General features: G+C 40.6%; 1 protein-coding gene and 3 pseudogenes across 1 annotated transcript; all 4 read left to right on the top strand.

Annotated features, from left to right (window-relative positions):
- Window positions 1–30,108: 30,108 nt before the first annotated feature.
- On the top strand, window positions 30,109–33,126 carry LOC120434186 (annotated as a pseudogene).
- A 16,192-nt stretch (window positions 33,127–49,318) lies between these two features.
- LOC120434185 lies at window positions 49,319–104,749 on the top strand. The gene is made up of 6 exons (XM_039601800.1): window positions 49,319–49,563; window positions 49,656–49,979; window positions 101,963–102,007; window positions 103,383–103,694; window positions 103,827–103,901; window positions 104,261–104,749. The coding sequence occupies exons 1-6, from the start codon at window positions 49,521–49,523 to the stop codon at window positions 104,407–104,409; spliced, it is 948 nt and encodes a 315-aa protein (XP_039457734.1). The 5' UTR covers window positions 49,319–49,520; the 3' UTR covers window positions 104,410–104,749.
- A 1,996-nt stretch (window positions 104,750–106,745) lies between these two features.
- LOC116309798 lies at window positions 106,746–115,290 on the top strand (annotated as a pseudogene).
- Window positions 115,291–137,312: 22,022 nt separating this feature from the next.
- On the top strand, window positions 137,313–142,561 carry LOC120434146 (annotated as a pseudogene).
- Window positions 142,562–144,179: the final 1,618 nt, after the last annotated feature.

Below are 144,179 nucleotides of genomic sequence, written 5' to 3'. Positions count from 1 at the left end.
AGCGTGGCAAAATATCACTCAATGTCCAGTGCTCTTCCACAATTCTTTATCCCACTGTTCAACTGCCCAGCCTGTATTTTCACAGTACATGTTGCATTAGTCTTACATGCTGCTGCTGGTCGTCAGTCGTCATCAGTGTTAATGGATCAGTGGCCCTGTCGTTTGCCTGCTGTATTCGAGTCCACGATGTTCTATCTGTCTTCATCAGGTGATTAACTGTCCTTTGAACTTCTTCTCCGCTTCAGGGACAAAGTGAGAGATCCAGCCGCACAATTTCGAGCCAAAAACTGGCTTATTCTCTCCCAATTCTTTTAATCTACTTTTCTGCTGCTGAACTCAAGGTTGCAAAGTTGAAAGACGCCCACCTGTATTGACACACTAAACCATATAATTAGTATTATATTCATTTTTTCTTAAAGGCTTCATTTGCTTCATGTGCCTAGAGTTAAATCTCTCTCTCTGTGTTCTTTCTGTACACACTCAGTTCCCATATATGGGCATGCACAGTTCCTGTTCACTATTTCCTGTCGCTGCAGCGTCGGTACACAGAGCCATATTTCCTGTTTCTTCAAACTAATCTAACTCTTTTGTTTTTTTTTTTTCTTTCTATTTATAATCTACAGACCCTCTTTAATTCTACTAAATCTCTTTAATTCTACTAAATCTTGATCTAAAACCAACACCTTTATGTCATTCACACTTTTAAACATTCTAACCTCTTTTGTCATTCAGTAATCGTCTCACACACTGCCTTTTCTCTCTCAAACTTCCATTTTCCACTCACTCAGAGAAATCATGCAGAGTCACTCAAATCAAATACTGACAGCATTCACACGGTTAAAATCACTCGAAATACGCTTTCATACGAGTATCTTGGACATGCCTTCCATGATCAGAAAGAGCAAGTCAAAAGAAAAAGAAAAAGAAAACTGAAACCTCTCATAACCTCACTGAAGGTCAAATATCTTCATAGACCCAAAAGTAAGCATATTATTTCCCTAGTCAAAAGTCAAACCGTTACTCACAGTAATTTTTAATCTCACAGCCTTTGTGTTTTGAAACTAAAAGAGGAAGGAACAGCGCCCAATTTAAACTGCGCATGTTGTCACTCAACGACACACACACAGAAAATGTAACTGTATATATTATCTCAAACTGAAACAGAACCCATCTAAAATCCTAAAACATCTTACTTGACACCCCAAAACACACATCGCTTACAGACATCTTTATTAATTAAATTATCTCAAATTCAATTTCACTTCTCAGAACCCAGGTAACGGTCTTAAGTATCAACAGTTTATGTATCCTATCTCAAAACCCCTCAAAAGTCATACAGTCCTGGCAAGAAATAAAACTTTACTTACATATTGTAATAAACAAAATCAGCGTCTTAAGCACATGCATCAGCAATGTCTAGCAGTCTCTATAAACTTCCTATCAGTCTTATACAGTTTTACCTAGTACAGACACGTGTCAAGCAAACCCCATACTCATATTCTACAGTTATCATGAAATACTTATCATAATCAACAACAGTCACACAAATATAATAAACATAAACTGCATTTCTTCCCTTAAAACACAGATTGAAGTCGTCCTTAACCCTGGCTCTGCAGTCAGTCATTAGCCACTCATTAGTAAACAGGAAATGTCACTCTAAATAAGTCACAGGCATCTCATTTACATAGACACAGACACACAATCTCAAAATAACCAGCCTGCTGCAGTGCCCGTGGCAGACAGAACCTATATACAAACATAGAAATTATAACACAGAGACGTCTGATAAATTAAATAATATTTACAAGGCCTTAAATTGCATAACCTACCGAATTTAGACAAAATTTTAACTTAACCCTCCAAGGGACAAACTCCCTGAGTTTTTGTCATCAATTAACCAGTCTCGGCCCGGACCGTGGTCACATATCTAATGCCCTAACACAATTTAAAAGCATCAATCAACTCAACCCGAAAAGCCCTGTTATGTGGACACCCCACATCCCAGGCTTCCCAGTTTTAAGTTAAAGGTAGACGCCCGAAACCGGTTTCTACTGACCAAAAAGTGCAAACCACCGCCCGGACGGTAAACTGACCCAGTCAGTGGCTATTTTGGAGTGTCGTAGTTCTCCACACTTGCCAAGTGAACTATCCCTCCCCGAGGTAGCTGTCGATCGTCACCGACAACTTGGAAGCGTCACCTTCCGACAAATGCACTTGTTAGACTCCCAGAGTCCCGCTCTATACAATTTAATTATTTTGAAGACACCCCAAAAATCACAAACCCACCATATCGGTGTCCAAGCCCGGCTTTATAATCAATTGAGACTTTAATGTCACAAACTCTTCGCCAATAACCTACACTCTGCAGTCCAACTGCTTTAAATACACTTATTCTCTTTACTCTTTACTTATTTTCTCTTATTCTCTTTTCCTTTGGGACTTTAACCCGGTACCTTTAGTGAGACTCTAACTCACTTTTACTCTTTTTCTTATTCCTTACTTCAACTTCAACTTCTCATGAGATTTTCACCAAAATCAAAGAGACATTTACCAGTAATTTCAGTAAGTAGACTTCAATTTCTCATGTCCAATCTGGCACATTTGGAAATAATTCAACAGGTAGTGCCTTACCTTTGAATAAGCCGGCTTATGTCCACTCACTTCGACCACTGACTCGTGTCTGCTTGTTCGAGCGCCTCGGACCCTCTCGGTCTCAACCTCCAACTTTTCTCCCTCAACCTCGGCCAAATGCACCAAATGTTACGGGTTCGAAATTGAGGACGAGAGTAAAACAATGATGGTCCAGAAGAGGTCATTCAAACAATTGATTTTAATGAATGCACGCAGCGTGGAGAGGTGCAAACTGCAAAACAGTTGTACATCTCTACCCAAAATACACTCTAGATTGCTTTTATAACATCAGGGTATTGTAACGCCCCTTCTTGCGTTTACAAGCACATAATTTGCATGTACAGAACATTCATGTATTTTAAGAATTAACTGCAACATAGAGGTTCCTCCTTGTGGCATACTCTTCCGAATATAGTGATGACCTAAGGCCTTCGAGGTCACCATGGACTGGACATCCTTCCGTCACCTGTAACTAAGCAAACTCAAATACCACAAGAAGCTGAATACATTCAGGCCTTTGCTCAGCTACTATTTTACTGTAACAATATACTCAGCATATGAGTTATGATATATATATATATTTAACTCAATCATTTTAAAGTAGTTATAACTGCACCTGTAATAAACATGTTAATATTTGATTATGATAACCCCTATAATACAAATTATAACATAATGCCAGCAGCTTCAATAAATGCTTGGATGAAATGATAATTAATGCAATGACAAGATGATGGTTATGTAAAATAGTCCCTATAATTCTACAGGGTGCACTGACAGAGACGAGGCTGCCACACCGGCGCCACCACCTGACCACCACCAGTAGGCAAACATGGGGTTAGTATCTAGTATCTCTATTTTCTGCATTAATCACTTGGTTATCAGAATCAGAATCAGAATACTTTATTGATCCCTAGGGGAAATTATGTTTTTGTTACAGTGCTCCATAATAAAGACATTAACAAGACAGACAATACACTAACTAAGAATAGTACAATATATACAGGCATATATATACATAAGTCGTTTATTAATAAATAGCTAAAAAGAAAAAAGAAACGTGTGTGTTAAGCAGATGCGTTGTACAGGGAGATGGCCACAGGCAGGAATGATTTCCTGTGTCGTTCAGTGGTGCATCATGGGTAATCTCAGTCTCTCACTGAACGCGCTCCTGTGACTGACCAGCATGTCATGGAGTGGGTGCGAGGTGTTATCCAACATTGTCTTTATTTTGGACAACATCCGCCTCTCCGACACCACCTTGAGGGAGTCCAGCTCCATCCCCACAACACTACTGGCCTTACGGACCAGTTTATCGAGTCTGTTGGCATCAGCGACCCTCAGCCTGCTCCCCCAGCATGCAACAGCATAGAGGATCGCACTGGCACAACAGACTCATAGAAAATCCTCAGCATTTTCTGGCAGATGTTGAAGGACCTCAGTCGCCTCAAGAAATAGAGACGACTCTGGCCCTTTCTGTAAAGTGCTGTGGTGTTTTTTGTCCAGTTCAGTTTATTGTGTATATGTACTCCAAGGTATTTATAGTCCTCCACAATGTCAACACTGACCCCCTGGATTGAAACAGGGGTCAAGTGTTTCCTGGTCTTCCTGAAGTCCACTATTAATTCCTTTGTCTTTGCCACGTTGAGCTGCAGATGATTCTGCTCACACCACGTGACAAAGGAGTCGACCACAGCCCGGTACTCCGTCTCATCATCCCTGCTGATGCATCCAACCACCGCTGAGTCATCAGAAAACTTCTGAAGATGGCAGGTCTCTGTGCAGTGGCTGAAGTCCGTGGTGTAGAGGGTGAAGAGGAAGGGGGAGAGGACAGTCCCCTGTGGTACCCTTGTGTTGCTGATTACCTTGTCAGACATTGTAGAATTATAGGGATTATTTTACATAACCATCATCTTTGTCATAAATTATAACATAATGTCAGCAGCTTCAATAAACGCTCTGATAAATGATAATTAATACAATATTATAGGATCAAATATTAACATGTTTATTACAGGTGCAGTATAACTACTTTAAAATGATTGAGTTAAATATATATGTATCATAACTCATATGCTGAGTATATTGTTACAGTAAAATAGTAGCTGAGCAAAGGCCTGAATGTATTCAGCTTCTTGTGGTATTTGAGTTTGCTTAGTTACAGGTGACGGAAAGATGTCCAGTTCATGGTGACCTCAAAGGCCTTAGATCATCACCATATTCAGAAAAGGATGCCAGAAAGAGGAACCTCTGTGTTTGCATTTAATTCTTAAAATACATGAATGTTCTGTACATGCAAATTATGTGCTTGTAAACGCAAGAAGGGGCGTTACAATACCCTGATGTTATAAAAGCAATCTAGAGTGTATTTTGGGTAGAGATGTACAACTGTTCTGCAGTTTACACCTCTCCACGCTGCGTGCATTCATTAAAATCTATTGTTTGAACGACCTTTTCTGGACTATTATTGTTTTACTCTCATCCTCAATTTCGAACCCGTAACATTTGGTGCATTGGCCGAGGTTGAGGGAGAGAAGTTGGAGAATGAGACTGAGAGGGTCCAAGGTGCTCAAACAGGCAGACACGAGTCAGTGGTCGAAGTGAGTGGACATAAGCCGGCTTATTCAAAGGTAAGGCACTACCTGTTGAATTATTTCCAAACAGTGCTGAATTGGTTCTGACAAAATTGAAAGTCTACTCACTGAAAATTACTGGTAAACGTCTGTTTTGATTTTGGTGAAAATCTCATGAGAATTGAAGTTGAAGTAATGATAATGTAAGGTTAAGTGATAGTACTGATTAAAGGAATGCAGTTGGACTGCTAAGCAAAGAATAAAGAGGATTTAGAATAAAGAGGATTTAGAATAAAGAGAATTTAGAATAATAGGTAATTGGTGAAGTTTGTGACATTAAAGTCTCAATTGAACATAAAGCCGGGCTTGGACAATCGATATGGTGGGTTTGTGATTTTGGGGTGTCTTCAAAATAATTAAATTGTATAGAACGGGACTCTGGGAGTCTAACAAGTGCATTTGTCGGAAGGTGACGCTTCCAATTTGTCGGTGACGATCGACATCTTCCTCGGGGAGGGATAGTTCACTTGGCAAGTGTGGAGAACAACGACGCTCCAAAATAGCCACTGACTGGGTCAGTTTACCGTCCGGGACGGTGGTTTGCACTTTTTTGGTCAGTAGAAACCGGGTTTCGGGCGTGTAACTTTTAACTTAAAACTTCGGGGAAGCCTGGGATGTGAAATGTCCCCAAAACAGAGCTTTTCGGCAGGGGTTGAGTTGGTTGACGCTCTTAAATTGTGTAGGGTCTTAGATATGTGACCACGGCCCGGGGCCGAGACTGGTTAATTGATGACAAAAAACTCAGGGAGTTTATCGGTTGGACCGTTAATTTAAATTTGTCGAAATTGTGTAGGTTTTAAAATGTCAGGCCTAATACTGCAGTTGTAATTATAAAGACGTCTGTGTAAAATTGTGTGTCAGAGGAGTCTGTGAGTCAGGCTGGTATTATTTTTAGACTGTGTGTGTGTGTGAAAATGCAAATAAGGCAGCTGAGAGGTCCATAGAGTATGAGGAAGTTAATAGGGACTGCTAGACATTGCTGATGCATGTACTTAAGATGCTGGTTTTGTTTATTACAATATGTAAGTAAAGTTTTATTTCTTGCCACGACTGTATGACTTTTTGAGGGGTTTTGAGATAGGATACATAAACTGTTGATACTTAAGACTGTTACCTGGGTTCTGAGAACTGAAGTTGAATTTGAGATAATTTAATTAATAAAGATGTCTGTAAGCGATGTGTGTTTTGGGGGTTGAAGTAAGATGTTTTAGGATTTTTAGATGGGTTTTGTTTCAGTTTGAGATAATATATACAGTTACATTTTCTGTGTGTGTGTTGTTGAGTGACAACATGCGCAGTTTAAATTGGGCGCTGTTCCTTCCTCTTTTTAGTTTCAAAACACAAAGGCTGTGAGATTAAAAATTACTGTGAGTAACGGTTTGACTTTTGACTAGGGAAATAATATGCTTACTTTTGGGTCTATGAAGATATTTGACCTTCAGTGATGCTATGAGAGGTTTCAGTTTTCTTTTTCTTTTTTCTTTTGACTTGCTCTTTCTGATCATGGAAGGCATGTCCAAGATACTCGTATGAAAGCGTATTTCGAGTGATTTTAATTGTGTGAATGCTGTCAGTATTTGATATGAGTGACTGTGTGATTTGTCTGAGTAAGTGAAAAGGGGGAGTTTGAAAGAAAAGGCAGTGTGTGAGACGATTACTGAATGACTAAAGAGGTTAGAACCGTTAAACGTGTGTATGGAATAAAGGAGTTAGATTAGTTTGAAGAACAGGAAATATGGCTCTGTGTACCGGGGCTGCAGCGAAAGGAAATAGTGAACAGGAACTTTGCATGCCCATATATGGGAACTGAGTGTGTACAGAAAGAACACAGAGAGACAGACGAGGCCCATGGAGCAAATGAAGCCTTTAAGAAAAATGAATATATTACTAATTGTATGCTTTAGTGTGTCAATACAGGTGGACTCTCTCAACATTGCAACCTTGAGTTCAGCAGCAGAAAAGTAGATTAAAAGAATTGGGAGAATAAGCCAGTTTTTGGCTCGAAATTGTGCGGCTAGATCTCTCACTTTGTCCCTGAAACTGAGAAGAAACTCAAAGGACAGTCAAGGACAGTCAATCGCCTGATGAAGACCGACAGAACATCGTGGACTTGAATACAGCAGGCAAACGACAGTGCCACTGATCCATTAACACTGATGACGACTGACGACCAGCAGCAGCATGTAAGAGTAATGCAACATGTACTGTGAAAATACAGGCTGGGCAGTTGAACAGTGGGATAAAGAATTGTGGAAGAGCACTGGACATTGAGTGATATTTTGCCATGCTGGGACTTAACTTAAAAGAAAAGACTGTAAAGAAACAGAGAAGAAGACAACAGCTGAGTTGAGACTGTGTTTGCTGGAGCTTTGAAGCCCGAACAGGACACTGTGAATGGAAAAGGACCAGTGAGAGATGAAGCTGGACGAGTTTGACTGCGAGAATATAGGATATAATTGGATTGAAAATTGAATCCTGAACTCGGGATAGTTTAGGGATGTCCACCATATCACAACAAAGAGGTAAACAATACAAAAGGTAAAGATAATCAAAATAACTGACAATTATATTAATGAATAGAAAACACACATATACCAATTGTTACATGTGAGATTATTTTTGAAATGAATCAGAAGTGAGATAGTTTGAATCTAAAGCTTAGTGGTGAAATGCATAAATTAAATATGAATACATGAAAATGCAATGAAAAGCACAAATAGGATGCAATGAAGAAGCAGCTTACACTCAATTAACATAAAATGCAAGGAAGAACACGCTTACATGCATGGCATAATTGGTATTTCTGACCAGAGATAGAGAAAGGGGTCATTTAAGCACTTGTGATAATAATGAAAATGTCTTAGTTTTGTTATTTTCAGGAGTAAAGCAGAACCGGATCAACTTTCCACTGCCGCAGTCGGAAGAAAATTATAGGTTGACAACAATGGACAAGTTAAGGCAAGTTTCTGGTTGAATTGTTCACAGCATGATGTGTCCAGGAACCTGAAAAGCAAGCCCTAACTCCTGGCTGAAGACCAGGAGTGCTTTTATTTAAGGTGGGAAATTAAAATAGAGGGTTAGTAATTCGGAAAAAAAAAGAAAAAAAAAAAAAAGAAAACTGACTGCTTAACTGGAGAATTGGGAAGTGTGGAATTACAGAGATTATTTTACATAACCATCATCTTATCATTGCAGTAATTATCATTTCATCAAAGTGTTTATTGAAGCTGCTGGCATTATGTTATAATTTATATTATAGGGGTTATCATAATCAAATATTAACATGTTTATTACAGGTGCAGTTATAACTACTTTAAAATGATTGAGTTAAATATATGTATCATAATTCATATGCTGAGTATATTGTTACAGTAAAAATTAGCTGAGCAAAGGCCTGAATGTATTCAGCTTCTTGTGGTATTTGAGTTTGCTTAGTTACAGGTGACGTAAGGATGTTCAGCCCATGGTGACTTCAAAGGCCTTAGATCATCACCATATTCTTAAGAGTATGCCACAAGGAGGAACCTCTATGTTGCAGTTAATTCTTAAAATACATGAATGTTCTGTACATGCAAATTATGTGCTTGTAAACGCAAGAGGGGGCGTTACAATACCCTGATGTTATAAAAGCAATCTAGAGTGTATTTTGGGCAGAGATGTACAACTGTTTTGCAGTTTGCACCTCTCCACGCTGCGTGCATTCATTAAAATCAATTGTTTGAACGACCTTTTCTGGACTATCATTGTTTTACTCTCATCCTCAATTTCGGACCCGTAACAGAAGTCTGGGAGACTGTGAAGTCATAGATGCAAAATAACATATACCCATACACACACAAACAGAAAATGCATTAACCTTATAAAGACAAGCTCCTGAAGCTTAATGAACAGATATTGATTAAAAACCTGGCTAAGAACATAAGCATATGCAATGAAGATCTGCTTGCTGCTTGTATGAGTGAGAGAATGGTGTGAATGGTTCATAAAATAGATGGAAAAAACAAAAGAAAAGTGTCTATAAGAGTGACTCAGGAGTGCTCTTGCACTGATTGATCAAAGTAAGTGATTAGTATAGAAAGAATATGAAAATCGTTCAATAATGTGATAAGGTGTAAACATGTATTTTTCTTGTCAAGTTGGCAGTTGAGCTGTGAGTCTATGAGCAGAGACACTTCCTCTCTTCATTTTTTCTTAACACTTCCTGTGTGTGTGTGTGATTGAGGCCTTAAAGGAGGGGTAGATTGTTCAGAGGTGCAAATTTGATTAGGAGGTTTATAAATTAGTGTTGACACATTGTTGTAAGGTGTTAGGCTGAATCTGAGTATGGTAAAGTGCTTAACCGGGGTTATTGTTGTGTACGAAACGGTGTAGCTTTTTACGTTTTGGGTGTGTTGTATGGGTGAAATTTAAGATTGTTTCAGATTTTTGAGGCTGTTGTTTTATTTCCAGAGAGGGTGTTTGATTAAGACATGGATATGTCTGAGAGGGGCCCCAAAAATTTTTGTAGTAGTAAGTGCACTCAGGAAAAAACCTGTCAGGTGATTTTGTTTTGTACTTTGATGAGCTAATAATCAGCTCTCTTTTTTCATTTTTGTTCTAAGCAGGCCTGGAAGAGAGTGAACGGACGGCGTTGACAAAATTACCAAGTACGAAAATCAGGTGGGCATTACAGAATTATAATTGATTACAATCAGAGACTGATTGGCGGCAAGTCTCTGTCTAAAAATGGATTGATCGATTCAATCCAGTCAAAAGTATAGAGAACTATTTTCCTAAAAAGGAAAACGAAATAAAATAAAGGATTGAGCTCATTTTGCTGATGTGGAGCATCTGATGACGTGCGCAGAAGGCTGCAGATCAGCAAAAAATATTATGTGGGGATGAGTGTGAGTGAATGTGTGGGAATGGACAGGTGAATGGACGGACCAGGCAGACCATAGGTTGGACCGACTGGACACTGACAAAAGACTGGACTAAGGTTGGACACATGACTGATAATTGTTCTGTTTTAAGTTTTCTTTCTAATAACACAGATTGGATCATAAGTGGGGAAAAACTGAGTATGAAATGTGATGTTCTGGTTAACACACAGGCGTTTGTTTCTAGGACGTTTCAAGGATGCAGGCTGTGGATGGAGCCAAGAAGGGATTTTGACATGATGATTAATTTGATTTCATTCCTTAAATACAGGTTTGAAGCTCCGGAGCATTTATACATAATATGATAGGACTAAACTCTTCTTTTAATTCCCTAACCTGAGTGAAGGATTTTGAGTTTGTAACACATGAGATGTGTCACAAAAAGGGGGGAGTTACAGGATTTAAGGTTTAATTTGAAAGGGGTTTTAGGATTACTTGATGATGTTTAGGTTTTTTGATAATTTAGGTATGGTAAAACTGAGGCAGAAAGTGTTATTTTCAGGTTATTTTTGATTTCTAGAATAAGAGGTTATAATTTAGGCGTGCACATACAGATATGTCAAAGGAAAATTGTATATATGCGATTAGCTACATGAAATGTGTTCTTTTAGGGTTACTAAGTAAATGTCTACGTGACCTTTACCTAATAACCTTTGTGATGATAAACTTGTTTACCGACTTGCTCTCTTGTAGAACATACAGACTTAGAAAAGGGGAACTTCAGCTCTGAGTTTTGAGAATAACTCTGTTAAGTTGACAGGAAACACGTCGAGACAGCCATATAGGGCAAATGTGTTGGAGCTTGTAATTAGATGTGGAACTTGAAAAGAGGAAGCAAATTTGGTACAGGACGTACTTGAGATGATCAGACGAGAGAAGGAGAAGGTCAGGAATAGTTTAAACTAAGATTGAGAAATTAAATGGGGTAAAAGGGGGTGTAGCTTCAGGGCAGCTCACAGCCCGGCGTAAACGCAAGGTGCTGTCACACAGCTTAAGTTATTTGGTTGATTTATTTTATGACAAAATAATAAGGAAATATTAAAAATATACAACACGTTGAGAAGATCTCTTTTGTTATATTTTAGTGTTTAACATGGAAGATGCCTCTCTGGAGCTTCTCTCCTGGTGCTACTCCACCAAAAGAAGTTTATTTATAGAGACTATGTCAGCTCCCAAACAGACAATAACAAACCAAGACTAGCAAAAAAAAAAAAAAAAAAATCTGAATATAAATAATAACAAATAAGAACAATACAGAATCCAAATCTGAACCAAAGAACAAAATAGTGAAATGTAGATTATTGGGTTTCTCTCTGTATATATGAAGCATTTGTAATGTGTATCTGCTCATTATAATGATGAAGGCTTGTAGAGGCCAGTTGCTACTCACAAACAAGTGCTCAGCCAGACTGAAAAACAGGAAGCTGTAGTGCACAAGGCATATTAATAAATATAGACACAAAAAGAGGAACTCCCCATATAAACAACGTTCAAAAATGTGTGAAGTATAAAGTACCGAAATAACACTATATAAGTCACAGTTGATGATTCTAATGTTAGAGAGCTCTTGCAACTGGCGTCTGAGCTGTGCAGAGGTCGCTCTTAGGACAGGTACTTATGTAGGTTAACATAAGGTTGAGTCGAACAGAAGCAAGGCACCCTAAATGCGCACAGCATGCAGTAGGGGCTGCCAAAATAATATAGGAAACAGCACATGTAGGGAGAGAACACTCACTAAAAGTTCTGACTACACATAGTGTGGTGCCATATGTGAACTCGCAGGCGTTCACTATGACATCATTAGCACAACAGAGACTGAGTAAAGTTTTAGATGCTCGAAATCTGATATTTACACATGAAGGAATTAATATGGCAGATTTAATGGGTTTAGGAGGACCTAATTATTGTACTAAGAAAGCAGAACTTGAAGGGAAAGTCAGGGAAGATTTAAATGCAGGACTTGTTGGGATTGGTGATTTAGAGATTTTTTATTGCTATCATATAATCTGCCTTAGGATGACTGTATTAATAACGTGTTGTACAGTATTATTTTATGTTTGTCATAACAGTGATGTCTCTATTTACAGGTTGAGTTCATTTTATACACAATGCGTAACTGTGCTTGTTTAGAGTTGATGTTCCGTCCAAACAGGTTTTAAGCTTCACTGGTGAGAGTGTCCAGGTGATACATGTTGAGGGATGATGAGAACATAGCAGGTTAATTGCATGCACGCTTACAAACACACATGATTTATATATAGGCCAGGCCAAAGGCCTGGACTTGATGTAGCTTTTAACTTTACAGCTCCTAACTTGCAGGAATGGCGTGGAGTGTAATGAATGAATGCAAAACATGCTTACAGACACAAACATGACAGGGGTTTATTTTACAGGGTAAAGGTGGACCACAGGTTGCTTTGTTTCTGCTTAGCAACTACTGAGGTAAAAGGTGTTAAAGATAAATATGCAATAAGTGAACAGGAAATGTGTAAGGGTGAGCCGGGTGAAACAAAATGTTGTAGATAATGGAAACTTGTCTAACGGGCATTAACAGTAACCTTTGCATGTTATGTATATGCTTGAGGCCAAAAGAAGCGTAAATCCAGATAGAAAACTTTGAAGTGTGCTTTTTAGCGGAGATTTAGGCTGACATGGGGATGGTGTGCATTTTACTGGGGTGGTGTTTAATAAAACTAAAAGCGTTGCTCACACACATAAGGAGTATTGAGATTGAATAAAGTTAATATAATGGATAGAGCCCAGAACAGGATAATATATAAGTGAAATCAAATGCAATGTATGATTTCACTTTTATTGGGAAAATAATTAGCCAAGAAATGTGTATTGAATTCTCCACATACTTTGAAACTGCGCAACTCTGAGTGGGCAATGTAATGAAGCAACTGTTACATATTTGCATTAAACTAGCCAACATAGACTCACCACCACATGATGTTGCCCTGCAGCGGGGGCAGAAAATCATTTGCAAACCAGGGATCTTATGTTGATTATTATATTCTTACTTACGTACACACACACACACAGAAGGGAAAATTTCAAAACAAAACAAAAAACAACTTCGCTTAACCTGTCAAGCACAGGAGCAAAATAAAAATCTTTTTGGGCTCTGTTAAAATTTCTTTAGTAAAAGTGTAAAAGGCCAAACCTAGGAAGTTCGGCAAACAGGAAAGTTCCTTGAGTATCAGGAGTTAATAGTCAGGAAACATTTCTCACATTAACGCCTTATATCTGACAAACCACTGACTCATAGATGCAGATAGACATACAAGTGCACATACATCCAGATGTGCATTTAGACATTAAAAGTGTAGAGACATGTACACACAGATTGGCAAACCGGTACAGAGTCTAGCTGAGGAGCTTAACAAAGCAGACGTGGCAGTAGGGTTTGTGATTTTGCCTGATATGATATTGTGAACCAACTTTGAATAATGACAGGAACCTGAGATGAACACAGTAAGTTAGTAAGGTGTAGCAGAGAGAGGCTGTTTGTTTTTATCCCTTACAGGAGAAGATTTCCACTAGAGAGGGACCCAGAAAAGGAGCAGAGACCACTTAAGCATGAAGTGTTTTCAAGTGGGAGCTGGTGTTTTATTGCTGGACCACCTAGAGGACATGAGGTTGTCTGATTTGTTGAGTCAGGGGGCGGCTAGAGAGGGTCAGAGCGAAGGTAGTGGACCTGGGAATAGTGTAGTGACGTCTCTGGAAGAGACGTCAAGAGAGGGAATTGTAGAATTATAGGGATTATTTTACATAACCATCATCTTTGTCATAAATTATAACATAATGTCAGCAGCTTCAATAAACGCTCTGATAAATGATAATTAATACAATATTATAGGATCAAATATTAACATGTTTATTACAGGTGCAGTATAACTACTTTAAAATGATTGAGTTAAATATATATGTATCATAACTCATATGCTGAGTATATTGTTACAGTAAAATAGTAGCTGAGCAAAGGCCTGAATGTATTCAGCTTCTTGTGGTATTTGAGTTTGCTTAGTTACAGGTGACGGAAAGATGTCCAGTTCATGGTGACCTCAAAGGCCTTAGATCATCACCATATTCGGAAAAGGATGCCAGAAAGAGGAACCTCTGTGTTTGCATTTAATTCTTAAAATACATGAATGTTCTGTACATGCAAATTATGTGCTTGTAAACGCAAGAAGGGGCGTTACAATACCCTGATGTTATAAAAGCAATCTAGAGTGTATTTTGGGTAGAGATGTACAACTGTTCTGCAGTTTACACCTCTCCACGCTGCGTGCATTCATTAAAATCTATTGTTTGAACGACCTTTTCTGGACTATTATTGTTTTACTCTCATCCTCAATTTCGAACCCGTAACAACACACACTGTGGGAGACGTACATATTCTGGTCTTCCTGTCAGGTAATCAACAATCCAGGACACCAGTGAAGCATCCACCTGCATCGTTGTTAACTTATCACCCAGGAGAAAGTATGGTATTGAAAGCACTGGAAAAGTCAAAAAACATGACCCTCACAGTGCTCGCCGGCTGGTCCAGATGGGTGTAGACATGATCGAGCAGGTAGATGATGGCGTCCTCTGTTCTGAGACGAGGCTGATAGGCAAATTGAAGGGGATCCAGATGTGGTCTGACAATGGGTTGCAGCTGGTCCAGGATGAGCCTTTCCAGGGTCTTCATGATGTGGGAGGTCAGTGCCACGGGCCTGTAATCCTGGGGGCCACTGGGACGTGGCGTCTTTGGAATAGGGACGAGGCATGATGTCTTTCACATCACTGGGACCCTCTGCAGACTCAAACTCAACATAAACAGTTTATGAAAGACTCCACACAGCTGGGGGGCACAGGCCTTGAGGACGCGGGGACTCACTCCGTCTGGTCCAGCAGACTTGCCTGAGTGAAGTCTCCTCATTTGCCTCTCAACCTGGTATTGAGTGATGCACCAGTTTAACTATGTGTACAGTGATGTATTTTTATATGACCTCTCTTAAATGAGGCTAATTTCTGCTGTTCAATTCCAAAGGAATTTAAACTTTTCTAAATTATGCCAAATTGCAAAACTCTTAGCTCTGTCTCTAAAAAACCCCCTGTCAGTTAAAAATGTCATATAGTGGATGGGGAAAGGGTGTAGCGGAGAAGTCCACTCTACAGGTGGGGGAGAGACACAGGAGAGGTGGAGAATAAACCTAACCTGGGTGTCTGTTGTCTTGTGTAGTCTGGAGATGATTGAATGTTGGGGTGGGTAATGTTAAGATTCAAAATTGGAGAAAGGAGTACGGAGGGCTCTCGAGCAAAAACAACTCTGGTCCACGAGGTATGATCAAAGCAAAGTTTTATTGGTTACATGCATGGAGTTCAACACTGAGCAGATTCAGCATTGAACTCCTGACAATACTCAGAACAAAGGCTTTATAGGGGTGAAATGGTACAGCCCCCCTTTCCTGTTGCCAGGCAGATTCAGTACAGCATACGTCAAATCAAAACCACAACTGTTCAGTTAACTTTTGACACAGTTTAAAGAACCTCGCGTCTCCATCCAGGTGTTGTCCCCACAAGCTCGCTCTTATCTTGATGACCTATCTAGCGTCTTCCTGTTTCAACTGACAGCCTCGGCACACTTGTGGTTACAGCAAAAACACATCTCAACTTTTAACCTACTAAAATGATTCTACTCCTATGCTCGTGTATGGGTATATGTGTGTGTGTGTGTGTGCTCTGTGTATGGTGTCATGACCCCTTCTGCGCCTCACACCTACCGAAGGCCCGCACGTACACAGCTGAAACGATATGTGTAATTTCTAGACTAAATGTCACACTCAAATGATGCTACTCAACCCATAAATGAAACTGCTTAACTCTTAAAACTTAACTCTAAAGAATATAAGTAATAAAGGATAATCAAATAACTGAAAAATATGACATGTAAGCAGGTGTGTTGCAATTCCTTTCAGAGCTCCGTCATCCTCACCATGTATTGGCCGATCATTAACGTCAGCCAAGAGTTCCTGACCTTCACTTGACCAGGAGCCACAGCTCCTTTAATAAGCACAAATGCAACCATGTATAAGAAATTAAAATCCTTTTCCTTACGAATGGGTCTTTCCCAGACTGCCAATATGTTTGCTCATCTAAATGCACTATCCCTACTTGGAGATTATGTGATTAATACCATGGTAATATGAACAATAGCAGTAAAATAATTTCTTTAATTCTACAGTATAGTTTCCTCTGCGGTGGGGTGGGGTGGGCTTCCCCAGGTCCTGTGGGGCTTAGCGGTGCTGCTGCCATAGGCCCCGGTCTGGATGGGCCTGGGCTCCCTTGCCTTGGTGGGTACTAGAGGACGGGGGTGCCTACTGGGGTCAGCGGGGGTGCTGGCCCTAAAGAGGGGCATCTTGCCCCTCCCTTCTTTTTCTCCCCATCCCCGGCTGCCTCCCTCTTCCCGCTCCACCACACCCACCCACACAGGTAGGGCCTTGGGGTGCGGGTGTGTCACCAGGGTGCAGGGGAGGCATCCCCCCCCTCTGTCCCCTTCTGGCCACCTGTGCCTCAATTTTATTTCACAACTTAGACATCCACATTATTCACACTCTCATAACACACACATATATATAGGGCCTTGAGGGGGACCACGTTAACGGCGTCCAGAGGACGGTCTGTGTATTCAACCCTACCTCTGGCGCCAGTGCCCACCTCTCAATTTTAAATCCATGTAGACATTGAGGGTTCTCGGCAGGGGCCGTGCTAACACCTGCTGCTCTCTGGCAGCAGCACCATGCCCTCCCTTGTTTTAAATGCACTTTAGAACAACACGCAACTACACATGAGCGGGAGGAGGGAGGTATGGGGTCTTCACACACCCCCGTTCTCTACTAGCCATCGGGGCGGGGGGCTGGGAGGAGGTGTTGGCTGTCCGATTGGCCTCCCTGCTGCTGCAGAGCCTGGGGTGGTCTGCTTGCCTCCACCCCGGGGGAAAGGGTCACATCTCTTGGGTCTGGTGCCGTTTCCCCTCTGGGGCGAGGGTACCTGGACCCGGGGCATAGAGTATGTTTGGGGAGTATGATTGTGTGTACATGTCTATGTATGTCTATCCCTACGTTGGGTGAGTGCTGAGTGTTTGTATATGTGTGCATGAGGGTGGGAAAGCATATTTATGTCTGTGTGTGCCTGTTTGTCTGTGTCCATATGTCAGGTCGGGTCTTAGACTCCACCTCCCTCGGTACTTCCAGGCCCTCCAAGTGTGGAGGCCTATCTCCCCTCACCACACTCCCTGCTGGTAACTGATGCCCTCAGGGGTTGGTGCATTGGTGGTTCTTGGTGTCCGGGCTGGGCGCTCAGGTATGCACCAGCTCACTCCCGTGGCTACTTGGCGGGGCCTGGTGCCTGTCGCTCGGTCAGGCCTCTTCCGGGGCAAAGGGGGCCCTCGGGCCTCTGGCCTCGGGGCCTGCAACTCGGTTCACTCTGGCACAGCTGGCCGCCGGCAGAGCCGGCGGGCGCACCAGTGCAGCCCCCTCTGGCTTCTGCTCCGTGGCTACCGGGTGACCCCCTCGTCTGGGGATCTCCCCAGCCCTTCCCAGGAGGGTGGCACGGATGCCCCTCCGGTGGTACTCCTTGGGCTCTCGCACTCTGGGGCCTCTGGATGTCTGGAGCCTGGATCTCCTCCATGCCTGCTTCATGCCCTGGGGGACGGGGCTATGGCCCTCCACACCCTCTAGCAGACCGTTACATGGGGAAACCTTTTGTATACAAGCGCGTTGATCCACACAGGTGTGCACACGGGTGTTCACTGCTCGTAGACATAAACTACACCTTTCTTAGCTGCTACTTCAAAGCACATTGTGCGCTGTCTGTCCTGCGTGCTGCACAACAACTTTCAATATTTAGTATTTACTGCTGTTCACACTTAGCTATTTTAACGTGATGGTGTTGTGTTTAGTATGTTGCTTTGTTTTTGTTTGGGTTTTTTTTTTTGCTTGTTTTCTCTTCTTTTTCTCTCAACAGGTGATCCAGGAGATTTTTTTTTTTTTTCTCTCTTGTCTTTGTAAGTGCCCTTTCTCACTGTCCCTTTTCCTTCTGTTTTTCTTTTCCTTCCTCTCTTTCTTTCTCCCTTTCCTATCCCCCAGTCATGTCTGTCCCATCTGTAACAACTGAAAATAAAATAAATAATAACAACAAAGTTTGATCAAATGGACCAATACGGCAATGCCATGATGATCCATTTGGCAAAATAAATCCATTTGGTATCCTTGTTGGTCTTCAGACAACAATTCTGACGGCTAAAGAACCAAATGGGACAGACAAAAAAAAAAAAAAAAAAAAAAAAAAAATATAGGAGACACACAGTGATATTTGAGAAGTGAAATAAAGTTGAATTTACAGAAAGTGTGCAATAATTGTTTATACAAAATCAGGCAGGTGCATAAATTTGGGAACTGTTGTCATTTTACTGATTCCAAAACCTTTAGAACTAATTATTGGAACCCAAATTGGCTTGGTAAGCTCAGTGACCCCTGACCTACATACACAGGTGAATCCAATTCTAAGGGGGTCAATTGTAAGTTTCCCTCCTCTTTTAATTTTCTCTGAAGAGTAGGAACATAGGGGTCTCAAAACAACAGGGTAGACTTTGTGGTCGGCCGAGCAGATCCAACGGTAGGTGAGCAACTTAGCATCAGAGCTCTCCTGGAAAGGAGGGAAAGAAGATAAAATATCCAGGCTGGCATGAGGGAAGCCTGTGGCTCTGGCTTTAAAGTAGACCCTGAGGCAAACGTGACGGCCGCTCCTTCTACCGCGTTTCCTATAGCGTTTTTTGTGTAGATTCGGAATAAGTAGGTGGAGGAATCCGGTTGGAGGGTCCGGTCGGATTCAACATCTACACTTTGGAAAAGTGGCAAGAGGGAATCTCCCTCTCAGAACGTTTCATGCACCTTTATGAGCAACATTTTATGCTTCCATCATAGCTTAATGAGCCCTCATTCATTTGACCATATTTGATTCATGTCCTGGGATGCATCTAGTCCTGGGATAGATGACAGTGTGAAGGAACTCCCAAACCTGGGCGCATGACTCTGGAGAACTTGCATCAAAAACAAAAAAGGCTTTCAAGCAGCCATCAACAGACCTTAGATTGCTGCAAAAAGCAGAAACAAATCTATCTTCTAGTACCAGGCAAGATGACAGTTTTTTCTTGGGGTTCCTTTGGTGCTGAATTCTTCTTCCTAATAGAATGAAGCCTTTTCCTGACATTGCTCCTTCAGAAATCCAGTTACTGGTCTATGAGTTCTGCAAGGGCTGAACCACACATCCTGTAATTTTTAAACAAAAGAAAAGGGTCGGTAAAGTAAAATTTAAAGATTATTTCCAGTTGTTTGGTTAATGTCAAGTTGTCTGTAATCCTGGAGTGGTGAGTGTTAGGTTTTGTATTGTTGATTGTCATTTATGCTTAGAAATATCTACTCATATATGCTTAGAGTTTTATAATTAGTTGTAGATTAATAGAGGTTTGATCCTTAGTAGTCTGTAGACACACGTTGTGTGCATTCCAGAGCACTCTGGCTTTCACACCCACATCCTGGGAGCATGGGAGAGGTCGTACCTTGTCTTATTGTTTTATGGTAGGATAAACGTATCTATGCCTGTTTTAGTCTAAGTGCATTTTGTTTAGATGAACTGCTGGACTTCCAGGCCAGCAGGCTTAGGAAGTCATTTTATGGCCCCACACACACACACACACACACACACACACACAGGGTATTCTTTGTTCACATGTATACCTGGGTACGCTGTTATATGTTAATGACCCTATGGATATTCATGTAACCACAATAAAAGAGCAGTGTTACGAGGGGAGCGGACGAGAGCAACTAGGGTCAAGCGAAGGAACGGCGCCTGTCCAGTTCTCTCCCGTGCACGTGAAACATAAAGGATGTTGCCTACTTGTGTCTTGCTTTGCTGTGTAATTACATTGCCTTCAACGTTCCAGCGAATGGGTTCAAGCTACGAACCTATCAGTGAGCTCCAACACTATGCCTGACATTTGCTCAGAGAGGACAAAACAACAATGAAGCAGACCAGTCTGTGGTTGTGAATGCTTGCAATTATGTGTTAGGAGATGGACTAAGCCAAGATCAAGTATCATTTTTCACACACTTTATACTGTCACAAACTTGTGCAAACCTTTTTGCCAACTTCGCAATAGATTTTAACAAATGTTATTATTTATGCATCTATAATGAGCAAATGACTGAAGATGTCCCTTGGATGCGTGGCATATAATGTGCATAATGATGTCACTTTTAATGAGATATCTAACTGAGGCTTTCACTGAAATTGACCTACCTTGTTGAGTCTTTTCTACCTTTTTTTTTATCTGTAATGCCAAAAAAAAATTCAACAGAAGGCACTGTGAATGGAAACTGTTGGCTCTTCTTATTTCTTTCCCAACCAGGAAGTCAGAAATAAAAAAACATCCAACAAGCATCTCTTTACCTAAATTATGATCGTGTTCTTATCACTGGTGATTTTAACATTCACATTTGTTGCAAAGATGATGTGTTTGCCAAGGATTTTCTAACCTAAGTTGACTCTTTTAATCTTATCCAGTGGGTTGATGCACCTACCCACCTTAAAGGTCATACTCTTGATTTGATTTTTTCTTATGGACTGGACATTTGCATCAGGGACATCAGCAACATTGGAATTTCCGATCATTTCCCAGTCATCTTTGATGCTGATCTTTGCAAATTGGACCAGGGCTTTGAGGGTCCTCGACGTCTTGTGCGCATTATCAATCCTGGGACTGTAGCTGAATTTTCAGCTGCTTTCTCTAAATCTGTTCTTCCTGACATTGATTGTTCTACACCCTCTTCAGTTGATGATTTTGCTAGCTCCTTTCTCTCTACCTGCTCCTCTTTACTGGACGTTGTGGCTCCTATGAAAGTAAAAAGGCCTAGAAGCTGCTCTCAGCCGTGGCTAAATGAGTCTTTACGCGCTTTACGACGCGTTTGCCGCCAGGCTGAAAGGCGGTGGAAAAAAGATGGGCTCCAGGTGTCTTTTGATATCCTTCGCAGGACCCGCCTGGAATTTCAGAAATCTGCCAAGTTGGCTAAAACGGCTTTTCTGTCAGGTGTCATTGCGGATAACAGTCACAACCCACGCTTTTTATTTAAAACTTTTAACTCATTGATCAATCCTTGTCCAGAAACGCCTAGATTGGCTTCCTTAGCCCTTTGTGAAAAATTTTTAACTCATTTTACAGGCAGAATCTTATCTCTTAGAGTCTCACACCCCCCTGTGATGAGTCAGGCACCAGCATTAAGATGCTCTACTAACCTCAATCAGTTTGATCCAGTTTCGCTCCCTACTCTTAAGGGTATAGTTGATCACCTAAAAAACTCAAACGCTGCTCATGACATCCTTCCATCTCGCATTATTAAAGACGGGTTTAACATTATCGGGCCCTGTATCTTATCATTAATTAACCTGTCATTGTTATCGGGTTGTGTTCCGGCTGCCTTTAAACACGCTGTAGTGCAACCTTTACTCAAAAAGAGCTCCCTTGATCAGAATGACCTCGCTAACTTTAGACCTATTTCTAAGCTCCCATTTCTGTCTAAAATCCTAGAGAAGATTGTTCATTCCCAACTTCAAGCTTATTTGGATGCAAATAATATCGGGGAAAAATTCCAGTCGGGGTTTAAGCCACGCCATAGCACAGAAACTGCATTACTGAGAGTCTTTAATGATCTTCTCTCGATTGCTGATTCAGGGCGCCCTGTGGTATTAATTTTGCTTGATTTGTCCTCTGCTTTTGATTTGGTGGACCATAGTGTCCTTTTAATGAGGCTTGAGCATCTGGTGGGAATCACAGGCAGTGCCCTTAGCTGGTTTAAATCCTATCTCTCAGAAAGGTCTTTTTCTGTCACCATGGGTACCTATGCCTCCTCCATTGCCCCTGTTACCTCTGGTGTCCCCCAGGGGTCTGTGCTGGGTCCCATGCTGTTTTCATTATATTTGTTACCCTTGGGTCGAATCTTTGATAAATACAATTTCTCTTTTCACTTTTATGCGGATGACATTCAAATCTATTTTGAACTAGCTGAGGATGTCACGTCGTCATTGCAACACTTCTCTGATTGTATGAATGAAGTTAAAAACTGGTTACTGAGCAATTCTCTTATACTAAATGATAAGAAGACTGAAATTCTAATCTTTGATACTCCCTTCTCCCGGGCTGAATCAACTGGTATTTTTGGGCCCTTTGCTGATTCCCTTTCTGACACTGTGAGGGACCTGGGTGTTGTCTTGGATAGTTCCTTCAAGTTGGACAAACATGTGTCCTCTGTAGTTAAATCGAGTTTCTATCAACTACGTCTAATCTCTAAGGCCAGGCCCTACATACCACGTAAGGACCTGGAGAAACTTATCCATGCCTTTGTTACATCAAGGTTAGATTATTGTAATTCCCTGTATACTGGTCTCCATTCTGCCCTCATTCATAAACTGCAGCTTGTTCAAAATGCGGCTGCGCGTCTCTTAACTGGAACTGGCAGGTTTGAGTCTATTACTCCAGTTCTTTCCGACCTGCACTGGCTCCCTATTAAATTTCGTATTGATTTTAAAATTTTATTGCTCACTTTTAAAATCATAAACAACACCGCGCCCAGCTATCTTACGGATCTCCTCAGTTTTTATATCCCTGGGAGAGCGCTTAGATCAGCAGGCCAAATGCTCCTGGTGCAACCGAGATCTCGGCTCAAGACCAGAGGTGGCACAAGATTCGCCGCTGTCGCACCCTACCTCTGGAATAACCTCCCCCTAGCTATTCGGGCGTCTGATTCAATTCAATCTTTTAAATCTCGATTAAAAACTTATTTGTTTAGCCTTGCCTTCCCCAGCTCTTAGAGCCCACATCCTTAGTGTATTGGAACTTATTTTTATTACTTCTTAATGATTATAATGTTTTAAGCTTCAGCCTTTCGGGTTGTGCCTACTATGCCTGGTCTATTATTGGTTAGTTATGTCACCTGCCTGTTAGTATATTTTATGTGTATTTTGTATTTTATGCTTTATATTTGTATTTATTATTGCTCTTAACTCATTTTGTGAAGCACTTTGGCATGCCTGTGGTTTTTAAATGTGCTATATAAATAAAATTGTATTGTATTGTATTGTATAACATATTTTGAGTGTTTTTGATGAAACTACGGTAGGAAGATATAATTTTTTGATATATGACAGTGTTAGAAGACTTACTAAACAGATGTACATCACTAGACAGCATTAAAAGAGTGAAATTAAATGTTGAATAATTTTTTTAAAAAGTGGTCAACCAAACGGTTGATTTTGCCCTTTATGGTGCTAATGCTAACATAACCTAAATTTTATTAAAATTTATCATTTGCCATAAAATCAGACTCTAAAAAGTAATTCACCAGGCCTTTTACCTCCACTTGATTAAATCGATGGCTGCAACATAAAAATTCGAATTTATTGATTAAGATAGACCTCTTTTTTGGGGTTGTGTTGAATTAATAATGTTGGTAATTACATTAAATTAATTTTATATGTAATTTCAAATTAAATCCCAATGTTAGTGGGTTCAAAATAAAATTCAAGTTGTAATTACTTAAAAAAATTGAATAGATAACTTTTTTTTTCCACTGTAACTTCTGATTTCAAGTTACCTCCCTTAACAAGCCCGGACAAATTCACATATGGTGCGTTGCATGGTGGACTTGCAAGCTTTTATAAAAGACATTTCGAGGTAAATAACATTTCATTTACAATAACAGTTCTAACAAAGCAAAGCATTTGTGCTAGTCACTTGTACTGGATGATGTGATGTTCATACAGTTAAGGAAATATTTTGCACTACCACAAGTAGCTAATGCTAGCCCTTCTAGACTTTAGCACAGAAGAGGATAATAATGATAATGAATAATGGATTACATTGCTCCCCTCAGTGAAAAGGAACAGAAGCTACCTCTAAGGGGCCAAAGTTGGGGCCAAAGTTGTAAAAAACACTATGCAAACCCATAAAAGAAGTTTCAGCTTGGTCCAGAACTTGCACACCTCCTTGGGTGTCAGGTGCATTGGTACTTGTAACCAAACTGCACCGTGGAGCTCCCTGATGGCAGACAAAGACCTGATAAAGAAGGGCCATGGAGCCTGTGATTACAGGTCTGATGAAAATCTGATTGCAATGAAATGGTTTGACAAGAAATGTGTCAACTTCCTAAACAATGCCTGTGGGTTCATGTTTCTTTCAATCCAATGCAGAGATCACCATTCTATGCCCATCACTCATCCCTGCATATAATTAGCATATGGGAGAAATTAAGCTTTGATATGCTATTACAGTTGTATAAGACAAGTTATAAGTTACAAGTTAAGGAGATGGCATATTCCACTGTTCGGATACATCCTTGACCTGGTCTACATGAGGGACTGTGCCCTACTGGACCAGAAACCGTAGCTCTCAAAAGGTTTCCACCTGGCTGTGTCTGAACCAAGTTAACAAGCCAGCATCTAGAGTTGGACAACCATGATCCAGCTCTCCAAGACCACAGAATAAATGCTAGACCCTAAGACCCCAACGACCAAAACCACAAGCAGATGTGCTGGATTTGCTCTGTTTTTATTTTATTTTTTAAAAAACAAAACTGATTTTGCACAGTAGCATTCAATCAGAAGTGGCCTGAATGTGAGTATTTTGTGCTGTAGCACATTTTTCACATTTGCCGATGAAAAAACTATGTATTTTGTTGTTTGATATAATACTTTCCGTTGATGGAATTTTCAACTGTATTATCTAATGTACTTGTATTTGCATGACATTTCATACTTTTACCATAAAGGGACATCTCAACCGTTTGGTAGAGATCAGTATATTAAAAACTACAGGGTCTATTGAAAAATATTGATTGTGGTTATTACTCACCCAAATCAATAAGAAATGTAAACAAAATAAATTTCCATTGCTTTTTTCTTGGTGAGGACATCAAAGGGATTTATTTTTATAATACTTTTTTATAATCACAATGACACTCAGTATACTGATTAAAACTGGCCAGTATTCAGGTTTTTTAATTATTGTTTTGTGTATCCATTGAAGCGTAGATACTAACATATCCTGTGCCATGGCAGTACTTTAAACATGGAAACTGATCAACTATTGATGATGCCAAAATTGCCCTTATTCCTGAAGTTGGGCTGCAAGCAAAAACAGTTGCATTTAATAAAATTGGAAATTGCCACACACACACACAAACCACCAACAACAACAAAAACATAACTGATTTAGTTTATGTACAAGAAATACTCACTTTTCTCCATAGCGTTACATTAAGTGTAAAATAAGAATTTGTACCCTCCTTCCTTCATGTATGGATATGTGCTGGTGTTCCTCAAGACTGGCAACCTAAGATATCCCCCCCAGGTGAACCTCACGGATGTTCTAAAGTTAAATAATCAAAGTTAAAACACTTTTAATGGTCATTTTAGAATAATTGAATCTACTTGTGATGGCTGCAGTTACAGCCACGCAGTCTCAATATCTACCAAACATCAGTATTACAATAGAAGCTTAACCATAACACTCCACTTACATTTTTCTTTCTTTAAATATAGGATTTAATTTACAGGAAAATAAACAATTGGTTTTGCTGTAGAATTAATTTACTTATATAATCAAATTATACTGTATTCTAAAATAAGTGCACACATTTTAGTTTACACTATTATGTATATATGATTTAATCTTTCTTTGTTTTCCGAGTTACTTCAGTGGCAGCTGCTCCCAGTCCCTTGGTTGATGAGCTAAAAGTTGGAGCAAGCCTATGTGGGGACCTGCAAATTGTGTCATACCACATTTCTGGATCATCGGGGGAAATGGAATTTGTGATGTTAGTTTTAGTTGGGTTTTGTGTGTTCTACGTCTTTCTGTGTTTTTGTTGGCTGATCAGCCACTGTTTAAGTTTCCCCTTTGTCTCGTTTAGGTAGGTTAGTTTGCTTGAGTTAGTAGTATTGTTTTTTACCAGCTTTTGAGTAGAGTTCTGTTACTTTGACCTCTTTTATGGGCCCAAGTTTTTGAATTTTCTGTATAATTTAACCAAGTTTGTTTAAGCAAGTGTGATTGCACAGCTTGTGTACCCTGAACCAATCGTTCGGACAATTAAGTTGGTGACTTTCGTCTGTGAAGTAATGACAGGCTGCGTTCACACAGTGTCATAGAGTTAGCTAGCACTGCCTCCATCTAACCATCTAAGTGAAGAGTAGATTAGCTGTATACTGAGAGGGTCCGAATGCAGTCAACATTCTCAGCCCCGCAAGGTTAACCCTTTCACAACTGTAGTGGGATTTCTCTTTAATGTATTGTCTTAATGAAGATGCTTTGATGTCACTTGGTTTTAGGTACGTCCACACTAGCCCGGATAGATTTGAAAACGTCGTTTTCATCTGAAAACGCTTCACGTCCACACCAGCATTTTCAGTCATTTTCACAGAGTTGTGTATCCACACTGAAACGGCTGAAAATCTTACGTTCCAGTACTGCGCATGAGTGAAACGCAAGAATATTCGGCTTGCCTCATTTCTGTCTGCTGCTTATTTACTTTCTGGCTCGTTAAAATGTCACGGCAAAATGTCGAGGAAAAGCACCGAGTTTTTTAATGGACTAACAATGAGGTGCAGTTGTTGCTGGGAATAACACAAAAGTACAAAGTTGCAAAAGCGAGTAAGAATTAAAGAATTTGTAGAAAAGCTATCTGGAGCATGTATAAACTCATATTAATCTCTTTTAGGGCTGTCAAAATTGAGAGCAATCAAAATAACTGCTGTATAATGCCCTCCGCTATCGTTGTTTAATTGGTCACATGACTGTATCACATGACTAAAATGCGTCATCGTTTTAGAAAGTCTGCGTTTTCGAGTGTTCACAATACCATCCCAAGTGCAGGTATGCGCGTGCCCTTTGTGTGGTCTAGTGAATGAGGGAAAGAAGGGGATCAAAGTATTAGCGCAATCTACCCTTAAAAAGTCTAAATGGGACAAATTATCATTTCCTTTAAATTTTAAAATAAAAAGTTGTTATCAACATAGAGGTGATTTAGGTTAAATTAAATAATTGAATTGAATTAAATAGTTAGACTGTGTTCCTTTTTCTTTTTTAACCTTTTCCCCCACAAATGCAACACCCAATCTCACACCTTCTATCTATATACAGTGATCTCTAAATAGTTTGTCAAACAGAGCAACCTCAGCTTAATTTCAAATAATAACTTTAAAAGATGATATCAAGCCTTTTTAAGTTGAAATAACTTTCTTCATCACAAGCTTGCTGATGTAATCTGTTAAAAAGACCTTTGATGAGTAGGTAAAGTTCTAGAATAAACCAATCAATTGCATTATCAACCCTATGATTTTCAAACTGTTAGAATTCACCTTTTACTTACTATGTTTTATTTCACAGTGGAGGAGACGTCCAGTGATATCTGATCAGGTCACAGTCTAGTTGAAAATGGCAGTTTTTGAAGAATGATGTGGCTTATTGAGGCTCATCTTCAACTCTAACAATTAGGTAAACTTTTTACCCAATATTTTATCAAAGATGCCCAACCTATGACCCAACAGAATTAGTCAAGCTGTGGAGTGAATTGAAGAACCCGGCACATTACTAACCCAACTCCTGAGTCATGACTTTTGAACCAATATTTGGTCACAATAACCCAACTTACAGACCTATGGCTTTTACCCAGAAGTTGAGTTATGAAAATAACCCAGCATTTTTTTTTTAGGTTTTAGTAACCAGGGCAGCACAAACTGAGATTACTCTTGTGCCAAAGATGAAATCAGATTTTGAACTTTTCATCCTGGATGCCATCATGAAATTCATCCATATCAGGAGATGTTCCAGATCAAAACTCTTTTTTACATGCAGATGCAACAAAAGTGCTGCAGTGACAATGTCACGGCCCGGAGGATCAGCAGGCCGCTGATTAGTAGTTTTGTCTCTCTCTCTCTCCCTCTCTCTCTCTCTCTCTCTCTCTCTCTCTCTCTCTCGCCAGGGCAGAACTCACTGCAGTTTCACGCCCTCGACTCACGCCCCTCTGAAGAAGAAACACCTGGGCCTCATTAGTGCAGCCAGCATTTAATCCAGGGAGTGACTTCTACTCATCGCTGGATTGTTAGGTGGGACTTATATCCCCTGAGTGGATTCCTATTTTTGTGAGTGTTTGGAGAGAGACTGATCGCGAGTGGAGAGTGTCCGAAAAGGAGCAAGTGTCTTTTCCCTACCTGGATTCCCCCGGAGCCTTTTTCACTGTCACTGCTTTGTATATAGCACCACCCCTGCACTATTTGTATATACACCTGGTGGAACGGTAATAAATACCAACTGTGTGCCTCTAAGCTTCTGAGTCCTGTGTGTGAGTCTTCAAGTGAACTGTGACAGACAAGGATGGAGATAAAGATACAGGATTAATTCATCATGTAAAAGAAATACATATTTAAAATACACAGAGCAAAACATCTGCATTAAGCATCAGGGAGTACTTTAAATTGATGGAGTCAAGTGACAGTTTGGATTTATTTGTGGAAGAGAGGACTGTTGAAAATCTTTGAGCACTTAAGCATGACATGGTGAAGCTCTACACGGGGTAACCCTAATGTGTCTGAATAAATGGTGAGGCATTTAGCATAAATACCACGAGTCATGGTCATTTTAATAATGAATAGATGACTTTTTTTTCTCAATGTGTATTTTTAAATCTGTCTCTGTGCTTTTTGTTCTTAAGGCCTTTAGTGAGCTGTTCATGGTGCTGAACAAGCATAAATCTGGATTTAACTAATTTTCCTTTGGATATTATCCGTGCTCATCCAGTCACTTTAAATTCCATAACACAATAAAGTGTTACTATTAATAGTTTGAAGGAGGGGTAGGACTACACTATTAAAATGAATTCCCTGATCCTCTGCTGCCTACCCACCATCTATCTTTCCTCCCTCTGTTTTCTATCTTTGTCTCTCTGTGAGTGTGGCATTTGTGGTGTGTGTGATGTGTGTCAGTGGGGTTTGGCAGCTCTGGTGGTTCCTGCTCCTCCTCGGCTGGAGCACCTGCAGTAACTGATAATCAGTCCAGCACATCAGTTTGGAAGAATCTGACTCCATTTTGACACAGAGCAGCTTTAATTCTGACATGTTGAATTTTCTCACATGAATTGCTCGCTTCCAGCTCTTTCACGCCATTTTTGTTGGACTCTGTTGGACTTGGTTGTTCCAAAGCTCTATTTTTAACAGCAGGCATGGGCGCTTTGTGTTCCTACGAGGCTGCTGGAGCTGATTGAGGCCACACAATACAACACTGATGATTCCAGCAGACATGCCACAGCACATTTCAGAAGCATCCCTGAAGCATCTCTTTGATCCGCACCAATAAAAATAACTCTGGCTCTATTTTTTACAGAAGCTCCATCAAGCTGCACAAAACAGAGGAAAATGTGCAGGACAGAAGAAACAGCAAAGGAAATCCTGTCAGTGTTGAAAATAGAAGAGCCTGTGCAGACCAACATGTTTCACTTCTGAAATACACCAGGTGTGGTTTGAAGGACGCAACAAAACCACATTAGAAAGACATCAGAGACTCATCACATCACTCGCTGGATTCACTGGATTATTTTTCTTTCACCATATTTGGAACAAAGAAAACAAACTTGACTGGTTTGTGTCATTGTGGTGCTGCATGGCCCACTTTCTCCTGAGATTCAGGTCACAGACAGATGTTCTGATAGTTTTCTTTAGAATTTGCTGCTAGAATTCAAAATTGATTGTGTGATTAATGATGGTGAGCCAGACGGGCCAAACCATGATACTATCAGCAGCATGTTTCATTGTAGTGGTGGCATCATTGATGGGATAAATGGACTGGTGCTTATATAGTGATTTTCTATTTTCATGTGGACTAAAGTAGTGGACTGACCAACAGACTGACATTAACATCAGAGCCGTGCTGCTAGTGTGGCTAAAAGAAAAGAGAAGAAGAGACAGTCATGTTGATATGAACATTAGAGAAACACATCATGGAGCTGAAATATGATCCTGCTTCCTCATTTGGACTCATTCACCTCAGCTGACACATTCAACAGCAGACAGGTTTTTGTAGCAGTCTGTCTCACTGTGGGAGGAAATGACTACTTCATCTTTGGCTCTGGAACTAAACTGTCTGTAACAGGTAAGAACAAACATTTATTTTCCTTCAGTTGTTTTATTGTAGAAGCTGAAAATGTGTTTAAAGTCAGTTTCTGCTGCTTCAGGCTTTACATGTTAGTTTTTCATCATTAGTAGAGAATTCATCTGCAGCCATTGTTACATAAGAAAAGCTCAATAATCTCTGAAAACATGTTTAAATCTCACCGAACAACTAAAGTTATTCTTTATTTCTGCAAATATTAGTGATGTTACAAATATTTAGGATTTGATCATCTCAGTGATTCTGCACCATCTGCTGGTTTTTCAACACAAGATTATATTTGGTGTTAAAAATTAATATAGATTAAAAAATATGGTTCCAGGAAATATTTGCTTTATGTTGAGGAACAAATATTTTTGTAATAGTCAAGCATTTATGTAGCTACTTCAAAAAGTGTCTTCTGGTAAATAAAATTATAAAAACAGATACTGGTTAGAAAACTCAGAAATGATATGACATAAATTCAGGATGAATATGACATTGTTAAACTCCAATATTTATTTCTGAGATGAAGTCGTGTGTGTGGATTTGTACGTGACAATAAAAAGTTAATAATTCTTAAATTTTCCAAAATACTTTTTGATACAAATTTTTATTAAACACATTTAGTCATATAATTTCTATTTTATGACTAAAAGTATCATGAAGTCTCATATTATTGAAAATATTTTATTCACCATTTCAGTTTTAGTGTTTTAAAATGTTTGCTACAGTTTTTTATGTGAATAAAAACATAACTTAAAATAATCACTGCATTACTTTTTCAATTTTTTAAAAAATATTTAAGAGTGAATAATACTGAATGACAAATATGATCTTTATGGTAAAATATATCAAAAACAAGAATAATGGAAATTTTATCTGCTGAATTGAATTTTGTGAAATAATTTTATTAATAGTACAAAACAATATGAAAAAAGATGAATTTATTTTTGGACAGAAGAGTATCTCTGTTAGAACTTGTGTCTAAGGACTAATATGGAAAATACATTTTGACTTGTATAAAGACAAATATATATATTTTAAAATGGGAATGAATTCAATTTCTATAAAACAATAGAAACAAATGACAAATTGAACTGAAATGAATTTAATTTGACTTTTAAAATCATGCTGAGTGTTCCACATGTGAGCCATGATGACATGAGGTGATGACTGTGTTTGATATGAAGCTGAATCCAGTGTATGTAGTGAACTTTGTATTGATGAGTAGTTTAGTGATCAGAGTCCATGTAGTTTCCAGGATCAGACTGAATGCAGTGCAGTGCTGGAAGCTGCTGCTGACTGTGTGAATGTGTGTCTGTGCTGCTTGTTGCTGCTGTCAAACTTCAGATGAGCAGGTAGTGAAGCCCGTGGTGAGCGTGTACCCAGCAGCATCCAGAGCCCACCTGGAGGGAACAGCTCCCTGCTGTGTGTGGCCTCAGCCATGTTTCCTCCTCTGGTCCAGTTCTCCTGGAAAAGACAGAAGAAGAACGGCAGAGAAGTGGAGGAGCTGCCCCCTGCTGAGGGAGAGCAGCTGGAGCTCAGAGAGTCGGGACGCACCATTGCCATCAGGATGGTTGATGGGAGTGATTCTGACACATATAAATACAGCTGCTGGGTGAAGCACGAGGGGGCACAGTGGAGGCCCAAACACAACAAGGTAATGAAGCCTTGGTGACTGTGTTCAGCAGTGATTCAGCTTCATGTGGAGATGCTGTCAAAGAGAGCAGAGGAGCAGAGGACTGACATTTCTCACTGCAGCTCCAAACATTTGACTCCTTTTCTGTTTCAGAGGTTCCAGCTCCAGCAGCCTCCTGTCCTCCAGAGAGAGAGCCAGCAGACCTGCCAGCTCTGCAGCCAGCTGACTGTAAGATCACCTGCTGCCTCTCTGCATGGACAGCTCCAATGTCCAATGAGGGAACAAGTTTAGGGACTTAAAGTGTCACTAATTGATCAAATCTTCATCCAACAAGCTCTGATAAAGCCACTGTACACTAGCTGCTCAGCACCAAACAGCAGACAGACCATAATATGTCAGAGATCAGTTTGTTAGCTGCTTGTGGAGTTCTTCTGCCCCAAGTGGACACAAACACTACATCAATTCATCCACTTGAAGAAGAAGCTGTGACTGTTTCTATTTGGACTTTTTCTCCTTGATGTGAGAGGAATAACCCGACTGTCTGTCTGTCTCTTTGTGTCTGTCTGTCCTTCAGTGTCCTTCCAGTCTCAGTGCAGGGTGAAGCTGCTCTGCCTGCTGTACACAGTGCTGATAGTGAAGAGTCTGGTGTACTGCTGTGGACTCTCTCTGCTGATGATCCTCACAAACAAGGGAGCGTCCACCAACTGCACACATGCTGACTGACTGTTTTCTGCTCGCCTTTTCTCACCATCAAATCTCATCAATTCATCTCATTCGTCACTTTGATCAGTATCACAAATGTTAGTTATGATGTGTTGAGCTTATTTTGGCTTTTTCTTCAATAGTTAGAAGATCATCTGAAATAAATACATCTTTACATGTATTGTTACTCTGAGTTAGAATTCTTTTTGTACTTATTGTGACTTTTATTGTAGTAACAAAAATCATCAGGTATATTTTTATCACAAGTTTTCTGTTTGATTTGTTTTTGGTTGATTTTCAAATGTCAAACAGTGTAGTTGTGTTTGTAAGTGTGAATAATAAAGATTTCAAGATGAAGAATTTGATTCTACTTTCATTGTGTGATAAACAACAACCCGTGTGAGTGAAGCACAAACTGACTGTATCCAAACTTGCTCTCCTGCAGCAGACGGGCTGTGTGGGTTTCTGCTCTGCAGCCTCCACACCGTTAGCTGTGACTTTTCACTTTAATAACACAATGACAGTTACAAGCATGAACTCTGCTTCAAGAATGATTCCAGGAAGGATCTGTGTTCTTCACCTGTGAGAGAAACAGCTCAAATCCTCAACTCAGAGCTGACAAATGAACTTTAATGGAATCAAAGGAGAGACCATGAAGCCCCTGCAGTCTGCTCAGCTCCCATTTTATTACCTGAGCTGAGTTTTTCATTCTGGATATCACACACGTAAGAACAGATCAAGTCTGAACAGCAAATGTTGGAGAATCATTTTGAAGTCTTGCTAAATGTCATTATTATTCCAAAAACTACTGAATGATTCAGAAAATCGTTTCCAAAAAGCAGAAATATGCAAACAAAGTAGAAACAAGGCAACATGAGTCATTCAGATGCAGATAACATATTCTCCTTATTTTGAAGAACACAGTCATGAAATCTTTCTGTGTGTCATTCATTGAGTTGAAGTGCCTAATAGAAGAGGAAAAGCAGAAATAATCAATGATAGCTGAGACATTGAGAACATGGCTGTATGCCTGCTATCATAACAGGAAACAAAGCACACAAACAGCAAACACACAATAATGTGGTCGCAGCTTGTTGTGTGTTGTTAGGTGTCATTTTGACTTTGACATTTAATGAAGTCACAAAAATGTGCGACTCATTAAAGGAGTCTGTACGTGTCAGTCAGTGCTCTGTATTCATGTGTTCACCTCATTAAACTCACTGAGACACTTTTCTCCTCCAAACTTACAGCACAGCTTCATATTTCACTGACTGATTCTTTGATTACATCCATTAAGGCTCACACAGTGAAATTAGTGCAAACTTACAAATGTGTTGGAACAATTTTGGCCTCCAAACTGAACTTTGAGACAAACAGTGAAGCTGTGAGCAAAAAGAGGCTCCAGTGTGTGTCATGGTGGAGGAAACTGTTGTATTCCCACATTCAAAACATGCTGATCTTATTGGATTTTTCCCTCAAAGTCTTTTTCCTCCTTTTTCTCTTCATCCAAATGTTCTAGCAGGCTGACTGTGAGTCCCTGTTTAACCTGTACAGCAGAAAGTAACAGCAGTCAGCGGCCTCCACTTGACTTCATGACTTCAACCCCTCGCACAGTCACTTTCACTTTCTTCCTTCTGTCTTTTAGTCCGAAAATGTAGAACAACACCAGATCAAAATATTTGTGTCCTTCACTCACATCTTCAAATGATACCTTCTATATCAGAGATGATACAAAGGCAACATTTGTCTTATTTCTCTTTCATGAATCAAAAAGTACTTTTGTACTGTTGTGTAAATGTGTATGTAAAGGTGGATGACTGCCTACTGCCAATGAAATCTAACCATGGGTACAAATAAATGAAGCTGAAGCGGACGTAAAACACAGCCCTGTTTTTATTACTGTTTATAGATATTATCATTGATGATCATCATTTTGAATGATTCTTAAAAAGGGTTTAATGAATCCTTCAGTCTGAAACCAACTTGGAACAAAACACATTAGAAGATGTGGGAAAGAACCACAGTGTGCACATATTTTAAACACACAACCGAACCACATGTGTTTGTTTAAAAAACGAGATTTTCACTCTAAATTTTATTTAAGATTTTATAAACTACTTTGTTTAAACTGTATGAACTGTTAAATAATCTTGTACAGGATATTCATTTTTGATATTTGTATATTTGTTTATAGTTCAGTTAAATTCTATTTGCATATTTTCAGTTTCATCACAGCTGTTAAACAACAGATAACAGTGTGTGTTAGTAAATTCACAGCAACCTGAATGTGTTTGTGGGAACATGAATGTGTTTGAGTGTTTCTGCATCATGTGACCCAGATTTTTGGATCTGCTGTCAGATTGAAATGAAGACGATGAAACCACACAGCAGCTTCAGCTGAGCTGTCAATCAGCAGCAGCAGTCTTATCTGTGGGCCGCAGGGGCTGATGGGAGCTTTGAGGACCTGTTAGAAACCACGTGGCCCTCGTCTGATCTCACAGCTCGTCCTTGTTTGGCCTCAGCTGCATCAGAGCGCCACTTCTCCCCAGGTTCACCAGAGGAAACACCACTGCACAAAATGCTTTTCCTCCCAGCTGCTGCTCTGTGCTGTCTGTGTTCAGGTGAGTGTTTCCAGCCAATCAGGAGCCAACAAAGTCAACCTGTAACAAACACTGTCACACTAACCTTCATCTATCTGTCTGTGTCTCTACAGCACTGGTTACCATGGCAGCAGCACAGCTGATTCAGGATGATTTAACATTGACCAGGAGAGTTGGAGAAAGTGTCTCCTTCAGCTGTGGAGGGACTGAACAGTGTGATGATGACTGGATATTCTGGTACCAGAAGAATGAAACATTCAGAGTGATTGGGTATACGGATAAGAGTGATGCTTCTTGCACACTTGAAACAGGTTACGATCATCCTCAAGAAGATGATTTCTCCGCTGAGAATAAACAGAACAGCTGTGAATTAAAGATAGAGAAAGTTAAACTCGATCATTCAGCCACCTACTACTGTAACTGTTATAAGGAAGATACCCACAGTGAGAAATGATCCCTGCAGCCTGAACAAAAACCAACAGATGAACAGATGTCAAACAGTGTTTGTGACAGGAAGAGAGCAGTAAACCACAGCCCAGGTTCACAGATTTCACCTCCATCTCAGAGTCACAAACATACTGAGCTCAGGGAGATTTTTATTTACTGCTGTCAGAAATTAAATTCTATTTATTTCTGTTTTGAACAGATTTTTCATGTTTTAAGACAGAAACAAGAGGAACAGATGACATCAAACTTCCACAAAAACATTTATTCAAAGTGAAAGAAAAACAGATTGTGTCAAACTGAATCAAAGTCCATCCCTCATTCACAGTGTTAATGTTCTCTTCATGAAAACTCTTCCAGCAGCACTTGTTGTTTAACACCTTTCAGTACATTTAACAGTGACTAAAGGTATTGGAGCACATGTTGATTATTTTATTGTATTTATTTTACTTACACTCTGTTTCTTTTAATTAGCAAACTGTGGCATTGCTTGGAGACCACTGTTATGGACACAAAGACCCCAAATGCTCCACAAATACCTCCATGAACAGAACATTGGCCAACTGGAGAGTCCCCTGAAGTACTGGGTTGGACACAGATTTGTTTATCCAAACTTGGGTAAACTGGCTGTTTTTTTCCAACCCCTGGGTATTAAAGGGTATTTTCAAAAGCAGGAGAAATCCTCTCACAAAAGAGGAACGGTCTTAAGCCCAGGACTGTGGAAAAGCTGCTATTTTTGAATAAAAACAAATGAAAACTTTTCTTCCCAGTGTCATAAGCACTGTTATGAAGTCACAAGCACATTCACATCACCTCCCTCATATTTGTTTCCATGTACATTCCTGTGTTAAGCTGCCATTGTGTTCTACACAATCATTAATATAATATTAAATATAACTAATATTCAGAGTTTAGCTATTGGTGTCATGAACAAAAGTAATTTAGTTATTCAACTTGAAGTGCCACACACTAGTTTGTGTCATTATCCAGATGTACATAAGCCTGATTTCACAGTTACACAATCAGACCAAAACTCTGATAGTTTCCACTTTCTCTTTTGTATCAGACATACTGAGACAATATTCAGGATAAATAACCATGGAAACAATTTATTTATTCAGTGTAGAGGTTTACACATCACATCATTGTAATCATTGAGCCTGTTTCACTTGAATCGTCCACTTGATGGCGCAGTGGAGCAAAAGAATTATCACAATGCTTCGAACCATGAGTTGACCAGTTGGATGGAAAGCTTCAGTTCATCGCAGGGCTTCATCTCACCATCACTAGTAGCAGAACTGAGATGATTTTACCAGCAGCAGCAGTATGAAGACGGCCAGCGTCCAGTTAAGCAAGGTTTGCAAAATGGCTTCCGTGGATCATCTAGGAAACAGGAAAACAGGGTGAATACAGACACTATGAATACCAACACTACCATGAGGTCACACACTAATGTGAGTTAGCTGACATTCTGGCAAAGGCTGGTTGAGCGTGCTTTACGCTTTGTGTAGGTATACAAAGCATATAGGTACCTGGGTGTTCACCTGAATAATAAGCTAGACTGAAGCCACAACACTGCTGCTCTTTACAGGAAGGGTCAGAGCAGACTCTACCTGCTGAGGCGGCTGAGGTCATTTGGAGTAGAGGCGCTTTTTTTTTTTTTTTTTTTTTTTTTTTTACTATTTATTTTATTTATTTGAACAACTCACCTGTCTAATACACATACAGTTTCTTCAGAATAATAGAATACTAAGAGAGTCACAAACTTAAGGAAAAAAAAAAGAAAAAAAAGGGCAGAGAAATTAGAAAGAAAAAGGAACAAGGAACAAACAATATATATATATATATATATATATATATATATATATATAATAAAAATATAAATACATATATAATAACAATTAGAAAAATAAGATAAAGTAAAAGAAAAGAAAGAAAAAGGAAACATGCCGGTGGTGTTAAACATTTCAATCATTCATTTCAAATTCTCTTTTTTTTGTATGCCCATCTTCATTCAGCTCTGTCTTTTTTGTTTTTGTTTTTTTCCCTCGTTGTACGTCAACCATTTTCTCCAGTCCTTCAAAAAGCGTTCTTCCTTTCAGAGAGCGCTTTTAAAGACCTTCTATGACTCTGTGGTGGCATCTGTCATGTTTTACAGTGTGGTATGTTGGAGCAGTGGTTTATCGGCAGCTGAGAGGAAGAGGTTGGACAAACTCATCAGGAAGGCCAGCTCTGTTCTGGGATGCACCCTGGACCCAGTGCAGGTGGTGAGAGACAGAAGGACTCTGGCCAAAATAACATCTCTGATGGACAGAGTCTCCCACCCCATGCATGTAAATGTTTCTGAACTGCAGAGCTCCTTCAGTGACAGACTGCTGCATCCTCGATGCATGAAGGAGCGTTTCCACAGGTCCTTCCTTCCTGCAGCTGTCAGACTGTACAATCAGAACTGCTCCCAACAAACATAGAGGTTTACATCAGCGCTGTAACTGCAATAATTTAATCAACCGATTCGCACTACAACCTGGTTTGCCTCTTATCTGTTGTTAATTTTATTTAATTTAATAACGGTACAGTACTCTGTTTATAGTAACCATTGATGTAAATATGTAAAAATTGTGTATGTTTCTGTTCTGTGTCTTGTGTACTGTTTGTTTCTATTAGTGTTCTACGAGGCTGCTGGAGCTGATTGAGGTGACTCAATACAACACTGATGATTCCAGCAGACATGCCACAGCACATGTCAGAAGCATCCCTGAAGCATCTCTTTGCTCCGCACCACTAAAATAACTCTGGCTCTATTTTTACAGAAGCTCCATCAAGCTGCACAAAACAGAGGAAAATGTGCAGGACAGAAGAAACAGCAAAGGAAATCCTGTCAGTGTTGAAAATAGAAGAGCCTGTGCAGACCAACATGTTTCACTTCTAAAATACACCAGGTGTGGTTTGAAGGACGCAACAAAACCACATCAGAAAGACATCAGAGACTCATCACATCACTCGCTGGATTCACTGGATTATTTTTCTTTCACCATATTTGGAACAAAGAAAACAAACAGGGAAGCATGTATAATGTAAACAGAATTGGTCCTAGCACTGAACCCTGTGGAATGTGCTGATGAAGTCTAATTGAAAACAAAATGGCATAAAGTGAATGGAAAAGGAAGTGAAGCATTTATATGTGACTGAATGTTCAAATCTTCTTTTAAGAATAAGTCAGAAAAGGAAAAAAAACCCTGCAATGATGTGATTTTAAAGTTTAAAATATGATGTCCATTAAAAGATGGGAGCATGGGTGAGAAGGTATAAAAGTCAGGTGAAGAAGAGATTCACGGTTCTTTCCTTTCATCTTCTGTGAGACCAGCCGTTCTGAAGATTACATCTAAAATGTTCAGAGTTAAACAAATGCAGCAGAGATGCCAGAGGGATTGACTGCTGCCTAACCTGCAGACTTCAAATCAGTTTTGGCTTTTTCTCTGCTCAGTTTTTGACATATTAAATGATTAAGTCAGAAGGATTTGGATTTTTGCCATATTTCCACTAAATGCCAGGGGATGCTTTCTTGTTGGCTGATTATCATCAACTGAGAACACAGAAATAAGCACACCTTCAGTGCTGGATGTGTCGGTTCTCTCTTCAACTTCTCCCCTCTAAAGGATCAGAACATAATTAATAAAACATATAATTAAGGTGATTTGATTATTATTGTTTCATTCAGTTTTTGCTTTGCTCCTGTTGAATTGCTTTAATAAAGCATCCTGAAATTAAAGTCCAAATGGTGGACTTTTTAACCCTTTGTGAAAGAGAAAAGGAAAGAATCTGGGTATTGATCAACTTTAGTGTAAATAGCTCTTACATGTTACTCCAGCCCTTGAAGTAATACAATGATGACTTCTGCTGTCCATGCCCCTAAAATTGACCCTGGTATTCCAAATGGACTTATCTAAAGTGGAGCTGGTGTTAACAGATGTGGCTGGTAGGACCAGACTCCAGTTTTTCTTTTTGGAGGAGGCAAACCTGGATGATTTTGAGGGAGTTGGAACTGGGCAAGTCCCCTCATCCACTGGTTCAATCTGAACTCTGCATTACCTACTGGGCAAAAACTCACAGGATCCGAGATTTTTAATTTAATTTATTTTATTTAAAAGGGACAGTGCAGTTTAACATAGTTCAAGTGCAAGACATGAGACTGATGTACCGCACATAGGTTTATAGCTACTGCTAATTTTCAACAATTGTCCCTTGTTGGGCTTACAGTCAAAATAAATACATATTACAATAAAACATACATTTTCACATACATTAGGACTTTATTTTAAAACAAAGAGACGATCCACATTTCCCGTATTTGGGTGCGGGATCCGCAGATTGACAAGACTCCTACCTCACTCATAAATGAAACCACAGCCGCCAGTGTAACTCTAACAGAATCTGGAGACCCAGAATTGGTCTCCTCCTACATGATCCAATACAGAAACAAATCCTCTGACAGCATCTTCCAGGAAGTTGAAGGTGTGACGACCACCCAGTACAGCAATGATGGACTTAGCCCACACTCTGAGTATGAGTGTTGTGTCATGGCTGTCATCAGCGTTGGCTGTGGGCCTCCCAGCAACTGTGTGGAAACACACCAATGAACAGGCCCCATCCTCAACACCTCTGCATGTGCAAGCCTGCAAGTTGAATGCTGGCACAATGCTGCTTCGGTGGGAACCCCCGAGGAACCTAATAGACAAATCAAGACAAGTCCACTACAGCTCCAGCATGACTCTTGGCATCTGAGCACACCAGAGACAACAGCTAGCAAGCTATCGCCTCAGGCCTGACACCTGATATGACCTATAGGCTCAGGGTGTTGGGTTTCCACTCTGTTGGTGACATACCCAGTCAAGTCAAGACTCAGGAGAGGTGAGCAGGCAGCCACTGTGTGTGGCTCAGTCTTTTATGTCTTTATATGAATGTGCTGTCAAAAGTCTGCGAGACATACTGACTCTGTGATGCATGGAGTGAGGACCCAAACGAAGATGATTGGTGATGGAAGAATTCACAAAAGACGAGCTGTTTATTAGGCCGATAACTTGTTGCAAAAAATGGTGAACATTGAACAGAAAAAACTGAAACCTAATATAGGATCACTTGAAGACACACTATGATTAAACCCCAGGGAAAAAACAGACAATGTGACAAAGGCAGACTGACACTTTATACACAAGAGGGTGATTAGAGAAGAAGAAACACAGGGGAACACAGCAGGAACAAATTAGACATGACGAGACAGGGGAAGCAAAACTGAAAACAAGGCTCATGAGACAAGGGACTGTCAAGATAAAACAGGAAGTAGCACAAACACTGAGACTCAAAACAGGACATGCAAGCTTGGCACTAAGACAGAGATAAACAAACATGGAAATAGACAACACCCCGGGGAGACAAGGGACAAAGACATAAAGAACAGGGGAACAGATAAGGGAGACAAAACACAGATATATGACTGAGATGAGGAAGAGAGCGAGAGAGATGCAAAGAAAGAGAGAATGACACAGCAAGATAAATAAACATGGAGACAAGACACTGAGGACAAAACAGAAAGAGAAATGGACCAGCTGCAGATGGCACCCCCCCGCAAAAAAAATACAGTGTCTAAAGACCCCTGGGTGGGTGGAGGATCCAGAAGGAGGGACCTGAACTGAACCAAAAGAACAATCTGGAGCACAAGAGTCCAAAACAAGAAAGCAGTTTGGTTGGCCTATCAAACCACAGAGTAAGATTCAGTGACTGAGGTCTGCAGCAGGGATGAAGGCATTCTGAAGGCCGTCAGCTGAAACAATCGTTTAGAGCATGACCAAGAGTCCCTGCTGCCTCTCTGCATGGACAGCTCCAATGTCCAATGAGGGAGCTGGAACAAGTTTAGGGACTTAAAGTGTCACTAATTGATCAAATCTTCATCCAACAAGCTCTGATAAAGCCACTGTACACTAGCTGCTCAGCACCAAACAGCAGACAGACCATAATATGTCAGAGATCAGTTTGTTAGCTGCTTGTGGAGTTCTTCTGCCCCCAAGTGGACACAGGCACTCAAGGGCGTAGATTTGGTTTTGGTATTGGTGGGGACGGACGATTCAACTACAGAACCCTGCCCTGTTTCTTATTTTTTCCTTTTTGTTTTTGCTTCTTGATAAAAAAGGAGAAATATACTTACCTACATATGCTATTCTACATGCTTTTAAACCGTTTAAAATTACAATTTATAGCTTTAACAAATTTCCCACCTGTGGGACTAATAAAGGTCATCTTATCTTTATATGTGAATTATATAATGTTAAGTTACTATTAAAGAAATGACTAAGTATTTTAGAGTTTAGTTTACTTTCAGACCACAACCTGGTTTACCTACAGCCACAATACACACCCCTCGTCCAAAGGCAGCCTGTCACAACACGCTCCATCAGGAGATGTACCCCAGAAAAGGAGGATGCTCTGAGAGACTGCTATGACACCACAGACTGGGATGTGCTCCTGAGCACACATGATGAGGACATAGAGGGGGCGACACACTGTCTGACAGACTACCTCAACTTTTGTGTGGACACAGTCGCCCCTGCTAAGACGGTACGGTGTTATCCTAATAACAAACCGTGGGTAACACAGGAAGTCAAAGCTGTCCTCAACATGAAGAAGAAGGCTTTCAGGAGCAAAGTGAAGGAGGAGATGAAAGCAGCACAGCAGGAGGTGAAACGCTGCCTGAGGGAAGCAAAGGACACCTACAGGAGGAAGGTGGAGCAGAAGTTGGAGAGGAACAATATGAGGGAGGTCTGAAATGGTGTGAAAACCATCACAGGCCACAACACCAAGAAAAGCACAGTGGGGGGGACTGTGGAGAAGGCAAACGAACTCAACTACTTCTTCAACAGGTTTGACCAGCCCACAACCCCCCCACCCTCACCCTCACTTTTACTACAGAGCCCTCTCCCCACTCTCCTACCTCCCTCGCTTCCCCCCCTTCCCGACACTATGACACCCCCCTTTTCCAATCCCTCTCTCAGCAGCAAGACATCTTCTTCCCCCCCCCTCCTCCCAATCATCTCCCAGTGTCACAGTGGATCAGGTCAGGAGACAACTGAGGAAGCTTCGCCCCAGGAAGGCAGCAGGCCCAGACAAGGTGTGTCCCAGGATGCTAAAGGTGTGTGCTGCTGAACTTGGGGAGCCGCTACAACGAGTCTTCAACCTCAGCCTGCGACTGGGGAGAGTGCCCGCCCTCTGGAAGACATCCCGCATCGTCCCGGTCCCCAAAAAGAACCGGCCCAATGAGCTGAATGACTTCCGACCGGTGGCACTGACGTCACATCTTATGAAGACTTTAGAGCGGCTCTTCCTCAACCTCCTCCGACCACAGGTACAACATGCCCAGGACCCACTACAGCTCGCCTACAAGGCGGGTGTCGGAGTGGAGGATGCCATCCTCTACCTCCTACAAAGAGCTCACTCACACCTGGATGGGGGAAAGGCACGGTCAGGATCCTGTTTCTTGACTTTTCCAGTGCCTTTAATACCATCCGGCCCTGTCTGCTTCAGGAAAAACTGAACAGGATGCAGGTGGACCCCTGCCTGGTCGCTTGGATCTCCGACTACCTCACTGACAGACCACAGTACGTCAGGCTGAAGGACATCATGTCTGACACTGTGGTCAGCAGCACAGGAGCACCACAGGGAACTGTGCTGTCCTCTCTTCTCTTCACCCTGTACACCTCTGACTTCTGCTACAACTCTGAATTATGCCACATTCAGAAGTTTGCGGATGACACGGCCATCATGGGGTGTATCTGGGATGATCAGGAAGAGGAGTACAGAAGTCTGGTGAGGAACTTTGTCGCATGGAGTCACACAAACCACCTGCAACTCAACACCTCAAAGACTAAGGAACTGGTTGTGGACTTCGGGAGGTCCAGAGAAGGTCCACTGCCGGTTCAGATAGAGGGGGAGGAGGTGGAGGTGGTCAACAAGTACAAGTACCTTGGGCTGTGGGTGGACAACAAACTGGACTGGTCATGCAACACAGAGCACCTGTATAAAAAAGGCCAAAGCCGACTGTACTTCCTCAGGAGGCTGAGGTCTTTTAACATCTGCAGGAAGCTCCTGAGGATGTTTTACCAGTCAGTGGTTGCTGGAGTACTTTTCTATGCTGTAGTGTGCTGGGGGAGCAGCACAACAAAGAAGGACTCATCCAGGCTGGAGAAACTGATCAGGAAGGCTGATTCTGTGGTCGGCATGAAGCTGGACACTCTGGTGACAGTGGCAGAGAAAAGGACACTAAAAAAACTGCTGGACATTATGAACAATGCTGGGCATCCTCTGCACACGGCCATAAACAAACAGAAGAGTCTGTTCAGTGACAGGTTGCTTCTCCCAAAGACAAGAACCAACAGACTTAAAAACTCCTTTGTCCCACACGCCATCAGACTGTTTAACTCCTCTCTGGAGGGGAGAGGGAGGAGAAACAGGAGGACAAAGGAGGGGGGAACAACAAAGCTGTAGTGCCTCTTCACTTCACTGTGCAATACCTTCTGTGCAATACTTTTGTTAAATAGTCAACGGTGCAATAGACTTTAATACTTGAAATGTGCAATTCACTTGTATTTTTATTTTTTATTCTTATTTATTCTATTTATCCCCTTCGTATTTTTTTTATCTATATATGTCTCTGTATTTATATGTGTATATATATATAATATTCTCCTCACGCTCTGTAACTTCTGTCGGTGTTGTGCTTTTTTGGAAACCGAATTTCCCAGAGGAATCCACCCGAGGGATTAATAAAGTTCTATCTTATCTTATCTTATCTTACTTCAGTCATATTCCATATAAATCAGGTATCATACAAAAATAAAAATAGTTTCAAATACAGTCATGACAATAAAAGAATATGACTTTAAGGACTTACCAACATTACTTCAGTTACACCAAAATCTCTGACACATTAGCACTAAGGGAACACTGAATGACCTGGTGGTTTTGTCCATAAAACTACTCATCTAAGATTACCACAAAGTAAAAGATCTCTCAGCAAAATTATGCAACATTTTAGGCCCTATTGCCCCGATCAAATCAGTGAGCTGGGATTTTTTATTCTAAACATGAACTACTGTTACAGCAACACACATGGATTACTGGTGCCCCACACAACAACTCAATGTCCACTATGTGAAGGAGCCAAACACATGCCTGCTCTTCTCGTTAACTGAGATGAACTGCTGGCATATTTGTTTTACATCTATACTGTCCAGTCTCTCCTGGTGGACATGACAACACGTTACTCATGGTTACACACAATTTTAGACTGATGTGGGCCAAAGCCTAAAATGATGTGCCTGGAGTTTGCTGTTCTCCTCGGCTCAGATAGTTGAAGTTTACACAGCTGCATTCTCGCATGAAAATATGTTAAAAGTTTATTTTGCAACCCAGAAAGAGTAATAAGAGTAATATTAATACTAAGTAGCTGCAGTAGTAGTAGCCATTGTTGGAAACTGGAATTGGCTGGGCCAATCTAGGATATGGTTTTTCAATTTTGTTGTCCGGGTGGAAAATCGGGAGAAATTGGGGAGAATGGTGGCTCCGGGAGATTTTCGGGAGGGGCACTGAAATTTGGGATTCTCCCGGAAAAATCGGGAGGGTTGGCATGTATGGCCTGGTATTGCCTGTAAAGTTACTATGACGGACACATTTTATGAGTGAACTTGACTTTAAGTGACTTACAGGTTTCTTTGAAAAATACTTTCTTATATCCAGGTTCTTCCTTTTTGCTGCCGTCCTCCTCCTCGCAGGTCCTCGCAGCGCAGGATTGCCGCTGCTAAAACTAAACAGAGCTCGCTGAAAGGCACAGCCAATCACATTGGCCATATTTGTCACATGACGTAGGACTCCAGTAGAGAACGTAATTTAACTCTTTCTGCACCGCTGGGTGAATGAGACGTTGATCTTTTTTTTCTTTCTATCAGGTTTGTTTTTCTTTACTCGAAGAGATCAAATTATTGGTGGGGACAATTCAATAATCGCTGGATGTTTCTTTTATGAAGCATTTGACCTTTTCTCATTTAATCATCTTAAAGTGTGTAATATATATTTACAAATCAACATGTTTGATGTGTTTGTAGAAGCGTAGATTCTTTATGTGAAGTTTTAATCTTTTGTACATCTCTGCAGAAAAACTCAACTGATGCATTCAGAACCCACCAGGATACAATAACAGGGTAGTTATTTGTTTGAAGTAAAAATAAAGATTTGAACTTTAAGAATGTGTTTCTCATTTTCTGTCATACATAACCCGTATTGTGGTCGCAAATTTTGAAGCCATTCTGATAACCTTCTCCCACCAACGATGTGGAGATCCAAATCCAATTAAAATCAAGATACTCAAAAAGATGCTCTGTAAAAGAGTAGAATTCTTGGAACAGAGTTTAATACACTGAATCATATGAACAGCAGGAAAAATACATACAGACATTTAGCAAGAGAATTACATAGCAGAAAGCAAGCAAAGCAAAACCCCGGGGTGTACAGCCTTAAGCACAGACAGTAGAGCAACACAGAGACGGACAGGTAGCAGCAGCAGGAGGAAAAAGAGCCCTGGGGGCGTCCTCTGGTCCCCTAATATAGGGACCAGTGTCGCCGCCCCCTGCTGCTGGGTAACTTTCCCACACGCCCAGCACAGCTGCTGGGGTCAGATAGCGGCCAGAGTTCACACCTGGCGCTGGCTGAGGGCCCGGTCCAAAGTGACACCAATAGGTTAACCCTTTGCTTTACCCTCTGACAATAGGTCACAACATGGTCAAAGGTCACACATTAATCCTAATTATTAAATCTTATACAGCAAGTGGCACAATCTTATAACATATAATACACAGGTTACATGCTTAAAAACACTTCAGTGTGGGTTCAAAGTGTGTGTGTGTGTGTGTGTGTGTGTATTTTGTATGATATTTTATCGTGATGTGTTCAGGATCTCTATTACAATGTTACTGTTTTGGTTGTGCTGCATTAAAGACGTTAAATTAATTAATTATTAAGTAAATTATTCAAGAGATCTCTCACCCTACATTAACTGCCCTGTTACTGTACCAACTTAATAAACCTCGGTGAAGCAAAATGTCTTGTGCTTAAGACTCTACATGAAAGTTAAAATATATATGTTCAGTGTGCATAGATATATAGTGTATATAGTTACATAGTTATACATATCAAACAAAAATCCACCACAGTATGACTGCAGCATTCACAGATCATAAACTTGCTCTCCTGCAGCAGACGGGCTGTGTGGGTTTCTGCTCTGCAGCCTCCACACCGTTAGCTGTGGCTTTTCACTTTAATAACACAATGACAGTTACAAGCATGAACTCTGCTTCAAGAATGATTCCAGGAAGCATCTGTGTTCATGTATGTGAGAGAAAGAAAGTGTGAACTCAGAGCTGTTACAGAGTTGATGTTTAGTACGATCACAGCAGGAAAATACAAGATGAAGTCTAAACATTAAATCCCACAGAACTCATGTGGAACCATTATGATTTTAAAATATAGAAAAAAGTGAATAAATTAAGAAAACATTTGTAAAAACAATTTCACAAGACACCATCAGTTCAGATAGATATTGAGCATCTTTCTAACTTTTCTAATAATCATAAATATGTAAAACATTTAACTTCCTGGGACCTGGTGTCCACATATATCGACAACACATTTTGGGTTGTCTAGACCAAATTACTACATTTTGCTGGACAAGGGCCTGATATGCACTTACAAGGACATCATACTAACACTGTCCCATCGAAAAGTGAATGTCCTCATATGTGGATCTCATTTTTCTCAGAAACAAAAACATTCATCAGGTCCCAATCAGCCCAACGAGCAAAGAGAAATTAAAAATGTAATCCATGAAAGAGTTCGTGTCTCAGGAGGTTAAAATAAATGTGTCGTTGATTAATCAGCTTAATTAATAATAATGCATTGGATTTATATAGCGCTTTTCAAGGCACCCAAAGCGCTTTACAATGACATTATTCATTCACGCTCACATTCACACACTGGTGGAGGCAAGCTACGGTTGTAGCCACAGCTGCCCTGGGGCAGACTGACAGAAGCAAGGCTGCCATATCGCGCCATCAGCCCCTCTGGCCAACACCAGTAGGCGGTAGGGTAAAGTGTCTTGCCCAAGGACACAACGACCAGGACAGAGAGGCCGGGGATCGAACCGGCGACCTTCCGGTTACAGGTGCCCTTCCCAACCCCCTGAGCCACGGTATTCAGACTAGTACAATTTATACAAATATTACATTTGAGATAAAAAATGTAAACAAAATCATAATTATTATAATCAAGACCAGCAAGAAGAAACAAACTCCAAACAAAGATCATTTACTAATTTGATGATTTAACCAGTGATGAATATTTATTAAGTTTTTAATATTAATATTTAAATCAGTGATATTTTTTTTTAAACAATTTTTTAAAATATTAAATATAAATTCACTGAGTGATGCTTTTAAAGAATTCATTATTTTAAAATCTTGAATGTAAATTTAAAATATATTTTCCTGATGAGATTTACTCCACACAGCTTTGTGTTTTATGTCAGGGTAAATAAAATATGAATTATCTGATTATTTACTATGAAGTGAAAAAGACAAAATATGAAACTGATGTTGTCATGGAGGAGTGGACTCAGGCGCAGACAAAACGCTCGATGGCAAAGAATTAAGTTTATTACAGGTAAATAACTAATTTACAAGGTAGCACGTATCACACCACGCTGTAAGTAGTACCACTAAAGGAAAACACTATGAACAGTGTTGAGACGACGCCAGCCTCTCTGATCCTTTTGTCTTGATAGAGATCACACAGAGATGTTTCCAAGTAGGCCGACTTTTGTACTGTTGTGTAAATGTGTATGTAAAGGTGGATGACTGCCTACTGCAAATGAAATCTAACCATGGGTACAAATAAATGAAGCTGAAGCTGACGTAAAACACAGCCCTGTTTTTATTACTGTTTATAGATATTATCATTGATGATCATCATTTTGAATGATTCTTAAAAAGGGTTTAATGAATCCTTCAGTCTGAAACCAACTTGGAACAAAACACATTAGAAGATGTGGGAAAGAACCACAGTGTGCACATATTTTAAACACACAACAGAACCACATGTGTTTGTTTCAAAATCGTTTTTTCACTCTAAATGTTAAATATGATTTTATAAACTACTTTGTTTAAACTGTATGAACTGTTAAATAATCTTGTACAGGATATTCATTTTTGATATTTTTATATTTGTTTATAGTTCAGTTAAATTCTATTTGCATATTTTCAGTTTCATCACAGCTGTTAAACAACAGATAACAGTGTGTGTTAGTAAATTCACAGCAACCTGAATGTGTTTGTGGGAACATGAATGTGTTTGAGTGTTTCTGCATCATGTGACCCAGATTTTTGGATCTGCTGTCAGATTGAAATGAAGACGATGAAACCACACAGCAGCTTCAGCTGAGCTGTCAATCAGCAGCAGCAGTCTTATCTGTGGGCCGCAGGGGCTGATGGGAGCTTTGAGGACCTGTTAGAAACCACGTGGCCCTCGTCTGATCTCACAGCTCGTCCTTGTTTGGCCTCAGCTGCATCAGAGCGCCACTTCTCCCCAGGTTCACCAGAGGAAACACCACTGCACAAAATGCTTTTCCTCCCAGCTGCTGCTCTGTGCTGTCTGTGTTCAGGTGAGTGTTTCCAGCCAATCAGGAGCCAACAAACTCAAACTGTAACAAACACTGTCACACTAACCTTCATCTATCTGTCTGTGTCTCTACAGCACTGGTTACCATGGCAGCAGAACAGCTGATTCAGGATGATTTAACATTGACCAGGAGAGTTGGAGAAAGTGTCTCCTTCAGCTGTGGAGGGACTAAACAGTGTGATTATGAGTGGGTACTCTGGTTCCAGAAGAAAGAAACATTCACCCTTATCCTTCGTATCAACAGGAATACAAGTGACATTCACACAGGTTACAATCATCCTCAGATCGATGATTTCTCAGTGGAGAATACAGTGAGCGGCTGTGAGTTGAAGATAGAAAAAGTTAAACTCGATCATTCAGCCACCTACTACTGTCGCTGTGGAAAGAGAGATACCCACAGTGAGAAATGATCCCTGCAGCCTGAACAAAATCCAACAGATGAACAGATGTCAAACAGTGTTTGTGACAGGAAGAGAGCAGTAAACCACAGCCCAGGTTCACAGATTTCACCTCCATCTCAGAGTCACAAACATACTGAGCTCAGGGAGATTTTTATTTACTGCTGTCAGAAATTCAATTCTATTTATTTCTGTTTTGAACAGTTTTTTTGATAGGTTTGTAGCTTGAACCCATTCGCTGGAACGTTGAAGGCAATGTAATTACACAGCAAAGCAAGACACAAGTAGGCAACATCCTTTATGTTTCACGTGCACGGGAGAGAACTGGACAGGCGCCGTTCCTTCGCTAGACCCCAGTTGCTCTCGTTGCTCTCTCCCCGTAACACTGCTCTTTTATTGTGGTTACATGAATATGCATAGGTTCATTAACATATGACACATAGGTATACATGTGAACAAAGAATACCCTGTGTGTGTGTGTGTGTGTGTGTGTGTGTGTGTGTGTGTGTGTGTGTGTGTGTGTGTGTGTGGTCCCATAAATGACTTCCTAAACTTGCTGGCCTGGAAGTCCAGCAGTTCATCTAAACAAAAGGCACTTAGCCTAAAACAGATATAGATACGTTTATCCTACCATAAAACAATAAGACAAGGTACGACCTCTCCCATGCTCCCAGGATGTAGGTGTGCATTCCAGAGGACTCTGGAATGCACCCCAAGCCTTTGCAGCCTGCTAAAGATCACTCATCCTATCACTACACAATTGATTATACACCTCTAAGCATATATGGTTAAATATTTCTAAGCATAAATGGCAATCAACAATACAAATCTAACATTTTTCATCATGTTTTAAGACAGAAACAAGAGGAACAGATGACATCAAACTTCCAAATGTAAACAAATGTATCCTCAGTCCCACAAAAACATTTATTCAAAGTGAAAGAAAAACAGATTGTGTCAAACTGAATCAAAGTCCATCCCTCATTCACAGTGTTAATGTTCTCTTCATGAAAACTCTTCCAGCAGCACTTGTTGTTTAACACCTTTCAGTACATTTAACCAGACACTTTCACTTTAGGACATTTTAAAGACAAATCTTGGACTGATGTCAGGTCAGGATTTTGTCCTTCTAGCAGCGGCTCATTAGGACGCTGATTTTGTTGGACAGATTTCCATCAGTTTCCTGTGGATGTTTATAGAGGATGAATCAGTCACGGTGCCTCATCTTTCTATCACCTTCTTTTCTCTCTGATAGGAAAAAAAACAGATTTTGTATCCGTATGTCAGAGATCAGTTGTCAAATTTGGAATCACATAATAAGATTTCTGCTTTCTCATTTTGTTTCCTGATCAATCACATTTGAGCAGCTTTGGCTGCTTAATGCGATTCCAGCACCACAGCAGAAAAACTGATTCCATGTAAAACACTCTTGTTGAGGTCACGAGTTTGAACTCACATAACTTAACATTTCCTCAAATTGAATCTTAGTCATTTAATCACAGGAAGTTTCAGGGATTTTTTTTCCAGACTGTATATTTATTTATAGATTTTTCTCTACTGAATTTGTTTGAAATATTCAGGTTAAAAATCAGTCTGATTTATTCTTAATGAGGTCTTGTTCAAAAAGTTACATGTGCAGTACTCTGTACATCTTCCATCCTTTGAGATAAATAATATATGTTGTCCAACACTCAGCAGACTGAACCAGGACTGGAAACCTGCTCATCATCTTTGAGATCTCCATTTAAAAAGCACCAATGACTCAAAGGTAAATATTATACTGGATAATGTGTTAGTATACAAGACTTTGTCTTTTTTAACAAACAGCTCATATTGAATGCACCTTAGAACACACATGCATCAACACTACATATGATCGGCTGGAGGGAGGTTTGGAGTCTTAATACACCCCCGTTCTCTGTTGCCTGTTGGGGCGGGGGGGCTGTGAGGAGTTGGCCGTCCGATTGGGGTCTGGAATGTGGGGCCAGATATGTCTATCTTCTATTTTGGGCGTATAGTGGAGGTCTGATGATTTCCCTCTGAGGAAGCTGCTGGTGAAGATTGCGAGTTCTGCTTGATCCCTGCGGTGACCTTCAGTTCCTGATGTTTCTGAAATGACACATCAGGAGTCTTCCTCCGTGGGTCAACAGAAGCTGTGATGAATGAAAGGGAGGACATTTCTCAGTACTGACCTTACTTTGAGTTTGATTCCATAAAAAGTGACAAAAACATTAGCGTCCGTTGTGCGTGGGAAGAAAACTTCTTTTTACAGCGAAAAAAACCCCTAAACTTCCAAGCAAGCACCGAGTGCGCTACGACTGTAATGGGAAACTCACAGAGAAACTCGCGGAGTCTTCAACTGACCGCTGCGGCACACCTGCACCAGGGTAAACCTCCGCCTACCCAGTCCTGCTTTACAGGTTAAAATAGAGGAACTACTCTTTGACTTTTTTTTCTGCTGTGTTTTACTTGCATCTATTTGAAAGAGTGAGTGTAAACACAAAAAAAATATTTTATTTTATGTGCTGGAATGTGCAGAAAATAGGTTTAAATGTTAAACAAATTTCTTCCAGTCAGAGAATGTTGCATATAATTAAGTTTTTGCTTGATGCATAAGTTAAAAGATTAAAACTAATAAAACAAGTTTTAAAAAGAGACGTTTCCATTTGATTACATTTTGTATGATGGATTATGCAGAAAAAGTAGAATTGGGCTGAAAGATCTATTGCTTTATCACCTATTCAGGTTGTAAATTGTGTCTTTAAAAAGTAACTAAGTAATTAATTACTTTTGAAAATAAGTAATCAGTAAAGTAATGGGATTACTTTTTGGGGAAGTAATCAGTAATTAGTTACTGATTACTTTTTTCAAGTAACTTGCCCAACACTGGTTATTAAATGAAAAGAACAAACTACACTTCTGTTTGTTCTTTAAAACATTTTTTTTTAAATCACAGTTCAGTGGCCGTGATATCGCCACTTCTCTCTGTAGTTCCACTTTTTAACCACAGTATTTTACCTTGGATGTCAGGTTGTGTTTTTGTGCCAGCAAACATTTTATAACTTTTATGACTTCAGTTTTTCTCAGACCGAACCATCAGGATTCATACCTGCAACTGTCAGGAAGGCAAGCGAGGACCCAAACGCACGACTCATGACACATGGGGATAAACTCAAAAGGTACGGCTTTATTTAGCATGAAGACAAGGAGCCATAACAGACTACACTAGGAGAACCTAAAGCTGAGGCACAGGGAAGACACGAGGAAATGCACACAACCACGAGGGACGACGCGAAACGGAATAGAGGGAGACTCTGACATAAATACACAGAAGGTAATGAGGGAAGTGGAAGCACACGAGGAGCACAGCTTAGGATAATTACATGTGAGAGGACGGGAAAGACACAGAAACTGAAAGTGGTGACACCAGACACGACCGTTCAACGCAACACAGGAGGTACACAGAGGCAACCTGGAGGGAGAGAGAGAACAAGGAGCAGCACATGGCGGGGTGAGGAAAACCAGAACTAACGTCACAGTTACACAAGGGAGACGCAGAGGGCAACTACATGAGGGAAATCTAATAAACAATACTGAACAGAAAACCTAGGGATCTTAAGAATCCAAATGAACTTAATACAGAATATCAAAAACTCAGAACATCAGGTGAGAAGTCCTGGGACCATGACAGCAACACCTGGAACCAGTCAGCTGGAGGCAGCAAGGTCAAGGTCAAATTTATTTATATCGCACATTTCCAGACAGACGATGGTGCACAAAGTGCTGAACAATAAAAAAATGCCATTAAAAAAAGAAACAATGTAAAAACAATAATAACAATATAAAACCACGATTGGACAATAAAAGAATTAAAACAATAACTAAGACTATTAAAATAAGACCAGAATGCTTGGGTCATAGTGTGTTAAAAGCCAGGGCATAAAAATGTGTATTTAGTATTTGATCAAGGGTTTGGAATAGTCTTCCCCTAAATATTATATCTGCGCTAAGTCTGGGACCTGCCACAGAGAAGGCTCTATTGCCACAAGATTTGAGATTACTCCGTGGGATGGACAGCATTAATTTTGAGCTAGACCTCATGGTTTTTCCTGGAGCATAAACAGAAAGGAGCTCAGACAGGTAAGAAGGGGCTCGGGCGTTAAGCGACTTAAAAACAAAAAGTAAAAGTTTTAATTGGATCCTGTAGGAGACAGGAAGCCAGTGTAGAGAGGCTAAAACTGGGGTTATATGCTCTCTCCATTTGGTGCCAGTTAGCAGGCGAATAGCTGCACTTTGGACCATCTGAAGATGATGAATGGAGGCCTGGTCGAGACCAAAATACAATGAATTGCAGTAGTCCAATCTGCAGGTAAGGAAAAGGTGAATAACACGTTCAAACATGTTAGCCAGGAGGTATGGCTTTACCTTGGCCAGCTGTCTTAACTGAAAGAAGCAGGATTAGACTACTGCACTCACCTGCTTATTCAAGTTAAAAGAACCATCAATGTAGACACCAAGGTTTGTGTTTTACAATAGGAGGAAAGAGGGACCAGAGCGCTATTGATGTGATTATTGACAAAGTTGCTGAAAATGACAACTTCAGTTTTATTTTCATTTAGCTTTAGAAAATTTAAAGACATCCACTGTTTGATGTCGTCAAGGCAGCGTAATAAGAGCTGGGGATGGTCTGACCCTGCTTTTAAAGGTAGATAAATCTGCAAATCAACAGCAAAGCAGTGGAATGAAATGCTGTACTGCGAAAAAATGGAACCCAGTGGCAACAAATACAGTGCGAATAGGGCAGGACCCAAAATAGACCCTTGAGGTACACCGTATTTAAGAGGGGTTATTTTGGAGTTATGGGGGCCCATATTGACGTAAAAAGACCTTCCTGACAAGTAGGACTGAAACCACTGGAGGGCAGATCCTTTTAGCCAGCATGAAATTCTAGCAGCGATAACAGGATGTCATGGTCGACTGTGTCAAAAGCTGCTGACAGGTCCAACAATAAAAGAGCAGCAGGGCTGCCAGAATCCAGAGTTAAAAGAATATCATTAAAAATCCTTAAAAGTGCCATCTCAGTGCTGTGTAGTGATTTAAAACCAGATTGAAATTTTTAAGAGATCTTGTTAAAATCAATGTGGGCCTGCAACTGTAAGTAGACCATTTTCTCCAAGACTTTAGACAGAAAAGGAAGCTTTGAGATTGGCCTGTAATTAGACAGAACAGTTGGGTCCAGGTTATGTTTTTTAAGAAAAGGCTGAACTATAGCTTGTTTAAGGCAGTGGTTCCCAAACGTTTTTGCCGGGCCCCCCTTTGTTTACAAGAAAAATGTTCACGCACGCGCACCCATCCTCCAACCACACACACCCATATTTTGCTCCATTGTGGTTTATTTCACACCTCAAACATTTAGTAAACAATTGAGCAAATACAAGTAATCTGCAATAAATTACAGGTAGTAAGAAAATAAACTACTAACTCTTTCACGCTACGTCCACACCTACACAGGTTTTTTTGAAAGCGCAGCTGTTTCGTCCACACGTAAACGGCGTTTCGAATCACCGAAAACTGAGATTTTTTATAACTCCTTTTTTGCGTTTACGTGTGGACGAGGAATACAGAGTTCATCACGCAATGTCAAAGGTATGTGCCTTTTTTCACGTCACGCTGTGCGCCACGTTATTGTTTACATGAGATGAATTGCAGAATGGCAGATAGAGACACAATACTTTTAATCTGACTGTCTGCAGGTTTTACATGCTTACATAGACACACGCAGTTACTGTCCCTGCATTTAGAAAGGCAGAGGCGTCACGGTGTAATTATTTTACATGTAGTTGTTTTTTTCCTGTGTAATAATATTCAACAATTGCTATCAATACATTTTTCAAAAAATGCCTCTCTGTGCAAAATGGGTTCAAAAACATAAACAGCTGTAGGATACTGTTTGTCCATGATTTGGAGAGCCCAGCGCTGCTCCCGACAAAGGGAAAACCAATTCTGCAGGGGAGACCTACCTCAGCACTTGTGCAGGTGAAGCCAAAGGGAAGATAGGCTTCTTCATATTTTCTAGTCTTTGGCTTAGAATGAAGTTGGTTTGGAAACATATTCAGCGATGCTTCATCTCCTGCTTTGCGTTTCTGTGGCCGCCCCGTGCTAGCAGTGTCCAAGCGTTTCCCCCCTCTTTCATGCCGCTCCCCCCCTGCAATGGCTCTGCGCCCCCCCCTAGGGGGCGGGCCCCACACTTTGGGAAGGTCTGGTTTAAGGCATGATGGGACACAGCCTGTAGCAAGGGACATATTAATTAATCTCAGACAGGATCAAACTGCTCTAAGACAGCTGAGGCGAAAGACTAGGATCTGATGCAGCAGTCAACGAGGCCAGAGCCCTATTATATAGAACCTTGTCGTTAAAAAATGCTAAAAAGGTAAAGGAGGATTTGGAGAGATGGAATTCCCTACCCGTTTCCTGGCTAGGATGTATAGCTTTGATTAAGATGAATATTTTGCCTTGACTGTTATATCCTGTTCAAATGATTCCAGTTATATTTTCAAATAGGGTGATGGAGGATCTGAATGGCTGGTTAAGCTCTTTTATATGGAGCAAACGCAGACCAAAACTTAAGATGGCTACACTGCAGCTCCCAGGTTCAGTAGGGGGTTTAGATTTACCAAATATTAGAACATATCAATTGAGTACTCACATGTGCTATATTCATGACTGGGTCACATATAATTTACACTCTATCTGGTTGGGGATTGACACCTCTCTTTCAAAGTATCCATTAAGGGACTTACTGTTCTTTAAGAACTTTAAAGATATTAGATTGAGCTGTGATAATCCAGTCACACTTAATACACTTAAGGCCTGGCGGTCAGTATGTCGAATTGAGGGAAGGTTGAAGTTAACATCTATGTTCACCCCTATTGTGAATAATCTTGACTTTCAACCGGGGATGTTTGATATAGGTTTTAAGGAATGGAAGAACAAAGGAGTTCACAGACTGAGGGACTTATTCTCTGACACTGTGGTTATGCCATTTGATCAAATGGTTGAGAAATATTCTCTCCCCAAACATGACTTTTTCCGTTACTTACAGATAAGGCATTATATCTTGCATAGTACTAACTTTAGTGAGAATCATGAAGTCTCTCCTGTTGAAAAATTATTATTTTTAAGAGATAAAGAGGTACCTGTGAAGATATTTTATAAGGCTTTATATTCTGTACCTTCGGTGATGTCACAGAGGCTTAAAGGCACATGGGAAAAGGAGTTAGGTATAGCAATTGATGATGAAGAGTGGAAAGATGTCTGGAGTTATGCCAAATCAATCTCAGTCTGTAATCTTACCAAAGCAATACAGTTAAAAATCATACACAGAATCCATATATCCATATTTTGCAGACATCAGTATAATCCCACCCTTTCACCCATGTGCCTCAAATGCAAGACAGAAATTGGTACCCTAACTCACAGCTTCTGGTCATGTTTGAAATTGCAAGAATATTGGTCTAATGTGTTATCTGAAATGGAGAAGATTTTCGGTTGTGAATTGGAGATGGACCCTATGTCTCTCATACTGGGCCTCCCCAGCCGGCGGTTAATATCCAAGAATAATAGGAGATTGTATCGTGTTCTCACCTATGCGGCGAGGAAGAATATACTACTCCAATGGATTAATGAAAAAGCACCAACTATTAAAGGTTGGCAAAGAGTAGTGTTGGATCTAGTGCCATTGGAATATCTTACATGTGTACTGCACTCAAAAACAGATCAATTCTTTAAGGTGTGGGAACCATACTTGAATTATGTGGAACCTGATGTTTCTAATATTATGTTACAAGGATTCTTTTGAGTGTTCAAACTGCAACGTACTACTGGGACCACAGGTATTGTACTGTATTGTATTCTCTCTTTATGTATTTATTTATTTATTTATTTATTTTTTAGATGGACCTGAGCTGGTGTTTTTGTTTTTGTGCTTAGTTATCAGTCTGTTTGTTTGTTTGTGTCACGGATAATGGGAAAACACGGACTCAGTCGCGGAGCTCTGGATGCGAAGCAAACAGTGCGTTTATTTACAGTGCCCAAAAACAATCTCAAAACACAAAGCGGAGTGCAAAGTCCAATAGTGATCTCCTCCAACTCCCAGTGGTGCGCAGGTGAGTTTCCACAGTGATTATCCGAGTGTGTTTTTCTCCTCCGAGAGCTTAATCCCGCGGGCTCCTTCTCTCCAACCTCCTGCTCCGTATTTCCTCCTCCTGAAAACGAGCGAAAACAACCGGTGAGAAGGCTAGCCGGATAAAGCTAAGTTGAAAGTAACAACACTTTTTACTACCTAGCTTCAAGTACAATCCAGCGTCGACTGCCGTCTGGACACACAGTTAAATACCTCAGCCCACGACGAAGGATGATCAGTGACAGCTGGGTGGCAAATTAGGTGCAGGTGTGTCAGCCGCTGGGTGGAGACAGCAAGGGTAGGGAGGAGGAGAGAGAGAGAGAGAGAGAGAGAGAGAAACACACACAGGCAGGTCGCCGCAGGAAGGACCGTCTGATCATGACAGTTTGTTTTTGTTTTGTTTTGTTTATTTGGTTTTTGTTATTTATTTATTTATTTATTTATTTTTGGTTCTGAATTGTACACTTTATTATGTTATGTAATTATGTACTATTTGTGAAAACAGAAAAAAATAATAAAAAACATTTTAAAAAAATGCTAAAAAATCATCACAAATACTTGGTGAAGAAATAACTCTGGCGTTATCACGTGAACTAAGAAAACGATTAAGGACATTAAAAAGTACCTGAGGCCTGTGACTGTTTACTGACACTGAGTTTGAGACAAACTGTGTCTTTGCAGTTTTCACAGCTTCTTGGTAAGCAGTAAGACGAGTTCTTATAATCTGAAGAGAAACTTGCAATCTGTCCTTTTTCCATCTCCTTTCGGCGCCTCTATAGTCATGTCTAAGGAAGCGCATATGTTCATTCAACCATGGCCCTGATAATTGATGAAAATTGATGAAAGTTAGCTGTTTCATATTAACAGCTAACTTTCTATGCTGTGCTGATTTATTTGTCACAGTCTTGGTCATTTACTTTGAACTTTTTTGTGGAGGTTAAACTTGCTGTTATAAATATACCTGTGTGTGTATTTGAAATATGATCTGTGTTATTAAATGCAACAGTTTCAAATCCACCTTGAAGGCTGATTTCTTGTTCTGAAAGATGAGGATGTGTAACTGTGACACTAGAAGAGGTGTGGATCTTATTCTCTGAGCTTTCTCTAAATTGACAGTAACTTTGTATTTTCTGTTAACAACACCAGGGGCCACTTGGATGATGTCCATTAGCATGGATATTCTCTTCTGCCAAGACTTCTGCTGCCTTCCTACCTCCATACTTGACAATGACGACTGACTGTTGTGTTGAGCTTCTTTCTCAAATCAAGTGTAAACATTATTCAGCTCATCACAGATGACCCAAAGGTTATGTTCCCACATGCTGGGATTGCTGTGTGTTACCCTGTTTGGACATCCACATAGACAGGTGAGTGTTATCTGTTGCTCTCTTTATTATCATACCACCACCAACATCTGATTTTTGGCTGGGCTGGTGGCCTAGTCCGTGGAAAAGTCATGAGTGTGGGGGCATGACCTCCAGCTGCATGTCCTCCCAGTTTCCCCTGCATGCGGGCGTTACGTCTGCGAAAAGCCTCCAGATGTGCTCTATTTACAGGGGGCACTGCTCTTGCGACGACCAGCAGGTTGTCTCTGTCTGTCAGTGTCAGTGTTTTAACTTATTTTATTTCATTCTTTTCTTTTTTGAGTCTGAGGAAATCCTATAGGATCGGCTTGTGCTTTGTGGAACTTCTTTTAACGAAGATGGGATTTTTTTATTTCTCATGGTTCTATTGGCAATCCTGACGGTTGTTTGGACTCATTGCTACTCACAAACAATTACATACTTACGGGAGTTTCCTCTGGATCTTTGGTGGAAGGGCCACCTCTGGATTCTGTTCACCATCCAGTTTTTTCCAGCTCTGGATTATCCAGTAACGAAGCGGGGTAAGAACGGAGGCCTACATCAGCAATTGAGGAAGCAAATACTATACAATCGTAGTCCTTTACCATCAATAATTCTGGCTAATGTGCAGTCTCTGAGGAGTAAATTGGATGATCTGCATTTGAATGTCGCACATTTACATAACTACAGGGATACATGTCTAATGGCGTTCACAGAGACTTGGCTCAAGGATTCTGACCCTGATTCTTCTCTGGAATTAACGAGCTTCGGGTTTCCCATACGTTTGGATCGTGACTCCGGAGCTACCCAGAAATCTCACGGAGGAGCAGTGTGTTTGTATATAAATCAGAAATGATGTAAAAATGTTACTGTTCGTAAATAAGTGTCCATCTGACATTGAGCTCCTCTCTGTATCTTTGAGGTCGTTTTATCTGCCGAGGGAATTCCCACAGAGCAACGTCACCGTCGTTTACATCCATCCTAAAGCGAATCCTAAGAATGCGACTGACACCATGTCCAACGTCATCCACTCACTACAATCTCTCTCCCCTGAGGCTCCTAATATTGTTCTTGGGGACTTTAATCGCTGCGACTTGAAGAAAACACTGAACAGTTTTTATCAGTTTTTAACTGTCCCACACGCTTCAATAAGACTCTGGATCTATGTTACGGTTCCATAAAAAGGTGTGTGTACATCTGTGGCTGGCCCCGCCCTTGGATTCTCAGATCACAACACGGTACATCTCTTGCCAGTTTCTAAGACTGTGCTGAGGAGAGAGAAGGTGAGGAAACACCACATAAAGGTTTGGAGTGACGACGCCTCTTTAGCCCTGCAGGGCTGCTTTGACTGTACAGACTGGTCTGTGTTTACAGAATCATGTAGAGACATTAATGAACTCACTGACGTTGTCTGCAGCTATATCTCCTTTTGCAGAGACATGATTGTCCCTTCAAAGGTTGTGCATTTTTCCCCTAATAACAAACCATGGTCTTATGAGGCTGATTCATGAAAGGAAAAAAGCTTTTATTGAAGGGAATATCTTGAAAGTTAGAGAAATTAGGAAGGAGATCAGATCAGAAATTTAAAAAGCCAAAATAAAATACAAGGATAAGGTAGAGGCGGAGATGGGTAGCAATAACTTAACGGTTGGCTGGGCAGGCATAAAACACATGACTGGTCACTGTTACAGTGACTGCAATAAGATAAGTCTCCCTGGTTTTAGTTCAGACTCTCAGTTAGCCAGTGAGCTGAATAGATTTTATTTGAGATTTAATGATAATTATAATTTAAGGAATACACTTGATTTCTTAATAGAGAGCACCGGAGCCCCTCCAGCTTTGTTCTTTGATGAAAGAAGGGTGGAAAATCTTTTTTAAATGAGTAAGACTAATAAAAGTCCAGGTCCTGATAATATATGTGGCCAGGTTCTTAGAACATGTGCTGAGCAATTATGCAGTATTTTCTATTATATCGTTCTTTTATCACTTAAGCAACAGAAGGTTCCACAGGTATGGAAAAACTAAATTATTTCTCCAGTTGCTAAAACCACAAAACCTACATCATTAAATGATTTTAGGCCTGTCCCTTTAACATCTTTAGTGATGTCCTTTGAAAAACTTATCAGGGAGGAGATCCTGAAGCAGGTAGAAAAGCTTATTGACACACTACCATTTGTATACAGGCCTTGCAGAGGTGTTGATGATGCAGTGGTCACTCTGTTGAATTTCCTTTATCGCCATCTTGATGGTGCCAAAGCTCATGCTCGGCTCTTATTTATTGATTTCTCTTCAGCTTTTAATACTATCCAGCCACATCTTTTAGCTGATAAACTTCTGAACCAGTTTAAACTTGATTTTAATCTCGTTGGTTGCATTCTAGACTTTTTAACTGACATATCTCAGTGTGTGAGAGTAAACTGCTGTTTTTCCAAACAGCTGAACTCTTCTACTGGCTCACCACAAGGTTGTTGTCTCTCTCCTCTACTGTATATTTTGTACACTGTTACGGGTCCGAAATTGAGGACGAGAGTAAAATAATCATGGTCCAGAAGAGGTTGATCGAACAATTGATTTTAATGAATACACGCAGCGTGGGGAGATGTAAACTGTAAAACATCAGTTGTAAATCCCCAACCAAAAATACACTTCAGATTGCTTTTATAACATCAGGGTATTATGACGCCCCCTCATGCGTTTACAAGCACATTATTTGCATGTTCAGAACATTATTTGCCTCTTCTACAGACACTGATCTATTCTAAGAGATAACTGCAGAGACAGGAGTTCCCCTTTCTGGCATCTTCTCCAAATAAGGCGATGGGGTCCCCATGGACTTGTCCTCCTCTTTGCGTCACCTGTTGCTAGGCAAACTCAAATGCAACAAGAAGCTGAATACATTCAGGCCTTCACTCAGCCACTATTTTTACTGTAGCAATATACTCAGCATATAAGCTTTTTAAAATTATAGATTTAACTCAACGATTTAAGTGGTTGTAACTGCACCTGTAATAAACATGTTAATATTTGATTATGATAACCCCTGTAATACAAATTATAACATCATGGCAGCAACTTCAATAAATGCTTGGATGAAATGATAATTAATGCAATGATAAAGATGATGGTTATGAACAGTAACCCTAAAATAATTCCAATAATTCTACAATTCCCTCTCTTGACGTCTCTTCCAGAGACGTCACTACAGGTCCACTGCCTTCGCTCTGACCCTCTCTTGCCATCCCCTGACTCAGCAAATCATACAATAACCTCATGTCATCTACGTGGTCCAGTAATAAAAAACGCCAGCTCCCACTTGAAAACACTTCATGCTTAAGTGGTCTCTGCTCCTTTCCTGGGTCCCTCTCTAGTGGAAATCTAGTGGAATGGACCCTCGTCATCAATCACTAAGTAAACTGAATTGGCGCAGGTCTCAAATAAGAAATAGAAGACACTTGGGCCTTCGCTCAGGCCTGCTACTAGATTTATGTGTATTGTAAGCATGCATGCAATTAACCTGCTATGTTCTCATCTTCCCTCAACATGTATCACCTGGACACTCTCACCAGTGAAGCTTAAAACCCTCTTGGATAGAACATCAACTCTAAAGAAGCACAGATATGCAATGTGTATAAACTGATCATAACTACACCTGTGAATGGAAAGGTCAATGTGATGACAAACATATTCAATGCAATATGAACCCTGTAAACAATATTACTGATAAACAATGCTGTAAAACATGTTCTTAATGCAATCATAATAATGCAGATTATATAATAGGAATAAAAGAATTTCTGAATCCCCACATTTCTTCTGACATTCCGACAAGGAATGTCACCACACCTTATGTTGTATCACTCCCTGCCCCACTCTATGGGTTCTAAGTTCATAAAAATAAATCAAACAAATAACTTAAGCTGTGTGACGGCACCTTGCGTTTACGCCAGGCTGTGAGCTGCCCTAAATCTACTTGCTACACCCCCTTCTTTCACCTAGTTTAATTTTTTCAATCCTAGTTTAAACTATTCCTGACTTCCCTCAGTGCACACTGTAAAGTGTAAAAGATACAATTAGCTTTCTCCTGGTAAAAGGTCCTACATTATTTTCTCAACCTTTGGAAACCTCCTCTATCGAGTTAACCCATTTCATTTGTCAAACTTAGGCCTGATTTCTTCGCCCCCTTTAACGGGTAGCGCATATCCGGTCTGAACACTGTGTTTGGGCAATTTACGAATTGTTGCAGGATTTCTATGTTATGTAAATTTCCTCTCATCCCTTTTATGCTTCCATTATAACCTATGTCTAACAAGCTTTTGACCTTTTTGTAATATAAACAACTAGGTGTCTTTGTGCTCTGTTTCTCCTTTCTCTGGTTGGTTCCGTTCGGTCTGGGGCTTCCAGGATTCTCGCCCCCCTATGGTCGCTGTGGTCCTGAAATCTTCTCCTGTAAAAGATAGAAAACAAAAAGCCTCTCTCTGCTACACCTCACTAATCTACTGTGTTCATCCAATGTTCCTTTAATTATTCAAACTTGGTTCACAATATCATATTCTGGGCTTTATCCTTTTTATTAACTTCACTTAATCTCAATGCTCTTTATGTGTGTGAGGAACGCTTTTAGTTTTATTAAACACACCCCAGGTAAAATATACACCATCCCCATGTCAGCCTAACTCTCCGCTAGAAAGCACGCTTCAAAATTTCTATCAGGATTTACACCTCTTTTTGCTTCAAGCATATACCTAACATGCAAAAATTACTGTTAATGCCAGTTACACAAGTTTCCATTATTTACAACATTTTGTTTCACCCGTCTCAGCCTCACATGTTTCCTGTTCACTTATTACATACTTATCTTTAACACCTTTTACCTCATTAGTTGCTAAGCAGAAACAAAGCACCATGTGTTCCACCTTTGCCCTATAAACTAAATCTATGTCATATTTGTGTCTGTAAGCATGTTTTGCATTCATTCATTACACTCCACGCCATCCCTGCAAGTTAAGAGCTATACAGTTAAAAGCTACAGGCCTTTGGCCTCGCCTATTTTAAATCAAGCAGGGGAGTTTCATTTTACTTTAAAAATAACTCTATTTAAAAATAACAATTTCTGCCTCAGTTTTACCATATCTAAATTATCAACAACCCCAAAAGTCATAAAATGATCCTAGAACCCATTTCAAAGAACCTCTTACAAATTACCTCTTAAATTCCCCCTTTATATTTGGACACACCAGATGTGTCCAAATAAATAAAAACTCAAAAAACTCAAAATGCATCCCCCGGGCTTAAGAAATTAAAGGAAAAAGGTTAGTCATATCATCTCTCAGAACAGCTCAGCAATCCTCCTCTCTGCTCCGGCCCTGAAAACCTGTGCTTAAGGAATAAAATCAATTTAATCATCATGTCAAATCTTCTCAAACTCCTTGCTCCATGCAAAAGTCTGGATCCTTGGAATTTCCTGGAAACAAAACCTATACTTTACATTTCATACTCAACTCTCCCCATTTATGATCCAATCTGTGTTACAACAAAGAAAACTTAAAACAGGACAGTTATCAATCATGTGTTTCTTCAGTTAATGGTAACATGAGTTATATCAAAAAATGTTTTCCCTTTTAGCATTTAGCATTTTATAATGTAATAACATAATCCAACCCCAGTAAATAAAACAAAAATTCCCTCCAAGCAAACATCAGCATCCCCAGAATTAAATCTTCCACTTGTCCTGTTTGTCAACCTTTTATTCATCCCCACCTTGGTCCAGTCACACACTCACTCACATGCATTCACACATGATATTTTTTGCTGATCTGCAGCCTTCCGCGCACGTCATCAGATGCTCCACATCAGCAAAATGAGCTCAATCATTTGTTTTATTTCGTTTTCCTTTTTAGGAAAATAGTTCTCTATACTTTTGACTGGATTGACTCGCTGCAATCCTTACTTGGTAATTTGTCCGCGCCGTCAGTTCACTCTCTTCCAGGCCTGCTTAGAGCAAAAATAAGAAAAAAGAGAGCTGATTGTTAGCTCATCAAAGTACAAAACAAAATCACCTGACAGGTTTTTCTAAGTGCACTGTTATAAAAACTATGGGCCCTTTTAGACATGTCCATGTTTATCAAAACTCCCTCTATTAAAGTGAAAAACAACAGCCCCAAAAAATCTTAAACCATCTTAAATTTCACCCGTTCAACACACCGAAAACCTCGCCAAAAGCTACACCATTTCGTACACAACAATAACCCCGGTTAAGCACTTTACCATACTCAGATTCAGCCTAACACCTTACAACAATGTGTCAACCCTAATTTATAAACCTCCTAATCAAATTTGCACCTCTGAACAGTCAACTTCTCCTTTAAGGCCTCAATCACACACACAGCAAGCTCCTCTATCCGCACTCACATGAGCTCTCAAACTTTTTCCATACTCAGCCATATCTCAACAATTTTTAACTTGGCAAAAGAAATACATGTTTAAACTTTATCACATTATTGAATTATTTTCATTTTCTTTCTATACTAATCACTTGTTTTGATCACTCAGTGCAAAAGCACTGCTAAGTCACCCTTTTAAACTAGTTTAATCAGTTTATTCAACATTCACACCATTCTATCACTCATACAAGTAGCAAGCCGATCTTCATTGCATATGCTTATGTTCTTAGCCAGGTTTTAATCAATGTCTCTATGCATTAAGCTTCAGGAGCTTGTCTTTATAAGGTTAATGCATTTTCTGTTTGTGTGTGTATGGGTATGTGTTATTTTGCATCTATGGCTTCACAGTCTCCCAGACTCCTTCCCAATTCTCCAGTTAAGCAGTCAGTTTTCTTTTTCCCCGAATTACTAACCCTCTGTTTTGATTTCCCACCTTAAATAAAGCACTCCTAGTCTTCAGCCAGGAGCTAGGGCCTGTTTTCCAGGTTCATGGACACATGATTCTGTGAACAATTCAACCAGAAACTTGCCTTAACTTATCCAGTGATGTTAACTTCTAACTTTCTTCCGACTGCTGCTGTGGAGAGTTGGTACGGTTCTGCTTTACCCCTGAAAATAACAAAACTAAGACATTTTCATTATTCCCACAAGTGCTTAAATGACCCATTTCTCTGTCTCTAGTCAGAAATACCAATTATGCCATGCATGTAAGCGTGTTCTTCCTTGCATTTTATGTTAATTGGGTGTATACTGCTTCTTCATTGAATTAATTCATTGAGTTTCTCATTGCATTTCTATGTATTCATGTTAATGTACACTACGTGTCAGCTGTTTCTTCATTGCATCCTATATATTCATATTTAATTTATGCATTTCACCACTGAGCCTTAGATTCAAACTATCTCACTTCTGATTCATTTCAAAAATAATCTCACATGTAACAATTTGTATGTGTGTTTTCTATTCATTAAGGTAATGACAATTATTTTCGTTCATTATTCTTACCTTTTCTAATGTTTACCTCTTTGTTATGCTGTGGTGGACATCCCTAAACAATTCATGAGTTCAGGCTTCAATTTTCAATCCAATTATATCCTATATTCTCGCAGTCAAACTCGTCCAGCTTCACCTCTCACTGGTCCTTTTTCATTCACAGCGTCCTATTCGGGCTTCAAAGCTCCAGCAAACACAGTCTCAACTCAGCTGTTGTCTTCTTCTCTGTTTCTTTACAGTCTTTCTTTTAAGTTAAGTCCCAGCATGGCAAAATATCACTCAATGTCCAGTGCTCTTCCACAATTCTTTATCCCACTGTTCAACTGCCCAGCCTGTATTTTCACAGTACATGTTGCAGTACTCTTACATGCTGCTGCTGGTCGTCAGTCGTCATCAGTGTTACTGGATCAGTGGCACTGCCGTTTGCCTGCTGTATTCAAGTCCACGATGTTCTGTCGGTCTTCATCAGGCGATTGACTGTCCTTTGAACTTCTTCTCCGCTTCAGGGACAAAGTGAGAGATCAAGCCGCACAATTTCGAGCCAAAGACTGGCTTATTTTCTCCCAATTCTATTAATCTGCTCTTCTGCTGCTGAACTCAAGGTTCCAAAGTTGAGAGACGCCCACCTGTATTGACACACTAGAGCATACAATTAGTATTATGTTCATTTTTTTTATCTTAAAACCTCGATTTGCTTCATCTTCTTAGAATTTAACTCTGTCCATTTCTCTGGGTGCTCCCCTGACATCATCAGTCACACACACACCTTCCTGTCACACTTTTAAATAGAGCTCTTTCAAACATAAAAATAAACTCAACCTCTCATACCATCACTCATACATTTCTTGAATTAAAAGCACTTTCAAACTTTAAAACATCCTACTTTACATCACAAAAGAAATATATTTCATACACACTTTTAAATGTTCTAACCTCTTTCAGACGCCATGACTCGTCTCACACACCCTGCCTTTTCTCTCAAACTTCTCCCTTTTCACTCACTCAGACAAATCATTCAGAGACATTCAAATCAAATACTGACAGCATTCACACGGTTAAAATCACTCAAAATACGCTTTCATACGAGTAACTTGGACATGCCTTCCATAATCAGAAAGAGCAAGTCAAAAAGAAAAAAAGAAAAACTGAAACCTCTCATCGTCTCACACACAACTTCTCACCAGACACACATAACTGAAAAATAAAACACACCAGCCTTTATGGCTCAAAATATATACATCTATCAAAATTCAGTCACTTACTATACATCCACTACAGCAACTCAGAACTTTATTTATAACCCTCTAATAAACATAAATGGCGTCTTAAACACACGCATACAACAATGTTTGCAGCAGTACTTGTGAAACCAACTGTGGTTTAAGCAGTTCACAGCTTCTTAATTTGCATTTTATTGCCTTCTAGGACATTCTAGTCTCTATTTCCTCTCTTTTCATGTTATCTCCGTTTGACACACACAAACACCACCAACACACACTCCCCCTAAAAACCCACAAAAAACTATCCCTAAAAACACACACAAGAACCCTTAAGAAACTTCATTCATTTATTTATTATTATTTTAAACCCTTAAGATGTTGTACTGTGTTTCCTCTGTGCCCGTTGCAACCTATATTAACATAAACCCAAAGTGTAAACAAGTCTGTCAAATCTAACTACTTATATATTATCGGACTAAAAGAAAAACCACTTACAATCTTCTAAAGTCCTCCTTTGCCCAACAAACATCAAACGACTTACACCTATATGTATCACTCAAACTCAACAATGCATTAGGAACCCCAAATGTAACTGTGTATATTATCTCAAACTGAAACGAAACCCATCTAAAAATCCTAAAACATCTTACTTGAACACACCAAAAGGGACATCACTTACAGACATATTTATTAATGAAATTATTTCAAAGTCAATTTCAGTTTTCAGACCCCAAATAACGGTCATAAGTATCAACAGTTTATATATCCCATCTTAAAACCCAGCAAACAGTCATACAGTCATGGCAAGAAATAAAAACTTTACTTACAATATTGTAATAAACAAAACCAGTGTCTTAAATACAGCCCTCAGCAATGTCTAGCAGTCTCTATAAACTTCCTCATACTCTATGCACCTCTCAGCTTCCTTATTTGCATCTTCACACACACACACAGTCTAAAAATAATACCCGCCTGACTCACAGACTCAGACAAGTCTCTTAATATATTTACACAGACGTCTTTATAATTACAACTGCAGTATTATCAGGCCTATTAAAACCTAGACAATTTCGACAATTTTAAGTTAACCCTCCAAGGGACAAACTCCAAGTTTTTTATTGTCAATTACCCAGTATCAGGTCCAACCTGTCTCTGGTCTAATCTCTAAGATCCCTAACTCAATTTAAAAGCGTCCAACGCCCAAGGTCCAACCTTTGCTACCCAAAAAAGTGCATAAACCGTTCCAAACGGTAAAGTGGTCCAACCACTAGCTATTTTGGAGGTTCCCAAGTTCTCCACGATCGCCAATCGGACTATCCCGTCCAACGGAAAATCCCGAGCGTCCCCAGGAAATTTGGAGCGTCACCTCCGAGAAATGCACTTCCTAGAACATCCCACAGTTCCGTTCTACATAAATTTAATTATGTTTTTAAAGACATCCTATGATTGATGTCCAAGCCCAGCTTTATATTCAATTATAACTGTATGCCCATATACAGATTTCAAATGACCTATATCCTAAATTCAGTAGTCCAACTACTTTAAATTCTCTTTCCTTAGCAGTCCAACTGCATTTCCTTTAATCAGTACTGTCCCTTAACCTTATATTATCATTACTTCAACTTCAATTCTCATGAGATTTTCACCAAAATCACAGCAGACCTTTACCAGTAATTTCAGTGAGTAGACTTTAATTTCTCATGTCCAATCTGGCACATTTTGGAAATAATTCAACAGGTAGTGCCTTACCTTTGAATAAGCCGGCTTATGTCCACTCACTTCGACCACTGACTCGTGTCTGCTCGTTTGAGCACCTCGGACCCTCTCGGTCTCAACCTCCAACTCTCTCCAGTCAACCCTGGCCAATGCACCAAATGTTACGGGTCCGAAATTGAGGACGAGAGTAAAATAATCATGGTCCAGAAGAGGTTGATCGAACAATTGATTTTAATGAATACACGCAGCGTGGGGAGATGTAAACTGTAAAACATCAGTTGTAAATCCCCAACCAAAAATACACTTCAGATTGCTTTTATAACATCAGGGTATTATGACGCCCCCTCATGCGTTTACAAGCACATTATTTGCATGTTCAGAACATTATTTGCCTCTTCTACAGACACTGATCTATTCTAAGAGATAACTGCAGAGACAGGAGTTCCCCTTTCTGGCATCTTCTCCAAATAAGGCGATGGGGTCCCCATGGACTTGTCCTCCTCTTTGCGTCACCTGTTGCTAGGCAAACTCAAATGCAACAAGAAGCTGAATACATTCAGGCCTTCACTCAGCCACTATTTTTACTGTAGCAATATACTCAGCATATAAGCTTTTTAAAATTATAGATTTAACTCAACGATTTAAGTGGTTGTAACTGCACCTGTAATAAACATGTTAATATTTGATTATGATAACCCCTGTAATACAAATTATAACATCATGGCAGCAACTTCAATAAATGCTTGGATGAAATGATAATTAATGCAATGATAAAGATGATGGTTATGAACAGTAACCCTAAAATAATTCCAATAATTCTACAACACTAATGACTGTCACAGTACACAGGGCAACAGGCATTTCATTAAATATGCAGATGACCAGTGATGGGAAGAATGGCGTTACAAGTAACGGCGTTACTTTTTTCAGTAACGAGTAATCTAACTAATTACTATTCCTATCGTTACAACACTGTTACAGTTACTAACAAGAAAATGCGTTCCGTTACTATTTTTCAACAAACAGACGGTTGAATCTGTGTTCAGCTTACCGGATCTTATATCAGTTGCACGGAAGTAGCTGTAAGTAATCTGGACGCTACAGCTTTAAGCAGCTGGGCGCTCTCGCGGACGGTAATCATGATTTCCTCCATAAATTTATTTTTTATTGAGTGTCACAAATAATTTGTGTGGCATCTTGTTGAATGCAGAACAGCTGATTGTTCTGTAAATAGTTTGAAATGGTTATTTAAAAAATCAAGGTAAAAGGTAAATGGATGCAAATAACTTTCTTGTTTGCAAAACTTGTGCATAGGATTTTAAAATTGACAATTTATATTTGCATTTAAAGCTGTGAAATATGATTCAATAAACACATTTGTGGTTGTTACAGTAAAAAATATAACTTTTTCTACTCTGATTTTATGTTTTTTGTCTGATTTTAGATCAATTGTGTTAATACAGTATGTCAAAATGAAAACATAACTGTAAATTCAGACACGTGAGGTTGTGCTGAAAAGAATGATACCAAACAAGGCAAATAAATAGTTTTTAAAAGTGAAATGTGGAGGGAAAATCAAAAGTAGTTAAAAATGGCCAATTATATCCTGGACCCCCGAGGGTTAAACATTTTTTTTTTAATGTAACGCAATAGTTACTTTTCAAGTAATTAATTACTTTTAGAATATTGTAACTCAGTTACTTTTTTGAAGAACTAACTAGTAACTATAATTAATTACTTTTTCAAAGTAATTTGCCCAACACTGCAGATGACACATACAGAATTTTAAGCCTCCTTCATGGTGAAGAGGATTCGCATAGGCCTGTTGTGGATGAGTTTGTTTCGTGGTGTGATCAGTCCTTCTTAAAGATAAACACCTTGAAAACCAAGGACATGGTAATCAATGTTCCCTCTAATTTTTCATGTGTCTGAGCAAACACACAAACTCCCTGAGCGTCCCTTGGACCACTGTGAGCAACAGCAGACATGTGCACTGTGGTCACGCCAGCATCGAATCCATCCAAGTTACATGGTTTATTAAAATAATCAAATTACAGCATTTTTGTTAGACTACTTTTAATTAACTGCTTTATCCCACTTACAATGAAAATTATTTCTGTCTACTATGAGATAAAGAAGAACAACAGCCTGATACCTGCAGGCCTGACAACAGGAGATGTATCACTCCTGTAACACTTGTAACATTTAGTTCTGACACACACAACAAAACTATTGAAGACACTACACACTAACTACATAATATTTGCGCTAAACGTTACAAATCTCTCACATCTCAAAACACCGCCGTCACTCCTAAAACTAACTCCCGTTTCTTAACAACTAAATGCCATTTTTTGGTCGACATGGTACATTGTCCGACCAATAGGAAAGGGTGGGGGTTTTTTTGTTTTGTCTTTGCTCACAGGTGGAGAGTGCTTTCGAGCGTTTTCCTTATAAAATGCAGTTTTTACCATTTCTTCCCGCAGTAAATATAAACAACGATAGTATTCAGGAAGAAAACCAAACATTGCAGATATTTTTATCATAACTCTGGTTTTACATGGCCTATCAACACAATTTAAAAACTGCTATAAAGTCCACACTTTTTCCGTCAATTGTTCGTCTGTCCTGCTCACATCTCCAATGGTTGTACACGTTGTCATTAACGTGGCTTCACTCCACATCAGCCACGCCGCTTTGCTACCTAAAACACTGGTGTCGGCACATAAGGACGCTGTCATAGCCTGTCAACCACGCTGATTAGCTGCATATATAGGTCCTTCTCAAAAAATTAGCATATTGTCATAAAGTTCAGTATTTTCTGTAATGTACTGATAAACATTAGACTTCCATACATTTTAGATTCATTACACACAACTGAAGAAATTCAAGGCTTTCATTGTTTTAATATTTATGATTTTGGCATACAGCTCATGAAAACCCAAAATTCCTATCTCAAAAAATTAGCATATTACATCCGACCAAAGTGTTTTTAATACAAAAAAAGTCAACCTTCAAATAATTATGTTCAGTTATGCACTCAATACTTGGTCGGGAATCCTTTTGCAGAAATGACTGCTTCAATGCGGCGTGGCATGGAGGCAATCAGCCTGTGGCACTGCTGAGGTGTTATGGAGGCCCAGGATGCTTCGATAGCGGCCTTAAGCTCATCCAGAGTGTTGGGTCTTGCGTCTCTCAACTTTCTCTTCACAATATCCCACAGATTGTCTATGGGCTTCAGGTCAGGAGAGTTGGCAGGCCAATTGAGCACAGTAATACCATGGTCAGTAAACCATTTACCAGTGGTTTTGGCTCTGTGAGCAGGTGCCAGGTCGTGCTGGAAAATGAAATCTTCATCTCCATAAAGCTTTTCAGCAGATGGAAGCATGAAGCGCTCCAAAATCTCCTGATAGCTAGCTGCATTGACCCTGCCCTTGATAAAACACAGTGGACCAACACCGGCAGCTGACATGGCACCCCAGACCATCACTGACTGTGGGTACTTGACACTGGACTTCAGGCATTTTGGCATTTCCTCTCCCAGTCTTCCTCCAGACTCTGGCACCTTGATTTCCGAATGACATGCAAAAGTTGCTTTCATCCGAAAAAAGTACTTTGGACCACTGTGCAACAGTCCAGTGCTGCTTCTCTGTAGCCCAGGTCAGGCCCTTCTGCCGCTGTTTCTGGTTCAAAAGTGGCTTGACCTGGGGAATGCAGCACCTGTAGCCCATTTCCTGCACACGCCTGTACACGGTGGCTTTGGATGTTTCTACTCCAGACTAAGTCCACTTCTTCCGCAGGTCCCCCAAGGTCTGGAATCGGTTCTTCTCCACAATCTTCCTCAGGGTCCGGTCACCTCTTCTCGTTGTGCAGCGTTTTCTGCCACACTTTTTCCTTCCCACAGACTCCCCACTGAGGTGCCTTGATACAGCACTCTGGGAACAGCCTATTCGTTCAGAAATTTCTTTCTGTCTTACCCTCTTGCTTGAGGGTGTCAATGATGGCCTTCTGGACAGCAGTCAGGTCGGCAGTCTTACCCATGATTGTGGTTTTGAGTAATGAACCAGGCTGGGAGTTTTTAAAAGCCTCAGGAATCTTTTGCAGGTGTTTAGAGTTAATTCGTTGATTCAGATGGTTAGGTTAATAGCTCGTTTAGAGAACCTTTTCATGATATGCTAATTTTTGGAGATAGGAATTTTGGGTTTTCATGAGTTATGTATGCCAAAATCATCAATATTAAAACAATGAAAGGTTTGAACTACTTCAGTTGTGTGTAATGAATCTAAAATATATGAAAGTCTAATGTTTATCAGTACATTGCAGAAAATAATGAACTTTATCACAATATGCTAATTTTTTGAGAAGGACCTGTATACGATTGTGAATCGCGTGATTGGCTGGACTATGGGATAAGGTGGCATCACTCTAATCCCATACCAGTCAGCCAGTCACTTACTGACTAACACTGCAAAGCAGAATTGTTAACGTATTTACTTTAATTTCAATTCAGGTTAGAATTTTTTTTTGTGCGCAACGCAGATTTTTTTCTGCGCAGAGACCGTGCCAGCGGTGCGCAATTGCGCACGCGTGCAGCTTAGAGGGAACATTGATGGTAATTAACTTCAGGAAGACATCCCCTCATCCTGCGCTAACAGTGGTAAATGGTGCAGCCATTGAACTGGTGGACAGTATTTGGGGGTTGTTCTTGATAAGGCTCTGTCCTTTGAGTCACATCTTGCTGCCACAGTGAAAAAGGTTCAACAAAGATTGTACTTTTTAAGGAAGTTGAGAGGTTTTAATGTTTCATCTGAAATAATGACTCTTTTTTTTTATAAAAGTTTTATTGAATCTATTTTAACCTTCTGTATTATTGCTTGGTATGGTAATATGTCCTTGAATAATAATAGGCAACCTCTGTCTTGTTGTGTTCAAATCATCCTCTCTTTAATGACTTTCAACTGCTTCCATCAGGTCGTCATTATAAAGTGCCTGCAGTGAACACAACGAGACATAGATTGTCTTTTGTACCTACTGCTATTATCATCGTTAATAACACTAAACCACAAGTGTTGTTGCCATTGCACATTGCACTTTTTTGATGATAAAATCTAGGTTGTTCTCTCAGGTTTATAATATTATTATTTTTGTGTGTGTATGTGATGTGTTTGTTTTTCTGTTTGTTTGTTTTTTATATTTCTGTATGGACATACTGCATCACCAGAGTCCTTGGCACATGTCTGTACTTGACTGGACAGGTGACACAGGTAGAGGGACAAAATGGATGCCAAATTGGCTAGACAGGCCTGGGTAGACATAACCCTGTGCAGTTTAGCCAGCAGGGAGTTCATAATATTACAGTCCTTGCTAGGCACGCAACCAACAGGGCGAGAGCCTGATGGCAATTTGCGGGCCAGGCAATCTTCTCCTGGTTCTGCATGTTAGAAAATGTCTTGCAGGCAGAGGACCACCTGTGCACAGCACCAGGGGAGGCAAACTGCCTGCACACCAGGTCCTTAAAATCAGGCAGCATCGGCAACGGTGCCAAATCTGGAGGTCACCGTTTCCTGGTCCTTGGGGAGGGCAATATCCAGAGCTGTAAATGCCCTGTCCATCACCTCAAAAATATGAGCTAACTGTTGGCTGCCCGTAGGACAGGTAGCAGCCTGCGGAATAGAGGATGGACTCAACCTCAAAGTCCTCCTGATAGCTGTCCTCCAGTAGTCCCTGGCTGGCGAGAGAGGGAGCTGGCTACACAGGACACTCTGCCATTGCCTGTGAGGCATCCACCTTCCCTACATTAGCCTTATTCATGTCGGGAAGTGGTTGGCTGGTGTGCTTATAGTAAAAAAAAAAAGTGAGCACGAGCCTCTCTGGTATGTGCTGGCAATATGAAACAGTCTATGCAGGACTGTGGAGCTTCCTTGGTCTGCATGGCATGTTCCCAGAGGGAACACAGCGTACAACAGTGAGCATGGAGAGGGCACCGAGCACAAACTCGTGAGACTGTGAGAACAGCTCCATGTCCACCAGGGAACTCCCACACACTGGGCAGGGGATCCACAGCAGGACCTACTGGATACGTGAACCGGCGAGGCCATGAGCAATGTTCCAGGGGAATGCTGGCTGACCCTAGGCAAGCGCCGAGTGTGTGACCTGCGAGACATGGCACCAGCAGGTAGTCAACGCAGGAGAGCTTTTCCATTTTGGATTGGGGCAACAGAAACCTGGGAGGCTGCCGAGAAAGGTCTTGATGCATGCTCAATCATCCAGGTCCGTAAATCTCCAAAAGTTGATTCTGTTCATCTGGACATAGCATTTTGTGGGAGAAATGTTTAGTCACTCATCCAAGTGACTTCTTCAGTCTCAGCTGACTGCAGGTTTCCCCAATCTTATAAACAGTACATTTGCATAATGACTGAAACCAGCCCACTGAAGGAACAATGGGCTGGGAGGTCAGTTCCTTAATCTTAATTATGCAAATTCTCATGGCCATTGATCAACAACCACTGATGAAAGCCCACTGAACAATGGCGTACCATGAGTCCCATTCACAAAGAATTGGGGAGTGGCTGCAATCACAGCATTGTAAGATGGCGAAAGATGTACCCTTAGGCCCCCTCCTTTGAATCGAGGAGGAGGCTGCCGAGAAAGGCTCCCCACTATAAAGGTAACAAACACACACCAGTCACACAAGGTACCACACACAAGCATACACACACTAAAAAGTGGAGATCCAACGATCACCAATTTCAAATCTGCACAGCTGATTTATAGTTAAGCTGTTCTTACCCAGCAGGCAATGTAGAGTTCACATAGAGCCAGTGTGGGTGAGGGGACTCGCCCAGCTCTAATGACCAAAGTCCAGGTGTTTTCCCTCTGTCCACTGACAAGAAACAAAGAGCTGAGTAGCCTTGCAGGTCAAATCCTACCAGTCACCTCAGTATGACAGCTCCCCCCTAGATCGTGGAACTTGTTAGTAACAGGGTTGATGTTAGAGGCCTGGACAGTCAGTCCCAAGGGGATGTTATATTTAAAGGCCCAGAGTAACCTCTAAGAGCTGTTTATAATGAAATGATTAATATTCTTATATTTACTTTTACTATTACACAAAGGTTTAAAAAGGGTATGTCCACAATTTAGACTGTAATTACAGGATATCTTACTTTATTTGGCAGGAGTGAAGCAGAGGCAGAATTAAATGATAATAACAGTCACAAAATAATAACCAAATCACATCAATCATACTTATCTCATTAACCTACTTTGAGCTTATGCTGATTTTGTCCTTATCTTTGAGATTCTAGAGGTTGGAGGAGAGAATGAGCAGATCTAGAGCTGAATTTTGTTTCATTTCAGTGTTTTGTGCTAATGGAAACAATCCAACAGGAAAGTAGGAATCCTGAATATTCAATACTTCAGGAATACAGCGAGACCCCAGAACTTCTCAGTTTTGGGAGAAGCTGCAATCCACCAGGAAAATGATGGCAGTCCAAACCTTTAGAATTATAATCCAACACAGCAAAGATGATGATGATGATGATGATGATGATGAGAAAAGATGAAGCCAAATCCATGTTGAATTTGTAAGTCCACTGTTTGGGCAGCTTCTTCATGTCTCTGGTGTCTCTGCTAGAATTTCCAATGGTGAATTTCTGGTATCCGATCATCTGAACTGATCATCTCACAGGACTGCTGGAAACAAACCCTGAACATCTCTGAGGCTCCAATTTATGCTCTGACAAGTGCTCACTCACCCCACCTCTCCTCTCTCTGGTAGGTATTCACCAATCACTGTGTTTACATAAGATCAGCAGTTATTTTCTTGACTGAAACTACATTCGTTATTTAACATATTGATCAGGATCATACTTTATTTTTAATCAAAGTTACAATCAAAGATGATTTACTACCAGCACATAGGGAAAAAGCTCATTTCTTACAGTGATGCCACAAATCTGGGTCTAACACATGAGGCTGGATGTTAAATCCTTTTACCCCCTCAAAGATGTGATGACAGGGGAAAGCAACGGGGACTTCAGCCTCTCTCTGTCACATTTCTTCCATCAGAAACTTTTTGTTTTTTTTATTGAGCTGGGATCAGATTTGTGATGATCACTCTGATAACTTGAATTGCTGGCTGTCTGAGTGGTGTCCAAGAAACGATGTGGGCTTCATAGATAATTGTCAAACCTTCTGGAGGAAACCTGGTCTTGTTAGGAGAGACGGCATCCATCCCACTTTGGATGGAGCAGCTCTCATTTCTAGAAATATGGACACATTTATTAAACCCCCCAAAATATGACTATCCAGAGTTGGGACCAGGAAGCAGAGTTGCAGTCTTACACGCCTCTCTGCAGCTTCTCTCCTCCTGCCACCCCCCGAAAAAACCCATCTCCATAGAGACTGTGTCAGCTCCCAAACAGACAAAAAACAAACTAAAAACCAGCAATAAACAACTTAAACATAAAAAAAAAAAATCACATAGAAAGAACAATACAGTATCCACATCTGAACTGTTAAGATTCAGAAGTTAAGGAGAGATATACTGGAAATCCAAATAACAACACTGGTCCGGCTGGGTGTAGTCAAACAGATGAGTTTATTGAACACACGCGTGGGAAGAAGCACACAGCATCACATCTGCGGGGTTCTTCCTCAAACATACACAGAGAATGGTTTTTATAGCATCGGAGTATAACGCCTCCTCTTGCGTTCTATAACATCATTTGGATTCTAAGAACATAATTTGCATCTTGTACAGACAGTAGTCAATTTTTAGAATTAAGTGCAGACACAGAAGTTCCTCTTTCTAGCATATTCTTTCCCAATATGGTGATGATCTCAGACCCTGAAGATCCCCGTGAACTTGTCCTCCTGTTGACCCATCACCTATCATCTGTTGTCAAGCAGACTCCAACAGAACAGGCTACACAAGAAGCTGATTACATTCAGGCCTTCACTCCAGCCTGTTCCTAAATTATGTACTATATGTGCTTTATGAGCGTGTATGCAATTTTAACCTTAATGTTGTGTGTGTACAATGATTATGGCTGCTCCTGTAATACAAATGTCAACATATGATCATGACAACACCTATAACACAAGTTTCAACGCAATGCCAACAGCTTCAACAAATGCTTTGATGAAATGATGATTAATGCAATGATAATGATGATGGTTATGAATAGTAGCAGCAAAATATTTCCCTCATCTTGACAGAACCAAAGAGTAAAACAGTGAAATGTGGATTATTAAATATTAGGTCTCTCCTCCAAGTCTCTGTTAGTACATGACTTAACAGTTGATCAACAAATCGATTTACTCTGCCTTACAGAAACCTGGTTGCAGCAGGATGATTATGTTAGTTTAAATGAATCAACACCCCCGAGTCATTCTAACTACCAGAAACCTCGAAGCACAGGCCGAGGGGGCGGTGTGGCAGCCATTTTTCACACCAGCCTATTAATTAACGAAAGACCAAGACAGACTTTTAATTCATTTGAAAGCCTGATGCTTAGCCTTGTCCACCCCAGCTGTAAAACTCAGAAACCAGTCTTACTTGTTATCATCTATCGTCCACCTGGGCCTTACACAGAGTTTCTCTCTGATTTCTCAGACTTTTTATCTGATTTAGTGCTCAGCTCAGATAAAATAATTATTGTGGGTGATTTTAACATCCATGTAGATGCTAAAAATGACAGCCTCAACATCGCATTTAATCTGTTATTAGACTCAATTGGCTTCTCTCAAAATGTAAAAGAACCCACCCACCACTTTAATCACACTCTAGATCTTGTTTTAACATATGGCATAGAAACTGAACATTTAACAGTGTGTTTCTGAAAAACCCTCTGCTGTCTGATCATTTCCTGATAACATTTACATTTACAATAATTGATTACACAGCAGTGGAGAGTAGACTTTATCAAGTAGATGTCTTTCTGAAAGTGCTGTAACTAAGTTTAAGAATATAATCCACCCACTGTTATCATCTTCAATGCCCTGTACCAACATAGAGCAGGGCAGCTACCTGAACGCTACTCCAACAGAGGTCGATCATCTTGTTAATAATTTTACCTCCTCACTACGTACGACTCTGGATACTGTAGCTCCTGTGAAAACTAAGGTCTCAAATCCGAAGTACCTGACTCCGTGGTATAATTCTCAAACACGTAGCCTAAAGCAGATAACTCGTAAGCTGGAGAGGAAATGGCGTGTCACAAATTTAGAGGATCATCATTTAGCCTGAAGAAATAGTTCGCTGTTTTATAAGAAAGCCCTCCGCAAAGCCAGAACATCTTACTATTCGTCACTGATTGAAGAAAATGAGAACAACCCCAGGTTTCTCTTCAGCACTGTAGCCAGGCTGACAAAGAGTCAGAGCTCTATCGAGCCAACAATCCCTTTAACGTTAACTAGTAATGTCAGGGTCCTGGGACTGGGTGACCCAGGACCCCTGGGCAGTCATGGACCTATTATATTATGTATTTTTGGTATTGCTCCCCCTTCTCTATGCTTGTACATATGTGTGTGTGTGTGGGTGGCTGTGTGTCTGAGCATTTGTTTATAGGCGCCTTCAGGCCTGGGGGGTGTGGCCCTGCTAGGGGACTGGCCACACCCGAAGCCACACACCTGCTGCTGATCAGGCCTCGTCGGGGGAGCTACTTAAGAGAGTCTTGGAGCTCCCACTGACGCGGGATCATTGCGTGAGACTCCATGTTAGTCACCCAGTTTAGGTCCAGTTGTTAAGTGGATGCCTGCCATTGTTTAATGTCCTGACAGCTGCCACTATTGTTTCCCGCAGGAGGAGCGTGGAAGGTCTGAGAAGCAGCAAGCACTGGGAGTGCCGACACGGGAGCAGAGAGCACTAGGAGAACACGACACGGGAGTCTGGGGAAAACACGGGGATTTATTATTGTTATTTCCACCACTGTAAATAAACGCACTGTTTATACACAGAGCACCGCGACTGGGTCCTCATTCCCTATACCCCCCACGGTCCGCCATGCCGAACCGTGACAAGTAATGACTTCATGAACTTCTTCACAAATAAACTTTTTATCATTAGAGAAAAAATGACCAATAATCATCCTGTGACCAAGTGGTCGGCGGGGTTATAAAAGAAATAATAAAATGACAACGCCACCTAGGGGAATTTCACCCCCAGGAAATATATGTTTAAAAAAAATAGATAAAAGGAATAAAAAGAGGCTGCACAGATTCAAGGATGCACATAGAGGCAGGTTGGCTCCAATATTAAAACAGTTTTATTTATGGTAAAAGAAATTAAGAATAAAATATTAAGAAAACAAAATGTAGCGTCTTTGTTGACAGTGTCCTAAAAGTACAATAAAACAATGATGGAACTTGGATTTACCAGCAGCCATGGACCCAAAAGAAAATCACACAAAAGAAAATCACTGCAGCCCACCCGGTGCTGTACAAAAGAAGGTGTGAAAAACGACCCACCACCTGAGGTCCCAGGGCCACTGGCACGTCCTCCGTTTACTGAAATAAAACTCAGAAAAATACGTTAAAAGAATAAAAGGACACTGAGCGTCTGGCTCGCTACAGATCATAAAAAAAACAAAAAAAACAAACAAAAAAAAAACCAACTAAAACACACTTTAATAAAAGAAATCGCACATGCGCACGCGCACACACACACACACGCACACACACAGGAAGGCTTATGCCCCACGGGTCAAACTACCACTCGTGCTGGTAGTAATTGTCCAAGCCTCAATCGCAAGCTGGTCTGGCTCCCCACAGGCTGAGACGAGCAACGGAGGCGATTTAAAATTCCCGGCACGACACTCAGGCAGAGGATCGCTTCAGCCCGATCACAGAAGCGTGGGTACAAGCAAAAATGACAGAAAAGGCTGTCGAGGAAAAGCTGCACAGGTTGACCCAGTCTAGAAAGGCTAAGCTAGGCCACCTAACTAGCCAAGCTAATCAGCTCGAACGGCTAATGGAAGATGATGCTAACGTGAATGCTGTTAAGCAGAAATTGCGTTTAGACTACCAAGATTCATTTGGAGACCTGTGTAAGATAAATGATAGTTTGAGACTATTAATGCATGAAGAAGAATTTGAAAAGGACCAAAGTTCTTGGTATGAACCTAATGCTAGTCGTATTCGTGGATTTATGCAACATGTGGAAACGTGGGTTAAAGCAGCTGAGGAGCGCACAGAGCAAGCTAGACAGTGTGATGCAGACATCCAGCCTTCCGACAGTGTTTCTGTGAGGTCCGCTGCATTAAGCAGTAAAAGCAGGAGGCGCAGGTCAGCCGTTGGGAGCCAAGTGTCCACTGCTTCTTCAGTACGCCTCAAAGCTGAAATGGAGAGAGCCACATTGCTCGCACAAGCAACAGCTCTCAAACAAAAACAAGAGCTTGAACGACAGGAAGCTGAGTTGAAAGCAAAAAGAGAGCAGCTAGATCTGCGAACTGCTATTGCCGCCTCTGATGCTAAATTAAAGGTATTAGAGAATTTTGAAAATGAGCGCTCGTCACATGTGAGTCCTGCATACCCAACGACTATTGATTCTGGATTCATACCATTACCTGTAAGTCAAACTCCAGTCACCAACACAGAAAATGGATATGGGGAGTTCATGCCTTTACAAAATCACCCTATTGGTACACAGCAGTCTAGAGTGGATTTTGCAGCAGATGAGCAAGCAGTTGAAACACTCTGTACTGTCATGACACGTCAGAATAATATAACGGAGCTGATGGTGAAACAACAAAAAATTATGACGTTGCCACCTTTAGACATCCCTACCTTCAGTGGTGATCCTCTAGATTACAATACATTTGTAAGCGCCTTTGAGCACGGAGTAGAGTCTCGCACTGAAAGTCCTAAGGACCGCCTCTACTTCTTGGAGCAGTTCACTAATGGACAGCCGAAAGAGCTAATAAAGAGCTGCCTTCATATGAAGCCAGATGTAGGCTATCAAAAGGCTAAACAGCTCCTTAAAGAGCATTTTGGAAATGACTACAAAATTGCTGTAGCCTACATGAACAAGGTCTCAAACTGGGCACCTATCAAGCCAGAAGATGCAGAAGCTTTAAATGCTTTTTCACTCTTTCTGACAGCTTGCTGTAACACCATGGCTGAAGTGAGTTACATGGAGGAACTTGATAATGTCGCAAGCTTGAAAGCCATTGTAGCGAAACTTCCATACAAGTTACGTGAAAGGTGGAGAACTGTTGTGTGTGGTATGCAAGAGCGAGGCGACAAAAGAGTCAAGTTCAAGGATTTGGTGGAGTTTATTAATAAACAAGCCAAAATTGCACTTCACCCTGTTTTTGGTGACATAAAGGATAGCACCACTGCTAAACCATTCACCATTAAACAAAACAATAACAAGGATCAGAAAAGGGTTGTAATGAAGAAGTCATTCACCACAAGTGCCATACCATTGGAAAATCAGGAGAAAGACACAAAGCCAATGGAAAACACAAATTATGTGAAACCCACTCCACAGGCATGTCTGTTCTGTAACGGTGGGCACATCATAGACCTGTGTGGTAAGTTTAAGGGCAAGCCACACAACGAAAAGTTGGAATTTTTGAAAGGCAAAGGACTGTGTTTTAGCTGTTTGAAGCAAGGTCACATGAGCAAACTTTGTAAGAAAAAGGTGAGCTGTGAGGTATGTTCTCTTGCTCATCATACATTGTTGCATATCAAGAAAAGGGACACAGATGCTGACACAGAGAAGAAAACTAAGAACAGTGAAAGTCAAACGATCTTAAGTGCATTTGTCTGTGCAGAGTCTGAGGATTGTGGGCCAACTGGGGCCGGGGAAGATGACTGCACACTTGCAATAGTTCCTGTACAGGTTAAAGCCAAAAAGGGAAGTGTAGTAGTGCAGACTTACGCCTTCTTGGACCCAGGAAGCTCTGCCACATTCTGTACAGAGACATTAATGGACAAATTGAAGATCACTGGAAGGAAAACTGACATACTACTGAAAACTATGAATGAAGAGAAACCTGTCTGTACTCATGTAGTGTCAGGCTTGGAGGTCAGTAGTTTATCTGGTGACGACTTTATTGATCTGCCAGATGTCTTCACACAAAGGACAATACCTGTAGGAAAAGAAAACATACCCCTACAGAAGGATCTCGAAAAGTGGCCTTACCTTAAAGAAGTAAAACTGCCTCGAATTGAGACTGACATTGGATTGCTTATCGGAGCAAATGTACCTAAAGCAATGGAGCCATGGGAGGTTGTAAGCAGTGTAGGTAATGGACCGTATGCTGTAAGAACCAAGCTAGGTTGGACTGTGAATGGACCTTTGAGAGAAACTGGCTGTCATGCAGACAAGAGAAACGCAGCCAAGGCTATTGCAAACCGCATATCAGTGAGCCGTTTAGAGAACCTGTTGCTTCAACAGTTCATGGTGGATTTTCCAGAGGGAGGAAAACATGATGAAGTGGAAATGTCAAGAGAGGACCATCAGTTTATGGACATGGTCATGGAATCTGCAAAACTGATGGATGGCCACTATACAATATGTTTACCTCTGAAGAACAGATTGGTCAGCATGCCAAATAATCGCTCAGTCGCTGAACAACGAGCACGTAACTTGAGGCTTAAATTTCTCAGGAATGACTGCTTCCGACAAGAGTACACAGCCTTCATGGAAGACCTTCTTAAAAAGGGCTATGCAGTACAACTGTCAAATGATGAACTGGCGCACAAAGAAGGAAAAGTGTGGTATATACCCCATCACGCCGTGTACCACCCTGTGAAGCAGAAATTAAGAGTTGTGTTCGACTGTGCAGCATCCTATCAGGGCACATCCCTGAACGATCAACTTCTTCAGGTTCCAGATTTGACCAGCAGTCTCATTGGTGTTGTCATACGATTTAGACAGGAACCTGTTGCAATTATGGCAGACGTTGAAGCAATGTTTCACCAGGTGAAGGTGCCCGACGGTGACTCTGACTTACTCAGGTTCCTCTGGTGGAGGAACCTGAGTCAAGCTTTGACTGAGCACAAGATGACTGTGCATTTGTTTGGGGCCACATCCTCACCCAGTTGCGCCAATTTCGCTTTGAGGAAGTGTGCTGAAGACCAGAGCAGGCAGTTCAAAGCTGAAGTTGTTCAAACAGTCTTGCAGAACTTTTACGTTGATGACTGTCTCAAGTCTGTAGCTACGGAGGAGGCAGCTATATCAATGTGTCAAGATCTAATGAAAATCTGTGCCAACGGAGGCTTCCGTCTCAACAAGTGGGTGAGCAACCGAAGGAAGGTGCTTGACTCCATCCCAACATCTGAACTGGCAGCAGAAATGAAAACCCTGGACCTGGATCATGGCAAACTTCCACTTGAGAGGGCCCTTGGTCTCAATTGGTGTGTTGAGTCAGACACATTCAGATTTAAGATCAACATCAAAGATCGCCCATTCACAAGAAGAGGACTTCTTTCTGTCATTGGATCTGTGTATGACCCATTAGGCATTTTGGCGCCAGTGGTCTTGCCAGCAAAGATTATCCTGCAGGAATTGTGCAGATTGATGATCGGGTGGGATGACGACTTACCTGAGCACATAAAGAGGCGATGGACTGACTGGTTAACCAGCCTTCCTGCTTTGGAACACTTCTCAGTTGCAAGATGTTTCAAGCCCAAAGATTTTGGAAATGATGTATTTGCACAACTACATCACTTTGCAGACACAAGTGAGGATGCATATGGCTCAGTCAGCTACCTACTCATGCGTAACACGAGCAATGAGACACAATGTGCATTTATGATGGGCAAGTCCAGAGTGGCGCCTCTCAGGCCTCCTACCATACCCCGTCTGGAATTGACTGCTGCTACAGTAGCCATTAGGATGGATAGTGTCCTGAGAAGAGAGCTACAACTGAACCTTGCAGAATCAGTGTTTTGGACAGACAGTACGGTGATGCTCCAGTATCTCCGGAATGAGACCACGCTGCGTTTTAAATGCGTTTGTGGCAAACAGAGTTGCAGCTATCCTGAAAGGATCTGATGTGGAACAGTGGAAACACATCAGCACAGACAAGAATCCTGCTGACTGCGCCTCAAGAGGGCAAAGAGTAGATGAATTTATGAAGAACAGAACGTGGGTGTCTGGGCCAGATTTTCTTCGCAGTCCAGTAGAGTTTTGGCCTAACACTCCACTGAATTGTTCGGAAATCACTTCTGGTGATCCTGAGATCAAGAGAGCCACAGTAAACAAGATAGAGGTGGAAGAAAATGTTGCTCCATTCAAGAGACTGATAAACTACTTCTCATCATGGATGAAGTTGAAAAGAACGGTGGCGTGGTTCCTGAAACTTAAAGCCTTACTTTGGAGTCTCTGTCAAAAACGTAAAGAGCTATGCGTAACCAGTGTGGAGAATGGCTTAGACAATGATCGACAGCTGATGCAAAGTCAGACTGACAGTTTCAGGACAAGCTTTAAGCCTATACAAATTTCAGTGGAAGACCTGAATCAAGCAGAGCTCGATATAATCAGATTTTGCCAAAAGGAGAAATTCTCGGAAGAGGTTTCAGCTCTACACAAGGGACAAAGTGTGAAGCGCAATAGCCACTTATACAAACTGAACCCTGTACTACAGGAAGATCTGTTGAAAGTTGGTGGAAGACTGAGCTGGGCAGCTATGCCGGAAATCGCTAAGCAGCCTATTATCTTGTCTAGAGACTTTCACATTTCTGACTTAGTCCTCCAACAGATACATGAAGAAACTGGGCATGGAGGGCGCAATCACATGCTCTCTGAATTGCGACAGAAGTTTTGGATCCCAAGTGCCAACACAGCCATTAGAAAGATCATCGCAAAGTGGGTGACATTTTGGTCGCAAATTTTGAAGCCATTCTGATAACCTTCTTCCACCAACGATGTGGAGATCCAAATCCAATTAAAACCAAGACACTCAAAAGATGCTCTGTAAAAGAGTAGAATTCTTGGAACAGAGTTTAATACACTGAATCATATGAACAGCAGGAAAAATACATACAGACATTTAGCAAGAAAATTACAAAGCAGAAAGCAAGCAAAGCAAAACCCCGGGGTGTACAGCCTTAAGCACAGACAGCAGAGCAACACGGAGACGAACAGGTAGCAGCAGCAGGAGGAAAAAGAGCCCTGGGGCGTCCTCTGGTCCCCTAATATAGGGACCAGTTTCGCGCCCCCTGCTGCTGGGTAACTTTCCACACGCCCAGCACAGCTGCTGGGGTCAGATAGCAGCCAGAGTTCACACCTGGCGCTGGCTGAGGGCCCGGTCCAAAGTGACACCAATAGGTTAACCCTTTGCTTTACCCTCTGACAATAGGTCACAACATGGTGAAAGGTCACACATTAATCCTAATTATTAAATCTTATACAGCAAGTGGCACAATCTTATAACATATAATACACAGGTTACATGCTTAAAAACACTTCAGTTTGGGTTCAAAGTGTGTGTGTGTGTGTGTGTGTGTGTGTGTGTGTGTGTGTGTGATATTTTATCGTGATGTGTTCAGGATCTCTATTACAATGTTACTGTTTTGGTTGTGCTGCATTAAAGACGTTAAATTAATTAATTATTAAGTAAATTATTCAAGAGAACTCTCACCCTACATTAACTGCCCTGTTACAGTACCAACTTAATAAACCTCGGTGAAGCAAAATGTCTTGTGCTTAAGACTACATGAAAGTTAAAATATATATGTTCAGTGTGCATAGATATATAGTGTATATAGTTACATAGTTATACATATCAAACAAAAATCCACCACATTCCCCCCTGTGGTACCTAGAGGTACCACCTAAAAGACCCCACAACTAAAGAAGAACAAAAATTGTGAAAACTAATGCGTGCGCTGTTTTTTTGCTAACATATTTAAAAGCAAGCTCTACATAGAACATAAGAATTTGTATAAAGATCCCACACAGTTGTTGCTCAAATGAATAAGCCCTTCCTTCCACCAAAAACCTCACAGTTATCAACATAACATTCTCCCAAGATTCCATTTCTCTTAGTCAATTAATTTAAGACAAATTGATTCCTCTTCATTTGCAAATCATACTACACAGTATCCTTAACAGAATACTCAAACTGAAAAATCAGCCTAATCACAGGAAAATGAAAGTAAGGCATAAAACACATCAGCAGAGACACAAAATACATACATGGAGTACACAACACCATAAGTGACATTAAAAATAACACAATTAAACACTTAATTCCCAATCTTGGATCTCATCTTGGTCAGGTGCAACTTCTTCTGAACAGACTTCTCAGTGTGGGCTTTGAAATGTCCTTTGGTAGCTTCAAGGTTGACATTTCTCTGCAGTCAGCTTCAACCTTTACTCAACTTGTGTCCCTTTTTCAGTCCCATATTTCAACCAATTTATGAGTCCGAGAAAAGTCTCTCTTGGTACTTCTTGACTGCTGGATCTCGCATTGCTTCTAAGAATACTTGAGACGACTTGGTCCTACTCTTGATTAAAGTCAGGGTCGGCGATGGGTAGTAGTTGATTTTGCACATCCATCATTCGGAAGCTGGTTTGGGCACTGTACAGCTCCGCTTGGGCTGTAGGCTCTGCAGCAGGTTCAACAGCTACCGGATGGGTCATGGCTCAGCTTTCTGGAGCAGCCTGTTTCACTCCGTTGTCCCCTCACACCCGTCATCAGATCACCAGCACCTGCTCCAGGACCTCTGCATCTCCGTCTGTTATCCAGATGCCATCTCCACCTGCAGAAAGATAGCTTTGCAGACTGCATTAGTTGTGTTCACAGTTACCTCTACAGGCCCTTTATGAGGACTTATCTATGGACCTTTGTGAGTATGCCATGCAATGTTAGTTGTTTTAGTCTTGTTAATTCCAACTACATGCACCTTAGTACTAAAGTTAATATTTGTACCTAGTTGACCCCTTCCTTAGCAAATTCCAATTCATTGCTTTATTTTGTTAAGCACTTTGAAATGTTTGTCCCAAATGCTGTTATAAAGAGAAAGCTATCAATTTAGGAAGTGCATAGTAAAGCTGCCACAAGTTGTTTCATTTAGCTATCAATGTGTCTGTTTTCTGGTGATCAAGACATCTAATCACAGCCACAGGACTAGGGAGCTTTAGGGCGACTACTAGCTGGGTTATTGCCTCTTCATATTTATAAGCTGAATTTGGATAAACATTAACTCTGTTACCGGCTGCCAATTCACAATTCATCATTAGCGCTTTTAGCCCTAGACTTGCCGTTGCTGGCTATATGGCTGATCAAACTTCCCACACCTCTATAGCCGCAGAATTGGAATTTTCAAAGCTAAGTTAGACAATGCAATATTAACCACACAGTTCTTCATATTGGCAGCAGTTAAACCATCACTTGACCTAACTGTCCTAGCCAATTATAGGCCTCCAACTTTCCTTTATGTCAAAAATCCCCACAAGAGATGCTGTAAAATAGCCACAGAGGAATGCCTTATTTAAAGAGTTTCAGTCAGGTTTCAGAGCACATCACAGCACAGAAACAGCTTCGATGAAAGTTAAAAAATGATCTTCTTAAGGCCTCTGACAGTGGATTGATCTCTATGTTCGACACTTGTGACCATAACATGTTATTCTAAGAATCCTCCCACATACACAAGACTAACCATTGAGCTTCACAAGGTTTCACACCAGGATCTATTTCTATTTACATAACACATGCCTCCTTCAGGTAACACCACAAAAGACACAACATACCTCTGCCGTGCTGATGACACCCTCTCTCTCATTCATCCATGAAGCCAAACAACACACACCTGTCAGTCAACCTAAAGGAATGCTCTGAATGGCATTACCTTGGTCTCCATTAACACTGTGAGGTTTCTTGGCCCAATATGCACTAATAGGCACTTTTTAAGGACTGCTTTCTTCAATTTCTGCAAGATCTCTAAAGTCGTGTCCCAGAGTGATGCTGGAAGACAAATTCATGCATTTATTACTTCTAGGCTGTCCCACTGTAATTTGTTTTTATCAGGATGTTTTAGACATTGTAACTCCTTAAAAAGCATCCATCTACATCAAAATGTTGCACATGAATACTGAAAGGGACTAGAATGACAGAGTATATTTCTTTTATTGACTTTTCTTCATAGGCTCCTTGTTAAATCTGTTTTTTTAAATTACCATCCTGCTCCTATAGTACTGTATCTCCCCACTTCACTCTCAAACTTTAAGCTTACTAGAATATTTAAAAGTAGAATGGGAAGCCAGGCCTCCAGTTTTTAGGTCTCTCTTTCGAGTTATTATTAGTTATTAGTTATTATCAATCTCTGGCTCTCCTACACAGCATATTTTTAGTCCTGTCTCCTTCTCCTTACTCAGCTGGTCACAGCAGATGACCACTCCCCCCTGTGCCCAGTTCTACTGGGCATTTATTCCTGTTAAAAAGGGAGTTCCTCCTCTCCAAATTTCTTGCTAAAAGGGGGTCAGATAAATAATTGTGTTTTAATGTTTTATTTTTGCAGTTTATCCTTAGATAATAATGTGCCTTTAAATGACTGGCATCATAATTTCATGCCTGTTCAACCTTGAGTTGAATACTATACAGCTTGACAGTCTTTGTTCTTATATAAAAATACCCATTGAAAAGCTAAAACAGCTGTATTAGACTAATCATACAAATTTTCATGCATGGGTTGTTTATAAGCAGTAATCATAAGAAATTCTCTAATTGGACCTTGTTACACATTTTGGTGGTGGACTCTGAGGCAGACAATTACTTCACACCCCATTTTCCTTAACTTGAGTGATAGTCCATTTTGGACCGTAAATAATACATGTAATTGGCATTATATTTACAATACACCTGGATGGCCATGATGAACACTGAGACCTCCTGAAAAACAAACAGTTTTAATTGCAGGGTTAAAGGTGTACTTCAACTTTTGTAAATTTGGATTGTACTAGGTCAATAGTTGCTTACCTATAGAGGTTTAATCATGCTGACTCAACTCTGCCTTACCTTAATCTTCTCAGTTTGTCCCACCCAATGAAATGTTCTTCTCTTTCCTTTTGGTTGCCAAGTGCCCGGTCAGACTGCATGTCCCTCCTCAGTGCTTCAAACTCTACCTTTGCACACTATAACTAGAATAGAACTAGAATAGAGTCATTTAGCTCTGCAGTTTTTGCTAGAGTATGCATTTGAGTAATTTAAATACGTCAATCCACAGACAACTGGACCCTGCCACACACAGGAAAGATAATTTAGGCCCCATTTTTCTAAATTGAGGTTTGATCATTTTATAGGGGATCAGGTTTTAGCCTCTTTCCCTCCAAAATATCTGATAATTTAGATTTTCTCCTAAATTGTTTTTTGTTTTGTTTTTTGGTTCATTCCTTGGGAGAGTTAACAATTTAGCTCTGCTAAGCTATATGTTCCCCCCTTTTCCCAATGCAGTTAAGATTATGACAGAATCCTTCGCTGCTTTCTCCTCCACACTGCATTCATTTTTATCTTTCTTCTGTTTGAAAGGAACTATAAATTGCTCACACACTCAATTATAGCACTGTGGATGGTTTAGTGCTGCACGTTTGGAGCTAGCATCTTACTATTAGCTTCAACACATGAACTGAGGTAGCTGCCACTGGTCTATATGTAGCCGCACTGAAAAAGATAAAAGACAGATTATTTGTCATATCTGCATACAGATTTACACATATGTACACATTTGCACCCACACAGTTACATACATGTCAGGAGGATACCCAAGAGCAGTGTACCAGGGTCAGAAACAGCAGATGTTTAAATTTCTCATTTCGTGTTACCAGGGATCCTGAGTTTCATCAGTACCCCAACTTTTAGTAAATCCCCATGTGTACGTTTCATCCCTTCAAAAATGCAATGCTCATAAGGTGATTAATAACTTCCCTAAGTTTACTTATCTGTCTCATGCTTTACTGAGGTTCTAATGCTCTGTGTGTATCTGTTCTAGTGTCAATGGGAGTCATGTCTGCACCCTTTGTGTATTAAACTATCCTAATCTTAAATAATATTCTAATGTAAGAGTGTTAGTAATGAATATATTTGTAATAATTTCCTATCTAATGCTTTCATGTGGCCTAGTTCTTATTATTTGTGTTCTTTTTCTACTGGGAGAGTAACACAAGGAGTGGAGCCCAGGGCTTTAAACTTATTAGTTTGTTGGGAGCATTACTGATGCAGCTGCTTCATGTTGTTCACTGCAGATATCATGGATAGTTAGGTACTCTGGTATCAGTCACAGTCCATGTACTGAAGATTTCTCTTGGCAGTAAATTCCATGTTGTTATGGTGCTGCCCACATTCCTCTTGGAGTTCTCCAGGAACATCCACACAGAGAACATCCCAGATGCCGACGATGTTGGTTCTTAGAGGCCACCGATTGTCAGTCCTCAGCAGATTGATGAGTATGTCAGCTGACTAAAAGTATGTTTTAATACACTTTTCCAGCCCTCTGCAGATACAGTCTTTCATTGGACTTGAGGAGACTCGGCTTCATGAATTGTGGATCTTCACTTGGACGCTCCTCTCTGGAGTTCCTGGGCTTTCACATGTGCCAGTCATTGGATGTCGTCATCCAGCTGACTCCTCCTCTCCACCCTTGTGCAGGCCTCATCAGTGACGTAGGCCTTCGCAGTGCCAGTGTTGCTCTTCTCCACAGACTCATGGCCTGCTGTCTTTCACTGGTGCTCTGTGTTTCTCCCCCTCAGTTGGTGAGCTCCTTCATCTGTAAGGAGTTATTTCCTTTTTTTTTTCATAGCAGGAGAGTCATTGTTTCGAGTATGTGCATACATCAGTTAGTTAGTAACTGTTTTCATTTGCTCCACTTTTTTTGTTTTTTCTTTTGCCTGTGAGCTCGACCTCATGTTACTCTCCATTATCTTACTCCTGGTCTTTGAATTCTCCTATTTAGCTTCCTTTCCTCTGACTCACAACTTTCTTTGTCCCACCTATCTAATCACTCTTCACTCTTCAGCTCCTTTATCTGACTTTCTACATCTCAAACTTTCTCGTGTTTACTTCTCCTCTTCTAAGCCATAATCACTTTTGTCATGGTTTTTGTTTTTTGTTTAGTTTTTTTTTAGGACAAAGGCTCAACTTTTGATTTCTCCTTATTGCATTTTAGGTTAATGTGTTTTATTTCTAATTACCAGCTTTTGCTGGAACAAAGGCTATGTCATCCCCTCCAAACCCTGCTCCTGTGTATTACCCCCCTGCACGATGCACACTGCTTATTCAGGGAGCTTAGATTTAGCAGAGATTTATCTATATTTGCTTTTATTTTCCTTGTAAAACTAAAACAAGATCATAGGGGCTTTATTATCATATACAACAGTTTTATGTTTTTCTGCCCAACTTTCCTGTAAGTGACAAGAATCAGCTGTGGGATCAACCCTGTCACTATTCAAAACCCTGATTCCTGAAACAATTACCCCCAAATTTTGTCACAATACCTATTAAACTTGACAAATTAAAAACAATATTAATTTTGCATATGTAAGAATTACCATATTGCATTTGCTAAAGACAGCATTTTGCAAGTTATTCCTTAAATGTATAAAGTGCAATTTATTTATTTATTTACTTTCTTGGATGGTAAAAATCACTCTGATGTTTTGGGACTCTTAAAACTTAAATATTTCCTGATTCAAGCCTGACACTCGAGGCCTTAAAGGGTTAAGGCCCTCTTATGTCACGCACCTCTGACACTTTTCTAACTATTATTTCTCCTATAGCCATAGAAGAAGAATTACACACAGTCTGACCAGCATCAAGGCAAGTGTTTTAGATAGAAAAGATCCCTTTAATAATCCCTTCCCCCATCCAATATCTAATCATGCTTTTTATTTATTGATCAGCATTTCTAATGATCCACAGCTGCAGGTTAACCAGCCATGCATCCCACAACTTTATTTCTATTGTTTCTTTTCCCAGCCAAATATTCTTTCCTTTAAATTTACACTTTTTTAATTTTTTCCTCTACAGTGCTCGAGTGTAATCACTTCTCATTCATACCTACTCTTTCTCTTACTTTACTATTACACTTAATGGCATTATTTATTACATCTTTCTAATTACTGTCTTGTTATAGTTACCATTACACTCTAATCAGCTGTCATTGTATTTAGGCTTTTTGTTTACTCACTGAATTATATTATTCTCAATTCTTTCCACTGCTTCTCTACTGTTATGTCTTTTGCCCCTCTCTCATTCAGTTCTGTCTTACTTCCCTTTTCTTATTTTAATAGTTTGTTATATTTATTTTAATTTACCTGAGAACCAGTTTACTGGCCTTATTATTTTCCTCCCAGGTGTTTCTTCTAATAGTTTATTCTCAAATTTAGAGCTTCTTTCTTCCTGTTCCTCACTCTGATGGGCACTATTCTTTTTTACATTTTTGTTTTTTGTTCATAGTACTCAGCATTTGATCACTTGTTTAAGCGTCTTCACTGATGTGGGCCTTAAACTTTACAAACAAGTTACATCTTTTTCTTTCTTTTTTTTTCTTTTTCCTTTTTAAGCAAACAATTTTGCTTCCTGTCTCAGGTGACTCCTCTGAGCTTTGCACAAGCTCACCATAACAATAACCTCTTTGAGACATGCAGGTCAATCTTTTACTCTTCTTCTCACACACTTGCATTTGGCTTAGCCTGTGCACTGTGCACTGGTCAAGGACACTCTTGGCAGGATGTCGGGGCCCACCCCACACACTCCACAGTCAGAGCAACTTGAGCCAACTACACCCTGTGACGCTGTTTACGGGCCGCCTCCTGCAGCAGCGGCTCAGCTGATGTGAGCTCTCTCAGTACAACACTTTTCCTTTTTTTGCTACTGTCTCCCTCTGCCACACTCAACAGGTGCTAAACTTTACTTGAAATTGTTAAGTCACAATCTCTGACTTATTAAACCACCATTTCCAACAAAACTCTTCTATTTCACTTCACTATTTTCCATCCAGTGATTTTAGCTCTTATGCTCTGGGTTTAACATATCAGTTAGTTGCATTTAAACCCTGTCTACCTTCTTTTCTCTTCCCAACTACTTATTTGTGATGGCAGCATTTTAAACAGATCTCTAGCAGGTGTCTCTTTTTGTTAATTTGTTCATTATTTGTCCTCATTACCACTTCACCCAACATGTCAGCCTGTTTATTCTGAACTCCTCTAAGCTTCACACAATTTATTTCCAACAGTCATTCATTTCACATCATATTACTCAGGTGCCTCTTGCACTCTCTGTATGCTTTTGGGTGAGTTTATGACCCCTCGGCAGAACTTTCTACAGCATTATTTACTATTTCTTTGGTGAGTGATAACAAACCCTCATATACATTTCACATGCAAACTCTGAGACATTATTAGATTCTTTTACAACTCCTGCATTTTACTGAGATCGATTTATGGAAGCTCTTTTGACTCTCTTATCTCCGTTGTAGCCCAACATGTTCTTTTTATTTAGTCTCTGTCTCTCATTCCTTACTAAGATGTTCAGCTGTTCTTAGATCATCACCACTACCGTCTATATTTCTCCAAACACAACACAAACCTCCCTATTTTCATTTATTATTTGTTTGTGTGATTTATTTACTTTTCCTCTAATTATTTTAGGCCTGGGTTTTATCCCAGCTATGTTTTATTATTAGAATTAGTTTATAGTTCTCATTCTTACTGTTATTAGTTTGGATATGTTATAATTTAGCTCTAGGTTATTTTATCCTTTTTTTACTTTAGTCAAGCAGCTCTATTTCCAATTTATTTAACTTTTGGTCATACTTTTATTAAGCTAATAATCCAAAAAAGTGCCTGCAATCCCTATTTACTCATTATCCCTATTTTGGTAATTAATATCTTCTTTTACTGAAATTTACCCACAAATTTTCCACCTTACTTCATGTTGCTGCTTAACAAATATTATTTCTGCAGATCTTTCTGTTTAAATTCCTTAAACAACAACATTATTTTTCAGCAGCAGTGTCTATTTTCCTCTTTATATTCAACAATTCTTAATTTTTGCAGACTTATCTCTTTTCACTGCTCTGATGCTCCTCTCACTCCTCCACATACCGTAGGGATGATTCACAAACTGCCTGCAGACACAGCGCTCTGCAGCACAGAGAGCTCAGTTTTTTTAGTCTCTCAAATCAGTCCCTCTACAACTTTTTACTTATCTACCTACTAACTTCCCTTTTCCGTATTTATTTATCAAAACCCACCCCTTACGCGTATTCCTCTTATTTACAGCAAGAGTTATTTTAAGCAATATTTACAGCAATACATTGTTATACTCTAGACTACTTCTTAGCAATATTTACAGCAGCGATTATACTTAAAGGTTAGTAACAGCTATTTACATATTTACACTTTGGCCGAAGGTGTCGCCTTTCATTCCGCGACGCGCGCATTTCATCTAGCCCGTCCAGACCGGTGGACTCGAAAGCCCTCAGATCCCTACTGTGAGCCCCAAGTCCCCGCGTTACTGGCTAGGAATTTATCCCCAAAAATCCCCCAAAGCCCGAGCAGTCCTGACTACCTAGCAATTCACTTGGGTTAACCAGGTTAACCAATTAAATGGTTAACCTAGTTAGCCTATATCACCTTATCTACTTAAATGGATAACTAGGTTTCCAGCGGTAACCACCTTGGGGGTGCCGACATATATTTCACTTTTCATCACTTTTATCACTTTTCATCACTTTTATCACTTTTCATCACTTCAACTTTTTACTTCTGCGCAACTTACGCCTATTCTTCAGATGCACTAAAGAATAGCGGAAAGATAAACCCAAACTCCCCCAACACAGCCCTGGAGTCATACTCCAGCACAGGGCAGAGCAGCCTCTCACACACAAAACCCCACATACGCACACACACACACAGCGCTCACTCACACTCCCCATGGGTCACACAAGTTACAGGAATAACACACACACATATGATGCAGTATTAAACTCCACTCCTTCAGCATCCGCAACTAGCATTATTTTTACAGTGTAACACTTTATCACTTAGAATAACAGCGACCATTTGATTAAAGTCCTTTTCAAGGTTAGGTGAAATCTACTTGGAGCCAAGGTGGAACCCCCCTTCTGCACTCAGACAACACCAACATTGAGCAGAAAAAAAAACTCTGCTTACCTTATTGTAGCGGCCGCTTGGTGTTCTCTGATGTGCAAGGCTTTGGCATTCCCCAAGGCTCCCAGCAATCACCTTAATTCCTTGTCCCTTCGTGGTCGCCAATTGTGGTCGCAAATTTTGAAGCCATTCTGATAACCTTCTTCCACCAACGATGTGGAGATCCAAATCCAATTAAAACCAAGACACTCAAAAGATGCTCTGTAAAAGAGTAGAATTCTTGGAACAGAGTTTAATACACTGAATCATATGAACAGCAGGAAAAATACATACAGACATTTAGCAAGAAAATTACAAAGCAGAAAGCAAGCAAAGCAAAACCCCGGGGTGTACAGCCTTAAGCACAGACAGCAGAGCAACACGGAGACGAACAGGTAGCAGCAGCAGGAGGAAAAGAGCTCTGGGGGCGTCCTCTGGTCCCCTAATATAGGGACCAGTTTCGCCGCCCCCTGCTGCTGGGTAACTTTCCCACACGCCCAGCACAGCTGCTGGGGTCAGATAGCAGCCAGAGTTCACACCTGGCGCTGGCTGAGGGCCCGGTCCAAAGTGACACCAATAGGTTAACCCTTTGCTTTACCCTCTGACAATAGGTCACAACATGGTCAAAGGTCACACATTAATCCTAATTATTAAATCTTATACAGCAAGTGGCACAATCTTATAACATATAATACACAGGTTACATGCTTAAAAACACTTCAGTTTGGGTTCAAAGTGTGTGTGTGTGTGTGTGTGTGTGTGTGTGTGTGTGTGTGTGTGATATTTTATCGTGATGTGTTCAGGATCTCTATTACAATGTTACTGTTTTGGTTGTGCTGCATTAAAGACGTTAAATTAATTAATTATTAAGTAAATTATTCAAGAGATCTCTCACCCTACATTAACTGCCCTGTTACTGTACCAACTTAATAAACCTCGGTGAAGCAAAATGTCTTGTGCTTAAGACTCTACATGAAAGTTAAAATATATATGTTCAGTGCGCATAGATATATAGTGTATATAGTTACATAGTTATACATATCAAACAAAAATCCACCACAACATGTCGTCGCTTGCATGGGAGAGTTGGGAAACAACTGATGGCTGATCTTCCACAAGAGCGAGTGTTGCCAGATGATCCACCCTTCACTCGGGTTGGTGTAGACTACTTCGGCCCATTTGAAGTAAGACGTGGAAGAACCATCTTAAAAAGATACGGTGTCATATTCACTTGTTTAGCGGTTCGTGCAGTGCACATAGAGCTGGCCTCATCATTAGACACAGATTCATGCATAAATGCAATCCGGCACTTCATAGCACGGAGAGGACAAGTGAAGGAGATTCGCTCAGATAATGGGACGAATTTTGTTGCTGCCAATCGTGAGGTGAAGGAAGCAATTGCTGACTGGAACACCTCACCATTTCAGCATCTATTTCAACAGCATGGAATTAGGTGGACATTTAACCCTCCCACTGCTTCACATCATGGTGGAGCATGGGAGAGGTTGATAAGATCAATACGAAAAGTGCTGAATTCTACTGTGAGAGAACAAGTTCTGGAAGAAGAATGCCTTCATACAGTCTTATGTGAGGCAGAGTCGATCATCAACAGCCGACCAATCACCAGGGCATCAAGCCACCCAAATGATTTGGAGGCTCTGACACCTAATCATCTTTTGTTATTGAGAACAAAACCTTCATTGCCTCCAGGATTGTTTGACCAGAATGACCTCTACTCACGACGTAGATGGAAACAGGTGCAATATATGTCCAATCTATTTTGGAAGAGATGGATTAAAGAATACCTACTTCAGCTTCAGGAACGTCAGCGGTGGGCCACAGCATCAAGAAACTTTGCAGAAGGAGATGTCGTTCTTCTTGTGGACGACTGTGCACCACGAAACTCAAGGATTATGGGAAAGATCATCAAAACAGTTCCAGACAAAAAGGGTCTCGTTCGCCGAGTCCGGATTAAGACAAAGACTAATGTTTTGGACAGACCCATCACCAAGATTTGTCTGCTTGTGGAATCTGAATGGGCTAGTGGTAAAGACTAAGCCCCTACGATGAGCCATGTGCTAGCAACCTCTGGCTCTTTCCTTCTTTCTTTCCTTCCTTCTTTTCTTTCTTATTCTTTTTCATCTGTTCTTTTGGAAATGGACAGAAACCAGCCTTAATATACTTTGCAAAGCTGATTGGCAAAGTATTGGACAATTCATTTGTCTATAAGTAACATTTTGTCATAAACATTGGATATGTCTAAACGTGGTTCATATTAAGTTTGTAAAGTTAAAATGTGTGGTAATTGTTCTAAGGCAATACATTATTAGAACAATTAGGGGCCGGTAATGTAAGCGCCAGACATCTGCTTTATATTTTTATTTACAATTGAGTTCATGTTTGTTTTATAATTCATAGATTCATTACATAAGTCAGGATTAATAAATGTGAAAATATATGTGTTTACATAAAGTAATTTTAAGTTACTGTTTGGGATTGGAACCTAAAAGGGGGTACCTCTCACTTTAAGTATGTAAGTGCAATAGTAGCATGAAACCCTGTGTGAGAGGGAAGGGGAGGAGCATGGGCAGAGAGGTTAGGAGTCTCACGGTTTTCTGACCGTGTGCACAGGTACTTCTGGATAACTACTATATTTTGGAACTTTCATGCTTTTTTTAGGAAGGAGTTCATTGTTACATCCTCAGTTTGTAATAAATAAACAGTCTTCAAATCAAAATGCAACTGGAAGCATTTCTTTTGGAAACCAGGAACACGCGTCAGCCATAGACTCCCTTTTTTGAACTTGGTTTATTGGAAATTACCCTACATAAACCTTTACTCAAAAAGCCATCTCTAGACCCAGCAGTCTTAGCTAATTATAGGCCAATCTCCAACCTTCCTTTCATATCAAACATCCTTGAAAGAGTAGTTGTCAAACAGCTAACAGATCATCTGCAGAGGAATGGCTTATTTGAAGAGTTTCAGTCAGGTTTCAGAGCTCATCACAGCACAGAAACAGCTTTAGTGAAGGTTACAAATGATCTTCTTATGGCCTCTGACAGTGGACTCATCTCTGTGCTTGTCCTGCTAGACCTCAGTGCTGCGTTCGATACTGTTGACCATAATATCCTATTAGAGCGATTAGAACATGCTGTAGGTATTACAGGTACTGCACTGCAGTGGTTTGTATCATATCTATCTAATAGACTCCAATTTGTACATGTAAATGGAGAGTCCTCTTCACCCACTAAGGTCAATAATGATGTTCCACAGGGTTCAGTGCTAGGACCAATTCTATTTACATTATACATGCTTCCCCTAGGCAGCATCATTAGAAGACATAGCATACATTTTTACTGCTATGCAGATGACACGCAGCTCTATCTGTCCATGAAGCCAGGTAACACACACCAATTAGTTAAACTGCAGGAATGTCTTAAAGACATAAAGACCTGGATGGCCGCTAACTTTCTGCTTCTTAATTCAGATCAAACTGAGGTTATTGTACTCGGCCCTGAAAATCTTAGAAATATGGTATCTAACCAGATTCTTACTCTGGATGGCATTACCTTGGCCTCCAGTAACGCTGTGAGGAACCTTGGAGTCATTTTTGACCAGGACATGTCCTTCAATGCACATATTAAACAAATATGTAAGACTGCTTTCTTCCATTTAAGCAACATCTCTAAAGTTAGAAATATCCTGTCTCAGAGTGATGCTGAAAAACTAGTTCATGCATTTATTACTTCCAGGCTGGACTACTGTAATTCATTATTATCAGGATGTCCTAAAAACTCTCTGAAAAGTCTTCAGTTAATCCAAAATGCTGCAGCAAGAGTCCTGACAGGGACTAGAAAGAGAGAGCATATTTCTCCTGTTTTGGCTTCCCTTCATTGGCTTCCTGTTAAATCCAGAATTGAATTCAAAATCCTGCTCCTCACATACAAGGTCTTAAATAATCAGGCCCCATCTTATCTTAATGACCTTGTAGTACCATATCACCCTATTAGAGCACTTCGCTCTCGCACTGCAGGCTTACTTGTTGTTCCTAGAGTATTTAAAAGTAGAATGGGAGGCAGAGCCTTCAGTTTTCAGGCCCCTCTTCTGTGGAACCAGCTTCCAGTTTGGATTCAGGAGACAGACACTATCTCTACTTTTAAGATTAGGCTTCAAACTTTTCTTTTTGCTAAAGCATATAGTTAGGGCTGGATCAGGTGACCCTGAATCCTCCCTTAGTTATGCTGCAATAGACGTAGGCTGCCGGGGATTCCCATGATGCATTGAGTTTTTCCTTTCCAGTCACCTTTCTCACTCACTATGTGTTAATAGACCTCTCTGCATTGAATCATATCTGTTATTAATCTCTGTCTCTCTTCCACAGCATGTCTTTATCCTGTTTTCCTTCTCTCACCCCAACCGGTTGCAGCAGATGGCCCCGCCCCTCCCTGAGCCTGGTTCTGCCGGAGGTTTCTTCCTGTTAAAAGGGAGTTTTTCCTTCCCACTGTCGCCAAAGTGCTTGCTCATAGGGGGTCATATGATTGTTGGGCTTTTCTCTGTATCTACTTTACAATATAAAGCGCCTTGAGGCGACTTTTGCGCTATATATATAAAATTAAATTGAATTGAATTGATTGTGTGATTAATGATGGTGAGCCAGATGGGCCAAACCATGATACTATCAGCAGCATGTTTCATTGTAGTGGTGGTATCATTGATGGGATAAATGGACTGGTGCTTATATAGTGATTTTCTATTTTCATGTGGACTAAAGTAGTGGACTGACCAACAGACTGACATTAACATCAGAGCCGTGCTGCTAGTGTGGCTAAAAGAAAAGAGAAGAAGAGACAGTCATGTTGATATGAACATTAGAGAAACACATCATGGAGCTGAAATATGATCCTGCTTCCTCATTTGGACTCATTCACCTCAGCTGACACATTCAACAGCAGACAGGTTTTTGTAGCAGTCTGTCTCACTGTGGGAGGAGGATGGTACATCATCTTTGGCTCTGGAACTAAACTGTATGTAACAGGTAAGAACAAACATTTATTTTCCTTCAGTTGTTTTATTGTAGAAGCTGAAAATGTGTTTAAAGTCAGTTTCTGCTGCTTCAGGCTTTACATGTTAGTTTTTCATCATTAGTAGAGAATTCATCTGCAGCCATTGTTACATAAGAAAAGCTCAATAATCTCTGAAAACATGTTTAAATCTCACTGAACAACTAAAGTTATTCTTTATTTCTGCAAATATTAGTGATGTTACAAATATTTAGGATTTGATCATCTCAGTAATTCTGCACCATCTGCTGGTTTTTGAACACAAGATCATATTTGATGTTAAAATTAAATTAATATAAATTAACAAATATGGTTTCAGGAAATATTTGCTTGATGTTGAGGAACTAATATTTTTTAATGCTCAAATATTCATGTAGCTACTTCAAAAAGTGTCTTCTGGTAAAAAAAAAAAAAAAAAAAAAAAGATACTGGTTTGAAAACTCAGAAAATACATGACATATAATTTTAGGATGAATATGACATTGTTAAACTCCAATATTTATTTCTGAGATTCAGTTGTGTTTGTGGATTTGTACGTGACAATAAAAAGTTAATAATACTTAAATTTTCCAAAGTACTTTTCCATACAAATATTTATTAAATATACTTTGTCAAATAATTTGCATTTTATGATTAAAAATATCATGAAGTATATTTTGCGTTACTGAAAACATTTTATTCACCATTTCAGTTTTAGTGTTTTAAAATGGTTACTACAGTTTTTATATGAATAAAAACATAACTTAAAATAATCACTGCATTACTTTTCCAATTTGTACACAAACATATTTAAGAATAAATAATTCTGAAAGACAAATATGATCTTTATGGTAAAATATATCAAAGACAAGAACAATGGAAATTTTATCTGCTGAACTGAATTTTGTGAAATGATTTTTAATTTTACTAATAGTACAAAACAATATGAAAAAAGATCAATTTATTTTTGAACAGAAGAGTCTCTCTGTTAGAACTCGTGTCTAAGCACTAATAAGAAAAATACATTTTCACTTGTATAAAGACAAATGTATATATTTTAAAATTGGAACGAATTAAGTTTCTATAAAACAATAAAAAGCAAACACATGACAAATTAAACTGAAATGAATTTAATTTGACTTTTAAAACATGCTGAGTGTTCCACATGTGAGCCATGATGACATGAGGTGATGACTGTGTTTGATATGAAGCTGAATCCAGTGTATGTAGTGAACTTTGTATTGATGAGTAGTTTAGTGATCAGAGTCCATGTAGTTTCCAGGATCAGACTGAATGCAGTGCAGTGCTGGAAGCTGCTGCTGACTGTGTGAATGTGTGTCTGTGCTGCTTGTTGCTGCTGTCAAACTTCAGATGAGCAGGTAGTGAAGCCCGTGGTGAGCGTGTACCCAGCAGCATCCAGAGCCCACCTGGAGGGGAACAGCTCCCTGCTGTGTGTGGCCTCAGCCATGTTTCCTCCTCTGGTCCAGTTCTCCTGGAAAAGACAGAAGAAGAACGGCGGAGAAGCAGAGGAGCTGCCCCCTGCTGAGGGAGAGCAGCTGGAGCTCAGAGAGTCGGGACGCACCATTGCCATCAGGATGGTTGATGGGAGTGATTCTGACACATATAAATACAGCTGCTGGGTGAAGCACGAGGGGGGCACAGTGGAGGCCCAAACACAACAAGGTAATGAAGCCTTGGTGACTGTGTTCAGCAGTGATTCAGCTTCATGTGGAGATGCTGTCAAAGAGAGCAGAGGAGCAGAGGACTGACATTTCTCACTGCAGCTCCAAACATTTGACTCCTTTTCTGTTTCAGAGGTTCCAGCTCCAGCAGCCTCCTGTCCTCCAGAGAGAGAGCCAGCAGACCTGCCAGCTCTGCAGCCAGCTGACTGTAAGATCACCTGCTGCCTCTCTGCATGGACAGCTCCAATGTCCAATGAGGGAGCAGGAACAAGTTTAGGGACTCAGTCTTAAAGTGTCACTAATTGATCAAATCTTCATCCAACAAGCTCTGATAAAGCCACTGTACACTAGCTGCTCAGCACCAAACAGCAGACAGACCATAATATGTCAGAGATCAGTTTGTTAGCTGCTTGTGGAGTTCTTCTGCCCCCAAGTGGACACAAACACTACATCAATTCATCCACTTGAAGAAGAAGCTGTGACTGTTTCTATTTGGACTTTTTCTCCTTGATGTGAGAGGAATAACCCGACTGTCTGTCTGTCTCTTTGTGTCTGTCTGTCCTTCAGTGTCCTTCCAGTCTCAGTGCAGGGTGAAGCTGCTCTGCCTGCTGTACACAGTGCTGATAGTGAAGAGTCTGGTGTACTGCTGTGGACTCTCTCTGCTGATGATCCTCACAAACAAGGGAGCGTCCACCAACTGCACACATGCTGACTGACTGTTTTCTGCTCGCCTTTTCTCACCATCAAATCTCATCAATTCATCTCATTCATCACTTTGATCAGTATCACAAATGTTAGTTATGATGTGTTGTGCTTATTTTGGCTTTTTCTTCAATAGTTAGAAGATCATCTGAAATAAATACATCTTTACATGTATTGTTACTCTGAGTTAGAATTCTTTTTGTACTTATTGTGACTTTTATTGTAGTAACAAAAATCATCAGGTATATTTTTATCACAAGTTTTATGTTTTATTTTTATTTTGGTTGATTTTCAAATGTCAAACAGTGTAGTTGTGTTTGTAAGTGTGAATAATAAAGATTTCAAGATGAAGAATTTGATTCTACTTTCATTGTGTGATAAACAACAACCCGTGTGAGTGAAGCACAAACTGACTGTATCCAAACTTGCTCTCCTGCAGCAGACGGGCTGTGTGGGTTTCTGCTCTGCAGCCTCCACACCGTTAGCTGTGGCTTTTCACTTTAATAACACAATGACAGTTACAAGCATGAACTCTGCTTCAAGAATGATTCCAGGAAGGATCTGTGTTCTTCACCTGTGAGAGAAACAGCTCAAATCCTCAACTCAGAGCTGACAAATGAACTTTAATGGAATCAAAGGAGAGACCATGAACCCCTGCAGTCTGCTCAGCTCCCATTTTATTAGCTGAGCTGAGTTTTTCATTCTGGATATCACACACGTAAGAACAGATCAAGTCTGAACAGCAAATGTTGGAGAATCATTTTGGAGTGTTGCTAAATGTCATTATTATTCCAAAAACTACTGAATGATTCAGAAAATCGTTTCCAAAAAGCAGAAATATCCAAACAAAGGAGAAACAAGGCAACATGAGTCATTCAGATGCAGATAACATATTCTCCTTATTTTGAAGAACACAGTCATGAAATCTTTCTGTGTGTCATTCATTGAGTTGAAGTGCCTAATAGAAGAGGAAAAGCAGAAATAATCAATGATAGCTGAGACATTGAGAACATGGCTGTATGCCTGCTATCATAACAGGAAACAAAGCACACAAACAGCAAACACACAATAATGTGGTCGCAGCTTGTTGTGTGTTGTTAGGTGTCATTTTTGACTTTGACATTTAATGAAGTCACAAAAATGTGTGCGACTCATTAAAGGAGTCTGTACGTGTCAGTCAGTGCTCTGTATTCATGTGTTCACCTCATTAAACTCACTGAGACACTTTTCTCCTCCAAACTTCCAGCACAGCTTCATATTTCACTGACTGATTCTTTGATTACATCCATTAAGGCTCACACAGTGAAATTAGTGCAAACTTACAAATGTGTTGGAACAATTTTGGCCTCCAAACTGAACTTTGAGACAAACAGTGAAGCTGTGAGCAAAAAGAGGCTCCAGTGTGTGTCATGGTGGAGGAAACTGTTGTATTCCCACATTCAAAACATGCTGATCTTATTGGATTTTTCCCTCAAAGTCTTTTTCCTCCTTTTTCTCTTCATCCAAATGTTCTAGCAGGCTGACTGTGAGTCCCTGTTTAACCTGTACAGCAGAAAGTAACAGCAGTCAGCGGCCTCCACTTGACTTCATGACTTCAACCCCTCGCACAGTCACTTTCACTTTCTTCCTTCTGTCTTTTAGTCCGAAAATGTAGAACAACACCAGATCAAAATATTTGTGTCCTTCATCACATCTTCAAATGATACCTTCTATATCAGAGATGATACAAAGGCAACATTTGTCTTATTTCTCTTTCATGAATCAAAAAGTACTTTTGTACTGTTGTGTAAATGTGTATGTAAAGGTGGATGACTGCCTACTGCCAATGAAATCTAACCATGGGTACAAATAAATGAAGCTGAAGCTGACGTAAAACACAGCCCTGTTTTTATTACTGTTCATAGATATTATCATTGATGATCATCATTTTGAATGATTCTTAAAAAGGGTTTAATGAATCCTTCAGTCTGAAACCAACTTGGAACAAAACACATTAGAAGATGTGGGAAAGAACCACAGTGTGCACATATTTTAAACACACAACCGAACCACATGTGTTTGTTTAAAAAAATAATTTTAACTGTAAATGGTGTCATATGTGATTTTATTTTTGAAGTCCTTTGTTGTCAATTTATGAACGTTTAAATTATTTTTCCACCATCTTAATTTTTACAGGTATATTTATTTATAGTTAAGTTATATTTGGTTTGTAGTTTAGTGTTTTCATCACAGCTGTTAAACAACAGATAACAGTGTGTGTTACTAAATTCACAGCAACCTGAATGTGTTTGTGGGAACATGAATGTGTTTGAGTGTTTCTGCATCATGTGACCCAGATTTTTGGATCTGCTGTCAGATTGAAATGAAGACGATGAAACCACACAGCAGCTTCAGCTGAGCTGTCAATCAGCAGCAGCAGTCTTATCTGTGGGCCGCAGGGGCTGATGGGAGCTTTGAGGACCTGTTAGAAACCACGTGGCCCTCGTCTGATCTCACAGCTCGTCCTTGTTTGGCCTCAGCTGCATCAGAGCGCCACTTCTCCCCAGGTTCACCAGAGGAAACACCACTGCACAAAATGCTTTTCCTCCCAGCTGCTGCTCTGTGCTGTCTGTGTTCAGGTGAGTGTTTCCAGCCAATCAGGAGCCAACAAAGTCAACCTGTAACAAACACTGTCACACTAACCTTCATCTATCTGTCTGTGTCTCTACAGCACTGGTTACCATGGCAGCAGAACAGCTGATTCAGGAGGATTTAACATTGACCAGGAGAGTTGGAGAAAGTGTCTCCTTCAGCTGTGGAGGGACTGAACAGTGTGATGGTAGCGACTATCTTCCCTGGTATCAGAAGAAAGAAAACGAAACTTTCAAATTTATTTTGATTTTCCACAAAGATAACGGCCAAGTCCCATCAGGCTATGAAAAAGATGATTTCTCATCAGTGAAAAAAGGGAAAGGCTGGGCGTTAGAGATTAAGAAAGTTAAACTCGATCATTCAGCCACCTACTACTGTAACTGTTATAAGTCTGCTCCCCACAGTGAGAAATGATCCCTGCGGCCTGAACAAAAACCAACAGATGAACAGATGTCAAACAGTGTTTGTGACAGGAAGAGAGCAGTAAACCACAGCCCAGGTTCACAGATTTCACCTCCATCTCAGAGTCACAAACATACTGAGCTCAGGGAGATTTTTATTTACTGCTGTCAGAAATCACTTTTCAGCAGATTTAACTTTATTTTGTCAGCATTTCCACATCTAACTTTTGCGATTTTACTCAAATAACAGCTGACGATGATCATTTATTGATGAATAATATAAATGTCTTTTTTCTTATTTTAGCTCACGTAAACAGAAAACAGCAGGAACAGGAGCAACCTAGAAGATAACATGAAGACACTGGAGATGTTCCTGCAGCTGAATGAGAAAAATCTTCCTGCAAATTCAAAACTTTATATTCAACATTTGGAAAAAGGTTTGAGAAGGATGTGTGTGTTGTGTTCAGTGTTGGGTGTAACGTGTTACTGTTATTAAATTACTTTTCCACTGACAAAGTAGAGTAACTGATTACTGTTCATTTTTAGGTATTTTAATTACAATTACTTACAATGTACTTGCGTTACATTGTAAAATAATTAAACTTGCTGAATATCGTTATTTAATTTCAATAACTTATCTTCTAAACGTAGAAGTAAACTCTGCCGCTTTAACATCGCTGTAGTGCAGGTGCGCGTCATTTCGCGCCAGTTTGCTGCATAGTCGTATTCTACAGCGGAAGATGTCGGACTCGGCTGAAACGAGTGGCTGTTTTTTGAAATGGACATATGGAGGTGAGCTTAAAAAATGATTGCAATAAATTTGGAAAAAGTACAAAATAAAAAGTAAAAAAAAAAAATGATTGCAGGCTACATTGTGGAAGAGATGCTACCGCTGCGTACTGTAGAGTCTACGTCTTTTTAAAAAAATAATAATAATAATTATTTAAAAAGTTTAATTTCTGTTGTTTGTCCACTCAAGGTTTATGGGGATTTTAAAAAGTATTTAATTAAATTACTTATTGAGTAATTAAGTTAATTTTCAGACGCAGTAATTAGATAATCTAAGGAGCTTGGAAAGAAAAGCGTCTGGACTTCTTTAAGTTGCTTGAAGACGTTTCACCTCTCACCTCTCATCCGAATGTGAGTGGGCGTTAAGCCGCCCACTCACATCCTGGGCCATCTGACCTCAGGAAATCACATGATAGGGTGGGGCCAGGTTTAACAATGAGCTCACCCGAAACCCTGGCTGATTGGGACCCACACCTGCGTTCACACCTTGGCTCATGTGATTAGGTAGAGGATCATCAGGGGGTCCTTTGTCCCTCTTTGGGGGGATACTCCCACTGGGTTTAAATCTGGGACTCTCCACCATTTGACCTTAGAACTGAAGAAGCTTCTCGGATGAGAGGTGAAACGTCTTCAAGCAACTTAAAGAAGTCCAGACGCTTTTCTTTCCAAGCTCCTTAGACTACAATGACCTGGATGACTGAGAACCTTCACAGACATAGTAATTAGATAAGTATTTTAAATAATAAGGAAAGTGTGTATAATCAATCAATCAATCAATCAAAGCTTTATTCGTCACATGGAGGTTGCCCTGCAGTGAAATGGGACCCGACCTTACACACACAGCACAGACATTACATGGGGATACAAGTCGGAGATCGGTAGCGTTACAGAAAAACACTGAAATGTACACCACAATGGGAAAGTACAAGAGGAACAAAAGAGACCTCTACTCATGCTGTGCTTCCATGGTAGGACAGCATAAGAATAGGAGACAAAATAACTCCTCTGCACAAAAAGCACATCAATGTCCACAGACATGACATTGTGAGAGACATGACAAGCCACAGGGTTGGGTGGGGGGTGAGGAGTAATCCGAAGCGAACACAGCAGCCGCCCTGCACAGCGCTATCGTTCCAGCGCGGCACACAGACAGTGTTCCCAGGAGGGAAAGAAGCATCGAAGGCATTTGGAAAAGGAGGGGGGATGAGTGTGTGCATATCAGTATGTGTGTATGTGTATGCATGTCCAGAGCTGAGACAGTGTCCTTCGCCCTGCCAGGCTAAGTAAACAGTCTTCCAGCCAACCCAGGTGGCCTTGCATGGAATCGGGAGGAACAGTCTAAACACAGTCGTTATCAGGGTGTTGTTGTTCGGCTCCAGCCTGGAGCCCACAGCTGGCGCCAAAGGGGTAGCCGCATGAAGTGATGGTGGTTTTTTCTTTTATGCGAACAACTCATGAGAATTTCAGAGCTGTTCTTTAACACTCCGACACCAACATAGGTCTCTCAATTTCCTGGTGAAGAGCCGCGAGCTTTTCCATGATGTTATCAAGCTTGCGTTCCGTGGTGTTGTCATTCTTGTGCCCAAGGAGCCGATTCTGAGACCTCACGACCACAGTGAGCTGATCTAATATGCGCTCAGAGGTGTTGGACTGAGTATTCACTGCAGCCGTAAGCTTCTCCAAGATCTTAACCATGCTGCACTCAGTGGGCCCATTCTGAAAAGTCGCGCCTCGTCCCATCGTTTCAATCCCAGCGGGCAGCCTTGTGGGGGTTTGAACAGCCGGTTCTGCTTTCTTAATTCTCCGATAAGCCAGGGCCAAGCCAGCTCCGATCAGCAAGAACCCTGTTATCATGGTTCCGAATAGGTAGATATCTTCAGCGTCCTCGATCGACAGGCACACGACCCTCCATGTCTGCCACCCGTCCATCGTGTATCCGGCAGGGAAAGTCCCTCCAGGGCACTCGGGCTCTCCCGACCCGGGGCTTCTCATTGAGAAGAGCGTGTCAATTGCATTCAGGGACCAGTTGATCAAATCCATAATTCTCTTTAGGCTTTAGAAACAGACTGTGAGAGAGTGTTCCAGGGAAAGTGAGAAAAGCACGAGACAAGACAAGGACATAAGAAGCTAAGCAGGGAAGATAAGGGAGAGGAGAGGAGAAAAGTGCGACCGCCTTCGCTGAGAGCCAAACGAGAGAGAGTAAACAGAATTGGTCCTAGCACTGAACCCTGTGGAACTCCATAACTAACCTCAGTGTGTGAAGAGGACTCTACATTTAGATGTACAAATTGGAGTCTATTAGATAGATATGATACAAACCACTGCAGTACAGTACCTGTAATACCTACAGCATGTTCTAATCGCTCTAATAGGATATTATGGTCAACAGTATCGAACGCTGCACTGAGGTCTAGCAGGACAAGCACAGAGATGAGTCCACTGTCAGAGGCCATAAGAAGATCATTTGTAACCTTCACTAAAGCTGTTTCTGTGCTGTGATGAGCTCTGAAACCTGACTGAAACTCTTCAAATAAGCCATTCCTCTGCAGATGATCTGTTAGCTGTTTGACAACTACTCTTTCAAGGATTTTTGATATGAAGGAAATGGCTTTTTAAATAAATTATAACATCAGCTTATCAAGCTTAAACATTCTGCTGTTGTTTATCCGGTGGTTTCCTCTACCTCTGGCGCAAAGTGGGTGATAAACACACAAGAGAGACGGGACTCACAACAGAAAAGCCGATCAGCTGATCATTGATCAGTTTTATGAGTGAGGTAGCAAGAGGGGAGGGAGGGGGAGAGAAGAAGAGGCAGTCTCTCCATATATCGGCTGTTAAGCTAAACATGTGAATGCTTTCCAAACATTCAGAGATGAACTTAAACACTTGTTTTATGCCACAGCCGCTCTATCACGTGACGCATATTGCTCCAACATGCTAAGGTCATGAGATTGGTTATGCCATGTCACAAGTTTTGTGAGGTACTTTCATGATAATTAATGGATCGGATCACATTTTTTATTTCTCTCCAATATCTGATCCAGTAATTTAGGTCTGTATCGGACCGGTCCATCCCTACTTTAAATAAAACCGAGAGTATGTGACACATTTGTTAAAGATCCATTTACATGTAATAGTGCCATGAAATAATAGATCTATATTATAACGCATTTGAATGAGGATATCTTTTCCTTTTCTTTGTTCAAAAGCACTGAATAAGCTTCTTGATATTTTGATCTGCCCCCCATACAAGTTGGTGGTAGCAGTGTACCAATATTTTGCATTTAACAATATTTTGTGTAAGTAGTTTTAACTCTTCATCTTGTGTGTTGTTTTAATTTTATGTTTTTTTTTTTGTTTGCTGAGTTCATCATATAAGGACATCGATAACACTTTGTATAACAACTGCGAAAAATGTTACCTCCTGGTATCATTGCTGTTTTAACAGACTGTTGATCCTGTCATGTTCTTTGTGCGTCTGCCAACAACTGATCAGATTGATCTCTGAGCAATGAAGCATGAGAGGATGAAGCTGTACACAGGGCGACCTGATGGAAGCTGTCTAGGGTGCTGAACAAGCACAAATCACTGGTTATAAGAAAACACAATTTTCCGTTACATTTCATCTCAGATCCTCCGCTGCCTACCCACCATATATCTTTCTTCCTCTGTTTTCTATCTGGTGGTTCCTGCTCCTCCTCGGCTGGAGCACCTGCAGTAACTGATAATCAGTCCAGCACATCAGTTTGGAAGAATTTGACTCCATTTTTGACACAGAGCAGCTTTAATTCTGACATGTTGGATTTTCTCACATGAACTGCTCGCTTCCAGCTCTTTCACACCATTTTTGTTGGACTCTGTTGGACTTGGTTGTTCCAAAGCTCTATTTTTAACAGCAGGATGGGCGCTTTGTGTTCCTACGAGGCTGCTGGAGCTGATTGAGGCCACTCAATACAACACTGATGATTCCAGCAGACATGCCACAGCACATTTCAGAAGCATCCCTGAAGCATCTCTTTGCTCCGCACCACTAAAAATAATCTGGCTCTATTTTTTACAGAAGCTCCATCAAGCTGCACAAAACAGAGGAAAATGTGCAGGACAGAAGAAACAGCAAAGGAAATCCTGTCAGTGTTGAAAATAGAAGAGCCTGTGCAGACCAACATGTTTCACTTCTAAAATACACCAGGTGTGGTTTGAAGGACGCAACAAAACCACATCAGAAAGACATCAGAGACTCATCACATCACTCGCTGGATTCAATGGATTATTTTTCTTTCACCATTATTTGGAACAAAGAAAAAAACTTGACTGGTTTGTGTCATTGTGGTGCTGCATGGCCCACTTTCTCCTGAGATTCAGTTCACAGACAGATGTTCTGATAGTTTTCTTTACAATTTGCTGCTAGAATTCAAAATTGATTGTGTGATTAATGATGGTGAGCCAGATGGGCCAAACCATGATACTATCAGCAGCATGTTTCATTGTAGTGGTGGCATCATTGATGGGATAAATGGACTGGTGCTTATATAGTGATTTTCTATTTTCATGTGGACTAAAGTAGTGGACTGACCAACAGACTGACATTAACATCAGAGCCGTGCTGCTAGTGTGGCTAAAAGAAAAGAGAAGAAGAGACAGTCATGTTGATATGAACATTAGAGAAACACATCATGGAGCTGAAATATGATCCTGCTTCCTCATTTGGACTCATTCACCTCAGCTGACACATTCAACAGCAGACAGGTTTTTGTAGCAGTCTGTCTCACTGTGAGAGGAGGATGGTACATCATCTTTGGCTCTGGAACTAAACTGTCTGTAACAGGTAAGAACAAACATTTATTTTCCTTCAGTTGTTTTATTGTAGAAGCTGAAAATGTGTTTAAAGTCAGTTTCTGCTGCTTCAGGCTTTACATGTTAGTTTTTTCATCATTAGTAGAGAATTCATCTGCAGCCATTGTTACATAAGAAAAGCTCAATAATCTCTGAGAACATGTTGAAATCTCACTGAACAACTAAAGTTATTCTTTATTTCTGCAAATATTAGTGATGTTACAAATATTTAGGATTTGATCATCTCAGTAATTCTGCACCATCTGCTGCTTTTTCAACACAAGATCATGTTTGATGTTAAAATTAAATTAATATAGATTAACAAATATGGTTTCAGGAAATATTTGCTTTATGTTGAGGAACAAATATTTTTTCAATAATCAAACATTTATGTAGCTACTTCAAAAAGTGTTTTCTGGTAAAAAACAAAAAAACAAAACAGATACTGATTAGAAAACTCAGAAATGATATGAAACAAATTCAGGATGAATATGACATTGTTAAATTCCAATATTTATTTCTGAGATTCAGTTGTGTGTGTGGATTTGTACGTGACAATAAAAAGTTAATAATACTTAAATTTTCCAAAGTACTTTTCCATACAAATATTTATTAAATATACTTTGTCAAATAATTTGCATTTTATGATTAAAAATATCATGAAGTATATCTCATTTTATTGAAAACATTTTATTCACATTTTCAGTTTTAGTGTTTTAAAATGGTTCCTACAGTTTTTTATATGAATAAAAACATAACTTAAAATAATCACTGCATTACTTTTCCAATTTTTACACAAAAATATTTAAGAATAAATAATTCTGAAAGACAAATATGGTCTTTATGGTAAAATATATCAAAGACAAGAAGAATGGAAATTTTATCTGCTGAATTGAATTTTGTGAAATGATATTTAATTTTATTAATAGTACAAAACAATATGAAAAAAGATGAATTTATTTTTGGACAGAAGAGTCTCTCTGTTAGAACTCGTGTCTAATGACTAATATGGAAAATACGTTTTCACTTGTATGAAGACAAATGTATATATTTTAAAATTGGAATGAATTCAATTTCTATAAAACAATAAAAAGCAAACACATGACAAATTAAAAAGAACTGAATTTGATTTTAAAAATCATGCTGAGTGTTCCACATGTGAGCCATGATGACATGAGGTGATGACTGTGTTTGATATGAAGCTGAATCCAGTGTATGTAGTGAACTTTGTATTGATGAGTAGTTTAGTGATCAGAGTCCATGTAGTTTCCAGGATCAGACTGAATGCAGTGCAGTGCTGGAAGCTGCTGCTGACTGTGTGAATGTGTGTCTGTGCTGCTTGTTGCTGCTGTCAAACTTCAGATGAGCAGGTAGTGAAGCCCGTGGTGAGCGTGTACCCAGCAGCATCCAGAGCCCACCTGGAGGGGAACAGCTCCCTGCTGTGTGTGGCCTCAGCCATGTTTCCTCCTCTGGTCCAGTTCTCCTGGAAAAGACAGAAGAAGAACGGCGGAGAAGCGGAGGAGCTGCCCCCTGCTGAGGGAGAGCAGCTGGAGCTCAGAGAGTCGGGACGCACCATTGCCATCAGGATGGTTGATCGTGATGTTTTTGACACATACATGTACAGCTGCTGGGTGAAGCACGAGGGGGGCACAGTGGAGGCCCAAACACAACAAGGTAATGAAGGCTTGGTGACTGTGTTCAGCAGTGATTCAGCTTCATGTGGAGATGCTGTCAAAGAGAGCAGAGGAGCAGAGGACTGACATTTCTCACTGCAGCTCCAAACATTTGACTCCTTTTCTGTTTCAGAGGTTCCAGCTCTTCCACCAACTGTGCCTTCTCTTCCTTCTATACACGAGGTGAAGCTGCTCTGCCTGCTGTACACAGTGCTGATAGTGAAGAGTCTGGTGTACTGCTGTGGACTCTCTCTGCTGATGATCCTGACAAACAAGGGAGCGTCCACCAACTGCACACATGCTGACTGACTGTTTTCTGCTCGCCTTTTCTCACCATCAGATTTCCTGGCTCAGCAGTCAGAAATGTAAATTAAATTCTGGTTGGTTCAATGTTTTTTTTTTTTATGATGCATTTGACCTTTTCTCATTCATCTTAAACTGTGTAATATAAATTTACAAATAAACATTTTTGATGTGTTAGATTCTTTATGTGAAGTTTTGAACTGCAGAAAAACTCAACTGATGTATTCAGAACCCACCATAACAAAATAACAGTGTAGTTATTTTTTTGAAGTAAAAATAAAGTTTTGGATTTTAAGAATGCATTTCTCATTTTTTTCTGTCATACATAACCTGTGTGACTGCAGCATTCACAGATCATAAACTTGCTCTCCTGCAGCAGACGGGCTGTGTGGGTTTCTGCTCTGCAGCCTCCACACCGTTAGCTGTGGCTTTTCACTTTAATAACACAATGACAGTTACAAGCATGAACTCTGCTTCAAGAATGATTCCAGGAAGGATCTGTGTTCTTCACCTGTGAGAGAAACAGCTCAAATCCTCAACTCAGAGCTGACAAATGAACTTTAATGGAATCAAAGGAGAGACCATGAAGCCCCTGCAGTCTGCTCAGCTCCCATTTTATTACCTGAGCTGAGTTTTTCATTCTGGATATCACACACGTAAGAACAGATCAAGTCTGAACAGCAAATGTTGGAGAATCATTTTGAAGTGTTGCTAAATGTCATTATTATTACAAAAACTACTGAATGATTCAGAAAATCGTTTTCAAAAAGCAGAAATATGCAAACAAAGTAGAAACAAGGCAACATGAGTCATTCAGATGCAGATAACATATTCTCCTTATTTTGAAGAACACAGTCATGAAATCTTTCTGTGTGTCATTCATTGAGTTGAAGTGCCTAATAGAAGAGGAAAAGCAGAAATAATCAATGATAGCTGAGACATTGAGAACATGGCTGTATGCCTGCTATCATAACAGGAAACAAAGCACACAAACAGCAAACACACAATAATGTGGTCGCAGCTTGTTGTGTGTTGTTAGGTGTCATTTTGACTTTGACATTTAATGAAGTCACAAAAATGTGTGCGACTCATTAAAGGAGTCTGTACGTGTCAGTCAGTGCTCTGTATTCATGTGTTCACCTCATTAAAGTCACTGAGACACTTTTCTCCTCCAAACTTCCAGCACAGCTTCATATTTCACTGACTGATTCTTTGATTACATCCATTAAGGCTCACACAGTGAAATTAGTGCAAACTTACAAATGTGTTGGAACAATTTTGGCCTCCAAACTGAACTTTGAGACAAACAGTGAAGCTGTGAGCAAAAAGAGGCTCCAGTGTGTGTCATGGTGGAGGAAACTGTTGTATTCCCACATTCAAAACATGCTGATCTTATTGGATTTTTCCTCAAAGTCTTTTTCCTCCTTTTTCTCTTCATCCAAATGTTCTAGCAGGCTGACTGTGAGTCCCTGTTTAACCTGTACAGCAGAAAGTAACAGCAGTCAGCGGCCTCCACTTGACTTCATGACTTCAACCCCTCGCACAGTCACTTTCACTTTCTTCCTTCTGTCTTTTAGTCCGAAAATGTAGAACAACACCAGATCAAAATATTTGTGTCCTTCACTCACATCTTCAAATGATACCTTCTATATCAGAGATGATACAAAGGCAACATTTGTCTTATTTCTCTTTCATGAATCAAAAGTACTTTTGTACTGTTGTGTAAATGTGTATGTAAAGGTGGATGACTGCCTACTGCAAATGAAATCGAACCATGGGTACAAATAAATGAAGCTGAAGCTGACGTAAAACACAGCCCTGTTTTTATTACTGTTTATAGATATTATCATTGATGATCATCATTTTGAATGATTCTTAAAAAGGGTTTAATGAATCCTTCAGTCTGAAACCAACTTGGAACAAAACACATTAGAAGATGTGGGAAAGAACCACAGTGTGCACATATTTTAAACACACAACCGAACCACATGTGTTTGTTTAAAAAATGATTTTAACTGTAAATGGTGTCATATGTGATTTTAGTTTTTGAAGTCCTTTGTTGTCAATTTATGAACGTTTAAATTATTTTTCCACCATCTTAATTTTTACAGGTATATTTATTTATAGTTAAGTTATATTTGGTTTGTATATTTAGTGTTTTCATCACAGCTGTTAAACAACAGATAACAGTGTGTGTTACTAAATTCACAGCAGCCTGAATGTGTTTGTGGGAACATGAATGTGTTTGAGTGTTTCTGCATCATGTGACCCAGATTTTTGGATCTGCTGTCAGATTGAAATGAAGACGATGAAACCACACAGCAGCTTCAGCTGAGCTGTCAATCAGCAGCAGCAGTCTTATCTGTGGGCCGCAGGGGCTGATGGGAGCTTTGAGGACCTGTTAGAAACCACGTGGCCCTCGTCTGATCTCACAGCTCGTCCTTGTTTGGCCTCAGCTGCATCAGAGCGCCACTTCTCCCCAGGTTCACCAGAGGAAACACCACTGCACAAAATGCTTTTCCTCCCAGCTGCTGCTCTGTGCTGTCTGTGTTCAGGTGAGTGTTTCCAGCCAATCAGGAGCCAACAAAGTCAACCTGTAACAAACACTGTCACACTAACCTTCATCTATCTGTCTGTGTCTCTACAGCACTGGTTACCATGGCAGCAGAACAGCTGATTCAGGACGATTTAACATTGACCAGGAGAGTTGGAGAAAGTGTCTCCTTCAGCTGTGGAGGGACTGAGCAGTGTTATGGGACTGAGTATGGATTCTGGTACCAGAAGAAAAATAAAGGAACATTTAGAGTAATTCTGCGAATTTATACAAATAATTGTGGAGTACGCGATCGCTACGGTCACCCTCAAGAAAATGATTTCTTAGTTGCCAAAAAACAGAATAGCTGTGAGTTGAAGATAGAGAAAGTCAAACCTGATCATTCAGCCACCTACTACTGTAATTGTGTTAAGGAAGATACCCACAGTGAGAAATGATCCCTGCAGCCTGAACAAAAACCAACAGATGAACAGATGTCAAACAGTGTTTGTGACAGGAAGAGAGCAGTAAACCACAGCCCAGGTTCACAGATTTCACCTCCATCTCAGAGTCACAAACATACCGAGCTCAGGGACGATTTTTATTTACTGCTGTCAGAAATTCAATCCTATTACATTCATCTTTATTTGTTCATCATGTCAAAATGTAAATGAAAAAAATTGTTTACTTATTTAGAGTAATCTGATTGAATGAGGTGCTTAATATTGGAGAAGGTTTTGATCTCCTGACATTGAAAGCAAGAGAGAACCTCCGTTGTGAGAATTTGCAGAGAGAAAGAAGAATTTAACCCTGTTTTACACTGTTAATCATTGATATTCTTCATAGAAACATATTGATTATTTGTTTTGGAGCTATTTTGTCAGAGAACAGCAGAATGTGTTCTTTGGTTTTTGGTGCTGGCCCGTATCGAGGCACTAACACAAATTTGGAGAAGTGGATTTGGCAAATATTGCACACTGAATCTAAGATGATGATAAGTGAAAAAACTGGAGACACCAGTTTAAACAGGAGTTTAAATACCTGGAGTCAAAACACCAGAGAGAGAAAAAGAGAAATAAAGAGAGTATGCAGGGTGGAGCAGGTGGAGATGAGTGTCATTGGTGATTTGTGATGAAAATATAGCAGCGAGCGTAGAAGGGAAGGTTTACAAGACTGTGCTGAGACTGAGTGCTAATATTTTTTTCTTTAATGTTTATATACCCCATTACTTTACATTTCACAATCTATATCATTTTTTAATCACACATTAATGTTTTATGTAATATCACACATTAATATCCTATCTTTTGCTCCACAAAAATGTGGAATCTAGTATCTAGTGTTTAAAAATGTGTTGAAGAATATCGTGTTGAAAGTGGAATCATACACACTGACACTAGAAGAGACAGAAAGAAGTCGTCTGAGGAATTTGAGGGGGACGGTCTCCCTGGACTAAAAAGTAGAGAAATTTAAGGCTCACTCTGCTAACCAGAAAACACATACATCTTGGTGCTAGGGAAAACTTTCTGTCGCTCTCTTGCTGCCTCTACAGGCCTGACCAGAGGACAAGAGATGGTTGCTATGGTAAAGTAAGAACTTCACATAGGCATAAGATGATTCAGACATCAGAAAAGAGCCATACAAGAGGAACTAAGGACCTTCTACTAACTTGTGACCGATCATGTTACCATTATGTTTTTTAATGACTCATGTAATGGAGGATGTCACGTTAAGAGGGATGGACTTGACCTCCTGACTATGAATAATGAAGATGACAAGGTGCTGACTCTATGAATCCACAATCTCAACAGGGTTGTCCGATAAGAACAGATGGCTTATCCACAAAATCCACTGCCACTCAGGTATATGTCGTTCACTCATTTATTTAACACGAAGCCGAGGTACACATCCATAATGTGAGTGAGGGGATTTAACAGGCTGTAAAATGCTATATGCCGTGTGGTGAAGTGATGGTGTGGTTTCTGAACATAAAAGTCTTATATAATTATGTGAACAGAGTGAATTAAATGTGTAATACAACAATACAAACAATACTGAGTAGTGAAACATTCAACCAAAGTAAGAGAGTATCAACAAATGCTAATCTTACTATTTACTTAAATCCTAACTAGGCACTTTACACTAGAGCTAACATGAGAAATTAGTGACGGTCCCTTAATGACCGCACGGCAGAGGCTGCTTCGCAGTAAACGGCAGTAACATTCGGTAACAAAGTGTGCGCCAAGGATTTGAACAAGGGTGGATAATGGCCGCAGCAAAGAACAAACAGGATACAACACAGAAACTTACAGTCTCATGGACGCACACCGCTAACAGCATTAGAAGGAACGAAAATCCACACGGTGAGTGAAACTCTGCTGACTCTCCACACCTGCAGCTCCGACCGAACTCTCTGCGTCGAGGTGTGTGCGTAATGATGAGGTAGAATTGTGTCCTCTGATTGGTGAAGAGGATGGGTTGCCTCACCGCTCATTGGCTGGTCGGCAGCTGTATGCTGATGTATTTACTCGGCAGATGTGGCTCTGTTCGTCAGTTCCGCCGACTGGCAGGCCTTTTGTACAGCCGCCCCCAACTTTGCGGAGCAAAGGTGCACTTCACTCAGGAAGGTCAGGCAGTAGACTCCGGTGGAAGAGCTGGAAGTCTGATAAGTCGTGCCACTGGTCGTGTATATGTCTTGTCTCCAACCTGTATCTGAACGGTCCGAACCCTGCCATCTGCTCCAGGGATGACTTGGATGACCTTACCAACTGGCCATAGGGCACGAGGGAGCTGCTGGTCCACAATGAGAACGATAGTGCCAACAGTCAACTCATCTCGTTCCTGCTGCCATTTGTGCCGCACCTGGAGTGAAGGTAGATAATTACGGATGTAGTGGATCCAGAATTCATCCGCCAAGGCTTGACACTGCCTCCACCTATGACGGCTCAGGAGTTCTGCTTCTGGGTAGACGACCTGTGGCATACTGGAATCAGGCCGCCCCATCAACAACATGTTGGGAGTGATTGGATCAGCATCTGCTATGTCTGAGGAGACATAACCTAGCGGCTTAGAGTTGATGATGCTCTCTACCTCGCTGAGTATCGTCCTAAAGACTTCCTCGGTGACATGCTGCGAGCCTAGAATGGTATGCAGCGCAGACTTGATGGAACGAATTTCCCGTTCCCAGGAACCACCGAAATGTGGAGCCTGTGGAGGATTGAAACGAAAATGAATCTGCTGGCTGGCCAACTGTGACTTCAGAGCTGGGCCGAGTGCATTGAAAGCCTCCTGGAGTTCAGAACTACCACCTCTGAAGTTGGTACCTTGATCTGACAGTAGTTCGAAAGGCTTCCCACGTCTCGAGATGAAACGACGTAGTCCCATCAGGAATGAGTCAGTGTCCATGCTGGCAAGCAGATCAAGGTAAACTGCGTGGGTCGTTAGGCATTTTGAAGATGATCCCCCACCGTCTCTGTACGCCGCCCCATCTTGACAAGGTATGGGCCAAAGCAGTCCACCCCAGTCGAATAGAAGGCTGGGCGATGAAGTCTTAAACTGGATGAGGGAAGGTCAGCCATCTTGGGAATGACTGGCTGGCTGCGCCACCTCTTGCATTCAGGACAGTTGTACTGGTGCTTCCGGACGGCCTCTCGTCCCCGAAGTATCCAGAATCTGCGCCGGAGCTCAGCAAAGACCCTCTCGGAGCCCGAGTGAGCAAGCTGGTGATCACAATCCTGGATGATGAGCTTTGTGATAGGATGATGAGGGTCAAGAACAACAGGATGCAAGATGTCCTGACTGAGGGTTTCACATCTGCAAAGCCGCCCCCCTACACGAATCAGTTGAGCCTCTGGGTCATACTCAGGAGCTAAGGCAAGTAAGCGACTGCTGGCAGCTACCGGTTTGTGAGATGACAGCCGAACAAAATCTTCAGGAAAACTGTCCTTCTGTACCTTCCGGAGGAGTGCTAACTCCGCTTGCTTGTAATCCTCTGCTGTGGGTGTCGAGTCAGCAGCTGTCCCATGGACGGCTCGAACGTAAGCTTCCAGCAAGGCCTGGAAGCCACTGAAAGAACCAACATCAGGTAGATGTGGATCAGATATTCTAGTGATGTTTCCACAGAAGCTCTCCTTCCGCAGCTCTGATGAATCATCAAGGGAAACATGGTTCGGGAGCTCTGGGCAGTATGATGCTGTCTGCCAGAGAAAAGGTGGGCCCCGGCACCACCGATGATGAGTGGTGAGCTGCGAGAGCATTAATCCTCGAGTGATGTCGTCGGCAGGATTGTCGCCTCATCTGACATATCTCCACAGGCCCCCTTCAGTTAGCTCTTGAATATCTGCGACTCTAGAGCCCACAAAGACCTTGTAGCGGCAGGATTGGGATTGGAGCCAGTTCAGGACTGTAGTGGAGTCGGTCCAATAGACAATGCTTGAGATACGAAGGGTGAGTTCCCTCTTGAGAACGGCAGCAAGCTGGGCTCCCACATGAGCAGCACAGAGCTCCAACCTCGGAATGGACTGTTGACGGACGGGAGCAACTCGAGATCGGGCGGCTAGGAAGGCTACCTGGATTCCCCCCTTATGATCTTCTGTCCGAAGGTAGGCTACAGCTCCATATGCCTTCTCAGATGCATCGGAGAAGATGTGGATGCTCTGCTTGCAAAGGGATAGGTCTGTCTCTGGCTGCACATAACAACGTGGCAGGGAGACATCAGGAAGCTGAATCAATTCACCTTCCCATGAGTGCCACAGCTGCAGCAGGCCGGTCGGCAGATTCGGATCATCCCAGTCTCTCCTTTTCCGCCAGAGATGCTGCACCAGGATTTTGGCCCGAGTGGTGTAAGGGATGAGGAGGCCAAGTGGATCATACTGCTTGGCCAGAACCCGATAGATGTTGCGCATTGTGGGCTCCCCCAACTGCTCAGTGTGCCGAATCTGATATCTGAGCTCGTCAGACTGACAGTGCCATTGCAGGCCCAGCGTCCGCTCTGGTACATCAGTCCCATCAGGGGAAAGCCACAGTTCACTGCTCTGTGAGACTAATCCAGGTGGCATATGACTGATGAGTTCTGGGTAGTTGGAAGCCCACTGTCATAATTCGAAGCCACCGGTGAGTAGCAACTGCTGGATTTTGTTAACCAGTTGCTGGGCTTCGGGAAATGATGCAAAGCTCTGGAGGAGATTGTCAACATAGAAACATTTCTCCACTGTGTGACGGGTATCTTCGCTGGGGCTGCTGTGATCCAGAACGTGCCGCTGCAGAGCATAGGTGGCACAGCAGGGGCTGCATGTCGTCCCGAAAGGCAACACCTGCCATTCGTAGACATCTGGTTGCCTCGTGCGATCCATATCTCTCCAGAGGAAACGGAGGAAAGGCTTGTCCTGAGTCAAGAGGCGGACCTGATGAAACATCCCCTTGATGTCGCTGCTTACCGCAATGGGATATTCCCGGAAGCGAAGTAACACACCCAGGAGCGTCGAGCCCAGGGTAGGACCAGCTAGGAGATGCTGATTCAGGCTGGTTCCACTGTGCACAAAAGAACAGTTGAAGACAATGCGATCCTTGCCATTATGATGAACCATGTGGTGTGGTATGTACCAGCTGCTGTCATCTATCTCCATGTCTGCGCTGGTCAGTTTACTCACATAGCCTGCATCCACCAGCTTCTGAATTTCCTGGTTATAGGTGGCTGCTCGTACAGGCTCCTTCAGGAGGCGCTTCTCCGTGGCTCGCAGGTGACCCAGGACAGAGTCCTTAGTGGAATGAAGCGGGACTGGTTCCTCTTTCCACGGCAACGGGGTGGCATATTGGTTGATACCATCCACCTCCACTCTAATGGTCTTCTCCTCTAGCGTCTTGACAGCCATGGTATCCTGTTTTGAACGTGTGGCCACCTTCTCATTCTGGTATGGGAGAACGTCCATCTGCCAGAGCTTGGCTACATTACTGAGAAGTTCAGCACTGGGAGTCAGGGTGCTTGTGAGTAGACACTGAGGAGTGGAGGCTTGATGTAGAAGAACCTTGGCTGGACCCTGCAGAGTCCAACCCAGCCGTGTCTTGAGTGCAGCTGGTCCTCCCCGTGGTCCCAGATGTACAGGCTCTACTGGAGTCAGGAGATGTGGGTAGTCAGAGCCAATCAGCAATAATGGCTGAGCTTGGTGAAACGAATGAAGTGGAAGACTTCGCAGGTGGCGGTAGGACCTTTGCAGTGCATCGGCTGGATGTGAGTGTTTGGCGAGCCCAAGCTCAGTGGCAGTGAATGCTCTTTGGATCCGGAACCGTTTCCGAGGGTCAGTGGCGGAGGCTATAGAGAAGGAAACGGAATGTCCTGCCACCGTTCTAATGTCTTGTCGGATGGTTCGAAGCGCCAACTCCTCCCTCTTTCCCTGAAGGCCCAGCTCTTGGGCAGCACTGTGAAGAAGGATTGTGCGCTCTGACCCATCATCTAGGATGGCGTATGTCTCCAGCTTCCTTTTGCCGTTATAGAGGCACACCCTGACCATTTTCAGTAGCACACAACTGGTCCCCCAGGTTGGATCAACGTAGTACGTGATGGGTTGGACAGCTTCCTCCGCCGGTCTGTCAGATCCTCTGGATCGTGATGCATTAACCTCATGGAGTATCTCCAAATGCACCTGATTGCATTGCTGGCACCTAGCTTTCAGGTAGCATTGCGCCTCTGGATGGTCCCTTCCGCATCTCCAGCACCGCTTGCCTGTCTGAATCCAAGACAACTTCTGCTCTGTATTGAGCTTCTTGAAATCTGTGCACTGATTGAAATAGTGCTGAAGATTATTACAGAAGGGGCAGAATTTCTTTGTCTTCCCGCTTTGGAAACTGGATGTGATGCCTGTTTTGGAGGCTCTGGGCCTTTAGCGGGAGGGTCGTAGCCCAATAAGACGGTTGTGGTTGCCGCTGCAGATCTCTGCTTGGGTCTGGCACCCTTCCCATGATCCACACGTGGCTCTCGAGGTTGCTGAGGATGATGGAAATACACATCATCATCTTGGATGCGGACTTCATATTCAAGCCACTCTGCCAAATCTGCTAAGGTTGGGATGGGTGTCTGAAGAGGATCGATGAACCGCTTAAACTGCGCTCGAAGACTGTGTGGCAGTTTGGACAGCAGTCTGGTGACGTGTGACCCACACTCTAGTTCTGCTCTCCCCTCTTTCCCAAGCTGTTCCAACATTCCCACGAGAGCTCTCACTTTAAGGGCGAAAAGACGGAACGCTCGGCTGTCGCCACTCCGTACCGGAGACTCCGACAACACGTCGGTGATCCGCTGCAGGGCAAGTTTGTGAGGTTGACCATACAGCTCTATCAGAGATGACATGGTCTGGCTGTATGGGTAGCGGCTATTGCTGTAGGAATCGGCAATCAGGAGGGCGTCTTCCAACTTGAGGTGATCGACTAGGATCTGGTATTTGAAACGTTCAGTTGCATCGTGAGGCAGGATATTGTCAAGGGCCATTCGCAAACGAGCGAACTGGCTGGGGTCATCAGACGTGAAGTATGGAATGTGTGGTGTTGGTCCCCGGTACACGGTCTCTGTACTCGGTAGAGGTTCGTGCTGACCATATTTCCTCCAGGCTTTGGAATCAGCTGGAGGCCAGCGAGGCGGGTCCCCAGTCATCTCCCGGAAACTTTCTGGTTCTTGGTGCTGAAAGGTGTATGGCTCTGCATATTCAGGGGTGACCTGCCTCTTCACACATGCTCCAGGGCCATACTCGTCCTTCACCTTAATTTTCCTGACCTGTTCAGTCACAGGAAGCTGACTGTACTGATAAGGTGACGTACATCTGAAAGGAGCTGAGGCTGCTGCACTAGCAGGAATTTCTGACACCGGAGGTGGTGGAACAGGGAATGGCCATCTTGCCTGTGAAACTGAAGATCCGGCTCGAAGGACCATGTAATGGAGGATGTCACGTTAAGAGGGATGGACTTGACCTCCTGACTATGAATAATGAAGATGACAAGGTGCTGACTCTATGAATCCACAATCTCAACAGGGTTGTCCGATAAGAACAGATGGCTTATCCACAAAATCCACTGCCACTCAGGTGTAACGAGTAGTATAACAAATGTCTTTTTCTTGGCTGTTGAAAGGAGAAAGATATTTTACTGCTATTATTTGTTGCTATTTTTATAATTAGAATTAGCATTCCATTTGTTATTAATATTGGTATTACATTCTGTGCCTTTCGGTGAGTGAGAGGCTGAGTTGCAGGCTGACAGGAAACCAGGGCTTGCAGAGCATGCTTCTGCAGAAGTGAAACCGAAAGCAGAGTCTAAGTGCAAGTTAAGAGCAGGGTGTTTTATTATGCATTTATCTTTGACTAAGTTTTGATTATGCTTCAAGTAGTTGTATTAGATTGAAACATTTGTTTTATACATTTTACATAGAAGTCAAGATCATTACACACAGGATGGCCTTAGCCTGGTTGCTTAAGTTGAGGTCAATTAAGGTGCAGCGTGTATGTGCAGACATAAACACATACACACACACATAGGTTCAGTACAGGCTGGCCTTCTGTCTGGTGGAAAGGTTATGAGGCTTAGCTGATGAAGTGAAGGGTGAAACAAAGTGCAAGCAGAAGTTGACACACACATACACCCACATACACACACATTGTAGGTAGACTCATTTAGTTAGGTGAAAGTTTAATCATGTTTTGCTTGCAACTGCAAAATTGTGCCGGTGTAAGTGACAGGTTGTGCAGAAAGTGTGCCTGATGTCCCAGACAGACAGATAAGCGAGCGTCCGGGGACAACAGGAAGACACCTGGGATCGAGACGAGAAGATGATCTTTTCAAACTGTGTTAAAGTCATTGTGGTTTTGAGTTGACGTATACTGTATTATTTGCCTAGCAACAGGAAGGAGGTGGGCTGTACTATTTCCTCCTATAAAGCCTTTGACTTCTTGATGTAAGGCAGTTCAATACTGAATCTGAACAGTATTGGCTCCGCATATGTGTATTCATTAAAATGCCGTCTAATTGCACCCGGCCGGATCAGTGGTGGTTATTTTGGTCTTCCTCCTCAATTCTGTGAACTTAACATTTGGGGGCTTCGTCCGGTGAGAGAGGGGGAATGGTTTTGGTGGAGGTGTAGAGAGATCCGGGGTCCGTGGTGATTAGATGGGCAGATACGAGTCAGTGGTCTGAAGTGAGAGACAAGCCGGCTTATCCAAAGGTAAGGCACATACCTGTTGAATTTTCCAAAGTGTGCCAGAATTGGACATGACAAAATGAAAGTCTACTCACTGAAAATTACTGGTGAATGTCTGTTTTGATTTTGGTGAAGTTTTCATGAAGTTTACCGGTTGAAGTAATGATAATGAAGTATAAGTGACAGTACTGAGTAATGAGAATAAAGGAATGAAAAGAGAAAGCAGTTGGACTGCTGGAAAAAAGATTAAAGCAGTTGGACTGCTGGGAAAAGATTAAAGCAGTTGGACTGCTGAAAAAATATTAAAGCAGTTGGACTGCTAACAGGATTTAGAGTGATAGGGAATTTGGTCATTTTGTGGTAGTTTGAATTTGGTTAAAGAGGTTGGACCTGTCTCAGTCATACACTTGTTTTGAGTGTTGATTGTTGTCTAAAAATATTATAAATTATCCTAGAACGGCGGTTGGACCGCCAAGAGCGCAGAGCCCGGAGGTTGTGCTCCCACTTTGGTTCGGACGCGGGCCATTGTCCTATCGGTAAATAGGGATAACACAGTTGGCTTGACTGCAGGGTACAGGGCATCCTGGAAAAGCTAAGAGTTTGAGGCTCTTTCACTGCGCTTTTTGGCCAGCAGAAGTTGGACTTCGGGCGTGTAACTTTAACTTAAAACTTCGGGGAAGCCTGGGATGTGAAATGCCCCACAATAGAGCTTCAGGTGGAGTTTGGGTTGGTTAATGCTTTTAAATTGACTTAGGGATCTTAGAAATTGGGCCAGAAACTGTTGGACAGATACTGGATAATTGAGCACAAAAAAGTCTGGGACTTGATCGGTTGGACCGTTAGGATAAATTCTCGAAATTGTTAGGAGCGAAAAGGCCTAAAATCTGTGCAGTTGTATATATATGGCGTCTGTGTAAAATTATGTATAAACAGAGTTGGGTGTTTGATGAGTCTGACTGAATGACAGGATGGTAGAGTTCTGTGAGTTATTTTTAGAGAGCCTGTGAACATGCACGGTGTGTGTGTGAAAATGCAAATTAGGTGCGGGGATGCACATGGAGACTGTTGGTTTCAGTTTAGAGTGTGAGTGAACTTAATAATGATTGTTTGAAAATTTTGCTAAATGCCTGTGATTGAGATGCTGTTCATTAGAATTGTATAATAGAGGGTGAATTTATTACTGTGGATGTATAGGTGTTGACAGACTTATATATATAGGTTGAGTGCATTGTACAGTACCTAAGACCAACATATTACTTTAAAGTGGTAACCTATCGTGAGCCACAAATGCAGGTGTGTTTTATTTCATGTGTGTCTTGTGAGAATGAGTAGAGATTTTAGTTTTTTCTTTGACTTGCTTGTTCTGATTATGGAAAGCATGTCTAAAATACTCGTAGGAGAGCATATGTTGAGTGATTTTATCCGTGTGAATGATGTTAGTATTTGATTTGAGTGATTATATTCAAAAGTGTGAGTGAACTAAAGCTGTATTGTTTTTAGATGAAGAGTTAGTAGAATTAAAGAGGGTTTGTAGACTATACATATAAAGAAAAAACAAAGAGTTCGATGAGTCTGCAGAAACAGGAAATGCGGCTCTGTGTGCCTGTGTGTGTGTGTAACCGGGGCTGCATGCCCATAAAAGGAACGGAGTGTGTGAAGAGAGAACCCAGAGAGAGAGACGAGTTAAACTACAGATAGATGAAGCAAAAAAAAAAAAAAAAAGAAAAGAAAAGAAATGAAAAGGATATTAATTGTATGCTTTAGTGTGTTAATACAGGTGAACTTCTCTAAACCTGGAACCCTTGAAGTACAGCAGCAAAAGCATAGATTAACACAATTGGGATAAACAGGCCACACTTTGGCTTAAAATTATAGCTTCACCTGGCACTTTGTCCTTGACCCTGAGAAGAAGCTCAAAGGCCAGCTAAACTCCTGATGAAGACCGACAGAACATCGTGGATCAACAGCAGACAAAAGGAACCGAACCATTAACACTGATGACACCAGCAGCAGCATGTATGCAACATGTACTGTGAATTACAGGCTGGGCAGTTGAACAGTGGGATAAAGAACTGTGGAAAAGCATTGGGCATTGAGTTCCATGTTTGCCATGCTTGAAAGAGAAGACTGAAAGATGACTGAAGAAGAACAAGAGAGTAAATGAAAATGAGATTGACTGACGACTCCAGAAGCAGAATGGAGGAAACCCCGTGATAAAACATGCAGGGGGAACTGGAGGCTGGTCAAGAACAGTGTCACATGACTGGGGGGCACTGAGGCGAAGGAACTGAATGTGGTGTTTTGCCAGACTGGAACTTAACGTAAAAGAGGAACACTGAAACATCAAAACAGAGAAGAAACAGACTGTGTTTGCTTTGAAGGCCAAACAGGACAGTGTGAGGAGAGGGACCAAGGTCAGGTGAACCAGGACAAGTTTGACTGCGAGTATATAGGATATGATTGGGTTGAAGTTGAAGGCTGGACTCTTGATGGTTTAGGGATGTCCACCACGTCACAACAGAGAGGTAAACAATACAAAAGGTAAAAATAATGAAGGAAAATAACTGACAATTATATTAATGAATAGAAAACACAAATGCACAAATTGTTACAGGTGAAATTATGTTTGGAATGAATCAGGAGTGAGATAGTTTGAATGCAGAACTTAGAGAAAAGATCCATGAAGTAAGACTGATTAAAATTTAAGGTGCAATGAAGAAACAGCTTACACTTAGTGTATATTGACATGAATAAATAAAATGCATGGAAGAATAAAATGAAGGCATGCAACGAAGAAAACAGCTTACACTGCATTTACATGACCACATAACGCAAGGAAGAACACGCTTACATACATGACATAATGGGTCATTTAGGCACCTGTGATAATAATGAAAATGTCTTAGTTTTGTTATTTTTAGGAGCAAAGCAGACCTGGAACAATTCTCCAGATGCAGCAGTCGGGAGAAATTATAGGTTAACTTCAATGGATATGTTAAGGCAAGTTTCTGGTTGAATTGTTCACAGAATAATGTGTCCAGGAACCTGAAAGCAAGCCCTAACTGCTGGCTGAAGACCAGGAGGGCTATTATTTAAGGAGGGAATCGAAAAGTGTGGGCTAGTAATTCAGGGACGGAGAAAAACTGACTGTAAAGTGGAGAATTGTGAAGGAGTCTGAAATACGGCAAAGCAACATATGCAAAACCATACATACAAACAGAAAATGCATTAATCTTAAGAAGACACAGGCAAGTTCATGAGGATTGAGGCGCAGACGTTGATCAAACTTGGCTAAGAACAAGCATACGCAATGAAGATCAGCTTGCTAATTGTGTGAGTGATAGAATGGTGTGAATGTTTAATAAGATAGACTTAAAAGTTTGAAGTTGACTCAAAGAAGTTATATGACAGGGGAGGGAGTATGGAAAAACAAACAAAAGAAAAGTGATTAACGCAGTTTTTATAAGAGTGACTTAGGAGTGCTCTCGTACTGAGTGATCAAACAGTGATTAGTATAGAAAGAAAATGAAAATAATTCAATAATGTGATAAGGTTTAAACATGTATTTCTCTTGTCAGGTTGGCTGTTGAGCTGTGAGTCACTATGCAAATTAGCTGGAGTGAGTGAGTAACAAAGACACTTCCTGTGTTTGTGTCTCGGAGGCTTTCAGTTCGAGAGAGAGCGGTGGCTGTTGAGGATTATATGGCGAAATATAAAAGGGTAAAGTAACAGGATATTTGATTATGGTGGTCAGGGTTGTCCAGAGGGGCAGATTTGGATAGGAAATTTATAATTTAGGGATGATAGGTTGTTGAAATCGGTTTGTATGCTATGCTTAATGAAAAATGGCGGAGTGAGGAAGGGAGACATTGTGCAAACAGTCTTTGATCTTTTGACAAGGTTTTCAGTGCAGTGAACGGGTGAACTTTGAGATTGTTTCTGATTTTTGAGGTTGTTGTTTTATTTGAAGAGAGGGTGTTTGATTAGACATGGATTTGTCTGAGAAGGGCCCAAAAATTTTTTGTAGTGCACTCAGAAAAAACCTGTCAGGTGATTTTGTTTGGTACTTTGATGAGCTAATAATCAGCTCTCTTTTTTATTTTTATTCTAAGCAGGCCTGGAAGAGAGTGAACGAACGGCGCTGACAAAATTCAGGTGGGCTTTTCAAATTATAAATTGGCTGAGAAGGAGACCTGATTGGCGGAGAGTCTCTGTCTACAAGGATTGCAGCGATTCAATCCAGTAAAGAGTATAGAGAAGTAATTTCCTAAAAAGGAAAACAAAAAAAAAAGAAAAAAAAAGGATTGAGCTCATTTTGCTGATGTGGAGCATCTGATGACATGCGCAGAAGGCTGCAGTATCAGCAAAAATATCAGGTGTGAATGCGTGTGAATGAATGTGAGTGACTGGACTAAGGTGGGAATGAATAAATGTGGACAAATTTATCATGCCAGGAAGAGAAATGGGATGCTTTGTTTTGCTTTTGTCATAAGCAGGACAAGGGGGAGACTTAATTCTGGGGATGCTGATTTTTGAGTTGCGTTGAGGGAACTTCTGTTCTAAAGGGGGGTTAGATTATGGGATTACATTATATTGTTGGGTGAAGGCTTGATGTTATAGGGGAAACATTTTTTGATATAACTTATGAAACACATGTTTCATATTTTGCTGGTATTTGTGGTGATATTTTTTTTTTATAATCTATCTGTTTGATAATTGGGATGTTTTGGGGTTTCTTTATTATAACACAGATTGGATCATAAGGGGGTAAACGGAGTATGAAATGTGAAGTTGAAATTAATACACAGGTTTTGGTTCCGGGAACTTTCCAAGGATCCAGATTTCGACTGGAGCAAGGAGTCGAGGAGAGGGGTCATGATGATTAAATTGATTTTATTCCCTAAACACAGGTTTTTAGGGCCGGAGGAAAATACCGGAGAGGAGGATGGCTGAAGTGTTGGGAGAGATGATAACCCTAACCCTTTTGTCCCTTTTAATTTCTTAGGCCCAGGTGACATATTTTGAGTTTTATTTGGACACACATGTGAAGTCCAAATAAAAAGGGGGAATTTAATTTAAAATGGGTTATAGGATGATTTTATAATTATGGGGTGTTTGTGATAATTTAGATATGGTAAAACTGAGGCAGGAATTGTTATTTTCATGTTTAGGCTAAAGGAGTAAAATGAACTGTATTCTGTTTAGAAGATAAAGGGTGTCCATGAGAAGTCGTGAGACCAATTTAAAGGAAACTGGGGAATAAAAGATATGCTTAGATAATTTGGGGAAAACTAGGGAAGATTTTAGGAGTAGGAAATGTGTGGGGATATTTTTGGGATAAGTGGTTATAATCCAGGCTTACACATACAGATATTATTATGAGCATATGAGCATACTAAAAGTGTCGCTGTCCCAAATGAATAGATTACAAACATAGAAATGATGTCATACACAGTGCATGCTGTGCCTTTAAAGGAGTTGTGGCTTAGAAAGTCGTGTCTGGAGGGTTAAAAAGAGGGAATGACCTGAGTTATTGAAGGATTGCACACGCTTACAGACATATGGAGTTTTTAACACACAGGACAGTATTGAGTTGAGGCCAAGGGCCTGAAATTCCTTTAGCTTCTATCTGAATTTGAGTGGGCCCAATAACAAGTGACAGAAAAGAGGAACTGAATAGGAGTTTGCTTGTAACTAGATTGTGTGACATGTAAAATATTGAGATAACACATGCAGCCCTACCTGAGTCTTGTTATATAAAATGCAGTTACAGAATAACAAATGCTGGTTGAAGTGACAAAGTTTTTGTTTAAAACAGAAGCAAAGGGAGGAAGTTTATGTATTTTGGTCTGATAAAGTATAAATTAGAGTGTATCATGACATTAAGAGCAGAAAAATGAAATAAAATGTTATACCAAGAACAGGTTATAACACAGGAAATGTGAGTTCTAAAATACAGTTAGAGTTCAGCTTTCAGCAATGATGCAATTTATTTAGGAGCTATTGATTATATGCTTACACTTAGCTGATTGAAGTTTTTATTTGGTAGAATAAGTGTATAGGATGATTTGTCTTGTGAAAGGTGTTTTGAGGTCAGGGCTGCAACAGCACAGGATGTTGATGATCAGATTAGGGAGAAGAGAGCGAGCAACAGGAAGTGGATGTGAAAGCAGCACTTTGAGAGTTTTATACATGATGAGTAAGGTTGAATAATATATAGAAATAAAAGCCGAAAATGTAATTAGGTACATGTTTTGAGTAATATTAGGTTGGATCAGGTTTGAATAAAGAGAAAAATTGAGGGACCCAGAAAAAGGACAGACCGCTAGGGATTCACAAGTGTAAGGGGTCTCTCACTGGGTATGATTGGGTTGAGGGGCGAGGAAGGAGTGCTGATTGAGCTCTGCTCGCACTCTTATTCTCTCCTGCCGTTGACCAACTTTAGGCTCACTGATACTTTGGTGTGATTAACCTGGAGCATGTGTGTTCTTAGGGGGAGCTGGCATTTCTAGAGAGGGTCAGAGTAACGATATAAGTGTGGTGACCCTTTTCAAGGGTCACCAAGAGAGGGAATGAAAGGAGAAAGATATTTTACTGCTATTATTTGTTGCTATTTTTATAATTAGAATTAGCATTCCATTTGTTATTAATATTGGTATTACATTCTGTGCCTTTCGGTGAGTGAGAGGCTGAGTTGCAGGCTGACAGGAAACCAGGGCTTGCAGAGCATGCTTCTGCAGAAGTGAAACCGAAAGCAGAGTCTAAGTGCAAGTTAAGAGCAGGGTGTTTTATTATGCATTTATCTTTGACTAAGTTTTGATTATGCTTCAAGTAGTTGTATTAGATTGAAACATTTGTTTTATACATTTTACATAGAAGTCAAGATCATTACACACAGGATGGCCTTAGCCTGGTTGCTTAAGTTGAGGTCAATTAAGGTGCAGCGTGTATGTGCAGACATAAACACATACACACACACATAGGTTCAGTACAGGCTGGCCTTCTGTCTGGTGGAAAGGTTATGAGGCTTAGCTGATGAAGTGAAGGGTGAAACAAAGTGCAAGCAGAAGTTGACACACACATACACCCACATACACACACATTGTAGGTAGACTCATTTAGTTAGGTGAAAGTTTAATCATGTTTTGCTTGCAACTGCAAAATTGTGCCGGTGTAAGTGACAGGTTGTGCAGAAAGTGTGCCTGATGTCCCAGACAGACAGATAAGCGAGCGTCCGGGGACAACAGGAAGACACCTGGGATCGAGACGAGAAGATGATCTTTTCAAACTGTGTTAAAGTCATTGTGGTTTTGAGTTGACGTATACTGTATTATTTGCCTAGCAACAGGAAGGAGGTGGGCTGTACTATTTCCTCCTATAAAGCCTTTGACTTCTTGATGTAAGGCAGTTCAATACTGAATCTGAACAGTATTGGCTCCGCATATGTGTATTCATTAAAATGCCGTCTAATTGCACCCGGCCGGATCAGTGGTGGTTATTTTGGTCTTCCTCCTCAATTCTGTGAACTTAACACTGTAATGAAGTAACGTACTGCATTACTTTTAAGAAAAGTGTTAAGTGTTAAAAATAGTGTGTTGTAATTTCTTTGATATGCTGCTTAGAGATGGTGGTGACTCTTAAAATGGAGCCAATGAGAACTGATAAGGGAATCGATAAGGAATATTCTGATATTCTATTGTTTTCTTGCAGGACACCACAATCAGTCCTCCATCACTGATGGTGTGGTCAGTGAAGATGGTCACGTGCAGGTTCAAAATCATTGCATCTCCAACCCACATCCACTGCCACTGTACTTGAGGAAAGTTCTGACAATGTCAAAGACTTTCTTCTGCACTTACATTTGGATCACTTAAATCCATGACAGTCATTCAGGCAGTAATACCTGGACTGGAAACAAACATCCTTAAAATATTGCAACATACCAAGCTTCTGTGTTTGAATGGAAAACAAATGTGTTGTTTGATCTGCAGACTGCACTTGTGGTTGAACAATAAATACATTTTATATTGATTATAGCAGTAATGTAACTTCAAAACAAAGTTATGAGAAGCCTAAACTTGGTTTAAGAATAATTAAATCTGAGACTTTGTTTTAAGGTTATTAAAGGATTAAATTGTCTAACAAATATACAGTTTAATAGAATAGTAGGATGTTATGGTCAACAGTATCGAACGCAGCACTGAGGTCTAGCAGGACAAGCACAGAGATGAGTCCACTGTCAGAGGCCATAAAAAGATCATTTGTAACCTTCACTAAAGCTGTTTCTGTGCTGTGATGAGCTCTGAAACCTGACTGAAACTCTTCAAATAAGCCATTCCTCTGCAGATGATCTGTTAGCTGTTTGACAACTACTCTTTCAAGGATGTTTGATATGAAAGGAAGGTTGGAGATTGGCCTATAATTAGCTAAGACTGCTGGGTCTAGAGATGCTTTTTGAGTAAAGGTTTAACTACAGCCAGCTTGAAGGCCTGTGGTACATAGCCGATTGTTAGAGATAGGTTGATCATATTTAAGATTGAAGAATTAATTAATGGCAGGACTTCTTTGAGCAGTTTTGTAGGAATGGAGTCTAAAAGACACGTTGATGGTTTAGAGGAAGTAATTATTGAAGTTAACTCAGAAAGATCAATTGGAGAAAAAGAGTCTAACTTAAGATCAATGGTACTAAAAGTAGCTGTAGATAATGTTACATCTGTGGGATGATTATTGGTAATTTTTTCTCTAATGATAAAAATTTTATTTGTGAAGAAGTTCATGAAGTCATTACTGACGTTTTGTCAGCCTGGCTACAGTGCTGAAGAGAAACCTGGGGTTGTTCTCATTTTCTTCAATCAGTGACGAATAGTAAGATGTTCTGGCTTTGCGGAGGGCTTTCTTATAAAGCAGCAAACTATTTCTCCAGGCTAAATGATGATCCTCTAAATTTGTGACACGCCATTTCCTCTCCAGCTTACGAGTTATCTGCTTTAGGCTACGTGTTTGTGAATTATACCACAGAGTCAGGTACTTTGGATTTGAGACCTTAGTTTTCAGAGGAGTTACAGTATCCAGAGTCGTACGTAGTGAGGAGGTAAAATTTTTAACAAGATAATCGACCTCTGTTGGAGTAGCGTTCAGGTAGCTGCTCTGCTCTATGTTTATACAGGGCATTGAAGATGATAACAGTGGGTGGATTATATTCTTAAACTTAGTTACAGCACTTTCAGAAAGACATCTACTGTGATAAAGTCTACTCTCCACTGCTGTGTAATCAATTATTGTAAATGTAAATGTTATCAGGAAATGACCAGACAGGAGAGGGTTTTCAGGAAACACTGTTAAATGTTCAGTTTCTATGCCATATGTTAAAACAAGATCTAGAGTGTGATTAAAGTGGTGGGTGGGTTCTTTTACATTTTGAGAGAAGCCAATTGAGTCTAATAACAGATTAAATGCCATGTTGAGGCTGTCATTTTTAGCATCTACATGAATGTTAAAATCACCCACAATAATTATTTTATCTGAGCTGAGCACTAAATCAGATAAAAAGTCTGAGAAATCAGAGAGAAACTCTGTGTAAGGCCCAGGTGGACGATAGATGATAACAAGTAAGACTGGTTTCTGAGTTTTACAGCTGGGGCTGACAAGGCTAAGCATCAGGCTTTCAAATGAATTAAATGTCTTGGTCTTTGGTTGATTAATAGGCTGGTGTGAAAAATTGCTGCCACACCGCCCCCTCGGCCTGTGCTTCGAGATTTCTGGTAGTTAGAATGACTCGGGGGTGTTGATTCATTTAAACTAACATAATCATCCGGCTGCAACCAGGTTTCTGTAAGGCAGAGTAAATCGATTTGTTGATCAATTATTAAGTCATGTACTAACAGAGACTTGGAGGAGAGAGACCTAATATTTAATAATCCACATTTCACTGTTTTACTCTTTGGTTCAGACGTGGATACTGTTTTGTTCTTTTTTTTTTTTATGTTTAGGTTATTTTTTGCTGATTTTTAGTTTGTTTTTTGTCGGTTTGGGAGCTGACACGGTTTCAATGGAGATGGGTTTTTGGGGGGGTAGCAGGAGGAGAGAAGCTGCAGAGAGACGTGTAAGACTGCAACTATACTTCCTGGTCCCAACTCTGGATAGTCATATTTTGGGGGGTTTAATAAATTTGTCCAGTGTTAGGTTTAATGTATGTGTTGTAGGTTGCCATTAAAAAGCTCGAATGTTTCTGTTTGCTATCTAGGTAACCTACGCATATGACTACTTGCACGACCTTGATAAGGGGAACAAGCAGCCTTGAGAAGAACAGATTCTACCGACAACAATCTGGGAGAGCTGCACTCCCATCATATAACCACACACATTGTATAACCATGCTTGCACAGCACAATCACACTTTGTGACCAATTATAGTAATTTCTCATAGGTAATACAGCAACAAGCTTTATGAATATTCATGTGTGTAACCAATAAAAACAACCTGCAGGGGGAAAGCAAGTTGAAGACAAATGCTTACCTCTCGCGAGTGAAAAGTTGAGCTCTGTGTGACCTCATTCCTGAGTGAAAAACAGTTCGACACATGAACAGGTTGGTGGTGTACCTGGGGCTTCTGTTTAAGACCATGCTTCCTCCTCAAAGTCACCCATCTTTCCTTTTTCCCCAGCTGCTCAGGGCCTGCCGGGGAACAGCTTGCGGGGCCTATGCTATCTTCGGCTGCACCAGCTATAGGGGCCTGGCTAGCTGTGGGTGTATCAAGGGTGCGAAGCCGAGTCTCCAATTCAGTAATCCTGGCCTCCAGAGCTGCAAATATGCTACATTTGTTACAGGTATCATTACTGCTAAAGGAGGCCGAGGAGTAACTAAACATCTGACACAATGAGCAGGAAAGTGCAGGAGGGACAGGTGAAGATAGCACCTAACCGCTAGCAATGCTGCTAGCGGTTTGGCTATAAGCTAAGTTAAGCTAGCGAAACAGTAAAGACACAGTGAGTGAATACTTTGGCTATAAATTAGGTAGTGAGTACACAGAAAGCGTGTCGGATGAAGCAGGTGAAGACTATACTATCACAAAAGAATCTATCTAAAAGTTTTTAATTCAATTTGCAGATAAGCTACTCAAACACACCACTGTGTGGACGTGATACTCTACCGCTGTCACAGTTGACGACGGCCAATCGTGGGGAAGGTGAGGGAAGGAGGACCCAGGCGCAGAGCTCTGTGTTTATTTACAGTGTGGTTAACAATTAATGCACAATTTATCCCCGTAGCCCCCCAAGACTCCCATGTGTGTTTCCCACTCAGACGGCCGTGTTTCTGCACACGCTGTGCGTGCTGTCCTTCCTCTCCCCGTTCCTCTTGGGAGTCTAACTCAATGATCCCGCTCTAACACTCTCCTAAATAGCTCCCCCAACGAGCCCTGATCAGCAGCAGGTGTGTGGCAGGAGCTTCGGGTGTGGCCAGTCCACTAGCAGGGCCACACCCACCAGGCCTGAAAGTGCCTGTAAACCGGTGATCGCAGAAACACCTGCATCCACACACACACACACACACACACACACGCACATATCTGCAAACAGGTAGAAGAGGGACAGCAATACCAAATATACATATAATAAAAGATAAGTCCATAACTGCTCAGGGACCCTGGGTCGCTCAGACCCAGTACCCTGACAACAGCAGAGAGAGCAAACACCAAGCGTATTTTTACTCAGTGTGTATTTTTAAGTATCAGTGTCTGACTTGGCTCCCTCTCTGTCTGTCTCTGAGCTTTTTGTTCTTTAGGCCTTTAGTGAGCTGTCCGTGGTGCTGAACAAGCACAAATCACTGTTTATAGGAAACTACTTGTAATTTTCCTTTAGATTTCATCTGTGGTCATTCAGTCACTTTAAATTCACAAACACAATAGAGCAGGTACTTTTGTTCATTTGAGGGAATCGTTTATGATGCTTTTATTTTCTTCGGTGCACTACAGTAGTTGTTTAGAACGATGATGTTATTCCCCATTCTGTTTTTCTTAAATGTGATAGGTGTGACCCGTTACTTTAGTGTTAACTAATTTATCCTGTTTTACTCCTGTTTTTTCTCTAAAGCATGGTTTTTGCGGTAATAAACACATTTCTATTAAAATGAGATCAGATTTGTGATGACCACTCTACGAACTTGACTTTGTTGCCTTTAAAACATTTTGCCACAGTTTCTGAAATACACCTGTGTCCAGCTGTTCATGTTGCAGATCGACTGAGAGCTGAAATTCCTATAAAGCTGTTAGAAAATTCAAAAATTGGACGCTTTGTGTTCCTACTGCTGCTGGAGCTGACTGAGGCCACTCAATACAACACTGATGATTCCAGCAGACATGCCACAGCACATTTCAGAAGCATCCCTGAAGCATCTCTTTGCTCCACACCACTAAAAATAACTCTGGCTCTATTTTCTACAGAACCTATGAAGCGCCTTGAGGCGACTTTTGTTGTGATTTGGCGCTATATAAATAAAATTGAATTGAAAAAATTGAAAGCTCCATCAAGCTGCACAGAACAGAGGAAAATGTGCAGGACAGAAGAAACAGCAAAGGAAATCCTGTCAGTGTTGAAAATAGAAGAGCCTGTGCAGACCAACATGTTTCACTTCTAAAATACACCAGGTGTGGTTTGAAGGACGCAACAAAACCACATCAGAAAGACATCAGAGACTCATCACATCACTCGCTGGATTCAATGGATTATTTTTCTTTCACCATATTTGGAACAAAGAAAAAAACTTGACTGGTTTGTGTCATTGTGGTGCTGCATGGCCCACTTTCTCCTGAGATTCAGGTCACAGACAGATGTTCTGATAGTTTTCTTTAGAATTTGCTGCTATAATTCAAAATTGATTGTGTGATTAATGATGGTGAGCCAGATGGGCCAAACCATGATACTATCAGCAGCATGTTTCATTGTAGTGGTGGCATCATTGATGGGATAAATGGACTGGTGCTTATATAGTGATTTTCTATTTTCATGTGGACTAAAGTAGTGGACTGACCAACAGACTGACATTAACATCAGAGCCGTGCTGCTAGTGTGGCTAAAAGAAAAGAGAAGAAGAGACAGTCATGTTGATATGAACATTAGAGAAACACATCATGGAGCTGAAATATGATCCTGCTTCCTCATTTGGACTCATTCACCTCAGCTGACACATTCAACAGCAGACAGGTTTTTGTAGCAGTCTGTCTCACTGTGGGAGTAACAGATAGATACTACAGGATCTTTGGCTCTGGAACTAAACTGTCTGTAACAGGTAAGAACAAACATTTATTTTCCTTCAGTTGTTTTATTGTAGAAGCTGAAAATGTGTTTAAAGTCAGTTTCTGCTGCTTCAGGCTTTACATGTTAGTTTTTCATCATTAGTAGAGAATTCATCTGCAGCCATTGTTACATAAGAAAAGCTCAATAATCTCTGAGAACATGTTTAAATCTCACTGAACAACTAAAGTTATTCTTTATTTCTGCAAATATTAGTGATGTTACAAATATTTAGGATTTGATCGTCTCAGTAATTCTGCACCATCTGCTGGTTTTTGATCACAAGATCATATTTGATGTTAAAATTAAATTATTATAGATTAACAAATATGGTTTCAGGAAATATTTGCTTTATGTTGAGGAACAAATATTTTTTAATAGTCAAACATTCATGTAGCTACTTCAAAAAGTGTTTTCGGGTAAAAAAAAATTTAAAAAAAGTCAGAAAATTCGGAAATGATATGAAATTAATTCAGGATGAATATGACATGTTTAAACTCCGATATTTATTTCTGAGATTAAGTCGTGTGTGTGGATTTGTACGTGACAATAAAAAGTTAATAATACTTAAATTTTCCAAAATTCTTTAACATACAACTATTTTTTAGATATACTTTGTCATATAATTTGTATTTTATGACTAAAAAAATCATGAAGTATATCTCGTATTAATGAAAACGTTTTATTCACCATTTCAGTTTTGGTGTTTTAAAATGGTTACTACAGTTTTTATATGAATAAAAACATAACTTAAAATAATCACTGCATTACTTTTCCAATTTGTACACAAAAATATTTAAGAATAAATAATTCTGAAAGACAAATATGGTCTTTATGGTAAAATATATCAAAGACAAGAAGAATGGAAATTTTATCTGCTGAATTGAATTTTGTGAAATGATATGTAATTTTATTAATAGTACAAAACAATATGAAAAAAGATTAATTTATTTTTGGACAGAAGAGTATTTCTGTTAGAACTCGTGTCTAAGGACTAATATGGAAAATACATTTTCACTTGTATAAAGACAAATGTATATATTTTAAAATTGGAACGAATTCAATTTCTATAAAACAATAAAAAGCAAACACATGACAAATTAAACTGAAATTTAATTTTAGTTTTAAAACCACGCTGAGTGTTCCACATGTGAGCCATGATGACATGAGGTGATGACTGTGTTTGATATGAAGCTGAATCCAGTGTATGTAGTGAACTTTGTGCTGTATTGATGAGTAGTTTAGTGATCAGAGTCCATGTAGTTTCCAGGATCAGACTGAATGCAGTGCAGTGCTGGAAGCTGCTGCTGACTGTGTGAATGTGTGTCTGTGCTGCTTGTTGCTGCTGTCAAACTTCAGATGAGCAGGTAGTGAAGCCCGTGGTGAGCGTGTACCCAGCAGCATCCAGAGCCCACCTGGAGGGAACAGCTCCCTGCTGTGTGTGGCCTCAGCCATGTTTCCTCCTCTGGTCCAGTTCTCCTGGAAAAGACAGAAGAAGAACGGCGGAGAAGCGGAGGAGCTGCCCCTGCTGAGGGAGAGCAGCTGGAGCTCAGAGAGGCGGGGCGCACCATTGCCATCAGGATGGTTGATGGGAGTGATTCTGACACATATAAATACAGCTGCTGGGTGAAGCACGAGGGGGGCACAGTGGAGGCCCAAACACAACAAGGTAATGAAGCCTTGGTGACTGTGTTCAGCAGTGATTCAGCTTCATGTGGAGATGCTGTCAAAGAGAGCAGAGGAGCAGAGGACTGACATTTCTCACTGCAGCTCCAAACATTTGACTCCTTTTCTGTTTCAGAGGTTCCAGCTCCAGCAGCCTCCTGTCCTCCAGAGAGAGAGCCAGCAGACCTGCCAGCTCTGCAGCCAGCTGACTGTAAGATCACCTGCTGCCTCTCTGCATGGACAGCTCCAATGTCCAATGAGGGAGCTGGAACAAGTTTAGGGACTTAAAGTGTCACTAATTGATCAAATCTTCATCCAACAAGCTCTGATAAAGCCACTGTACACTAGCTGCTCAGCACCAAACAGCAGACAGGCCATAATATGTCAGAGATCAGTTTGTTAGCTGCTTGTGGAGTTCTTCTGCCCCCAAGTGGACACAAACACTACATCAATTCATCCACTTGAAGAAGAAGCTGTGACTGTTTCTATTTGGACTTTTTCTCCTTGATCTGAGAGGAATAACCCGACTGTCTGTCTGTCTCTTTGTGTCTGTCTGTCCTTCAGTGTCCTTCCAGTCTCAGTGCAGGGTGAAGCTGCTCTGCCTGCTGTACACAGTGCTGATAGTGAAGAGTCTGGTGTACTGCTGTGGACTCTCTCTGCTGATGATCCTCACAAACAAGGGAGCGTCCACCAACTGCACACATGCTGACTGACTGTTTTCTGCTCGCCTTTTCTCACCATCAGATTTCCTCGAGTCAGCAGTCAGAAATGTAAATTAATTTCTGGTTGGTTCAGTGTTTCATTACTGAGCATATGACTTTTTCTCATTTAATCATCTTAAACTGTGTCATATAAATTTACAAATAAGCATGTTTAATGTGTTTTTAGAAGTGTAGATTCTTTATATGAAGTTTTAATTTTTTGTACATCTCTGCAGAAAAACTGTGGTGATGCATTCAGATCCCACCATAATACAATAACAGTGTAGTTACTTGTTTGAAGTAAAAATAAAGATTTGAACTTTAAGAATGCATTTCTCACTTTTTTCTGTCATACATAACCTGTGTGACTGCAGCATTCACAGATCATAAACTTGCTCTCCTGCAGCAGACGGGCTGTGTGGGTTTCTGCTCTGCAGCCTCCACACCGTTAGCTGTGGCTTTTCACTTTAATAACACAATGACAGTTACAAGCATGAACTCTGCTTCAAGTTATTCAGGAAGCATCTGTGTTCATGTATGTGAGAGAAACAAAGTGTGAACTCAGAGTTGATGTTTAGGACGATCACAGCAGGAAAATACAAGATGAAGTCTAAACATTAAATCCCACAGAACTCATGTAGAACCATTATGATTTAAAAATACTGAAAAAGTGAATAAAATAAGACAACATTTGTAAAAACAATTTCACAAGACACCATCAGTTCAGATAGATATTGAGCATCTTTCTAACTTTTCCTAATTATAAATATGTAAACTTTTTTTTAATCAAAATGTGTCATTGATCAATCAGCTTAATTATTCAGACTAATACAATTTATACAAATAATAAAATTGAGTTAAAAATTGAAATAAAATCATAATTATAATTAAGACCAGCACAGAGACACAAACTCAAAACAAAGATCATTTACTAATTTGATTATTTAACCAGTGCTGAATATTTATTAAGTTCACCCACGCTGAACTATAAATTCTGTTGATATTAATATTAAGATTGAACCCTCATAATGTCGTCCCGATTTACATACACCTGATGTCCTCAGGGGTCAAACATGTCCCCACTTCATTTGAGTGTTTTTAAAGTATAAATTGTCAATCAATTCAGTGTTGCATCTTAGTTTTACTTAAGACCAAAACATTAACACAAAACTTATCCTACATTTTACATTTTACGCCCACCAGACCTTGTTTACATAAAGTATACTTTGTTTTTGAGCAAAAACAAAATGAGGAAATAAAATATTTAAATGTTTAGATAATTTTCAATTCAATTCAATTAATTCAATTATTTATTTATTGTCATTGCCAGAAAAACAACGAAATTGCGTTTGGAGCTTCCATACACCCGTGAATAAAAATAATGATAAGTGTAAATATAGATATGACTCCAGTGCAATAAAACAGTCCTTAGCAACAACATACAACATGACAAGTAATATTTAGAAATTGGATATGGTTATTGTCCATGAGAGAGAGGGGACAAAGAGTTCAGAAGCCTCACAGCCTGTGGATACAGGCTGTTGGCCAATCTGGATGTTCTGGCCTGTATGGACCTGTACCTTCTCCCTAAGGGCAGCAGATGGAAAAGGTGGCGCGCAGGATGATATTGGTCCCGCAGGATACTGTGCACCCTCCTCAAACAGCGAGTGCAGAAGATATTACTAATCTCTGGCAGATTTGTTCCAATAATTCTGCCAGCTTCTTTCACCACCCTGAAAAAAAAAATTTTGACTATCTGACTGTATGTTGAACTTTAGTGAGAAAGTTTTT

The sequence above is a fragment of the Oreochromis aureus genome, linkage group 18, assembly GCF_013358895.1.
Source record: "Oreochromis aureus strain Israel breed Guangdong linkage group 18, ZZ_aureus, whole genome shotgun sequence".
NCBI classification, from domain to species: Eukaryota; Metazoa; Chordata; class Actinopteri; order Cichliformes; family Cichlidae; genus Oreochromis; species Oreochromis aureus.
This window is presented reverse-complemented; position numbering and strand designations above follow the sequence as displayed.

Excerpts from the sequence above, each read along its gene's own strand:
- LOC120434185 (XM_039601800.1), top strand. The coding sequence starts at position 49,521 with ATGCTTTTCCTCCCAGCTGCTGCTCTGTGCTGTCTGTGTTCAG. Across the intron at positions 102,008-103,382 it reads AACTAAACTGTATGTAACAG|ATGAGCAGGTAGTGAAGCCC; the intron begins GTAAGAACAAAC and ends GTCAAACTTCAG. Across the intron at positions 103,902-104,260 it reads AGCTCTGCAGCCAGCTGACT|TGTCCTTCCAGTCTCAGTGC; the intron begins GTAAGATCACCT and ends TCTGTCCTTCAG.